Source organism: Vicugna pacos, unplaced genomic scaffold, assembly GCF_048564905.1.
Source record: "Vicugna pacos unplaced genomic scaffold, VicPac4 SAC-SAT, whole genome shotgun sequence".
In the NCBI taxonomy this organism is placed as follows: domain Eukaryota; kingdom Metazoa; phylum Chordata; class Mammalia; order Artiodactyla; family Camelidae; genus Vicugna; species Vicugna pacos.
Genome location: NW_027328721.1, coordinates 19,401,157 through 19,545,335, shown reverse-complemented (window position 1 = coordinate 19,545,335; position 144,179 = coordinate 19,401,157). Strand labels below are relative to the sequence as shown.

The 144,179-nt window shown below is 38.6% G+C and overlaps 1 long non-coding RNA gene across 3 annotated transcripts; it reads left to right on the top strand.

Moving 5' to 3' along the window:
- The first annotated feature begins 61,032 nt into the window (after positions 1-61,032).
- Positions 61,033-122,715, top strand: LOC140692160 (uncharacterized). 3 transcript variants are annotated; one of them, XR_012067740.1, is made up of 5 exons: positions 61,033-61,278; positions 63,478-63,590; positions 70,480-70,638; positions 100,455-100,513; positions 122,209-122,715. It is a non-coding gene; the product is annotated as an uncharacterized lncRNA (long non-coding RNA). The 3 variants fall into 3 exon arrangements; XR_012067738.1 differs by lacking the exons at positions 100,455-100,513; positions 122,209-122,715 and adding an exon at positions 76,345-76,483; XR_012067739.1 differs by lacking the exons at positions 100,455-100,513; positions 122,209-122,715 and having other exon boundaries at positions 70,480-71,812.
- Positions 122,716-144,179: the final 21,464 nt, after the last annotated feature.

Below are 144,179 nucleotides of genomic sequence, written 5' to 3'. Positions count from 1 at the left end.
AATATATATGTCCACAGGCTCACTTTGACTCTCATGCCCTATCTGTAAACTTGAAAATGAGTTAGAAGTTTAGAGGAACAGAATCATGGTAAGCTAAGGGAAATTTCGCCTTTATGAACAAGTTTTTCCACAAAGAAGACTTTCATAGTGTGGAGCTAAACCAATGAATCCACAGTACTCTCAACTTACAAACAGGTGGATCACAGGTGGAAATTGATTAAGTGACAATTTCTTCATCAATAGAATAGCAAGTGCTTATTATGTGCTGGGTGCTGTAGAGATATAAATTCCTGCTGTGAGAACATCCAGTGAGTAGGAGCAGTGCATAGAAAAAAACTATCATCCAATGTAAAAAGTTTTAGGTGTTAGAGGTGATAAGTGTGGTAATTTTTTCATCTAGGCATGCCAGAGAATGCTTATGATGGAGCTGGAACTGAAGAGTTTATGATGTAGAGGATGAAGGGTTTGGGAGAGGGAATGAACAGGGCACCCCAGACCAGAGTGCCTCAGATACACCTATATGGCTGTGACAGGAGTTATACCAGGAATATGGTGTAAAATGGCAGGTTATGAGGTTGGAAACATAGTTCTAAGCCAATATGTAATGCACCCAGAATGCCAGGCTATCTGGAACTTACGTAAACATTCTGAAAGCAGCGGGAATACAAATAGTTTTGGGGTACAGGGAAGTAGCATGAGCAAAACTACAGCCTTAGAAATAATCTGAGAAATACTGGTTTAGGTCTGTCAGCCGCAGGAGTCTGGAGAGGGATGCGAGGAGGTGAGCTGCCCAAGTGGAAAAATACACAAGGAGCTGACATGATGCGTGAGGAGCTGACATGGAGCAAAACCGCAGTTTATTGCAGTACAAGCGGGTGAAGCGCGTACTCGGGCGTATGCAATTGTCTTTTTATTATGCCCGCGCATGCGTATTGTTCAGAATACTTTCTCATGCTATTGGCACATGCATACATATACTTCCCACCTGACACACATGCAAGTTATTGTGAACTTTGACCTTGGTCCCATGGCCTACTCACTTAAGACTGTCGACAAGGTCACAACAATTCCAAATGATTCTTGTATCTTTCTAGAGGTGCACCAGTATTTAAGAGCCCACGGTCTCCAGCCAAAAAAAACCGCACCGTTTTTAAACAGCAGATAATTGCTGAAAGCCAAGGGTCTATTTAAACTTGGAACAATTTTGAAAGAAAGTTACAAAAGATCTTCATCTGGTGCTTAAGTTTTACAATCAGAGAATTCACATGAAAAGGCACTACCAGGTCCTGCTAAAGAGGGGCAGAACTGGTAGGACTATGCAATTTGCAACAGGTGGTTAGCATTGCAGAGTTAGGAGAGACAAGCACCCGAGGCTCCCTGTGAATGTGCACCTTCACAAGGCATTGGAGGATGGGGTCAGATGGAAGAGTAGTGAGCAGGTCAGAGAAAATTCATTTCTGAACTGACCGTGGTAGGCTGTGCATCATAGAGAGATTCAGGATATGTTATGGGAAATAGAACTGGCATGATCTGTCCATGTTCAGAGCCCAGATGACAGCAGTGATAGTGACAGTCTTCAAAAACTACAAATACAGGAGCAACTCAGAACTTCAGTGAAGGAAGGGGAAAGAGCCCTGCTTAATCAGTTGACGTATAAGGTACCTGAGTTATCTAAGCCTCACTCTCAGGTTTATGGGATATGCAAGAAGCAACTGCAATCTGAGATGATAACCAAGAAGTAAAATTTGTCAATAATCTTTGCAATTGTTTTAAGATGAAGATGATGAGAAGACAAGGCCCAAAAGAGCACCTGGGAAATACATATTCAGGAAACAAGAGAACCAGGAAAGGAATGGCTAGAGAAGTGTGGAGTGGGGGTAAGGGCCGCTTTTTATGGGCCAGATACTGCCAGCTGGTCAGAAACCACCAAAAGAAAAGTACCTCCTTCCGTACACAAGGGCCAATTCCTTACCATGGTATTAGCAAAATACTAAGAGCAAATCATAAATAAGAGCCAGCTCCACAAATGTCTCAATAACAAAGTTTAAACAGATGTGGGGATGTTGTTAGGTTAGAGAATTCTTTTCAAATATATTATTAGCTAACAACATCCTGTAGGGAGAGGATGAGACTGTTAAATTAACCTCCATTGAGTCTGAGGGTAGGTAAAAATAATCTGAAGCCTGTATGAAGTTCTCATAAGAGCCATATAAGCAGCTGAATAGGGCAATAAAGCAGGACACAGGAGAGCTGGGTAACAGCTCCGGTTCTGTTATCCTAATCAGATGCACCACCCAGGCATGTTAAGCTCAGCTGAGTCTCCCATGAGAAAGCAAAGGGGAGGCTTCTTCTGAACACTGAGCTATGAAAACCCATTTGTGCTGTACTCAAAAAAAGAAAGGAAAATGCCCAAACACTGGGTGAACCTTTATGCTATTAAATGCCAATACCATCAAAGACATTAAAAATAACTTTGTAGAATATTAATTACAGCTAATTAGACTGCGGACATTTCATAATACTGCTCACTTATCCAACCAATTTTTATTACATCCCTACTAAGTGCCAGGCCCCAGACTAGGTGTTAGGAAGTTGTGAATAAGAAGCTTATGTCTAGTAAACAGACAACAATAATACTATATGAAGTGACAAATGCTATGCTGGAAAAAGGTATCACAGGGTACATTAAAGCACTTGACCCAGTCTTAAGGAGGTCAAAGAGGAGTTCAAAAACATTTCCCAGAAATCAGGCTCTGAAAGCTGATGTCTGAGTAGCCAGGCCAAGGCGAAGGAAGGAGTTGCTCAGAAGCTAGGAAACCAGCCTAGAAGGGGTGGGAGAGAACAATGTAGGACAGTAAGGTGACAAGAGAGAAATACATCAACATGATTGCAAAAAGTTTGTAGGGCACGCTAAAAGCCCCAGGAGAGAGTAAAGATTTACATGAAGAGGTGCCTATAAAACATCCAGTTGAAAATTTCTGACAGGCAGTTAGAAGAATATAAAAAAGCCTTAGGGACTAGAGATGCAGATATGGATCCCAACATAGAGGCAGTAACTAAAGCCATAAGAACACCAAAGTTCTAGCAGGAAGTGCGGACAGTCTCCACACTGAGAGGTGATGGAGAGGCCCAGGGAGACTCCCAACGCATCAACCTGCCAGAAGTTGGCTGAGGGAAAAACATCATTCCCCTTACACAGTAAGTGATAAGACTAGGAATCTAGCTGAATATACATACATATATATATATATATATATATATTTTCTCTTCTCCTTGACTTTCTTTTTTTTTTAGTCAATTAAACTTTTCTAAAATTATACTGTTACAATTTTTCAATTTCTAGTGATCAGCATAACGTTTCAGTCATACATATACACAAATATATTCATTTCACACTTTTTTCATTATAGATTACTACAAGATATTGACTATATTTCCCTGTGCTATAGAGAAGAAATTTGTTTTTTTAATCTGTTTTTATATATAGTAGTTAATGTTTGCATATCTCAAACTCTCAATTCGTCCCTCCCCATCCCCTTTCCCCCAGTAACCATAAGATTGTTTACTATGTCTGCAAGTCTCTTTCTCTCTTGTAGATGAGTCCATCAGTGTCTTTTATTCTTTATTTAGATTCCACATATGAGTGATATTATATGGTATTTTTCTTTCTCATTCTGACTTCCTTTGCTTAGGCTGATGATCTCCAAGTCCATCCATGTTGCTGCAAATGACATTATTTTATTCTTTTATATGGCTGAGTAGTATTTCATTATGTAAATATACCACAGCTTGTTTATCCAGTAATCTTTTGATGGACATTTTAGGTTGGTTATAGTAAATAGTGCTGCTATTGGGGTGCATGTGTCTTTTTGAATTAGAGTTCCCTCCAGATGTATGCCCAGCAGTGGGATTGCTGGGTCATAGGTTAGGTCTGTTTTTAGTTTTTTAAGGAATCTCCATACTGCTTTTCATAATAGCTGCAACAAACTACATTCCCACCAGCACTGTAGGAGGGTTCCCTTTTTTCCACACTTTCTCCAGCATTTATCATTTGTGGAATTTTGAATGATGACCATTCTGATTGGTGTGAGGTGATACCTCATTGTAGTTTTAATTTGCATTTCTCTGATAATTAGCGATACTGAGCATTTCTTCATGTGCCTATTGGCCATTTGTTCGTCTTCATGGGAGAATTACTTGTTTAGGTCTGTCCATTTTTGGATAGGACTGTTTGGTTTTTTGTTATTAAGTTGTATCAGCAGTTTTTTTTTTTTTAACATTCTGGGAATTAAGCCCCTGTCAGTTTCATCATTTGCAAATATTTTCTCCCATTCTATAGGTTGTCATTTTGTTTTGTGTATTGTTTTATTTGCTGTGAAAAGATTATAAGTTCAATTAGGTCTCATTTGTTTATTTTTGCTTTTATTTCTATTGTCTGGGTTTACTGCCCTAGGAGAACATTGCTAAGATATATTTCAGAGAATGTTTTGCCTATGTTTTCTTCTAGATTTTTTTAATTGAAGTACAGTTAGTTTACAATGCTGTGTCAATTTCTGGTATACAGCATATTGCTTCAGTCTAGCTGTATATTTAAAAAATTTATTTATACATTAAAAAATTGCTCATAGAAAAATGTTAACAGTGATTTTTCTAAGTGATTAATGATTACAGGTTTTACTTCAAAATAAATGTAATAAATGCATAATTAGAAAATAATAAATATATTTTTGAAAGTTAAAATGTTTTTTCTTCTATTAAAAAAACAATGTTAAATGGTCCTTAAACAAACATGATGATAAATCATGGTAAAATTGTTATTAAAGATGGGAGGGTTTTTAAACTTCTTTGAATACAGCTAATTTAATTCTGTAGATCTTTATACAAAAGTCAAATTCAAAGAAATCAAATTATTTCAAGAGTGAAGGGAGGAGCTCTTTAACATAGTAAAGCACATACTACAGTTATTGTAAATTACCCCCCCCACACGCACACTCTCTCCCTCCCTTCCATTAGCAGTAAAGTAAGTGCTGCCCCCTGCTGGCGGACGGCTCAGTTAGCCTATGCGGCTGCCACTGCCAAGCCCACCACTGACCTTCATTTCCAGCCTACACACAGGGTAAGGCAAGTCCTGTTACTTTCCGAACAGCACACATTTTTGTAAAGTGTCTCCATTATGTCACCCCACAAGACAAAGAGCACCCTAGAAAACTGGGAAAATACACAAATTTGCCTTCTCTACAGTCAGACACACAAGATAGGATGGAGTCTGAGCTCCAAGGTAGATAGCATTATCTGAGGTATGACCTAGAAAGGGAGAAGGTGACAGAAAAAAATGGCACTTCATGGACCTATAATAAAAGAGATGCACATGAACAAAATGGAGATGTTAATAGTTTTGGTCCAGAATTCTGACCTTGCTTGGAACCAGTAACTTGAGTTTTCATTTAATATTAACATAAAGCGTCTATTGACAGACAACCTTAAGATAATGACAAATGGTCGTCACTAAATGACACCATGTCATGACATAGTTTGAAAAGTAAAGAAAAGCTCTGTCCATAGAGAGAATTGAAAGGCCAAGGATTCTATTACTAAGTGAGTGAATTTTAATAGATCCGATCTGTGGGTTCAATATTCACATCTATGAAATGAAGGCACAAGATTAGTTTAGTAACTTTCAAGCTTTTTTTTTTTTTTTTTTTTTACTGTGAGTCATAGTAAGAGATACATTTTACAGCAGGGTATCTGAATACACAAAACACAGGTAAGTTTCATGGAACAACATTATCTTTTAAACTTAGGAAGAATAATGTTCATGGAAAGAGAGACAAATGAAATTAAAGCAACTGAACTTTTAAGCAGAAGGGAGATGATTAAAAGGGCAAGATTCTGGAAGAGACATGGGGTAGACAAAATCAAAAGGACTGATATTAGTCTTGGGAATGATAGGGATCACTTTTTTCTTCACAGACAGGAAGGACGGAAGGAGGAATCAAGAAACAAAAGCCTTTTGAGATTGAGAGTTAGAAAATTGACAGAAGCCTAGTTCTGAAATCTTCAGTCATCTCAATGAGGAGAGTAAAACACTTACTAAGCAGTGTAAGCTCTAGTTGTTAAATAAACATTTTATTATATGCAGGACTGTTTAATTTTGATTCCTATTTTGTTTTATCACAGTGGAAATTTAATAACTTTCAATATTGATAACTTTTAGTAACTTAATTTACCAGAGTTAAAATTTGATTAGGATTTGACATTTTTAAAATATTAGTGATGTCTTAGACACATTACAGAAAAAGATTTAAATGAAGAAGCCAACTTAGTAAAGTCTATTCTCTGTGGCCAATATTGGTAAATATTGTTTACTCCTTAATAATTTGATATTTTCATAAGGAAAATAATCTCAAATATGCTACCTATAGACTACTTCTAAGGGAAAAACCTGTATTATTATTGTAATGAATGTCATCTTCCTTGTGGAATTAAAAAAAAATTTAAACTGACTCAAAGTATTTGTTTTTTTAATATATAGTATGTACTAGAATTTACATTTAATTTAGCATAATTTTGAGAATTTTGAGATCATGTATTCTACTTCTATTAATATAATCTGTATTTTAAAATGTTATTTTCTATTTTTTGTTTATTTCAAATATTTCACTCCAACTCTTTCTTATTTCTTAAAGTAAAAATAAAAATGGGCAATGATTTGCTTTGACAAAGTAATTTTTTAGTGTTTAGTAGAAATAAAGTTTATTTAACCTCTCAGTGTAGATTGGTTTTACTCTGTAACTGCAAATACTGAAGAATTTAGACTAGGTCTGAATAAAGCTCATGGTGAAACTGAGTTTTCTACAATACCATAATGCAGGCAGTTCTCTTGTAAAACAACTTATGTGTCTCTGGAAAAAACCTAAAGTTCTGCAAAATCATACCCTAAAAATACAGACAAGCCACTCAGAACTATGCAGCTTTGTAATCTCTGTACTAGCAAAACTGGTAAGAGTTCTCATAAAATTCTAGTATAGCTGAACATTTGCACCCAATATCAGTTAGTCTTCTACTTTGAAATGTAGGTCCATGAGGGCATTCAATTCTGTAAAGATAAATTGTCAAAATTAAAAATTCTGATCCAGGTTGTAGCCTTTGTTTTTTAGATACTACTCTCTCTCTCTCTCTTTTTTTTTTTTTTAAGTAAACATGGGGAAACATTTTCATGGTTTATTTGTGTTCACAGCTCAGCCAGGTAGTCTAACATTGTAGAAATCCTAGTAGTTCTTGAATCCATTAACTGGCCTCTATTTGCCCTCTTCCACAGGATTGTCAGGTGTTTTCCTTAAGGTCATCATATATTGCTAAGACTCTGTGAGAAAGCTCATCCCTCATGGCTTTAGAACGTTGCTATGCAGGAGAAAAAATTAGACAGTAGCCTCTAGCTGTCCCATTGCTATGTCATGATTTATGTAGTGGACAGTATTTGTTCACATTCATGTTATATATACATAGTACCATGTAGTAAAGGAAAAGAGCTTTGGAATTCGGCTGACTTGGCCAGTGGAATCAAATTTAGGTGACTGAGTTTTGCTTATGTGAAGTAAATACTAATTATCTGGTAGGATTCTTTTGGAGATTGAGATAATTTACATAAAACAGCTAACACAGTGATGGGCATATTGCAGATACTCAACAAGTGTTATTTCATTTTCTAGTGATGAGTCTTAAGACTAAAAAGATTAAGTGACTAGTTACCCCTGTACATAGCAAAAGTCAGATTCACTATGTAATTCTTATGAGAAATTCCTATACACACATACATATCTGTAGGTGCATAGATATATGCAGATTCTCCTACTGATTTTATGTTTATTCTTCCCTTAATTGATTAATGTTTCACTAGTTCATATCCTTTTCTATTCAGATATTGAGGCTGATAATGATAAAAAAAATTGGTAAGGAAGCTCTTTCCTTGATGTATCTTCCTATACTAATTAGACTAGGATGCTGTACTAAGGTTGTGTCAGCAGTTTTATTCATGCCTGTTTGCACTTTTCCAGTAGACTGCAAAATGTTTCCCTAGCTACCTGATAATAGTCAGACATTGGCAAATTCATTGCTTCCTTTTTTTTTTTTTTAAATGACATCTCCCCTGGTCAAAATAAAATATAACAGGTTGCTTGTATTATGTTACTGCATTATGTTGATTGTATGAGTTTTAATTAGAGTAATTTATAAATGAATATTAAATTCATTAATACGAAGTTAACACCTTTTGTTTTTCAGTAAAATTTCTACATGTTAAGATGGTTAGTATTTTATTCTTTATTTATAAAGTTACAGCAACAAAAACTATTTTCTTTTCCCCAGGTTTCCACCTTTTAGTGTAAAAAGGAAAGAATATCTTCAGTGTTTCTATAACTGAGGTTTGTCTACAATATCGACAGTTGTTTACCTCACAGCACCGTTTGCAGTAATATTGTAGATTCTGCATGCTCTAGATTTTAAGCTGTGCTGTATGAGTTTGTAGTGGTTGTAATTTTGTTGTTTTATGTTTTGAAACTTTAAGAATTAGAATTCACAGGATTTGACATCACAAGATTTCATTAAGTTTTTGAGCTGTTATGAATATTAAAAGTTATAATTAGGGATCTAAATTTGCATGTATTAAGTGATTAATTTTGAAATCATATTACATACAATAACATTTGTTTAGGTCAATCGATATGTTTGATCAAATTTAAGAAGCTTGAGATACACATTTATTTTAACTATTAGAAAGAAAAAATGCTACTCTTTAAATTATGCCATCTCATCAATTTCTGAGAAGCTGAGACATGAAAACAAATAAGTGCCTTTAGACTCAATGAAATATTTCAGGTGTGTGTTTAGACTTGAGGGCTCTTTTTGGCGAGGAGCAGATTTTGTGTTGCTGGTTGTTGAAAACCCTGCTCAATCCTATGTATCTGCACAGCTATGCTGGTTCTTCTTGTTCATTCATTTGTTCCCTCCTTTAGTATTTACTGAGTGTCCTTCAGGTGCAAAGCTATGTCATATTTCTAGTCACACAAGATTTCTTGAAAATTCTTTTATATATCTGAAATTAACACAAAACCAAGTAATTGATGGCACAACATAGTACTTATATCTCCAGCTAGATTCCAAACTATCATAAAGATTGCTCTTTTTCACATGTAATGTATCTGCTTCATTTCCTAGCACATAATTTGTAATTCATTGTAACTTCTTGATTAATTGAACTTTGTTTATAATGATAAGAAAAAAGTGTAGTGTGTACACCTGAAAAGGGTGTCTGTATGATTATGCTTTAATATAATCAGAAGTTTTGAATTTTAGAAAAATGAAATAAAAAATTTTAACTGTAAAATGAGATACCAAAGATTTCTTCAAATAGCTAATGACTGTTCTGGATTTCTTTGACATTACAAGAAATCTAGAAAAGCCCAGTGGTCTGGCATCTGTGGATTATTACCCAGCTGCACAAGTGAATTACTGTTTTGAACACTGTGGAATCGTGGTATGAAGAGGTGTCTAGGAGTTCTATTGTAGGTAGACTGCCCGAGGAGGATATTGCTAAGATTTATGTCAGAGAATGTTTTGCCTATGTTTTCTTCTAGGAGATTTAGAGTGTCTTGTCTTATATTTAATTCTTTAAGCCATTTTCAGTTTATTTTTGTGTATAGTGTGTGGGAGTTATTCTAACGTTATTGATTTACCTGCTGCTGTCCAGTGTTCCCAACACCATTTGCTGAAGAGACTGTCTTTACTCACTGTATTTTCTTGCCTATCTTTGTCAAAGACTAATTGACTGTAGGTCTGTGGGTTTATTTCTGGGCTTTCTCATCTGTTCCATTGATCCATGTGCCTGTGTGTATGTCAATACCATTCTGTTCTGATGACTGTAGCTCTGTAGTGTTGTCTGAAGTTTGGGAGGGTTATTCCTCCAGCTTCATTCTTTTTCTTCAATATTGCTTTGGCAAATCTGGGTCTTTTGTGATTCCATATAAATTTAAGATTATTGGTTCAAATTCTATAAAAAATGTCCTGTGTAATCTGATAGAGATCACATTAAATCTGTAGATTGCTTTGGACAGTATGACTATTTTAACAATATTGATTCTTCCAATCCAGGACCATGGGGTATCTTTCCATTTCTTAGAAACTTCTTTAATTTCCTTCGTCAATGTTTTATAGTTCTCCATTGAATTTTATTAAGTGCATTTTTCTGCATCTATTGAGATTATCATGTGGTTTTAGTCCTTTCTCCTGTTGTTGTGAAGTATTACATTGATTTGCATGTGTTGAACCACACCTGTGTCCCTGGGATGAACCCCATTTGATCATGATGCATGATCTTTTTTATGTGCTGTTGCATTCTATTTGCTAGTATTTTCTTGAGGATTTTTTGCATCTATGTTCTTCTGTGATATTGGTCTTTAATTCTCTTTTTTGGTGGTGTCTTTGCTTGTTTTTGGTATCAGACTGATGGTGGCCTCATAGAATGAGTTTGGGAGTATTCCCTCCTACTTGTTTTCTTTCTATCAGCTTTACAATGTTCTCGAAAGCACAAGAAGAAAATATGGTTAAGTGGCATAAGGCTGTGACTATGGTAAGTCCACCTAACGAGTAGTTTTCCCAACAACATAAATTCTTTTGTAACAAAAAGGGAGGGAAAGTGATTGCTTTAAGAAGTAAAATGTGAAAGGCTACTCTATCACACACATTTCTTGTCAGTCACAGAGAAGTTGTCAAATAATTATCCCCTGCCACTCAGAAAAAGATAATATTGTGAGAACACACTGTCCACAGAACCCCCCGTCCACTTCAGAGTAGGCATCAATTTTTCTGCCCTGCTCACTGAGGACACCCAGTGGTGGCTACAGGAAAGAGCCCTGATGCCCAAGCACCATCACATCCCATGACAGGAGCCATTGCCTTCACCTGGAGGGCAGACAAACTCAGAAAGCCCCCAAAGCCTGGGCGGATGGCCTTAGTAGTGTTCGTTTTTCAAGGCTCCGAGCCCCAACCTATGTTGTTTGCATCCAAAAAGAGGCTGTATTAACAGATACATATATATTTTATATATACCATTATATATTAAATAGATAAGCACAAGGACCTACTGTATATCACAAGGAACTATATTCAATTTCTTGTAATAACCTACAGTGGAAAAGAATCTGAAAAAGAAAAAAATATATATATACTGAATCACCCTGCTGTACACCTGAAATTAACACAACATTGTAAATCAAATATATGTCAATAAAATGTTCTGAAATTGCAGCTCTAAAGAGCAATAGAGTCATGGTGTGAGCTGCCAGGCCCAGTGAAGGAATTTTGAGAGGTGAATGTTTTAAAAAATAATTCCTAATACCCTGAGATAACTATTTCCAGGATGGTGCAATTTTACATTTAAAAAGGGAAAGAGAAAAAAAACAAAAACAAAAAAACTCAGACATCACTATCCTGGAATTAACCAGCACACAATTAAATTTTGGAAAAGAAAACACAAAACAGTAATGCAATCATTCATCAAATTCACAAAGGAAAACCAAAAACGCCAGCTCCTTACTGAGCTTGATTTCAGACAGAAGGCTGGTAAATGTTACAGCATGAAAACGTAATTCTAATAATTAAACAAAACTTCATAAAATGAACAGGACTTTCAAAAGTACGTTTCTGGTGAATCAACTCAGCGGATGTCCAAATATAATGCAAACAACTCATGTAATTTTAAATTTTCCAGAAGCCTCCCCAACTTTTTTAAAGAAGTAAAAAATAAAAAGGAATTGATTTTAGCAATATATTTATATTTAATCCAATAGAGCCAAAATATTATCATTGCTGCATATAATCAACAGAAAAAAATATGAGATATTTCATATGCTTTTATTCATACTAGACCTTCAAAATCTGAGTCTATTTTACACGTACCGCGATCTCAACTTCAGCTGGCTATGTATCAAGTAAGCAATAGTTACACATGGCTAGCGGCTGCCACTTTATTTTTCTGTGCGTTTTTTGGTTTTTGTTTTGTTTGTTTGGGAGGGTAATTAGGTTTTTATTGATTTATATTTAATGGAGGTACTGGGGAATGAACCCAGGACCTCGTGTATGCTGAGCACATGTTCTATCACATAGCTATACCCTTCCCTGTAGCAGCTGCCACTTTGGACAGGGCAGATCTCAATGGATATATTGCACTTATTTGTAAGTCCAAGTCTTCTCAAAAAAGAACCCCAATGGCAACCTCTTAAATGGATGCCTTCAGAAAATATAATTTCAAATATAATTTTTAAGTTTTTCCACTTCACCAAGGATGCTCTCTACTGTGATAATCAAGCAGGTGGTTTCCCTATCCCTCATGGAGTCCCTGAAAGCAACAGGTAATGGGAGAAGAATGGGGTACTTCTGAACTCTCTGTGCCTTTGAGGATCCCTTTGGAGAAAAGAGACATTTTACTTCTGTTCCAGTCTCCTCACCTCCCAAGAAGAGTGTCTTCACTACATCACCATGTCCTTTCTTTCCTCCAATCCACCTCTCATTCCACTGCTGTCGGTTTTAGTCTCCCCAAACAAAAAACCAGGGGTACTCCCCTATTTTTAACACATCACCAAGCCTCAGTGTGTCCTTCTACAAAAATACCCCACTACTTTTCCTCACCCTGACTTTGGCTTCTCCACACCCAGTCTCTTGTAGTCTTCATGTGAACTAAGATTTAAGAATTACCCCACCTCCCAGCCCCGACACATACACCCTCACTGCTGTTCATGGCCTGTTCCCACTTTCTCAGACAGTGGCCTTCATCTACCCCACACCTGTGGTCCTGGTTGTTCATGGACCTGGGAATCTACCTTTGTGGGACTGTGGAATTCTGTGCATGCTAGTTCCATTCCAGGCCATCCGGTCCTAGACACATGTCCCAGGAAAACATTTCCAGTGATTCTGGACTCCCTGACCCCACCTTTCCTTGGAGCACATGCTCATCAACAGCACCCCACCAACCCTACCCTCAGTAGGTCCACAGTGGAATCTGCACTCAGTTCCTCTCCACTCCCCACAAGCATGACTCACTCTGCTGTTCTACATGTTCAGGGAAGAGGTAAGGTCCTTCCTATAGTTACAGTGTGTCTCCTACCACCATTTGTCCCTACCTTCCTCCAGGGTGTTTCCAAATTTGGAATAAATGACACTTGTAAAAATCATCTGAACTTTGGAGAAGCTAGTGTGTGAATCAACCTATCTATCTTGCTATGGTGGCATCAGAGATCTTTTAAAAGAACTAGATTAAACTGCATCCTGACTTTTCTTTATTGCACATGAAAGTGTAAATAAGAAGACAATGGAAGACCTTCCTAATGTCTAATATAAACCAGGCTATAGCAAGTTGCCCATTTTTAAAAGGTTTTGAAGATTTTTATTTTTTAAGTGAGAGGTCTTTATTTTCGAAAACAAATCAATAAGATTAAATTTGTTTGACAGAATCTACTGTTAATGACAAATTAATAGGAAGTAATTCATGCCAAGAACTTGAGCTACACATTTCCATCTTGTGTCTGCCAGGGACCAGTGATCAGTACAGAGACCGAGCTTGGTTTGATATTTATATTTGTAGCTGTGCTTCTTTAAATTTTTCTCAATGGAGGCAGCTAGCCCACCAAAATAATATTTTCAATTTCTTTAAATTTTAAAGACAGAAGAAAAACTCATTGTTATTTGTCAGATCTTGTAAACTCTTGTAATTCTAGTACCCTCAGAGACCATAGTGATGGCTTCATAAGCAGTACATACAAGTGAATAATTTGATGATGCTGATTGATAGACATATATCTCAAAATGTTTTGAGAAACTGTTTCTTTATGCTGTGGATGTATTTGAGGTCCCTCACTGCCTTGGTGCTGTGTTCTTCCACTTGGAGTGAGACACTCGCTCCCCTGTGGCAGCTAAGATGACTGATCAGAGAACATGGAGTGAGCGTCAGCTAGCCTGAAGTCCCTAACACTTCCCTTCCATGTCAGATTTCCATGAGAATGAAGCCCCAAGTGAAAAACGGAGTGGAAGATATTAACTTTGGTTTGGGCTCATTGCCTGTTTTTTTCGAAATCAGTGCAAGTTTCCTCCTAACCCACTGTGATTTCATTTTGACAGAGGCAGTGGGTTCATCTGTATGCGCTCTCTGAGCATTTTTGCTAGTTTAATGACAACTTTTTATTTTACTTTTTAAAATTGAGTTATACTTAGTTTACAATGCCTTAATTTATGGTGAACAGCACTAGTCTTCAGTGATACATAAATATACATATATTAATTTTCATATTCTTTTTAAAAAATTGACTACCACAAGATATTGAATATAATTCCCTGTGCTATCAGTAAAACTTATTTATCTATTTTATATATGTCACTCAGTATCTGCAAATCTCAAATTCCCAGTTTATCCTTTCCAAATTCCCTCTCCCCTGGCAACCACAAGTTTGTATTATATGTCTATGAGTCTGTTTCTGTTTTACATATAAGTTCATTGGTCTTATATTTTAGAGTCCACATATAAGTGATATGTGGTATATTTCTTTCTCTTTCTGGCTTAATTCACTTAGAATGACATTCTCCAGGGACATCCACGTGGCTACAAATGGCAATATGTTCTCAATTTTCATGGCCGAGTAGTATTCTATTGTATAAATATACCATAACTTCTTTATCCAGTCATCTGTCAATGAACATTTAGGTTACTTCCGTGTCTTGGCTATTGTAACTAGTGCTGCTATGAACATTAGGGAGCAGGTGTCTTTCTGAATTAAGGATTCTTCTGTATATATGCCCAGGAGTGGGAACACTGCATCATATGGTAAGTATACTTTTGGTCTTTTGAGGAATCTCCATACTGTTTTCCACAATGGCTACACCAAACTACATTCCCACCAACAGTGTAGGAGGGTCCCTTTTGAACCACACCCTTTCCATCATTTGTCATTTATAGACTTTTGAATGATGGTCATTCTGACTGGTGTGAGGTGAAACCTCATTGTAGTTTTAATTTGCATTTCTCTGATAATTAGTGGCATTGAGCATTTTCTCTTGTGCCTTTGGCCATTTGTATGTCTTCATGGGAGAATTGCTTGTTTAGGTGTTTTGCCCATTTTTGGATCAGGTTGTTTGTCTTTTTCTTATTAAGTCATATGAGATGTTTATATATTCTGGAGATCAAGCATTGTCAGTTTCATCTTTTGCACATATTTTCTCCTATTCCATAGGTTGCTATTTTGTTTTGCCTATGGTTTCCTTTGCTGTGCAAAAGCTTGTAAGTTTAATTAGGTCCCACTTGTTAATTTCTACTTTTATATCTATTTCTTTGGTAGACTGCCCTGGGGAACATTGCTGAGATGTATGTGAGATAATGTTCTGCTTATGTTTTCTTTTAAGAGGTTTATTGTGACGTCTTTTGTTTAAGTCTTTAATCCATTTTGAGTTTATTTTTGTGTATGGCGAGAGGGAGTATTTTAACTTCATTGATTTACACGCTGCTGTCCAGTTTTCCCAACACCATTTGTTGAAGAGACTGTCTTTATTCCATTGTATGTTCTTGCCTCCTTTGTTGAAGATTAATTGACCAAAAGATTGTGGGTTCATTGCTGGGCTATTTTGTTCCATTGATATGTCTGTTTTTGTATAAATACCATGCTGTTTTGATTAATGTAGCTCTGTAGTATGTTCTGAAGTCTGGGAGGGTTGTTCCTCCAGCCTCATTCTTTTCCTTCAGTTATGTTTTGGCAATTCTGGGTCTTTTGTGATTCCATATAAGTTTTATAATGATTTGTTCCAGTTCTGTGAAATATGTCCTTAGTAATTTGATAGAGATTGCATTAAATCTGTAGATTGCCTTGGGAAATGTGGCCATTTTAACAATACTGATTTGTCCGATCCAGGAGCATGGGATATCTTTCCATTTTTTAAAATTTCCTTTAATTTCCTTGTAGTTCTCCATGTATAAGTCTTCCACTTCCTTGGTTAGATTTACTTCTAGATATTTTATTACTTTAGGTGTAATTTTAAAAGGGATTGTATCTTTACTTCCTTTTCCTGTTGATTCATCATTAGTGTAAAGAAATGCAACTGATTTTTGTACATTAATCTTGTATCCTTTTGTACATTAATCTTGTATCCTTTTGTACATTAATCTTGTGATCTTGTATCCTTGTACCTTGCCAAATTCTTTCATTAGTTCGTGTAGTTTTTGCATGGACCTTTTAGGGTTTTCTATATATAGTATCATGTCCTCTGCATATAGTGAGGATTTTTTAGCTTCTTTTCCAATTTGGATCTCTTTTATTTCTTTTTCTTGCCTGATTGCAGTGGCTTGGACTTCCAAGATTATGTTGAATAGAAATGGTGAGAGTGGAGAACCTTGCCTTTTGCCAGATTTTAGTAGGAAGGTTTTCAGCTTTTCACCATGAAGTTCTATGCTAGCTGTAGATTTGTCATAAGCAGCTTTTCTTATGTTAAGATATGTCCCCTCAATACCTACTTTGGTGAGGATTTTTATCATAATGGGTGGTGAAACTTATCAAATGCTTTTTCTGCATCTATTAACATGATCATGTGGTTTTTGTCCTTTCTCTTGTTGTTAGGGTGTATTACATTGATTGATTTGCATATGTTGATCCATCCTGTGTTCCTAGGATGAACCCAACTTGATCATGGTGTATGATCTTTTCTATGTGCTGTTGGATTCTGTTTGCTAATATTATGTTGAGAATATTTGTATCTATGTTTCCTCATTGATATTGATCTGTGTGTTTCTTTTTTGGTAGTGTCTTTGTCTGGTTTTGTATCAGGGTGATGGTGACTTCATAGAATTAGTTTGGGAGTACCCCTTCCTTTTCAAACTTCTGAAAGATTTTGAGAAAGACCAGTATGAGTTCTTCTTTGTATGTATGATAGAATTCTCCAGTGAAGCCATGCAGTCCTGGACATTTGTTCATTGGGAGTTTTTTTTTTTTTTTTTGCTTATCCAATTTCATTTCTAGTGATCAGTTTGTTCTAGTGGTCAATTTATTCTTGATTCAGTCATGTGGACTGTGTGTTTCCAGAAACTTGTCTGTTTCTTCAAGGTTATTAATTTATTTTCCATAAAGTTGTTCACAGTATTCTCATATGATATTTTGAATTTCTGTGGTATTGGTTGTAATTTCTCCATTTTCCTTTCTTGTTTTGATTGCGCTCTGTCTTTTCTCTGTGAGCTAGGCTTGAGGTTTTTCAATTTTATTTACTCTTTCAAAAAAACAGCTCTTTGATTGACTTTTTCTATTGTTTTTTAAATCTCTATTTTATTTATTTCCTCCCTGATATTTATTGTTTTCTTCCTTCTGCTGACTTTAGGTTTTGTTTGCTCTTCTTTTTCTAATTCTTTTAGTTGGTTAGTTGTTTATTTCAGATTGTTCATCTTTTTTGAAGAAGACCTTTATTGCAATGAACTTTCTTCTTAGGAATGCTTATCTGCATCCCAAAGATTTTGTGTGGTTGTAATTTTTGTCACTTGTCTCAAAGTTGTTTTTAATTTCTTCTTTGATTTTATCATTGACCCATTGGTTTCTTAGAATCATGTTGTTTAATTATCATGCTGTCATTTCTTTCTCCTTTGTTTTTCTGTATTTGATTTCTAGTTTCATGCATTGTGTTCAGAAAAAATGCTTAAAATAACTACTATCATCTTAAAATTGTTGAGTCTTTTTTTGTACCAAGTACATAATCCATCCTAGAAAATGTCCCATGTGCACTTATGAAGAATGTATATTGTATTTTTTTAGGGTATAATGTTCTGAAATATCAACCACGTCTAATTTGTGTATGGTATTATTTAGTTTCAGTTGCGTTATTAAATTTGCATCTGGAAGGTCTTCCAGTGAGGATAATGGGATGTTTTAATTTCCTACCATTATTTTATTCCCAGCAATTTCTCCTTTTATATCTGTTAGTATTTGCTTTATGTATTTAGTTGTTCCTACATTGGGTATAGTTATGTTAATGGATGTAATATCTTCATCTTGTATTGCTTCTTAAATCGTAAAACATTCTTCACCTTTCTTTATGGTCTTTGTTTTAAATTTCATGTTGTGTGAAATCAGTATTGCTACTCCTGCTTTCTTTTCATTTCTGTTTGTGTGTAATATCTTGTTCACAGTCTATTTGTGTCCTTTCCTAAAGATGGGTCTCTTGTATGTGTCATATTGTAGGTTCTTGTTTTATTTTCCAGTCTGTCACTCTATGTCTTTTCATTAGAGCATTTAATTTATTGAAATTTAAAGTAATTTCTGATCAACTTTGGTTTATTGTCATTTTAAACTTAATTTTGCAGTTGATTTGGCATTTTTTCCCTTGTTCCTTTCTTTTTCTTGTTGTGTGTGTGTTTATTTTTTAAAAATTTCCTTTCTATTATCTTCATTAATTTTTAGTTTTTGTGACTCTCTTGTAAGTTTTTGTCTTATGGTTACCCAATTTTGTACATATATTAACCCATTACTGTATCTGTTTGTTTTAAACTTATAGTAATATAAGCTCAAACCCATCCTACAGAGAATGAACAAATTAAAGAATGAAGAAAACTCTATATTTTCTTACTCCCCTCTCCCACTCTTAATGATTTAGATGTCTTCTTTTACAATTCCATGTTTATTCTGTTGTAATTCATGGTAGTTATCACCTTTCCAATTATGGTTTTCTCCTTTCAAAAGCAACCTGCTTCTTTTCGATTTAGAGTATACCATTCAATATTTCTTTTAGTATAGATTTAGTGTTGCTAAATACTTTTATTTTTGCTTGTCTGTGAAGATATTTATTTCTCCTGCTATTCTAAAGAATAGACTTGCTGGATAAATTATCCTAGGCTGAATCTTTTTGTTTTTCATTCAGGACTTTGAATATATCTTGACACTCCCTTCTGGCTTGTAGTGTTTGTGTAGAGAAATCAGCTGAAAGCCTTATGAGTTTTCCTTTGTAACTAACTCTGTTTTTCTCCTTATGACTTTAGAATCATTTCTTTATCTTTAACCCTGGCCATGCTGATTATAATATATCTTAGTGTGTGTCTCTTTGGTTTCTTCTTGTTTGGGTCCCTTCGTACTTCCTGTATTGGTATATCTGATTGCTTCTTTATGTTTCAGAACTTCTTAATTATGATTTCTTCAAATACTTTTTCAATCCCTTTTGCTTTTTTTTCCCCTTCTGAGACCCCTGCTATGTGTAGGTTTTGGCAAACTTTATAGTATCCCACAGGATAATTGTTTTCATTGAATTTTGTTCTTTCATTGGTTTTTGTTTGTTTTCCTCTCTTCTGTTCTGATTAGTTGATTTCTGTTGTCCTGTATTCTAAACCACTTATTAATTCTTCTGCATTAAGTAGTCTACTTTTTTTTACAACTTTTAACTCAGCTCTTATCTCAGCAAATTAGTTTTCCTATTTTAATTCACTTCTCTTTATAAAGTTTCAATTTCCTATTTGCCATATTCTTTGCCTCTATATACAATCTCTTTTTGTATCTTTAGTACTTTTATCTCTCCTTTTTTGAAAACATGATTTAATAGATTATCAAGGTCTATTTCATTGATCATTCTTTCAGGGGATTTTACCTGTTCTTTTAAATGGGAGTTGTTCCTCTACTTCTTTATTTTACTTATATCTCTCCTGCACTATTGATTATGGAGCATCAGTTATCTCTTCTGTTTCTAAAGGTTTTCTTTCTACTTATTTACCTAAAACAGATGCAGAAATAAAGCTAAAAAAATTTAAAAGAAGAGAATAAGATTTGAAAACAGATTATGAACAATAACAGAACAAGTCAAAGAGAAATAAAAATTGAGACAAATTTTAAAAGTCTTAAAATTAGAGAATAATATCTGAAAGCTGATTATAATAAGAGAACAAAACAAAGAGATAAAAAGCAAATTGTGAGAAATTTAAAAAGCTTAAAAGAAGAAAAAAATTGAGAACATAGTCTAATCGATAATAGAAGAATAAAGCAAAGAGAAATAAAAATGAAATTGAGACAAACTAAAAACAATTTAAAATATTTTAAAGTCCAATTTTAAAAGGGGTTAAACAGAAACATAAAAATATTTTAAAAGTAAAAATTTAAAAAGTAAAAGAAAAAGTGAAAAAATGTGGATGTGTTTTTGTGGGCACTATGTGCTCTTAATAATTTTGTTGATAGCTCTGTCTGAAGTATGGGTGGTTGCTATGTCTTCCTGTCTTTTGCTTGTTATTCTTTTTGTTGGGGATTTTGCCTGTGATCTGGTAGCAAGAGTCTTCCCTGGCTATTAAGTGAGATCTCCTTTTTATTTTGTGGTTGTCGCTGCTCCTGTTCTCACCCTGCTGCATGAACTCCACTCACTGGTTCCAGAGGCCCTCCAGTTGTGCACCTGATTTGTGCTTCTCCTAGTGCCATGTCTCATGTCTCCTCCAAATGCTGTATTGTGGTGGTGCACTTGTGCATGTTAGGTGGTTGGTCTCTCTGCCTTTCAGTGCCCCTCCTAACTTCACTTCAGTTCCATGCTCTTTAGGTGAACTTGGATAAAATGACCATACCTGGCATCACTCCTGCTCTGTGCCAGAACCCTTCTTGTTTGTCTTAGAAGCATGAGTTCACAGAGGTACTGAAGCAGAACTTTCCTATTTGCCTGCGGCTGTAAACAAATCTGAGTCCCACCTATGAGGTTTCAAAGCCCCTAGGTAGGGACTGAGATTTCAACCCTGCCTCCACCTGGGTGCACATTAGAGTATATGGTGGGTGTGGTTGAGTCCCACCTCTCTTCTCCAGAAAAGGCACCAGAAATGATGCCACAAGTATTCAAAGACAAAAGCTATGGCACCCCTCCCCCCCAGGACACACCAGCAGTGTTGCTTTTCCTTTTTTTTTTTATATTTTATAGGGGACTTATGTTGTTCTGCTCTGTATACCTTTCCAGCGATGGCACACAGCACATTGAAATCTCCTGAGGTTACCTCAGTACAGTTGGCCCGAGTCCTCCATCAGGCTCAGGCAGTCTGTTTCATCCCACACCTGCTGGTTGGTGTCTAAGCCTGGGGATCATGAGGACACTTTTTGCCCATTTAACTTTGTTCTGTCAATCAAGGGCTATTCTACACTATTTCAAGCCTCAGAGGTTCCCCCTCCATCCAGCTGACCTCTTCATTGGAATGGGAGAGACCCAGCAAATGAGCTGCTCCCTCCCCATGGGACTGGACTGCACTATTTCCCTTTTTCTTCCTTTTATTTTCCTTTTCTCCTACCAGATTAATGACGTGTTTTGTCTTTTGATGAAAGTAAGGTTCTGTCAAAGTTCAGCAGACTTCCTGATCGGATAAGTGGGTCAGTGGATGTCAGTCTTGGTGCATTTGTGGGAGAGGGTGAGCTAAGAGTGTTGTTCTAATCCACCACATTGGCCCTTCTTGATTTTTTCTCTTTTTAAATGTACAGTAGTCTAGTGTCTGTATAAGTGTCAATTATAGTGGGATTTTTTTCCAGTAAACCTAAAATTTCTACTTTGAAATAAACTACTGGGTTTATAAAAAAGAACTAAGTTAACAGCTACAAGCCAGCATCATCTATTCAATGGTGTGTTAGAGAAGGATGGAGGGGAGAAAGGGGAGAGGGGGAAGAGACTCTAAGGGTGAGAGAGTTGGGAAGGGGGAAGCCCTACCTGCTAAAAAGTGGATGCTTGCTGCCATTCAACACAGCTCAATGCAGGGGCACCCCACTTTATGCAGGAAGAGCTAGCTCTCTGGACTCTGATCTACAGACACTGCTCTCAGCTTCTGCTCTGGAGTTGAGCTGGTGCTGCTGGAGGAGAGGGTCGAGTCAGGGCCACAGTGGTTGGATGGCAGCCTCTGATGTGAACAAGGAGCTGTGAGTTCAGACTTGCTCCTTAAGCCCCTAAAGGACAATGAGCAAGTGAGTCCATCTAGAGAGACAAGGAGGGAGAGGTTCCTGTGGTGCTCCCACTGACTCTCCAAGCATCCAACTTGGAATTTTGCTTCAGGCTAACATCTTTGACAACACAGGTTGCTTTTATTTCCTAATTTAATAAAAGCCTTTTGCTCACTTCCACAGGAAGCATAATAACAAATCTGAGCTACTTTAAGAAGAAGGAAAATCCTCACTGAGCACCTACCCTGCACCAGACATAGTATAAGGAAGTTCATCGCTGTGATATCAGAGACATCTGACAAGTCACTAAGAACTGGGATGAAGGGACATGAGCAGAAACCAGAAGACAAAGACAGGCTGAAGGCAGATGTCATACAGAAAATTCCACAAGAATGAATAGCAGAAGCAGAAAGTGGAGCTGGTGTGGGACCACATGGGCAAATTCCTAGGTTTGAATTCCAATGAACTAGGCAGGGAGGTAATCCTGGACTTAAAGCATAAAGATCATTGGTTTCACAGTTTCTCTGCATGGCCAATTATTTTTGTTTATTAATTTCTTTTTGCTGTCCTAGATTTTCCTACATGGCAATTTTTATACTTCTTCATCAACCATTCACTTGACTGCTTCTCTTTCAACTCATATGCATAAAAGATGTCACCCCAGGACCAGATAAGAAATCAGTTAATAACAGGAAGGATAAGCCTTCAGAACTTGCCAAGCAAAAGGAGAGATTGATATGCACTAAGGTAAATATGTAAGATGATGTATAATTGAAATTTAAGTGAGTGGCTCACAGTAGTGCTCAAAAAGTTCAAAGAGGAAAGGAAGGCAGGTGGAAGTGGTCATGTTTGTGTGTGTGAGCATGCATGCTGGGAGAGGAATTGGGTAATGGATGAAGACATCATGCAAGATGGCTGAATTGTCAGTAACAGTCTTTGGATATGAGTTGAGAAAGGGAAATAAAAAGGGGAATTTGGAAATGATGCTTGAGGCCAGAATGTAAAAGGCTTGAAGGTCAAATTAAGATGTGCTCTCATATTTTATAAGTCTTGTATTTCACACCAATTTAAGTGTTGTCCCTCTTAGAAATGGTGACTTAGAGAGGAGATGAAGGGTTCCTTTAAAGAAGAAATCTAGACAAACTACAGCACACTGAGGCAATGGTACTCAGCAATTACATTCCACAAGATTAAGTACATTAACATTTCTACAGAAAAATAATAATTTATAGCACTGTATGTTTCCTACTACCTACAGAGTTAGAAAATAGCTCAGTAACATTGAATTTGAAATATTCAAAGGGTGAGCTAGACAGACAACAAGTAATCTTTAGTGTGGTTGAGTGTGTGTTTCAAAATATTTCAGTTTGTCCTGACAGTGGCCACTTTTATTAGGTATTTACCTAGAAGCAGATTTGCTGGAATAGGTTTATCTGTATGTTCAGGTTAAAGTAGATACTGACAGATATTTGCTTCTCAGGTGATTGTACCAATTTACATGCTCATCAGCAATGTAACATTCTTTATGTGCTCCTGAAAGTTAGGAAGTTCTGAGCCTTAATTCAGTTCTACAAAGGGTAAAATTTTAAACAATCTCCTTTGTAGTTCTCATGCATACCAAATTTTTAGAGTTATTACCAGTGGTATAATAAATAAAATATCTGTCCTTTATTTCTTGTACCAGACACAGAACTTCAAAACTCTTGGAATTTCTTGAGTGAGAAGAGTGTCTATTATGCTAATGAGGTGACTCATGGTAGTAGGCCCCAAGTTAACTTCAGCATGAGGGCTAATCCCAGAAAGACCAACCACATAATTAGAGGGTTGAAAATTAGGGCCACGCTGGACTCTGTGAAGATGGGAGGAGATGGTGCTGGAGATGGAGATTAATCATGTGTCCAATGATTTAATAAATTATAAAGCCCAAGTAAAAACTCTGGACATAAACTCAGTGATGCTTTCTGGTTTGTGAATACCCTGACTCCACTTGCAGCCAGTGTCTGAGGTTGGCATATACTAAGTCTGTGTAATTTATTTGTTGAACAACTTAATGCACTGATTCTAACCTGAGTCTTACATCCAAATCTTGAATCATTCTGGAAGTATAAAGTCTATGAGCTTGTGTCTCTCACGGTGAAGCTTGACATTTCTGTCCATGTAGGGAGATTCAGGAAAGGTATGACTGAACAGTGGGAACATTACTGTGCGGAAAAAGGCATCATCATAGGAAATGATATCCTCTAACACAACAATTTTCAGTTCAAAGCAAGCCAAAACAAATTGACTATTCCACTTCTGACCTAGAAAGTGAGCATTGGTCTCTCCAGTAAGATTTGGCTTCCCCAGTAAGATTAACAAGAGGACAGATGACTGGATAAGGAAGTTGTATATTTATACAATGGAATAATGCACATCCATAAAAAAATAATAAAATGATGCCATTTAAAGCAACATGAGTGGACCTGGGAAATATCATTCTAAGTGAGGTCAGAAAGAGAAAGAAAAATGCCATATGATATCACTTATATGTAGCATTTAAAAAATAGATGAAATTATTAAAAAAAGAAAGAGACTCACAGACATAGCAAACAAACTTATGGTTTCCAGAGGGAGAAGAGAGTGGGAAGGCTAAATTGAGAGCTTGAGATTTGCAGATACTAATATATATATAAAATATAAACAACAATTACATACTGTATAGGACAGAGAACTATATTCAATATCTTGTAGTAACTTATGGTGAAAAAGAATATAAAAAATAATATATGTATGTTAATGTATGACTGAAGCATTATGCTGTACACCAGAAATTGGCATAACATTGTAAATTGACTATACTTCAATAAATAAATATAAACAATTATATATAGATATATTTTAATTATGAATTAAAATTCAATGATAAACTTTTATTCTCTAAAAGAAAGAGGAGAGTGAGTGGAGAAGCAATTTGAAATGTGTTTGTATTTCATTATCTCATAATATAAGGATGATTATAGTCTATAATTAATAATAAATAACTTGTAACGCTTAAACCCAGCAGAGAAAATACTTAAATATTTACTTTTGGGGAATTAGGTTTAGCCCAAGAGGAAAAAAAATCTAAAACTGATATTAGATATCCATCAATAAACATTAAAAAAAAGTGAAGTGTCTTCCAGTATTAGACTGACATGTTCATCTTTATTTCCTAGAATTAAATGAATTGTGGGGGAGTGGAACTAAGATAAAACTATGTTGGACTTTGGATGTCTGGCTAAGACATTTTAGTTTTATGTTTTATTCACAGTGGAGAGTGGAGAAGTTGTGGAAGGCATCTATGCTCACCACTATATGCCTTCAAGTGGAGAAGTTTTGATCAGTAGAGGGAAGAGAAGAAATTAGTACCACAGAAAATGTCATTATCAAGGAAGGTAGAACAAAGATAACTGATGTTCAGTGTACATGGCTACCAGACTTTTCATCGGTTCATCCTTTTATTGAAAATTCATAGGATTACACTTATATTTACTTCTTCCCTGCAGAATGTGCTGTCAATTTTTTTGAAAATAAGAAATGTCATGTTAATTTTCAGACAGGTATACAATATCTATCTGAATAGATCATGGAAATATTGAGAATTCTGGGCAATTATTAGTAATTTCAGTATCAAATTTAAGAAAGAGGAGTCAGGAGCAGCCAAGATGGTGGAGTAGAAAGACACTAGGAGCTCACCCTTTCCCACAAATACACCAAGAGAGACACCCCTGGACCTACCCATTCACTCAGAACACCTACTGAACATTAACAGAACATCACCTTCTTCAAAAGACAGAATTCACCACAAATCTGGTAGGAAAAAGTAAAAGGAAAATAGCATGGGAAAAATCCCACAGTGTGGGAGTGACAAAGGAGGATTTGCACTCTTAAACTGGGGGGAAGGGGGTACTCCAAGTCTTCTATCTGTGCAAAGTAGCCCTTGGCCCACAAAGCAATAAGTAAAATGAGCACTAAATTTCCCTGTGACCTCAGCCTTAGACACAAACCAGCAGGGGGTGGGCTGGGAATGGCTGCCAGAGCCAAGTGGTGGACTGGGGCCAACTGCACAGAAGCAATCTCAGGGGGCTGAAGTATGCTATGAACTATGCCTGGGAGGGTATAGAGAACAGAACAGCCTGAGTTCCCCATAAAATTAAAAAAAAGAAAGCAATACTGCTGGTGTGCATTGCAGGGAGGAGCACAATGAGGCAGGGCCATAGCCTTTGTCTACACAGGCTTGTGGCACCATTGCTGGTGTGTTCTTAGGAGAAGAGATGCAGGGCTCCACCACAACCACCATATCCCTTAGTGTTCAGCTCCCAGGTAGAGGTGGATTTGAAACACAAATTCATACCCAGAGGCTCCACAACTTCACAGGCAGGACTGAAATTTGTTTACAACACCAAGCAAAGGGGACCATTTTGCTATGCAGGTGCCTTTGTGGACCCACACCTCTAAGACAAATGGGCAAGGACTAGAATTCTGGCACAGAATGAGGGTTAGTGCTGGTGTGGCCATTTTCTGTGAGCCCACATACCCTGAGTGGATGCAGCACAGAGAGAAGTTCTGACCAAGTTGCATGACCTGTGGGCCTCTGGGAAAAATGAGCAGAGTTTGCAAAGTGGGGTGATTGAAGGGGCAGCATTTCGCACTTGGCATGGTGCTGATCTGGTAGCATGAATGCAGTCACTGAGTGCTGGAAGCCCTACTGGTGTAGGCATCTAAGACAGGTGAACAGAGTTTGTGTATCAGGGCAAGTGCAGGTGCAGTGTTTGCTGCTGGGGATGTCACTGACCTGATAGTACATCACCAACCAAGTGTGTAACCCAGAATTCAGTGGAATTGCACTGGTATTTCTGAAGGCAGAGAACCTGGGGAAACCAGAGCAGCATACTGATATTCCTGTGACTGAAGCTAGGACAAGTGCAGAATCAAGAAAAAGTACTTAAAGTGATCCAACCCCACCTAATATGCACCAGAGCTCAGAACCAGGTCTGGAAGCCTCACTCCCAACAAAAAGGAAACAGACCCAGTCCCTGACAGAGCTGTGACAACCACAGAACAAACAGGAGACCACACTAAAAAACCAGAGAAGGCTCTGGTCACCACAACACCAGCCACATCCCTAATCAAATGGATAACAGATAACACACATGGAAGAAAGACGTGGCTACCATCCATACTAAAAACAGACCTAGCAACAAAATTATTAGGGGTGTGCAGTCTACACAGGAACACATCATCTTCAAAAAAAAGAAATCCCTTGAAGACCAGAGAAGATAACTGATACTTCATAATCCATAGTGCCAGAGAGATATAAGTAAAATAATGAAGGAGGGGAATGATTCTCAATTAAAAGAACAATAGAAATCCCCAGAAAGAACAGTCAATGAAATACATTTGAATAGTCTACTAGATCATGACTTCAAAACTGGAGTGATGAAAGCACTGAAAGAAATAAAAGAGACTATAAATATAGAGAGAGAACATTATGAAAAGGAAATTGAAACTATAAAGGGGAGATAATAAAAAACATAATACTCAATGGCTATGAAAAGAGCCACTATAGGCAATCAAAAGCAGACTAGACAATGCAGAAGAATGAAGAAGTAACTAAGAAGACATGATAAGAGAACTCACCCAATCAGAACAGCAGACAGAAAAGCAAGAAAAAAAAAAAAGAACAATGAAACCAATATAAGGGATCTATGGGATAATATATAACATTCCAACCTATGCATAATAGGGGTCACAGAAGGAGAAAAAAAAGCAAAAGAGATTGAAAAGGTATTTGAAGAAATCATGACTGAGAATATCCCAAACCTAAAGAAGCAATCAAATATCCAAGTACAGGAAGCACAGAGAGTACTCAAGAAGAAGAACCCAAATAAACTTACACCAAGACATATTAGGATTAAGATGGTGAAAGTTAAACATAAAGAAATGATACTAAAGGCAACAAGAGAAAAATGAATTGTTAGTTATAAGGAAAACCCCATAAGGCTATCTGTTGGTTTCCCTTCACCAACACTGCTGGCCAGAGGGAGTGGCAATATATATTAAAAGTTCTGAATGAGAGAAAGCTGCAACCTAGGATAATTTATGCAGTAAGGCTGTACTTTAGAATAGAAAGAGAAAGAATTTCACAGACAAGCAAAGACTAAAAGAATTCAGCAATACTAAATCTATGCTAAAGTAAATAATGAAAGGTTTACTCTAAATAGAAAATAAGCAGAGGAGAAGGGCAAAGATGGTGGAGTAGAAGGACACTTGTAGCTCACCCTCTCCCACAAATACACCAAGACTGATATCCATGAACCCACCCATCCAATCAGAACAATTGCTGAACTTTGACAGAACATTGCCTTCTTCAAAAGACAAAATACATTGCCAATCGAGTAGGAGAAAAGAAGAAAAAAAAAAGGAAGAGAAAGGAAAATAGTGGGGAACCAGTCCTGCAGGGAGAGAGTGACGAAAGAGAAATAGCATTCATTTGCTGGGTCTCCTTCACTCCAAAGGAGAGGTCAGTGGGATGGAGGGGGAACTTCCAAGGCTTGGGTCTGGATGGAATGACCTTTGATGACAGAACTAAGTTAAGTGGGCACAAAGGATCCTTGTAATCCCCAGGCATAGATATCAACCAGCAGGTTTGGGACAGGACAGGCTGCCCGAGCCAGGAAAAATACATGGGCCAAGTGTACAGAGGCAAGCTTGGGGGACTTCAGTGAGCTGTGCGCCATAACTAGCAGGATATACAGATCAGAAAAGCCTGGATCCCTCATAAAATACACACACATGCACACACACACACACACACACACAAAGCAACACTGCAGGTGCGCCCTAGGGAGAGGGGCACTGTAGCATTTGTCTCTGCAGACCCATGGCACCATTACTGGTGTATCCTTGGGAGAAGAGAGGCAGGGCTTAATGACAACAACCATATTCTCCAGTGTGCAGCTCCCACATGAAAGTGGGGTTGAAACCTGAAGCTATACCTAGGGTTCGGCAACCTCATAGGTGAGACTGAGATTTGTTTGCAGACCCATGCAGAGGGAAACTTTCTGCAAAGGTGCCTCTGTGGACTCGTGCTTCTAAGACAAATGAATAAGAAGCAGAGATTTGGCACAGAGCAGGGGCAAGGGCTAGTGAGGCCATTTTCCCTGATCCAGGGACATGACTGGTGGGCCTCTAGAACCAGTGAGTGGAATTCCAGCAGCAGGGTGAGGATAGGGTTGGTGACAACAACAGAACAAAAAGGAGGCCCCACTAAATAGCCAGGGCATGCTCTTGCCACCAGAACACTGGCCACATCCCCAACCAAAGTAATAACAGGCAAAAGGGAAGGAAGGAAAACTTGGCAACTACCTGTAAGTTAGAAAGAACTCTCAACAAAATTATAAGGGCATAGTGTATAGAGAAATTTATCCATATTTTCTTTAATTTTTACTTTTTAAAAATATTTTATTCATTAATTAACTTAAAATTTTTCTTTAAGACATTTTTATTAATTTTTAAATTGATTTCTATTTGATTTTTATTTGTTTTGTTCTTCTGTTATTGATTATACACTGTTTTCAATTTTTTTATTTTACATTTCTCTTTCATAGTTTTATTTCTGCATCCACTTCAGATAAATAAATGAATAAATAAAACCTTTCAGGACCAGTGTAGATAACTGATACTTTATAATCCATAGTGCCAGAGAAAGATAAGCAAGGTAAAGAGGCAAAGAATCACTCCCAATTAAAAGAACAAGAGAAATTCCCTGAAAGAATAATCAATGAAACAGACTTTGATAGTCTACTACATCATTATTTCATAAAATGACTGATCACAGTACAGAAGGAAATGAAACAAATTGTGCATAGAGACAGAGAATATGTCAAAAAAAGAAATTAACACTATAAAGAGGAGCCACATAAAATTGGAAAACCCATTTATTGAAATGAGAGCTAGTGGGCTAGATAATGCAGAGGAATGAATAAGTGACTTAGAAGACAGGAAAACAAAATCACCCAATCAGAAAAGCAGAGAGAGAGAGAGAAAAAAACCAAAACAATGAAAACAATATAAGTGACATATGGTATAATATAAAGTGTGTCAATGTATGCATAATTGGGGTCCCAGAAGGAGAAGAAAGATCAAAAGGGACTGAAAAGGCATTTAAAGAAAAAATAACTGAAAACTCCCCAAACCTTAAGAAGCAATCAGATATCCAAGTACAGGAAGCACAGAGGGTCCAAAACAAGAAGAAACCAAACATAACCACACCAAGACATATTATAATCAGGATGGCCAGGTTTCTACTGAAAGGGAAAAGAACATAATTGGAAAGATGATAACTTCAATGAATAACAACAGAATAAACACGAAACTGTAAGAGAGACATCTAAATCATGAAGAGTGGGAGAAGGGAGCAAGAAAATTAAGAGTATTTTTCTTTTCTTTTTGTTTTTGGCAGGATGGTTTTAACTTATATCACTATCTGTTTAAAACAAACAGATATAGTAATGGGTTAGTATATGCAAAAAACAGAGTAACCATATGACAAAAACTAACAATGGAGACACACACAAAATAAAACAGAGATAATACAAGGAAAATTATCAAACCACAAAAAGAAAAAGAAACAAAGAGGAAATACCAAATCAACTGCAAAACTAAGTTCCAAATGGCAATAAATACAAGTCTATCAATGATTACTGTAAATGTCAATGGACTAAATGCTCCAATCAAAAGGCAGAGTGGTATATTGGAAAATAAAACAAGAACATACATTATGCTGTTTACAAGAGACACTCTTTAGGGAGAAGAAGAGACATAGAGTGAGAATGAGAGGATTGAAAATGATATTCCATACAAATGGAAGAAAACCAAAGTAGGAGTAGCAATACTGATTACAGACAAAGTAACTTAAAAACTAAAGCCATAAATAATGATAAGCAGGGCACTATATAATGATTGAAGGCAAAATGCAAGATGAGGATAGTACACATGTTAACATATAAGAACAAAACATAGGAGAACCTAAATACATAAAGTGAATACTAACAAATATAAAGAGAGAAATCTATGGGAACACAATCATAGTAGGAGATTTTAACACCCCATTCACATCACTTGACAGGTTTTCCTGACAGAAAGATAAAGGCAAAACAGCAACTAAATGTTACAATAGAACAATTAGACTTGGTTGATATTTTCAGAATATTACATCCCCCAAAATTAAAATAAACATTCTTTCCAGTGTACATGGAACACTTTCTAGGATGGATCATGCACTTGGGCACAAAAGAAGACTCAACAACTTTAAGAAGATAGTAATTATTTTAAGCAATTTTTTTCCTGAACACAATGCCATGAAACTAGAAATCAACTACAGCAAAACAGCAGAAAAAATTGACAGCATGATGATTAAACAACATGATACTAAGAAACCAATGGGTCAATGTTAAATTCAAAGAAGAAATAAAAAAATACTTTGAGGCAAATGACAAAAATCACAACCACACAAAATCTATGGGATGCAGCAAGAGCAGTCCTAAGAAGAAAGTTCATTGCAATAAAGGCCTTCCTCAAAAAAGATAAACAATCTGAAATAAGCAACCTAATCAACCAACTAAAAGAATTAGAAAAAGAAGAGCAAACAAAACCTAAAGCCAGCAGAAGGAAGAAAACAATAAATATGAGGGAGAAAATAAATAAAATAGATATTTAAAAAAAAACAGAAAAAGTCAATCAAACGAAGAGATGGTATTTTGAAAGAGTAAATAAAACTGACAAACCTCAGGCCTAGTTCACAAAGAAGAGAAAAGACAGAGCACAAATAATCAAAATAAGAAAGGAAAATGGAGAAATTACAACCAATACTACCGAAATTCAAAATATCATATGAGAATACTGTAAACAACTTTATGGAAAATAAATGAATAACCTTGAAGAAATGGACAAGTTTCTGTAAATATACAGTCCACAAAGACTGAATCAAGAAGAAATTGACCACTAGAACAAACCGATCACTAGAAATGAAATTGAGTAATTATTAAAAAAAGAATAGAGTATTTACATAATCTCAGAATATGTACATAATCTCAAATTAATAGATGCTAAAAACAGTGGGTGAAATTTTGATGAAGAACAGAATATTTACATAACCTCAAGTTACTGGTTAGTCACAAAGGATAAAAGAACTTTATAAGGGAGAAACCTAATAGACATCACCTAGTGAAGTGATGAACTTAGCATCACCCATAAATGGAAAAATTGATATCTTGTGCCATTTAAAATAACACCTTGGGAAGAACATAGCATCACTGATGCTTGTTGTGCTCCTGCTAAGCATACATGACATGGAACTAGTCATGAGGCAATATCAGAAAAATATAAAATGGACACATTTTATATTTTAAAATTACTATAAAATTAATGACATATGTTCTTCAAAAGTCATAAGATCATGAAAGAAAAGAAATGCTGAAAATTGTTCCATTCTAAAGGAGAATAAAAGTACAAATCAAATGAATACTATTTTTCAATATCTGAGCACAGATATTAGATATTATAGATATAATATTAGACATTATAACTCTTATAAGAACAAAAAATCATTGTTAAAATTTTAAAGGAAGATATGCAAATGTCTCATATAATAGAAAATAATAAGAGAGAACTTACTAAAAAAAATAAGAATGGGAAACATGAAGTTGAAAAGTATAACTGAATTTAAAAACTTGTTAGAGAAATGATAATACCAAAAGAATGACAGAGAAGACACTTACTTGGAGAAAATATTTTGAAAAGGCACATCTGATAAAGGACTATTACCTTCAATATACACAAAACACTTAAATCTCAACAGTGAAACAAAAATACCTGACTAAATGTAGCCAAAAGTCATTAACAGACATCTCACCAAAGAAAATACACAGAGAGCAAATTAGCATATCAAAAAATGCTCCACATTATATGTCATTAGGCAAATGGAAACAAACATATTAGAACACCCCAAATTCAGGACACTGACATCACCAAACCCTGGTGAGGTTGTGGATCTGTAGCACATCTTATTCACTGCTGATGGGAATGCAAGATGGTAGGGAATCTGTGGAAGACAGTTTGTCATCTTAAAAAGCTAAACACTCATGCACAATATAACCCAGCAGTTGCACTCCTTGGTATTTACCCGAAGGAGTTGAAAACTTATGTCCACACAAAAAACAATATATAGATGTTTAGAGCAGCTTTATCCATCATATCCAAATCTTGGAAGCAACCAAGATGTTCTTCATTAGGTAATGGGTAAATAAACTGTGGTACAGCTGGACAATAGAATAATATTCTATCCTAAAAACAAATGAGCCATCAGGGTATGAAAAGACATGGAAGAAATTTGAATGCCTGTATTTTTTTTTTGAATGCCTATTACTAAGTGAAAGAAGCCAATTGGAAAAGGCTACATATTGTATGATTTCAACTATGTGACTTCCTAGAAATGGAAAAACCATATGGACAGTAAAAAGATTGGTGGATGCCAGGGATTGTGGGTGGGAGAGCTGAATAGGCAAGCAATGAAGATTTTGAAGCTGGTGAAAATACTCCATTTGATACTATAATAATGGATGTATGTCATTACACATTTGTCCAAAACCACAGAATGAACACCAAGAGTGAAATAATAGAAACCATGAGCTTCAGGTGATAAAGATGTGTCATTATTGGTTCATCAACAGAAACAGATAGAAACGTCCCCCACCAAAGTGGCCTAATAGGGAAGGCTGTGCAAGTATGGGGACAGGGCATATGGGCAATCTCTGTACTTTCCTCTCAGTTTTGTTGTGAACATAAAACTGCTCTTGTAAAACATCTATTTAAAGTTTTACTAGTCATAACAACAGAGAATCTATGCTTTGCAGGAAAAGCAGTCCTAGGAGGGAAGCTAATATTAATACAGGACTTCCTCAAAAAAGAAGAACAATCTCAAATAAACATTCTAACCTATTAGCTAAAAGAATTAGAAAAACCAAGAGCAAACAAAAGCAAGTCAGCAGAAGAAAGAAAATAAGAAAGATCATGGAGGAAATAAAGATTAAAAAACAATGGAAAAAATCAATCAAACCAAGAGTCAGTTTTCTGAAAGAGTAAACAAAATTGGCACATCTCTGGCCAAGCTCATGAAGAAGAGAAAAGAGAGAGCAGAAATGAACAAAATAAGAAAGGAAAATGGAGAAATTACAAACAATACCACAAAATACACAATGTAATATGAAAATACTATGAACAACTACTAGGACACATAATGGATAACCTAGAAGAAATGGACAAGTTTCTGGAAACATAGAGTCCACCAAGACTGAATGAAGAAAAATTGACCAGTTGAACAAACCAATCAGGAGAAATCAAACTGAATTGGAAATAAAGGCTTACCTCGAAACAAAAGTCCAGGACCAGAAGGCTTCACTGAGGAATTCAACCAAACATACAAAGAACTCATAACGGTCCTTCTCGAACACTTCCAGTAGACTGAAAAAGAGAGAGTACCCCCAAACTCATTCGATGAAGCCACCGTTAGCCTGATACCAAAAACAAAGGTACTACCAAAAATCAACATTACTTACTAATATCACTGGTGATCATAGATGCAAAACTCCCCAACAAAATATTAGCAGAGTCCAACAGCACTTAAAAGAGATCATACACCATGATCAATTTGGATTCATCCCAGGAACACAAGGATGCTGCACCATACATGAATCAATCAATGTAATGCATCACAAGAGAAAACACACACACACACACACACACAATCATCTCAATAGGTGCAGAAAAATCATTTGATAAAATTCAACACTAATTTATGATAAAACACATTACCAAAATGGTTATAGAGGGAACATATCTCAATATAATAAAAGCTTTTCTTAACTTTTAAAAATTGAGTTATAGTCATTTTACAATGTTGTGTCACATTCCAGTGTAGAGCACAACTTTTCAGTTATACATGAACATACATATATTCATTGTCACATTGTTTTTTTGCTTTGAGCTTCCACAAGATCTTGTATATATTTCCCTGTGCTATACAGTATAATCTTCAAAAGGACAAGGTTGTCATTCTCACCACTTGTATTCAATATAGTCTTGGAAGCCCTAGCCACAGCAATCAGGTAAGAAAAAAGAAATAAAAAGGATCCAAAATGGAAAAGGAAGAGGTAAAATTGTGACTATTATGCAGATGACATGATACTCAATACAGAAAAATTTGAAAGTTTCACACAAAACTAAAACAAATAAAAGAATTTGGCAAGGTAGCAGATACAAGTTTAATGGACAAGAATCGGTTGCATTTCTTTATACTAATAATGAATCATCAGGAAAAGAATGTAAAGAAACACTCCCTTTTAAAATAGCACTCAAAGTAATAAAATATCTAATAATAAATTTAATCAAGGAGGTGAAAGTGTTATACATGAAGAACAATGAAACTTTGATTAAGGAGATTAAAGTAAACCTGAAAAAATGGAAAGATATCCCATGCACCTGCCCAAGGCAATTTACAAATTTAATGCAACCTGTATTAAATTACCTAGGACATACTGCAGAGAAATAGAACAAATCATATTTAATTTTTTATGGAATCACAAAAGACACAAAATTGCCGGGGCATTGCTGAAGAAAAATAATAAAGTTGAGGAAATATCCCTCCCAGATTTCAGAAAATACTACAAGCTACAGTAATCTAAACAGCATAGTATTAGTACAAAAACAGAAATATGGATCAATAGAACAGGATAGAAAGCCCAGAAATAAACCCAGAAAATTTTGGTCAATTAAACTTCAACAAAGGTGTCAAGAACATACAATGGAATAAACAGAATCTCTTCAGCAAATGGTGTTGGAGAAACTGGAGAGCATCATGTAAATCAATGAAGTTAGAATACTCCCTTACACCATACAGAAAAATAAATGCGAAATGGATTAAAGACTAAAACATAAGACAAGACACAGTAAACTTCCTAGAAGAAATCATAGGCAAAACATTATCTTACATACATTTCAACAATGTTCTACTAGGGCAGTCTAGTCAAACAATAGAAATAAAAGCAAAACTAAGCAAGCGGGATATGATTAAACTTACAAGCTTTTGTACAGCAAAGGAAACCATAAACAAAACAAATTGGCAACCTATGGAATGGGAGAAAATATTTGCAAAACATGAAACTGACAATAGTGTGGTCTCCAGAATATATAAACAGCTCATATGACTTAATAAGAAAAACAAACAACCCAACCCCAAAATGAGCAGAAGACCTAAACAAACAATTCTCCAATGAAGACACATAAATGCCCAATAGGCTCATGAAAAAATGCTTAATATCACTAATTATCAGAGAAATGTAAATCAAAACTACAATGAAATATTAACTCACACTAGTCAGAATGGCCATCATTCAAAAGTCCACCAATGAAAAATGCTGGAGGGGGTGTGGAGAAAAGAGCACCCTAATACTCTGTTGGTGTCAATGCAGTTTGGTGCAGCCATTGTGGAAAACAGTATAGAGATTCCTAAAAAGACTAAAAATGCAAATAACTTATGATGCAGCAATCCCACTCTTGGGCAATTATCCAAAGGGAATGCTAAATCAAAAATATGTCTACACATCCTACAGCCAGCATAGTACTAAATGGTGAAAAACTCAAAATCTTCCCACTAAAACCTGGAACAAGACACGGTTACCCACTATCACCAGTCCTATTCAACATAGTCTTGAAAGTCCTAGCCACAGCAATCAGGCAAGAGAAAGAAATAAAAGAAATCCAAATTGGAAAAGAAGAGGTAAAAGTGTCACTATATGCAGATGATATGATGTTATATATAGAAAACCCAAAAACTACTAGAAATAATCACAGAATTCAGCAAGGTAGCAGGTTACAAGATTAGCATTCAAAAATAAATTTCATTTCTTTACACTAATGATGAATCAACAGAAAAAGAATGTAAAAAATAAATAGCCCCCAAAGTAATAAAATACCTAGGAGTAAATCTAACCAAGGAAGTGAAAGACTTCTACACAGAAAACTATAAAACACTGATGAGGGAAATTAAATAAGACTTTAAAAAATGGAAATATATCCAGTGCTCCTGGATTGGAAGAATCAATATTGTTGAAATGGTCATATGCCCAAGGCAATCTACAGATTTAAGGTGATCCCTATCAATTTACCCAGGACATATTTCACAGAAGTAGAATAAATCATAATAAAATTTACATAATCTTGTTTAATAAAAGCTATTTTTGACAAACCTACAATCAGCGCAATGCTCAATGGTGAAAAACTGAAAACCTTCCCACAAATATCTGGATTGCACTTGGACCAAGAAAAATATTATTTAGAAGGACATGATTAGAACAGCTGGTACAATTTGAATATGAACTGTGGCATACATACTAATACTGAATCAGTATTAAGTATCCTGATTTTGATAAATATATTGTGATTGCATAAGAGAAAATCTTAAAAAATAGTCACTGAATTTGAGACATGATTTCTATAAATTATAATCAGATCATTCAGAAATAGATATGCCCAGGGGGTGGATCATGCAATAAGTCTATTTTTAGTTTTTTGAGACATCTCTATACAGTTTTCAATAATGGCTGCACCAAGCATATGATCTAGTAATCCCACTCCTGGGCATATATCCAGAAGGAACTCTAAATTGAAAAGATACATGCACCCCAATGTCCATAGCAGTACAATATACAATAGCCAAGACATGGAAACAACCTAAATGTACATTGACATATGACACTATAAAGAAGCGGTGTTATATTTATACAATGGAATACCGTTCAGCCATAAAAAAGAATAAAATCATAACATGGATGGATCTAGAGGTCATCATTCTAAGTGAAGTAAGTCAGAAAGAGAAAGAAAATATGTGGTATCACTTATACGTGAAATCTAAAAAATGAAAGAAAAGGAAGACAGTAATGAACTCATCAACAAAGTAGAAACAGACTTGCAAGCATAGTAAATATTTTTATGGTTACTGGGGGAAAGCGAGTGGGAAGGGATAAATTTGGGAGTTTGTGATTTGCAAATGTGGGCTACAATATATAAAAACTGTATTAAAAAAACAAATTTCTTCTGTATATCACAGGGATCTTTATCTCCTGCTTCTTTTCCAATTTGGATCTCTTTTATTTCTTTTTCTTGCCTGAGTGCAGTGGCTAGGACTTCCAAGATTATGTTGAACAGAAGTGGTGAGAGTGGACAACCTTTCCTTTTCCCAGATTTAAGTAGGAAGGTTTTCAGCATTTCACCATTGTATTTTATGCTGGCTATTGGTTTGTCATAAACAGCTTTTATTATGTTAAGATATGTTCCCTATAAGTCCACATTGGTGAGAATTTTTATCATAAATTGGCATTGAGTTTTATCAAATGCTCTTTTTGCATCTATTAAATTCAAAGAAGAAATTATATGGAACTACAAAATACCTAGAATTGCTAAAGCATTACTGAAGAAAAAGAAAAGAGGCTGGAGGAATAACTCTCCCAGGTTTCAGACAATACTACAGAGCTACATTAATCAAGATAGCATGGCATTGGTACAAAAACAGATATATGGAGCATTGGAACAGATAGAGAGCCCTGAAATTAACCCAGAAACTTTTGGTCTACTAATCTTCAACAAACGAGGCAAGAATATTCAATGGAATCAAGAGAGTCTCTTCAGCAAATGGTATTGGTAAAACTGGACAGCAGTACATAAAGCAATAAAGCTAGAACAGTCCCTTACACCATATACAAAAATAAACTCAAAATGAATCAAAGACTTAAACATAAGACATAATACAATAAACCTCCTAGAGGAAAATATAGGCAAAACATTATCTTACATACATCTCAAAAATATTCTCCTAGAACAGTCAACCCAAGCAATAGAAATAAATGAAAGAATAAACAAATGGGACCTAATAAAATTTACAAGCTTCTGCACAGCAAAAGAAATGATAAGTAAAACAAAACGACAACCTAGGGAATGGGAAAAAATTTTTTGCAAACGAAATTGACAAATGCTTGATCTCCAGAATATATAAGCAGCTCACACAATTTAATAATAATAAAAACAAACAACCCAATCCAAAATGGGCAGAAGACCCAAATAAACAATCCTCCAAAGAAGACATGCAAATGATCAACAGGCACATGAAAAAATGCTCAATATTACTAATTATTGGAGAAATGCAAATGAAAACTAAAATGAGGTATCACCTCAAACAAGTCAGAATGGCCATCATTCAAAAGTCCAAAAATGACAAATGCTGGAGAGGCTGTGGAAAAAAGGGAACCCTCCTACACTGCTGGAGGGAATGCAGTTTGGTGCAGCCACTGTGGAAAACAGCATGGAGATTCCTAAAAAGATTAGGAATAGACCTAACATATAACCCAGGATACCACACCTGGGCATATATACAGAAGGAACCCTACTTCAAAATGACACTTGCACCACAATGTTCATAGCAGAGCTATTTACAATAGCCAAGACATGGAAAGAGCCTAAACGCCCATCAACAGATAACTGGATAAAGCAGATGTGGTATATTTATAAAATGAGATACTATTCAGACATAAAATATGACAACATAATGCCATGTGAAACAGCATGTATGTTACTGGAGAATATCGTTCAAAGCAGATTAAGCCAGAAAGAAAAAGAAAAATACCATATGCGATCACTCATGTGTGAAAAAATATATATATATGTATATATATATATAACAGAGACAGAATCAAAGACATAGAATACAAACTTCTGGTCCAAGGGATTGAGGGTGGGAATGGACTGGGATAGCAAAATGTAGAAAATATATCCAAGACTGTACTGTGTATCACAGGGAAATATTTACAAGATTTTGTGCTGGCTGACAATGAAGATAAGTGACAATGAATGTATATAAGCTCATGCATAACAGAAAAACTGTGCTGTACACTGGAATATGAAACAAAATTGTAAAATGATTATGAATCAATGAAAACTTAAAAAAAAGAAATTTGATGGGTGACATAATAGCACGGCTAAAGACAGTAATTGGCAGACTAGATAATGAAGAGGGACTTGAAAGTGTTTGAAAACACACGAGAACCGAAAAACGTCAGTAAAAAGATGACATAGAAAATCAAGGGAAAACCAATGCAAACATTGCTGTTGAAATCTGGGAAAAGACAAAGGATGCTGGGCTAGGAAATATAGGATTCCCAGATGAAAAAGCAAGATAATAAAAGAAAAAAGAAAAAAGAAAAAAAGGTCTGAAAAGCTAATTCGAAAAAAATCAGACTGAAACTTGCTGAAAGCTAAGCAACAATCATCAATACGAAACCAGGAAGCACAGAGCGTCCAACGAAGGCGGAATCCCAATAGACGTACAAGCAGCTGTATTATATTTCAAATCATCAAACCTCATGACCTACACAATGATGATAAATGGACCTAGAGAATAGCAACTTAGTCACAACAGAACCTCCAGAGGGGATTCAGTTGATATCTCGACAGATTCATTGCAGGAGAGGAAGCAGGACCAAGACATAGACCAAAATCTGAATGAGAAAATGCTGCAGTCTAGTGTACCCTATGCCAAAAGACCGCAATTTACAATAACGGCAGAGGTAGAGAAATTCACAGACTGGCAAAACATAAAAGAATTCAGCAGTTCAAAACTTATCCTAAAAGAAAAACTGAGAATTCTACCTTGAATACAAAACAAGCAACATTATCTGGAAATAAGAAAATCATCACTGGAAATGCAAGAAGTGCAATGAGTTGCAAAGAATAAACAAGAAGAAGGCAAAGAGGACTTCAAAATAATAAAGAAGGGAGAGGGAAGCAGGAAAAGATAGGTGATTTTCAGCACTTCACTATGTGAATCAGCTTATATGACTCTCTGAAGCAAACGGAGAGATGTATGGCATAATGTGTTTGCAAAACAAACAAAAAGCAAAAAACAAACAACAGAAGTATACAGTTGACTGAAATATATCCGAGGGAACCAAGAAAATTCAAAAGAAAATACTTAAAGTGATGTCAAGGATCATTCAGCACACATCGACTAAGTACGGCTGCTTGCATGTACACAACACACTTGTATTTAGAAAACAGATGCGTGCATTAATATTCATAAATATTGATACAAAAGAGCACATAGTGACCTAACCCAAATGACTATTTTCAATAAAATGGTTTCACAGTCCGTGATATAGACTTACAAGCCTTCCTTCAGGAAGAATGAATGGCATATTCAGGCCTATGAAGAGAATAAATGGCATTTGCCTAGAACAAAGACAAATAGCTCTGCAAAACTGTACTAAGAGCAAAAAAGACAGACAGTAAAGTGTATATTGAGATTGGTTTGGTTTCTAGGAAATTCAGCCCCCATGAAACAAACGGATCCATGATCTGAGAGTGGGGGGTTTCAGCAGAAATGTAACAGACGAATATGCATTCTGGGTGAATGAATATTACACAAACATAAGATTCCTGTAGTGTGACTTTTGATACTGTTAACTGTAAGAAAGCTTAAAGACGTGTGAATCCATAAATTTATCATGGACACACTACTCTCTGTACTGTGTATAGAGATCTGCACAAAAGGAAAGACGGAAGGAAAAAAGGACCATGGGACGCTAATGCAGAGAATCACACTTACCTTAGGAAACTCTTGTCTGATGCCGCCCCTCCTCCAACACTGACAAGATGCAGCAACCATTGGGGATGGCAGTTACCGGTTGAATTCCAGGTGGAATGTTGGTCTGTTCCGAGTGGCTTGTTGTGGCTGGTGGATCCAAGGTAACTGGGCATAACCCTGTGGGTGGATCAGTGTCAAAAACGGGCTGCCACCCTCTGTGAAGCATGGGTTAGGTCTCATTTTTGGGAAGTTGTGTAAGTTCGAGATATTGCTGCTGCCCAATGGCCTGATATCACGGGTCAGTTTCCAGAACCTGAAAGGGCAGAGAGTGGAAATTCTGTCAGTCTTCAGCATACTGGTGAGGCTCCGAGGTACTTTCAGAATTGCCCAGTCCTGTAGAAGACGACTTTATGGGAGACATGAAGAGAAGTTGGCAGAAAAGATTTCTGCACGGATTGAGGAGAGAAGCGAACACATTGATGAGAGTTGTTACGACACAATGGAGAATACTGGTATGGAGACTTCTGTACACAGTACTAGGCTCAAAAGACACTCTTGAGACATATTGAGCCTCACTGATACTGGTAGAAATCTGTGGAGGGTCAACGTGCAATTGAGGAATGTACTCAATTCACTTCTCCAAGAACGGGTCCAAGATTCCTGCCGTCTAAAGTAGAAGAGATGGTAGAGATAATAAAATGCTCATGTTCTTGGAGGAGGATGTGAGTATCCACACGTCACAAGGGGTAATTACAAACAGCACAGACCACCAAGCACCATGCCCTGGTAAGCCTATTCCCAGGTTTGGGTCTAGTTATCAAAAACTTGCTCTTCCCTCCCATCCACTCAGGAATCGATTTCAAAGGATCAACATGTGAGCTGCAATGAAGCCAGTAGGAGCAGAGCAAGCCCCTCCTAGTATCAGAGTCATTCTAAATTCACATTCTGTGCACAACAGTCAAACCCTCCATGGTCAACTACTCCTGACTAAAATAAATTGGAATTGAATTCTTAGCTCACACCACGAAATGATGACCATCCCATAGATTCAGCAAATGCTGCAGTATTGTCTTCTTTGGGCTGAAGGGAGTGTAGTAAGTGAGGGGAATCTTTGACTGAACTTGAATATGAATTAGGCCTCAGTTTTTCAAGACAGCATAGGTAACTCTTATAAGTCAGTTATTGAAATGAACTGTAAAAGTCGCCATAGACATGTAGGGACACATGTGTTGTGGATTGTCTTTTCCCTTCAGTCAAGTCCCGGGTGCAGGATATCATGGGGGTGCTGTTTTGGATGGGTCAAATTGCTTTACCAAAGATGATCGAATGATTAAACATTCTCATTTTTGATAGAAGAGCACCTGGTTCTCCATAGACTAGCAAAGCTGCAGCAGTCTTCTCAAAGCTATAATGCCTCTAGCTGCTATTGGAAACAAGCCTATATTTAAATATGTTGTTTGGGTTTCCTTGTGTTTTCCTAGAGAGAAAAGTTGCCCCTTGAATCGCCAACATTGTCCAGTATGTGTCATTGAGGAGAAAGGGCACCACATGCACAAGGGAAATCCAGGATGGGGGTTATATCATGATTCCAATATTTATTTCACTGTTCCTGTTGTGTTGGAGGCATCAACAGTAAAGATTTCACCTGTCCCCTTCATCACTTTGGACTGCAATATTACATTCTTTCTGTCTATTTTTCTCTTAGAGCTGACAAACTGGTACCGGAAAATGACAAGTCAGGTTTGGAGCTAGATTCAGTATGTTCTGAAAATTAACTTCATTTTCATAAAATCCCAAAATATGTAAATCAATTCCATTAACCATTTGAAAGACTGCAACTGAAGTATCAACAAAATGTCAATACTGGAGTCTTCGGACAAACCCTCCCAATATGGCTGTAGAGATAAAAGAGCTAATCACGGATCACATGTCTGTGAGTTATGTCTGGAAAGTTTTGATTTATCAATGTCAATTTGTCAGAGTACAAATGCAAGTTTTACTCACTCGCTGGCACATACACAGCAAAAGAAATATCGACTCAAACAGCCCTTGGCTCAGAACACTTGCAGAAGAGTGGTCTCTTAATTCCAAAGACAGAAAGAGGCCTCACAAAACCTGGAAGGAGCAGAGGAAAACTAGAGAATGGAAATTAGTGCAGGACCTGACCTCTGGTGAAGGAGCAGCAAAGGTGAAATTCTGCTTTATTTGGCGCACACTCTCAAGCGGACAGGACACAAGTGATTGAAAGCGCTGCACTGAATTTTAGAAGAGGGCACAGCAGATGCTTGTCTGACAGAATTCAAAGAAATCAACACAAAATATCCCCACAGTTGATACCCAGACGAAGATCGGGGCTGCCAAAATTGAGCTAGCAGAAGCTGCGCAAGATGACTGAGAGGGCTATGGATGATGGCACACACGGAGTCTCAGTGATCTGGAGGGTGTTGTGGATTGTGGATGGTCCTATCAAGGGAGCAAACCGGTTTGGGATCAAAATGAGAATGCAACCACACTGGCATGTGAGCTTGAGATTATCAAAATATCCCATGACAACAACCACAGCTTCTGGAGTCCCAGGGACCAATTTCGCATTTCAGCAATCAAGCACGTGTGGGGCTCAATCAGAGCCATCATGCACCTTGTCTGAAGAATCCAGGGGCCCTTGGGTTTGAAATCAGAATCCAGTGCCATAGTATCTGCCACTTTCATAGGCAGGACTGGGATTAGAGTTTGGTACGAGGCAGAGGATGCGGTTCAGCACTGTGGTAGCCTTTATGGTCCCATGCCGGCAGAATGAGAGAACAAAGAAGAGTGGTCGAGGTCCGCAGCGTGAGAAGATGAAGCATTTCCTTCAGCATTATCACTCAAGTGCAGATGATCCATTTGGGATGGCACTGAAATGTTACGGCAACGAGGACCTCAAGGTGGCGATGTGGGATCATTGTAGCAGTCTCTGATGCATGACATCCTTGGATATGTTTACACAGATGTTTCTGTAGACAAAGAAGCTCTGGGAAGACCTTGTACTATTGGGAAATTCCCTTTGCAATAAAAAGGACACGTGCACTGTCAGGATGGGGTTTTGGAAGCATTCCAAATTGACATACAGCCACCTGCTGAGCAGTACTTATTGGAAGCTTCATTTCCACAAGGGGTAGGGTTCTGTGCAGTTTCAGAGCTGTGACATAATCGTAATAAAAATGAAGTTCTACTAAACGACAAGAGTAGATTTTGTTCACGACAACAACGGCAAACCCAAGCAATTAGAGATATGCCACACTACATACAGAGAAAAATGACATGGCATCAGTGTCTAGGAAAAATTGTCCTCACAGAAATATCATGGAATTGCGTACAACCAAGAGACTAAAGTTTTCACTTAATCAAGCCCTGAAAGTCTACATTATATACCTGATAATACTTGACCAGTAGAGATACATAAGTATACTCAAAGAGAAAGAAAATACCATTTTCACTTCAAAAGAGTTTGAGGTTCCAGAAAATGCTTTAAAGAACTAGACTCCAAAACAATTCCAGAGCAAGCCTTGAAACGGACCTGAGAGAAGCAATGAAGTACAATATTGTCTCAGAATCTCAAAAGATAGAATACTAGAAAAGGGGAAGAGAAAATTTAGCATGAGCCAAATAAATCAGAAAACTTGATGGATGAGATAATAGCAGGGGTAAAGTCAGTCCTAAGCTGACTAGATAATGCGGTCGAACACGTGAGTGACTGCAAAACAGGAGAACAGAAATGTCTTGATCTGAAGATGACATAAAAAAGCAACTTAAAACCAATGCAAACACTGCTGTTGAATCCTGGATAAGACAAAGCATACAAAGCTAGGATTAATAGGATTCCCAGAAGGAAAAGTATGGTATGTATAGAAAAAAAATCTGAAAATGTATTTGGAAAAAAATCAGACTGAAACATGATGAAAGGCAAGAAATAAAAATCTATAAGCAAACATGAAGCACACAGCGTCCAAAGAAGGTGGAATCTCAAAAGATTTAAAGCAGCTGTATAATCCTTCATATCATCAAACTTCATAATCAAACCACTGGTTTAAAATGCACATAGGTAAAAGCAACTTAGTCACAACAGAACCTCCAGAGGGGTTTCAGCTGATATCTCGACAGATTCATTGCACGACAGGAAGCAGGGACAAGACACAGACCAAATTCTGAATGAGAAAAAGCTGTAGTCTAGTGTGGCCTATGCCACAAGACTGCCATTTAAAATACTGGCCAATGTAGGGAAATTCACAGACTGGCCAATCGTAAAAGAATACAGCAGTTCAAAATTTATCCTAAAAGAAAGATTGAGAATACTACCCTGAATAGAAAACAAGGAAGATGATCTGGAAATAAGAGAACCATCATTGGAAATGCAAGAGGTGCAATGAGTTGCAAAGAATAATCGTAAAGTAATCAAAGAGGACGTCAAAATCCTAAGAATGGGAGAAGGAAGCAGGAAAACATAGGTGATTTTCAGCACTTTATATTCTGAATCAGCTTATGTGACTCTCTTAAACAAAAGGAGTGCTAGTTGGTGTAATGTGTTTGCAAAACAAGCAAACAACAAACAAATAAACAAACAAACAAACAAACAAAAGTTCACACACCAAAAGCATACGGTTGACTGACATATATCCGAAGGAACGAAGAAAATTCAAAAGAAAATACTCAAAATGATGTCAAGGACCATTCAGCATGCTCTGACACAGTTTCGCTGCATGCATGTACACAACACACTTGTATTTAGAAAACAGATGTGTGCATTAATATTCGTAAATATTGATCCATAAGAGCACATCGTGACCTAAACTAAATGACTATTTTCAATAAAATGGATCCATAGTCCATGATATAGGGTTACAAGCCGTCCATCAGGAGGAATGAATGGCATATTCAGGCCTACGAAGAGAATAAATGGCATATGCCTACAACAAAGACAAGCTGCTCTGCCAAACCACACTAAGAGCAAAAGAGACAGACAGTAAAGTGTATATTGGGATTGGTTTCGTTTCTAGGAAATTCAGCTCCCATGAAACAAATGGATCTATGTTCTGAGAGTGTGGGAGTTTCAGCAGAAAAGCAAGAGACAGATATGCATTCTGGGTGAATGGATATGACGCAAACATAAGATTCCTATTGTGGGTCTTTGGGTACTGTTAACTGTTAGAAAGTTTAAAGACACGTGAATCCATAAAATTAACATGGACATCCTTCCTCCATTTGTACTGTGTATAGAGAACTGCACACAAGGAAAGAGGAATGGAATATAAGAACCATGGGGCACTAATGGAGAGAAACACACTTACCTTAGGAAACTCTAGTCTGATGCGGCCCCTCCCCCAACACTGACAAGATGCAGCGACCATTGGGGATGGCAGTTACCGGTTGAATTCCAGGTGGAATGTTGGTGTGTTCCGAGTGGCTTGTTGTGGCTGGTGGATCCAAGGTAACTGGGCAGAACCCTGTGGGTGGATCAGTGTCATGGAGGGGCTGCCGCCCTCTGTGAATCTTGGGTTATGTCTCCTGTTCGGGAAGCTGTGTAAGTTCGAGATACTGCTGCTGCCCAATGGCCTGAGTTCACGGGTCTGTTCCCAGGACCTGAAAGGTCAGACAGTGGAATTTCTGCCTGTCTTCAGCTTACTGGTGTACTCCGAGTTACTTTGAGGCATTCCCAGTCCTGTAGAAGTCAACTTTATGGGAGACTGAAAGAGAAGTTTACGGAAAAGCTGGGTGCGTTGTTTGAGGGGTGATGCGAAAACATTCATGTGTGTGGTTCTGCTACAATTGAGAATACTGGCATGGAGACTTCTGTACAGAATGCTAGGCTCAAAATTCTTTCATCAGACATACTGATCCTCACTAATATTGGCCTAAACCTGTGGAGGGTCAACGTGCACTTGAGGAAAGTACTCAATTCAATGTTACAAGAACAGTTCCAAGATTCTGGACTTCTAAACAGAGGAAATGGCAGAGATCATAAAAGCGCTCATGTTCTTGGAACAGGTCATGAGAATCCACATATCACAAGGAGCAATTACAAACCTCTAAGACCTCCAAGCACCAAGCCCTGGTAAGCCTTCTCCCAGGGTTGTGCCTTGCTATGAAGCACTTTCTCTTCCCTCCCCACCACTGAGGCATCCATTTCAAAGGATCAGCTCTGAGCTGAATGAATCCATTAGGAGCAGAGTAAGCCCCTCCTAGAATCAGAGTTCAACCACATTCACATTCTGTGCATGAAAGTGAACTCCTCCATGGTCAACTACACTCAACTAAAATAGAATGGAATTGAATTCTGAGATCACAGCCTGAAATGGTAACCTTCCCGTAGATTCAGCAAATGCTAGGGTTATGTCTTCTTTAGAGTGAAGGGAGTGTGGTAAGTGAGGGGAATCTTTGACTGTATTAGGCTTTCAGTTTTTCAAGACAGTATAGGTAGCTATTATAAGTCAGTTATTGAAATGACCTGTAAAAGTCACCATAGACATTTAGGGACACATGTTTTGTGGATTGTCTTTTCCCTTCAGTCAAGCCCCAGGTGCAGGATATCATGGTGGTACAGTCTTGGATGGGTTAAATCGCTTTACCAAACATGATCAGATGATTAAATATTCTCATGGTTGATAGAAGAGCACCTGGTTCTACATAGACTAGCAAAGCTGCAGCAGTCTTCTCATAGCTATAATGCCTCTAAGTGCTTTTGGAACCAAGCCTACATATAAATATGTTGTTTGGGTTTCCTTCTTTTTTCCTAGAGAGAAAAGTTGCCCCTTGAATTACCAACATTGGCCAGTACGTGTTATTTTTAGGAAATTGCACCACATGCAGAAGGAAAATACAGAGTGGTGGTTATTTCATGGTTCCAATATTCATATCATGGTTCCTCTTGTTGTTGAAAGCGTCAACATTAAAAGTTTCACCTGTCCCCTTCATCACTTTGGACTGCAATATTACATTGTTTCTGTCTATTTTTCTCTTAGAGTTGACAAACTGGTATCTGAAAATGACAAGTCTGGTTTGTAGCTTGATTCAGTATGTTTCAAAGATTAACTTCATTTTCATACAAATTCCAAAATATGTAGATCAATTCCATTAACCATTTGAAAGACTGCATCTGAGGTATCAACACAATGTCGAAACTGGAGTCTTCAGACAATCCCTCCCACCATGGCTGTACAGATAAAAGAGCTAAATAAGAATCACATATCTGTGAGTTATGTCTGGAAAGTGTTGATTTATCGATGTCCAGTTGGAAGAGAACAAGTGCAAGCTTCGCTTACTCGCTGCCATGTACACAGCAAGATAAACTTCGACTCACCCAGGCCTTGGCTCAGGACACTTGACGAAGAGTGGTCTCTTATTTCCGAAGACAGAAAGAGACCTCCCAAAACCTGAAAGGAGGAGAAGGCAAAGTAGAAAATGGAAACCAGTGCAGGACCTGACCTCTGGTGAAGGAGCAGCAAAGGTGAAACTCTGCATTACTTGGACACACACTCTCAAGCGGACAGGACACATGGGATTGAAAGCACTGCACTGAGTGTTAGGAGAGTGCACAGCAGATGCTTGGCTGACAGAACTTAAAAATTCAGCACAGAATATCCCCACCATTGATTCCCAGACCAAGAACTGAGCTGCCAAATTTGAGCTAGCAGAGGCTGTGCATGATGTGGGACAGGGGTATGGATGATGGCACACACTGAGTCTCAGTGATCTGGAGAGTGTTGTGGATTGTTGTTGCTCCTATCAAGAGAGCAAACCGGCCTGGGACCCCATGAGAAAGCAACAACATTGGGGTGCGTGGTTGAGTTTATCGAAATCTCCCTTGGCCACCTCCACTGCATCTGCACGCCCAGATACCAATTTGGCATTTTGCCAATCGAGCACATGTGGGGCTCAATCAGAGCCATCATGAATCAGGTCTGAGGGATCCAGGGGGCCTTGGGATTGAAATCAGTATCCAAAGCCATAGGATCTGCCACTTTCATAGGCAGGACTGGGATTTGGGTTCTGGGGTGGAGGGGCTCCCCCAAGTGTCTGGACTTGACTCTGGGTGAGTTGGGCAGGTGGACAGTGGCTCAGTGTGAGTCCAAGTCCAGTAGAGGAGGTAGTGGGTTAGATCTAGAAGGACTCCTTCTGTGGTGGGAGGGCACACAAGGGAGGCAGGAGGCCAAGTCCAGGTGGCTGAGAACAGGGCATATCCTGCATAGGCCTGCAGGGCATATGAAAGCATCCAGTCTACAGAAGGTGGAAACACATTCCATACAAGGGCTTAGCTCAGATGTCACCTTCTCACAGAAGCCTTCCCTGCCTACACAGTCTACAGGGACAGCCTTCTCCATGCATATCTCCCCAGCAGACACCTGCTTCATTTCCTGCATAGCAGTCCGGACCAGGGCCCCTGCTCCGCACCCAGCCGTAGTTCCGCTGCCCTGAGGGAAAGCCCTCACAGGAGCCATTAAGCCCTGCACGACCTGGGCCCCACCTCTCTGTCTCCCCTGCCATCACTGTCTCCACCTGGCCCTCTCCTCCTCCACCCTGCACTCCTGACTTCCCCAGCCCTATGTACCTCCTAACATGTTGTGTGTGCTCACTGTGTCTCACCCACTGCATGCCTCCCACCCAGGTCAGTATCCAGCACACAGTAGGGCTCAGTAAGTAGAGAATGAATGACTCTTATCATCACTGCTGGGAAGACTTTTGCCTGTGGCCTACAGTGATCACACACCCGGCACACATTCGCTGAGGTCCTACTGTGTGCTGGGCGGGTTCCAGATACCGGGCACAGCAGGGAGTGAAGCAGGCCAGTCTCCATTCTCATGCAGCAGACAGCCTGGTGGGGGACACAGAGAAAATTAAGTAAAATATACACAATGTCTGGCGGTGATAAGTTCCATGGAGAAAAATAAGGTCAGGGAGGACATTTGAGCAGATTCCTGGAGGTGTTTAAGAAGCAGGTGGAGAGAGATCCTGGCTGAAAGAGCAGCCAGTGCAAAGGCCCTGAGGCCACAGTGGGATGCACGTGGAGTGTCTTAGTTATCCATGTGAGTTCTTAGTCCTGCCTTGAGTATGTATGTTGCTTTTATTTGTAAACCTTGATTTCACCTTTATAGAAATTAACCTGCGTCATCAATCTGCATAATTTAGCCAATTCTGTTTCAGGTGTTGTGGGCACAATGGCGGGCTAGTTACTTGGGTTGGTAAAGAAGTACCAGCTTCTGAGAAGGGTTTAGGAAAGTTTAATAGGGACACTGCTATAGGCCACATCGGGCCCCAAAGAAAAGAGGTGCCTGCATGAGCACCAAGGTTAGGTGTGTGGGGTCTGTTATGGGGGGGTGCTGTGCACACAAGGAGGAGGGGGCTGCATGATCAATTCATGCACAGGTACCTGGTTGGTAGTGAGATCTGTCAGGGGCTTCTCTGAACAACAGACGTTACCACTTTGATAAGGGCAGGATGTGAGGCCTCTCTTCCTGGAGCAATGAGTTTTCCTAGGGTAAACACACAGCAAGTGAAGATGTTTTATAGCTTGTGGAAATGCAGGTGTGCAAAGGGTCCTGCAGTGGGGAGTGGGAGGTAAGGTGCCACTGGGCTCTAGGCACACAGAGAGCCCAGGGGTGAGGATGTATGACTCTGAAGAGTGCCAGCTGGCTTCACACCAGGGACTTTATGTGGAAACAGGAGAATCTAGGTTGTCAGCACGTGTCTACTTAGTGACCTCCCTAAGCCCAGCTCTGTCAGGCACCAGGTGGCTGTGAAATGAACATGAAGGTCCCCACCCTGAGGACCCCAATGAATGAACATGTTCACATCCTCAAGCCCCTTCCCCTGCACCACCGCCCCACCTCATCTGGGTCTCAGGCTCTGACCCTGACATCAGTGGCACCTTCGTTCCCTACATCCAGCTCCTCTGGACGTCTCTGTGATGAGCTGTTCCAGGTCAGTGAGCCCCAAACTGAGCTCTGCATTTACACCATGATTGCTTCCTCCCTGTGAAACCCCTCATGAAGGAGCCACCACTAGCAGGATTCTTTGCCCTGAGGCTCTGCCTTCCCCACTCCTCCGATGTCTCCCAGCCCATGATCCCCTCTGGAGATCGTTATCATCCTCTCACTCCCACATCAGTCTTGGGCTGCACACCAAATCCCTCTTCACAATCTCCCACAAGACGGGTCCAGGTCCACTTGGGAAAACTGAGGTGACACAGGCGGGTGTTGCTGGGAATGAAGAGCCGGATCCTGGAGCAGAGAATAGACAAGGGCTCCCAATCCACCAGAGCACAGATTAAAGGGGTGGCAAGACACCCATAAAGGGTGAGGCAGGCATCACACTGCAGCCTCGCCCTCTGCTTCCCCAGGGTGCCCTGTGTTTCCTGCTTTGGCCTGGGGGTCTTCCCTCCTCACTCTCTGTTAGAGGGGGGCCCATTCATTCATTCACACCCTCATTCACCATGTAAATGGGTCCTGCTCAGTGCCAGGCCTCAGCTAGATGACAGCTCATCCTTGGGGACACAGCTCACATCTCACCTCCTCCATGAAGCACTTCTGGATTCCCACCCCTCCTGCAGCTCCTCTGGCCTCAGCTGTGACCACTAGGGCTGTGACCTCACTCTGATTACCTCCCAAGTCTGTGAGCTCTGTGAAAGCCCTGGGCCCAATGTGGAAAGAGACTCAGAAAAATGGGGCCAAAAGGGGCTAAGAAAAATGTTACTAGTTCTCTATTACAGAGAAGGGCACCGAGCAAAGAGAGGGCAGTGTCCAACCAAAGCCACAGAGGAGGGTCTCAGTGAGCCCTCCCATGGCCCTGTTACTAGTTCTCTGTTACAGATGAGGACACTGAGGCACAGAGAGGGAGCAGGGCCCTGCTATAGCCTTGGACCCACAGCCTGTGTCCTTTATGACTAGCTCCATGATGCCAGCATGGGTGTGGGCCTGGAATGGACATTGAAAGCAGCCTGATCCCCAGGCCCCCTTCATACACAAAGTCAGTCTCAGGAAACACCCCTCAAGACCTACTCTACACCCCTGGGATTGGGACCTGACTGCTGTTCCTGGAAGCTGGCTGGGCTTCTCTGTGAATTGGCCCAGGAGATGCTTGGGACAGCCACAGGGCCCTGAGGCTCCCTGTCCCCAGCTGAGCAGCTCCGGTCCCCTTGACTGTCCCTGGCAGAGGCCTGATGACACGAGGTGTTGGCCGGGTAGCCAGGTGTGCTGTGGAGATGAGGAAATGGGGGCACCATGCAGGTACATGCAGAGGTTCAGGTATTCACTCAACAATCATTGATTCACGCCTTGAAGGGTTGCTGGCCTGGGCCCAAGTCTGGGTGTCCAGTAGTGAATACAGTCAACCCCCTGAGCCTTCTGTAAAAGCAGTGCTCAGAGAAACGGGCCCTCAGTGCCCCCATCCTGCTCCCCATGAACAATCACACTGAGATGATGCTGCGGCCGTGGTTCCCAGTGGAGGGTGAAGGGAGGGGGGACACCCAAAGTGGGCACCGCCCATGAGCCTGGACACTGGAACCAGATGGCCTGGGCTCTGTAACCTGGGGTGGTCCCCTCACGTGTCCTCTCTGTGCCTCAGTTTCTTCTGCTGCAGAAATGGGTGACAAAGCCTGTCCCTGCCCCACAGATTTCCACGAGGAGTCAGTGAGCTTCTCTTTCTTAGGCGTGTAGGACAGTGTCTGGCCATGGGTCAGGATCCCGCTCACCTCACAATAGTCTGTCCCACTTTAAAGATGAGAAAGCCAAGGCTGAGGGGGTTATGAGACCAGCCTGGGCTCGCCCCCTCCTCATGCTCTACTGCCCAGCTCTCCTGCTTTCACATCATCCCTCTGCCCCAATATCCACCCAGCAAAGTAGGTGCTGAGAATCTCTGAGCAAATCAGATTATGAACGGAGGCACACCCTCTCTCCATCTTGGGCTCTTGGGGCGGTGGGCAGGATGGAGATATTGGGATCTCCCAGACTGTCCAGGAGGCCCAGCATGTCCGTCACTTCATTTCCACTCAACACGGAGTAGGTGTGTGGCCAAGGGCCAGAGGGCACTGGAATAACCCAGGGTGGGTGCATGCCAGGTAGGTGTGGGAGGCACAGAGTGGCCCCTGGGAGACAGTGTCCAGGCAGCCAAGGTGCACAGAATGAGGGTGCCCAGACGAGTCAGAGGACAGAGTCCAGCCTGGACACCACCCCCTGCTGGACCCTGAGCTGGGGTGAGAATTGGGACAAGCCAAGGCCCCGCTGGGGCTCCTCCTCATCCAGCAAAGAAGTGAGGAAAAGATAAGGAGACAATGGAAGCTGACCCCACCGTGCTCCCTGTGTGAGGGCGCTGCTTCCAGGATCCTGGAGGTTCCTTAGAACCTTGCGAAGTGGCTGCTGGTTCCAGCCCCATGTGGGCAGAAGAACTGAGACAGGGAGGACAGAGTGACTCAGGACAGAGCTAGGATTCGGCCCAGAGTGTGTGCTGGGCCTCTCGCTGAGAGCAGCCTCTGGGCATCATGGACACAGGAAGTGTCTTGTCCTCCCTCTTAAGGCTCCTGGCATGTTAGGCAGGAAAGGTCCCAGTGCCCATACCTGGGCCTCTCTGGGTGATGCTGACATGTGGGATCATGAAGGTCCTGGGAAAGGAGAGAGAATATGGGCTGGGTGTCAGGTCTGCATCAGACCCTAGTGATGCCCCTAATGTTGTGTGACCTGGAAACTTTCCCTGACCTCTCTGTGCCTGGCTTTCCAGCCCTGACTCAGATGAATGCTGTGCTTGGCACACAGTAGGACCTCAATCAGAGAGAAAAGCCAGCCCTTCCCCAGGAACCTCTTCTCTTACACGCCCAAAGCTAAGCCCATGTGGCACACGTCACCAGAGCTGAAACTTGACAAACAGGGCAAGTGAAATCTAGCAACTCCTCCCTCCTGCCTGAGGCCCTTCCCTCCTCAGTGATAGTGGCTCAGAGCAGGTCTCTGCATCCCAGAAGTCTGAACTGAGCCTTGTGACCTGGGGGAGTCCCTGTTCCACACAACTTGGTTTCCAGGTCCTTCCAACAAGACACAAGAGCACCTGCTCAGTGTCTTAGCTGCAAGGTCCTCCCTTTGCAAATTGCCCCATCATATCTGGGCTAGAAGATGTGAGTTCCAGGGCACATGACCATCCAAATGATGACTTCAGGGAAACTGCACTCTTCAGAGCCACCTCCTAGAAGAAGGGGTAGTGACCCACGGTTATGCACAGTTTTATCAGAACACAGCCCTCACCCACCCACCATTGGAAACACGTGAGAAGCAGAGATTCCCAAGTGCCTGGACCCCTGTCATCCAGAAAGCAGAGGTCAGGGTAACAGACAGAAGGGGAGAAAGTACTTTCAGACCATATATCTGATAAGGGGTTAACACCCAAAACATATAATAACCCTTACAACTCAACAGTAAAAACAAGCAATCTGATTTAAAAAGTGGGCAGAGGAACTGAATAGACATTTTTCCAAAGAAGGCACACAGATGGCCAACAGGTACATGAAAAGGCGCTCAACATCACTCATCATCAAAGAAATGCAAATCAAAACCACAGTGAGATATTCCCTCCCACCTTTCAGGATGGCTGTCATCAAAATACAAGAGATAACAAGTGCTGGCGGGGGTGTGGAGAAAAGGGAAACTTGTGCAACGTTGGTGGGAATGTAAACTGATGATGTCACTCTGGAAAAGAGTAAGGAGGCTCCCCCAAAATTTAAAATTAAAACTCTCATATGATCCAGCAAGTCCACACCTGGGGATATATCCAAAGGAAATGTAATCACTATTTAAAGAGACAACAGTGCCCTCATGTTCACTGCATCATTATTTACAATAACCAAGATATGTAAACAACCTAAGTGTCCATCAACAGGTGAATGGATACAGAAAATGTGATGTGTGTGTGTGTGTGTGTGTGTGTGTATATGTATATGTATATATGGTTATATATGTGTATATATATGTATATATGCATCATATATATGCATCATATATATATGCATCACATACATATATATGTATATGTGTATATATATATATAATGGAATCTTATTCAGACATTAAAAAAATGAAATCCTGCCATTTGGGACAACTTGGATGGACCTTCAGGGTGTTATGCTAAGTGAAATAAATAAGACAGAGAAAGACTAATACCCATGATCTCATGTATATGTGGAACCTACAAAATAAACCGAAACCCATAGAAACAGAGATCAGGTTGGTGATTGCCAGAGGTGAGGGATGGGGTGGTTGAAATTGGTGAAGATAATCAAAAGGTGCAAACTTCCGGTTATAAGACAAACAAGTCCTGGGGTCATAACGTACTGCAGGGTGACTGTAGTTAACAACACTGCGTTGTGCATTTGATAGTTGTTAAGAGAGTACCTCTTAAAATTTCTCATCACAAGGAAAATAGTGTGTGACTATGGGTGGTGACAGATGTCAACCAAACTTAATGCGGTGATCATTTAACAATATGCACATGTAACAAGTCATTATGCTGCACACCTAAAGCCAACAAAGTTATGTGACAATTGTATCTCAGGAATACTTATCTCAGGAAGCGGGGGTGCGAGCCTGGACTACCTACTGCAGGAGCTGCCTTTGCCCTCCAACAGCAGAGGGTGGTATTTGTGACAGGGACTGTAGGTCCCACAAAGCCTAGAATGTTTACTGTCTGGACCTTCACAGGGAGAGAGTGCAGACCCTGCCCTGGAATCCGGTGGTCATGGCAGCAACAAAGTCCTGCCAGTGTGTAGGCTCAGCACAGACAGCTCCTGTGCTCTGCTGTCACCCCATTTACTCCCCTCCCCACCCTCAGAGGGAGAGGCTTCAACGTCCCCATTTTACACATGAGAAAACTGAGGCTCATTTGCTTTGAATTATTGACCAAGTGGTGAGGGAAGTTTTGAACCCCGGTGTTCTGATTTCAAAGCCACATCTCAATCCTGATTTTTAGAAGGTGGAGGTCCAGGCACTGGGGACCCTCTACCTTCCTCACCTGTAGTTGTAGTCTGGGGCCACCATTCCTGAGGCGTCTGGGTGAACACACTTAATCTGCTTACTCTGCACCAGCTGAGCCCCTGGCTGCCACTCTGCTGTCGCTGCCTGACACCAGCTGAGGTTTTACAAGTGAACCATCACTCCCCTGCCAGCCCACCTGCCCTGCCATGTGGGGCAGGTCCCTTTTAGCCTGGTCATTCTAAATCCTTAGCGCACACATTTGCACAACTGCATCAAAAGAGCCCCATTCCCTGTGTGGAGGTGTTGACAAGGGGAAAGGAGGAGAGTTTGGGGCGGTCCCTTACTCTGAAGGTGACACGTGAAAAGGACACATTCATGTCCATATTGGCACTCAGTTTGAAGCTAAGGACGTGGTCCCAGCGAGGGATAAACGCTGAGAGGCTACAAGGCTGCTGAGAAATGGGCTTGACTATTGGATTGCAAATGTGTAATTTAATTTAAAAATCAGCCCCCTGGATGATAAGAATTTGCCCCTAATGCCAGAATTGGCCACCTGACCCTTGGACACCCCTCAGTTCCAGGATGTAATTATCTGAGCATGGGGGGGCTTAACTTGTGGTACTGTCCTCTCAGTCATGGTGCACCTGCCCACGTGTGCACCCATGGACTGCAGTGCTCACACATCAAGGCGCCTCTCATGCCCGGCCAAGGAGGTCCAGGTCATAAGGAAGGAATGACAGACTGTGAGGTCACACGTGTGCCTTTGCAGGGGTGAATGCTGTATAGAGAGGAGTCCACCCCTCCCCTCCCCACCCTCACCTCCAGGAGGAGTGCTGGAGTGAGCAGCACTCCTGAGCCCCTAGGCTTAGCAAGCATCCTGGCTGAGGGTGGGGAGGCTTCCCACTCTGAAGTCATAGGTCAGATGGTAGATTGGGGTCCCACCCCCATAGCTCACCAGCGAGCCCCTCTAGTCTGTTTTCTCCTCTGTAAACTGGAACCCAGTCACCCTCACCCTCAGACGTGGGGGCACCCTGTGTAAATTACAACACAAAGCCCTGGGCTGTTCCAAGTGCCCTGGGGTGTCCAGCCCTGAGGCCGGGCAGGTGGGAGAAGAGAGGTGTGGGTTAGCAGGTGTGACAGCAGAGCTGAGACCCGGCTGAGTGTGTGCACTCTAATATCCAGGAACTGGGAGTTGCCACTAGCAAATCTGTTCCCTGAGGCCATGTTTACTCTCCCTTGTCAGTTACAACCCCCTGTTTGAACAGAGGGCTCTGGGGTCTATTAGCCACATCATTGCCTGTCACCACACTGTTGCAGTTCCAGGGTCTCCATTTAGCCAACTTGAAGGAATAGTCAAAAATTTTACTTAAGTGACAGAAAACCAAAGTGACTTAAGGAAACAAACAGGGCGGGAGAGAATGACTTACCTGAGATGCCCACAGGGAGATAGCTTCAGGCAGGGCTGTACCTGGTGCTCAGAGACATCAGCAGAAGTCATCCTTCCCCACCTCTGGGCTCTGCCACTGGTGCCATCTTCACATCGCCCTGCCTTTATGAGAGCAAGACAGCCACCAACTGCCACAGGCTGACATCACCACCCCTCAACTCCCAACTGAAATAGAACTTCTCTTCTCCCAGGATTCCAGCAACTAGGCCTGACCTCCGTGGAGCCTGATTGGGCTGGTGCCCAGCCCTGAGCCAATCATAGTGGCCAGGGAGGATGGAAAATGCTGATTGGCCAGATCAAGGCCATGTGACCATCCTCTCCAGGAAACCTGTGAGCTGTTCACCTGTTTCCAGGTAGGGAGAGTGTGACGTCTCCCAGAGGATCCTGCTATTAGCACAACCTGCAGGTGGCATAATGAGCTGGAATGAGCCTGTCTGCTTGGTGACAAGTGACAGGTCACTTAGTGGTTCCCTGCTCCAGGGAGGGAGGCATATCCACACAGTATTGGGGCTTCAGGGCCAGAATATAGCAGAAAAGCCTCCCAGTCTCCCAAAAGGTGGGAAACTAAGCAGTGACACTGGAAAGGCACTCCTCTCTGTGGCCCTTGGCTTTCTCCTTGTTACAGTGGAGAGTGCAGTGCTGCCCCTCACAGCTCACCTCCCTGCTGGGAGGCCTTTGCAACAGGTGGAGAGTGCTTGGAAAAGCCCACTTATTCTGAGGAACTGTTGTTGCTCCTGGTGGGATTATTATTTCATGTCATTTGTGATATACTGGACCCAGTATTGCTATTCATTAAAAAATGACTTACCGAGCACCTACTGTGTGCCAGAGTAGAGCAGTGATGTTGACAGCACAGACCTCTGCCTCTCCTTCTCTCTGCATCCCAGGTGGGGTCACCAATCAGAGTGGAAGTTCAGCAAGCAGAGGACATGGACAGAGCCTTGTGGGAATCCCTGGGTTTTTCTCTGTGCTGAGGGCACTAGCAGAACACCAATTGTGGGACTCAGTACCCGCAGGACCCAGCATTGATGGGAAAAGGAGAGGGGCATTTCTACAAGCCCATCTTCACTAACCCCAGGCTCCGGAAGGCAGCTCCACTCTGCTCAACCCCAGGGGGCATCTTCCACCATCCTGATCACCCTCTGGTCTGACTCCCTGCTCAGATGCAATTTTCCCTGTGGCAGCTACACTCAGAAGATGTGTTTGCTTCTTTCCCTTGTGGTTAAGTGGACTTCAGATGCGTGATAGTGCTGGAGTGGCTAAGCCTCTGGGCAGATTACTGGGTGACCCATGGACCTGGTTGCACACGGTGAGCTCCCTTCTGCCAACAAATGGACCAGGCCCCGTCCACTCTTCTGTCTGTTCTATCTCACTTAATCTGCACAGACACTCTGTGCAGGACATCCTGTTATCCTCCATCTCTGCTGACCTCAGGTGGACAGAGAAGGATTGGGTTTGAGAAAGTTGCCCAGGGCACATGGTTGACAAGTGGGGAGCTAGGGATGTGCACCCTGGTCCCAGGAGTCTGGATCATGGAAAGGCCTGGGTGGGGCAGCTTATTGCAAGGGGAAGTCCTGCCCAAGCCCCTCCCATGAGAGCCCACCCACCCGCACATGTAGCAGAGTAGCATTTCCTGGACCAGGTGGACAGAACCTCAAAACTTCTTTGCAAACAGATTGTTTCCATGTTCTTTTGCAAACACAGAAAGGCCATAGGCCAGGGAAGGATAAGGCCAAGAGTGTTTTCATTGGAGAGAGTGAAGGACAAGTGTGAAGACACACAGCACTCCCAGCAGCCCTCTCTACAGAGCCTGCCACTGGGTGAGCAGCTACCGTGACTACCTATCATAACCCTGTGAGGTTCATGCCTGTTCAACCCTGCCTGTGAGAAGAGCAAAGTGAAGCTCAGAGAGGTGCGGGGACATTCCAAAGACAAACAGATAAGGTGGGATCATCACCACCATGCTGTGCTGGGACAGGCAGTCACCTGTCACACTGCTCATGCACGATCTGCTGGGAGTAGTGAAGGCCTGATAGGAGCACAGAAACACTGTGGTGAAGGTGATGTTTCTACCTGGGACAGCTGGTACCGGGGACTCTAGTTGATTCTTCATTGTGCCTGCTTTGGGTGTCAGCATGTTGCAGCCTCATGAAGGGGAATGGGCTGTCTCCTTTCCACACCGGTGCAAAAGGAAGAGCATGTACACACTGGCATCACCATAGACCACCGACAGGATCAGGATCTGGAGCTCAGAGCAGAAACTGCCAGCACCTCAGGAACTGGTGCTTTAAAAATATATTTGATTAGAGGGGAGTGATAAGCAGTTGATCCCTTCAAAACATTCTGTTATCTGAGGAACAATAGCACCTGCGCATTGTAAGAGCATAACTCAGTCGTCAATAACCATCACTATAGGTATGAGAAAACAGAGTGTTAGGAGTTACAAAAGTGTCTCAAGATCATGCAGGTCAGAACTGAGGACCATCCAAAGCATGGGCTACATGATAGCCCTTCTAAGCTACCTGAGGCTTGGTCTGCTCTTGACACGGCAGATGGTTCTGAGAAAACCACACTCCTCAGAGGACCCCAGGAAGTTGCCAGATTTGAGTTTAGGTTCCTGATCATCTTCTAAGTCAGGAATTTTGAGATTCTAGGGCATCTGTTCTTACTCCAGAACAGAATCTGATTCAGGCGGGATTCCAAGGACTGAGGCATGTGCCAGGCAAGAGAGCAGGCATGGCTGGATGAGACATCACCAGTGCCATCAACAAAGAGGCCAGGGCACTGAGATTTCCAGTGATTTAGCATCCTGGCTGGGAGGGGTCATGTTTTCTATTGTGAGTTCTGAGTATCCTGCACTGCCCTCGAGGACCTACAGGGGGCGCGCAAAGCCAGCGTGTCTTAGGTAGCGGTGCGCATGCGCAGTCCGCGCCAGCAGCCAGCGTCTTCCCTGGGGGCGGAGCTTGTTTTCCTCAGGAGGGAGCTGGGGCAGCCATGGCGGCTCCAGGACCGCGCGGCCCGGGTGTCCGCTGGAGGAGGACGCTCCCCGCCTGCTGTCTGAGGTTATGCCGGTTTCCCGCGGCCTGAGCCCACTTCCTGTCGGGGTGTGTGTGGACCTGACGGAGCTGGGGCCCCGGCCGGGCAGGAGGGGACGGGTGCGCTGGCGGGCCCGCTTCGACTATTCTCCTCGCCCACCGGGAGCGGGTGAGTGTCCGTGTCCATCCGGGCCGCGGGGGTGTCCGAAACCCTAGTCCTCACCGCCCGCGTCCCCCCTCCCCCGCGTGATCGGAGGTGTGTACACCGCGGGTCAGGAGCGGGGATGCGAGTGTAATGGGAAAGGGGCTGAGAAAGTACTGAAAGAGTTAAAGAGAAGTGTGTAAAAGCACATTATGTTAACTTGTATATTTTAAGTTTGTCGAAGTCAGAGTTTATTATGCTTTTACTTTCCTGTCTTTAAAGGAATGCAATCATTTATTTTATACTTAAAATATGCTTCTCAGCTTATTTCGTTTTCAAGTCAAAATACTGCCACGGTTGGCATTTTCTCAAAATTTAGTGACAGTCTTAAATATGTGTAAATATAAACTCATTGAAAAAACCTTGCAGCATTCCAGGGTGAGTACTCTTGTTAAAAATAATATCCAGGAAACTACCAAAGTATTACAAAAATATAATTAAAAATTTTTTGAATCACTTTCAGAAGTTCCAAACACAGTGGTATTTTAAAAACACCAACCACTGCATAGTGCTTAAGACCATTTAAGATGAAATATATTCAAACCTAAACCTTCAGAATACTGAAAAGGCAGGACAATGGCTGCTTTTTCATTGCAAATACATTTTCTATTCATAAGTGCAAAATACGAAGGTATTCAGCTTAATGTATATCTTTATTCAAAAGGTGACAGACTATAATCACCTTATTTTTTATTTTAAGACTATTTCTCATAAAAATTGATATTTTTATCTGTAGGATCTTAATTGTCCATTCGGTTATTCCTTTGGTTTATTTTCTTTAACAGAGACTGCATTCTTGTGTCTTGTTAGAGTTTTTAATTCTCCTAACCTATTCCAAGTGACTTTCTGACACTGATAGTAAATAAGGAAAGAGGCCTTATATTAACTGTGCATCTTTTCATGTAGTGAGGTTTTTTTTTTTGGATAACTTTTTTACAATTTCTACTTGGTTCACAATGTTATCCCATTATGATAACTCAATAAAAAATTGTAAGCTGTTTACACCAAGACACATGTCAGCACAGTGCTTTTGCTGATACAGTTTTACATTAGATTATAATATAATGTTCTACTTGATTTACATATATACCAATACACATTTTATATATGCACACATATATGAATATCTGCTAAATGCCATTGATTTGCATGGGGTGGTAGCTGATAGCATGTGATCTTTCTGACCATTGGCTATTCTTACGTGTGTCTAACGCACTTCTTAAAACAGATATTAGAATATCACACTTCTCATTATACAGTATTTTAAAGGTTATATTTTAAACTATAGAGCAGAAATGTTGTCTGTCAAGTTTATGAAATTATTAAGTCACAATTTGGTGTAATCATATTCAGTGGAGGAGTGATGGCTTCCACGTCTTCATACATCTGCCACAGTTGCTCCTCTATAGTATCTGTGACCATGAGCATTTTTATGTCAACATGATTTTTTTCCAATTCTATTTTTTTCCTTTTATTTTCAGTACAATCAGTAAAGCTTTCCTTTGTGGTGATGGCATTTTTTTTAACATGAATATACCTTGTCATCAGACATATTTGTACATGATGGGCTACTACTCATGTATAGAGCAAGGAAAAGTATTTTCATATCTCCATCTGTATTCCAGATCTAACCTGATTTCTTCAAAGCATTGTGTAATTATTGTTAGTTATTTTAATTGTACTAAACACAGAGGAACAGATCACTTTTTATCTTCACCTACCTCATCAGCTAAATGGACACAGACATTGTAATAACATGAGTTTAACAAAATTGGGAAGCATTCCAGGGTTTGAGCTTCAAGTATTTTTATGTAACTTTCTAATAGATAATTAACTTCTGGCACAAAATGTAGCAACATCTATAATCACTTACAGGATCATCTGCCATTTTGGGTTCTCTGATTTTGTCACTTTCAGCTGTCACCTAGGAACTGTTGAGTTCAAATATTTTTAAAAACACTTTTGATTAGAAAACATCAGGAAGAAACATTGAATCTTTGTGCTCAGGACTCTGTTATCATTGTTCTAATGTGCCATTTGTGATGGCTCATATTTGATTTTGTTACAGTAGTGTGAAATGTAAGCATGGGAACAAAAATTTTAAAACACATTCTGGGAGCCACTCATAATGAACTATTAGTCATTATATTTTTATTTTATACACAGGCCATTTGAATATGTTCACCCATGAAGTGAAATAGACTACCTGAATTCTGAGTCCTGAGAGACATCTCTGGTGAAATTCTTCTTAGACAGTGACCCAGGACACAGCCCTAGCAGTAAGTAACGTGGTGACTTGATACACGTATATGTTGTGAGTGATTTTCACAGTAAGGCTGCTTCCATAAACTCACCTAACTCCCTTTTGTGGTGAGCATTTTTGAGATCTGCTCTCAGCAACTTTCAGATAAATAATACAGCATTGTTAGCTGTAGTCACCGTGCTGTTCGTGAGATTTCCCAGAACTCACTCATCTTAAACCTGGACATTTGTGCTCTTTGAGCATCTTCTCACTTCCCGACTCCCAGGCCCTGACAACCACCACTCTGTTCTCTGTTTGTGTGAATTTGGCTTTTTTAGATTACATGTGTAAGTGAAATCATGCAGTTCTACTTTTTCTTTTTTCACAGTCTGCAGTGTGTTGATTTGATCCACTTACATACAGCAATGTGACCACAAACAGCTTTAACTAACACCTCTCACATGACTCACAAGTATAATTTTCTTTATTTTTTGTGACAAGAACATTCACAAGATAGTATCTTAGCAACTTTGAAGATTGATACATCTCTGTTTTCTGTAATCACTGTGCTGTGCATTTGATCTGCATGACTTATTTATCTTCGGGTTGCAAGTTTGTACCCTTTAATGTCTCCACAGTTCCTCCACCCCAACACCATTCTACTCTTTGTTTCTAAGAGTTTGTTTGTTTTTTTACATGTATACCTGATATTTTACATTTATCTTTCTCTGTCTAGTTCATCAAGCATAAAGCCCTCAATGTCCATCTGTAATATCACAAATGGCAGAATTTCCTTTTCTCAATGCAGAATAATATTCCATTCTGTATAAATGCTTCTTCTTTATCTGTTCATTCATTGTTGTACACTCAGGTCATTTCCGTATCTTGGCTATTGTGAATAACGTTATAATAAACATGCAAGTGCAGCTTTCTTTTCAATACCCTGTTTTCACTCCCTTCAGATGCTCAGCAGGAAGGAGGACTGCTGGAGCATATGGTAGCTCTGTCTTTAAGTTTTGCATAACCTCTGTAGCTTTTCCATAGTGGCTGATCCAGGTTACATCCCCACCGACAGTGCACAGGGGTTTTCTTTTGTCCTTGTCCTGGCCAGCACTTGTCTCTTGTCTTCTTGGTGGTGATCATTCTGACAGGAGGGAGGGGATATCTCATTCCAGTTTCAATTTGCATTTACCTAATTGTTAGTGATGTTGCACATCTTTTCATGTACATTTTGTGTATTTGGGTGTCTTCTTTGGAAAAATATAGATTTAATTTTACTGCCCATTTTTTATATTGGATGTTTGGCTATTTTTTTTTTTTTTTTGCTATTGTGTTGTATGAGGTCCACATATGCTTTGATATTAACCCCTCATCCCATATATGATTTGCAGAGATTCTGCCCTACTCTGTATTAGGCTTTATATTTTGCTGATTGGTACTTTTGCTGTGCAGGAGCTTTTTAGTTTGATGTAGTCCCACCTGTTGATATTTTCTTTTCTGACTTGTGTTTTTGGGGTCATATCCCAAAATTATTGCCCAAGCCCGTGTTAAGTAGCTTCTTCTCTATGTTTTCCTCTAGGAGTTTTGTAGTGTCAGATCTTACCTCTCAGTCTTTAATCCATTTTAAATTATATTTCTGAGTGGTAGAAGATAGCTGTCCAATTTCATTTTTCTGCATGTGGTTTTCCAGTGTAACCAACATCATTTGTTGAAGACATTAGCCTTTCCCCTTTCAAAATAGCCTTAAAACCAATAAAATACTTAAAAATGAACTTAACTGAGGAAGTGAAAAATTTGTACTTTAAAACCTATAATTAGACTTTTATGGAAAAAATTGAAGAAGTCAAAACAAGTAGAAAGATATACTGGACCAGATGTATGGTTAATGGACCAGAAGAATTAATGCTAAAATGTCCATACTACCCAAAGGCATTTACAGGTTCAGTGCAATTTCTATCAATATTCCAATAATATTTTTCAAAGATAGAAGTCCATCTTAAAATTTTTTGATGTGACTACAAAAGACCCAAATACCAAAGCAAGCCTGAGAAGGAATAAACTGGGAGCCATCACACTTTCTGCTTTAAAACTATATCATAGTGCTATAGTCATGAGACACCATGATGCTGGTATTAAAATACACACATAGTCTAACAAAGGAATAGAATAGACTACCCAGTAGTAAACACTGGCATAAAATGTCAATGGATATTTGAGATGGGACTAAAGCGCATTCAGCGGCCAAAGGACAGTCTCTTTGACAGATGGTGCTGGGACAGCTGGATACTACTTTTAATTTTTGGCAGAACCTCCAAACTGCTTTTCATAGTGGGTGTGGTAATTTACATTTTTACCAACAATCCACGAGGATTTTCTTTTCTCCACATCCTTGCCAATACTTGTAATCACTTGTCTTTTTTGACTATATCCATTGTAACAGGTGAGAGATGGTCTCGTGGTTTTGATTTGCATTCCCCTGATGATTAATGACATTGAACAGCTTTTCATGTTGGACATTTGTATGTCTTCTTTGGAAAATTTGTCTTTTCAGAGCCAGTATTTTTAATTTAGATTTTTTTTTGGTTGTTAAGTTGTATGATTTATTTATATACTTGAGTAACTACCATTCATCAAAAGATGGTTCGCTAATAGTTGCTCCCATTCCATGGGATGCCTTTTAATTTTTTCAACTTTTTTCCTATGCTAAAGATTTTTACATTGACTTAGTCCCACTTGTTTCTTTTTGCTTTTGCTTTTGTTGCCTGTCCTGTGGAGTCATATCCAAAAAATCATTATTCCCAAGACCAAGGTCAAGGAGAATTTCCTTTATGATTTTTTAGGAGTTTTATGGTTTCAAGTCATACAGTTGACTCTTTAATCTATTGTGAGTTAATTTTTGTGAATAGTGTAAGATGGAGTCCAATTTAAGTCTCTTACTTTCATTTGACTGTACCAATTTACATTTCCACCCAAAAAGTGCATGAGTTACCTTTTTTTCATATTCTTACAAATATTTGTTTTTTATTTTTTATAATAGTCATTCTAATAGGTGTGATGTGCTGTTTCATTGTGGTTTGGGTTTGCATTTCCCTGATGATTAGTATATTTTCAATATCTGTTGGTGATTTGTATGTCTTTTTTTTTGGGGAAAAGAAAGTCTACTCAAGTCCTTTAACCCATTTTTAATTTGAATTTTTTATTTGATTGCTAGTATTTTATGAGTTACTTACATAGTTTATCAAAAATGTTTTTTTGGTTAAAAAATGAAAAAATGGTTTGTGTATATGTTCTCCTGTTCTGCAGCTGCTTCTACATTTGCTGATTGTTTATTTTGCTATGAATTTTTTTTTTAAGTTTGCTGTAGCTTCAGTTGCTTATTTTTGCTTTTGTTGCTTGTAACTTTGGTGTCATATCCAAAAGATATTTGCCAAAACCACACTAAGGAGCTTTATCTTTATGTTTTCTTCAAGTAGTTTTACAGTTTTAAGTCTTACATTTAAGCCTTCAGTCCACTTTGAGTTAACTTTTGTGAGTGCTGCAAGAACAGGGTCCAGTTGTGTTCATCTGTAGGTCATTATCCAGTTTTTCCCGTGCAGCTTATTGAAAAGACTATATTTTCCCCATTACTTCTTCTTGGCTCCCTTGTGAAATATTTGTTGACTGCATTTGGATGGGTTTATTTCTGAACTCTGATTGTTTCATTGGACTTGGTCTCTGTTTTTCGCCATTACCTACCATTTTGTTTACTATAGCTTTGTAATAAAATTTGAAATTAGGGAGTGTGATATGTCTAGATTTGTTCTTAACCAGGTTGACTTGACATTAGGGGTGTTTTGTGGTTCCATGCAAGTTTTAGGATTGCTTTCGCTATTTCTGTGTAAAAGTCATATGAGTTTTGATAAAGATTGCATTGAATCTATAGACAGCTTTGAGTGGTATAGACATTTTTCAGTATTATTCTTCAAATTCATAACCATGGAAACTGTTAACATTGTTTCTGTTTTTCTCAGTTTGCTCATTACCGTTTTGTCATTTTAGGTGTATGGATATTTTATCTACTTAATTTAATTTATTCCTAAATGTTTTATTTATTTCTAATGCCATTTAAAATATGATTGCTTTTTAAGTTTTTTTTTATTGAGTTATAGTCAGTTTACAATGTTGTGTCAATTTCTGGTCTACAGCACAATTTTTCAGTCATACATGAGTATACATATATTCATTTTTATATTATTTTTCACCATGAGCTACCAGAAGATCTTGAATAAATTTCCCTGTGCTCTATGGTGTAAACTTGTTTATATATTCTATATTTACTTGTCATTATCTGCAAATCTCAAACTCTTAGTCTGTCCCTTCCCACTCCCCTTCCCACTGGCAATGACAAATTTGTATTCTATGTCTGTTTCTGTTTTATATTTATTTGTCTTCTATTTTTTTTAGATTACACATATGAGTGATATGTGGTAGTTTTCTTTCTTTTTCTGGCTTAACTTCACTTAGAGTGACATTCTCCAGGGATATCCATGTTGCTGCAACTGACATTATGTTGTCATTTTTATGGCTGAATAGTATTTCATTGCATATCTGTACCACAACTTCTTTACCCAGTCATCTGTTGATGGACATTTAGGCTGTTTCCATGTCTTGGCTATTGCAAATAGTACTCCTGTGAACATTGGGGTGCAAGTGTCTTTTTGAATTAGGGTTCCTTCTGGATATATGCCCAGGAGTGGGATTGCTGGGTCATATAGTAAGTCTATTTTTAGTCTTTTGAGGAATCTCCATACTGTTTTCCACAATGGCTGCACCAAACTGCATTCCCACCAGCAGTGTAGGAGGGTTCCCTTTTCTCCACAGCCTCCCCAACATTTATCATTCATGGACATTTGAATGATGGCCATTCTGACTGGTGTGAGGTGATACCTCATTTTAGTTTTGATTTGCACTTCTGTTACAATTAGTGATATTGAGCACTTTTTCATGTGCCTATTGGTCATTTGTACGTCTTCATTGGAGAAATGCTTGTTTAGGTCTTCTGCTCATTTATGGATTGGGTTTTCTTTTTTCTTACTAAGTCATAGAAGCTGTTTATATATTTTTGAGATCAAGCCCTTGTTGGTTTCATCTTCTGCAAATATTTTCTCCCATTCCCTAAGTTGTCACTTTGTTTTCTTTATGGTTTCCTTTGCTGTTCAAAAGCTTGTAAGTTTAATTAGGTCCCACATATTTATTCTTGCTTTTATTTCTATTGCTTTGGTAGACTGTCCTAGAAGAACATTGCTGAAATGTATGTGAGATAATATTTTGCCTATGTTTTCTTCTAGGAGGTTTATTGCCTCTTGTCTTATGTTTAAGTATTTGATCCATTTTGAGTTCATTTTTGTGTAAGGTGTGAGGGATTATTATAACTTCATTGATTCATATGCTGCTGTCCAGTTTTCCCAACACCATTTGCTGAAGAAACTGTCTTAATTCCATTGTATGTTCTTGTCTCCTTTGTCAAAGATTAATTGACCAAGTCTGTGGATTCACTCCTGGGCTCTCTGTTTTGTTCCATTGATCTACATGTCTGTTTTTGTAGCAGTACCATGCTGTTTTGATTACTGCAGTTCTGTAGTATTTTCTGAAGTCTGGGAGAGTTATTCCTCCAGCCTCTTTCTTTTTCTTCAGTAATACTTTGCCAATTCTAGGTCTTTTGTGATTCCATATAAATTTTATGATTTATTCTAGTTCTGTGAAAAATGAAGGACTTTTATTTTTAACTTACCAAAGAGGATGCAAAGGTTATTTTATCAGCTAAGGTGTTTAACAAGTGTATTTGAAAACATGGAAATCTGTTTCCTGAGGTATTGTTTAAATATATTCTGTAATGAAGAAAGTGCTTAATTTTATTAATTGATGAATTTTTGAATTTTAAAGCAAGATTTCGGTGTAAGAACACCTGTGGCAGCATGGTGACTTCTCCTGCCCATCACCCACCCAATATATAATACAAAGAAGGATGTAAAAGATATTTACTAATCATTTTGAAAGCTGCTAACTATTAGTAAACCTATAAAATTCTGTTGAATTTATTATTGAAGAAATTCCAAACCATAAATATTCACCTACTTTCCTTTGAGGGTGGCCTGCAGTTAGTGACTTGAGTGCACAGAATAAAGTAGGGAAAGTGAAATGGAACTTTCAATGAAGAAATCTGGCACAGAGGTCCATGACCAAGTGATCAAGTTTAATGTCACCAGTGATGTCATGTGGGGATTATGACTTGATGTGAAGAGTAGGGTGCTTCAACACTGTGCTCTTCCTCCCAAAAGTTTATAAGCCCAATTCAGTCATAAAAATATAAGAAAGTTCAAAATTGAAGGACGGTTACAGAATACCTGACCAGTACATCTCAAAACTGTGAAGTTCATGAAAAACATGGAAAGATCAAAACGATAGTAAGGAGACATGACAATTGTGCAGTGTGGCATATGGATTGGATTCTGGAGTAGAAATAGGACATTAATAGAAAAACAAGTGAAATATGAATAATATCTGGAGGTCGAGAGTAGAATGTACAATCTGGGTTCTTAGGTTTGATAAACCAACCATGAAAATGCAAGAAAATAACATTAAAGAAAATTAAAACTTGGTGAATAGTATATCCTTTTGGTACTATCTTTGCAACTGTTCTATAAATCTAAAAGTATTCTTAAATAAGATTAAAATCTTACTAAAAATTGTCAGTAATTGAATGGTCAAGGAAACTGTTACATGCATACATTGCAATATTTAGTAGAGGCTGAAAAGACATTCTCTATATATACTAATATGGAACAAGGTTACATGTTGTATTTATGTAATGGAAATACAATTTAAAAAATACACTTATAATTGTACTTTTGCAAAAAAACCCACGTAAATTGATGATTTTGTCGCAGGTGGCATGGTGATGTGTGGAAGCCTGATTCGGACCTGCGTCTCTGAATCCCCATGGCTGGTATTGCTTTTCTTCTCAAGTCTGCTCTATGTCCGCCTTTCAGAGGTCCTGGCCTTTCTTGCCTACTGCCTGGGGAGAATTAGCCCACACACCTGAAGAAGTATGTGAATTTAATCTTATGAACATAGGTAGCTTTGTCCAGCAATTTCTGCACAGAGTTCTTCAATACATATCTCTGCAACACAGGACAGGGAAAAATACCCACCTAACTTCGGATAAAGGGGCACAGGAAATCATACTGCAGTGAACATTAGGGTGCATGTACCTTTCCTAGTTGGTGGTGGTTTCTCAAATACCCAGAAGAGATGCTGCCGGATCGTAGGTAGATGGGGATCACATGGCAGTGGCCTAATTCACATTTCTGTTACATAGTATCCCCCCCTTTCCCATCTGATTACACTTACATTTAACGAGCTTTTTAACAGTGATACAGCATGTTTTTATTCATGACCTGGCACATGTGTTAATTTACTCAAGATATATTTCCAGCAGGCAGGTCTTTGCTATTTCTTTGGAATATATCTGTACATAATGTAGACATAAACCTTCTTCTAATAAGTCAACTACATGGAAAGGCCAATAGTAGGCTCTGAGTTTTAAAAAAGAGAAGTGTAAGGTGTGCTGAGTCCCTACAACAAGATGGACTCATTTAGTCCAGAGGTTAACAATAATACCATGAAGGAGATTTTAAAACTGAGACTTGATGAAGGAACATAATTTATAAGATGAACAACAAGGAGAAGAGAATTCCAAGTCTGCTCTTGAGAAGAAACCTGTGCTCTTGCCTTAACCTATTAAGCTGGGGAAACACACCCAGGTCTTCTGTTACCTCCAGCCTCCCTCAAAATCAAGTGAAATACCAAGACATAGAATAAAGATCACACAGTGTTTCAAGAGATATTATTTTTATTTAAAGAGAATGGAATTTAAACAATAACATATCAACCCTTTAAAATCAATACATTTCACAAAGGAAGATGAAGTTAAAGAAAATCAGGCAGGCACTAACTTAGTGATCTCAGTCATTGACATTCCTGATGCCTGTGGTCAGATTTCTCACTTGCCCCTAATCATGGGTGTCTCGAGCAAAGAAAAGGCTTCAGAGGAGATGAGCATGAAAAAACTACAAATGAGGGAACTGCTGGCCACACTGACAAAGCTCACCACACCACCTTCATAATCTAGGAGCACCCCTATGTGGCTGAGAGGCCTTTTGACATATTGAGGTAAATACTGAGGTAATGGTGGGGAGGAGGTAAAGAGACAGCACTGATCTCTTTGATACAAAAAAGGAGAAAAATTCCCTCCAAGTCAACCACCATGTCATTCTTCCTTGTCCGAGAATCATTACAAACCCCAATTATCAAGTTATCACAGCCTGCCACCTCCTAGTAATGCTGACCGGAAGTGAATGCCTCAGCTCCCCAGGCAAGAAAATACTTAGATCTTGGATTGTTGGCAGCATAAGGATGATCAGGACCAGACAGCAGACATCTCAGATCTTCACACAGAGGCACCTGACAGGTGACTGTTTCATCATCCAAGGCAATAAACACTGCAGGAAGAAGGGGGAAAGTGTATTAATGTGTCATACATTTCTGATGGGCCTGAGCTTTTACATAGTGCCTGGGTTTCCTAGTTTATTACTAGAAATAGGAGGCAGGACAGCAAGAGAGATCTAGGTTACTGGTCTGTCCTCATAATAAGATTTTAACTAGACAAGATGGAAGAAAATCATGATTTTTAAAAAATATATAAAGACGAGACATATTGCTAAGTTTTGGCCATGATTTTCCATGGAACATTTCAAACTGGCATTTAATTAACATTTCACAGTCAGGAACAAAGTAGCCTGCCCAGCTCCTCAGAAGATGTACAAGAAAAGTAATAGTAACTCCTAAGGAGTTTGTATTTTCCTGACATAAAGGTTTTTTATTAAAAACTACAAAGTTAAAATACAATGAGAGAAAAATTACATTTTTGAAGTGGTTCTTTGTGACAATTTTCATCCCTTCCTTGAAAAGGATGAAATCTAATGATACGGGTTGTCAGCTTACTTTGCCAATATTGCATATAAACTGTTTATAAAATTTCATATTGTTTCTAATAAAATTGGTCATACTACATTTTTACATCATGTGAATAAAGTATGTTCTTTGTAAAATGGATGCATTACAGAGAGTTTTACAAACCAAGTTTGTAAATGATAAGGTCACTTACTTAGAACTTGGAATGTACTGAATGTGCATGCAGATATCTGCTCCATGTGAACAGCCAACACTACATCCCAGCGATCTGCAGGTCATCAGTTCTCTTTCCCTGTTGTTTACCATCCAGAAACCTGATTACTACTGACCATAAATGGCCTTTTTCCCAGAAAACAATTAACTTTTCTTCCATACTGACAAACCTCTGCAGCTACACCCCAGTCTGGTTGGCCATCACTGCCCTTCAGCTCCACATATGGTTTCTCATGCACTCAGATGAGATCTTCATGAAGACCACCCAAGAGAAAAGCCAGAAGTTCCTGGGAGTCCTGTTGCTGGAACCCACTAAATCGGGGAGCATATGTTGCTATGGTCCATTATAAATATAAGAGGAATCAAACTCATTACTTGCTATCTCTATATCTCTCTCTATATATGTATATATCTATGTATCTATAAAATTTAGAATGAACATGCCCATAATTCAATCCGAGCATTAGAAGAAGGTAAATAGTATAGTATTTAGTCTGTGTCTATTTCAGCAAACATATTTTGGATAATCATGAACTCTTTCTAATCTTAATCTCAGATGACCCCTCTTCTCCCCCTAAAAAGTATCATGGCCAATACTGGGTTCCAGTTTAGTATCATGTGAGCAAACAATTCTTTAGGTACACAGATGCTACTTAAGACAGAAATATTAAAATAGCATTTTCTCACACCGAAAGATTCCCTTATAGTATTTCTTTTACAGTTAGCTTTTCTGGTCTTGTTGTATCCTAACTTTTATTATTAGAGGCAAGATAGCCTTGTGTTTACCTGTGAGGACTTATACTAGCTTGTAGCTTTGGACAAGCTATTTAAACTGCTAAAAGCCTGCTTCCTGAGCCACATGGTGAAGATAATAACACTACTTTATATTATAGGGTCATTTAGAAGATTAAATTAGTTAATACACATAAAGTAATTAGAATAGTGGCTGGTAAGTTGTAAGTAGCCAATTTTAACCTATTATGATTATTAATTTTTGACCCAAAAAGCTTTTGTCTTGCTTTTAAAGATAAAGAATAATGCTCATTTCACTAAAAGTCACCATATATGATACTGATGTCAAATTTCTATCCATTAATTACATTCTTTATTTCTGCTACATTTTACCCTATAGATAAAATTATCTTAGTAATGTTGAAAATGGATTGAGAATCATTAATTAGACTCAGAGTTCTACCTTACAGTTAGAACACTGTAATAGTGAAGGACTAAGAAAGGAAGGTTTCCTGTATATACAAGACACTTGACAAATTAGTAAAGTCAATGGCATTCTAAATTTAGACTGTACTTTTGATCTTTTCCTACCCACTACATCTGTAGCAGTATTTTGCATATATGTGAACAAGTAAAATTATCTGGCATCCAGTTTATGCCTTGTGAAGGACCCAAAAACATTAAATTAAAACTAAAAAGTGAACTATAAAAAACATGTAGAGAAAAATAATTACTTAACCATCTAGGACTTAAATACCTTTATATTACTTTAACATGCTCATCTGAAGTTTTCATGGGGTGACATTCTTTTGAGTTCCACTCCAAAGATCCTGTATTAAATCCCCATAGCATTTAGCCATATGCCCCTTCATACCAATGGGATTTGTCCTAGAAGTTTGAGAAGAAAATTTGTTGCCAAAGATTTTTAAATTACAATCACATGGGCAGAAAAATACCTAGCATCTGTTTTCTCACATCAAAATATCTTTTCAAAATGAGAGTAGTAACTCTTGGTCCTTACTTCATGCTAAATAGAGCCAATAAGATTAAGACTTTTCTCTCCCAGGGTGAAGAAAGAGGAGATTTAGGTAATATTGGGTTTATAACAAAGTTGCAACAGTTGAGAAGTCAATGACTCAAGAAAATTACCTGTTGAGTTCATAAAGACGTCTCCCTGAGAGAAAATACTGTGTCAGTGGCTGTATGAACTAATACACTGGATGCTTGAATCCATGAAGCATGTGCTTCCCAAGTTACTCAGACCCTTGGCTCCCTTTTCTTTCAGAACTGGAACAAACAATATGAGAACTGATGCTACTTGTAGCTAAATGTTTTAAACCAGTTAGCTGTATTCAGTGCAATGATTTTTATAACTCTTCCAATCAGCTAAATGGAGCTAACATTTCTCTATCTGGTCTTGCAAGGCTAAAGTAGATGTTTTTCATGGAGCATCATTGGCAGTCATAATATCTATGCTTATTTGTAATCAAGAAGCAGCAATGATTCTAGCTGTTATAACAGTTTTGTAAAATTCAAACAATTCTCTTCTAGTATTGTATCTTTAAAAAAATGTATACTTATTTTGTTGCAAGTTTAAAAAGAAATTTGATGCTTCAGGAAAAAGAAAAGAGGAGGCCTAATCACATTTGATCCAGAAAGCCACAAGTTGTTAACACCTCAATAGTGAGAAAAGGAAAAAAAAAATAAAAGAATGACTTTAAGATAATTTCTTTAAAAAGAATACACTGGAGACTTACCCTTGTGTCTATCTATTTTACTACTGTTTGCTATAAAGGACATTTCCTCAGGCCAACTCATATCTTTATTTCAAACTGGAAAGACAGAGATAGCAAAGTGTTAATTTCTTATCCATTCAAATCACATCCACTCAATTACTTTTAAAAACAAAGTTCTTATTTCTAAACCAGAAACTAGAGGAAAAAACAAGTTAATTTTAGTAACTGACTCTGAAACCATTTCAATTGTTTATACTGGAGACTTTATAGTCATTGATAAGAATTAATTAGTAAGCTAATACATCAGTTACATACCTTAAGTAAAATACTTAAATGATGGAGGGTACAGCTCAGTGGTAGAGCGCATGCTTAGCATGCAGGTCCTGGGTTCAACCCCTAGTACCTCCATTAAATTTTTTTTGAAAATATTTTAAAAATTTATACTCAACCATCTATAGGACTAATTAAAGCTCTTAAATTTAGTACATTAGAACTATTACAATTTTTTCTTACCTTGTGACACATGCCAGAGTAATTATTCATTTTAATACAAAGGCTGTTAGCAGTATTTCATGAATCATGATAAGAAAAGACACACCAGGTTTTCAGTGACATGTGCATGCCAGTGTGTAAATCTGTGCTTATACAAGTTAAGTTCTGTTGGTGAGTGATCAGTGTTGACTAATGAAAGCCTGCACCATTAACTATGCAACAAATTTACTCTCCTTATTTTTTGTGGGGGAAGGTTAGGGGTAGGGGTGTGTGTGCATGTGCTCTATCACTGAGCTATACCCTCCTTGCTAGTCTCTTTAACTTAGAGGCAGCTTGAAATTTTTAAAAAGCTTTGTGAATTTATAAATGAATTCACCTGTCTTTAACTCCTGTTCCCACCATTGCCAGCCAGTCAATGTAGACATATTTATCTTTTCAAGCAATTTAAATAGTATTACAATAGGATCACATAAAGGTTTCATGGTTTTCATTACCATGAAGAATAATATAATGATCTAATAATAATTGGAAAAATTATAAAATGGATTATCAGTGAGTAACTAAACCTTTAATTTCTTCCCCTTCAATTGTACCTTCAATTACCAGGTGCTGCTCATCCTGGATTTTCAGATATTCCAATCTACGATCCGCATCATTCAAAAGAGTGAGGCAATTCTGTATATGGAGGAGGAAATGGTTTGTTAATTTAACTACTAATCTTGAAACAAATGCAGATATAAAAATGAATGACAACTAAAAATATCCTTGTAGTTACATAACTCATGTGACATATTTAGCATATTATTGTTATTCAGAAATACTTGTAATTCTGATGGTAAAATGATGGAAAGAATATGTATACTTTGTAAACATAAACTTTATGTCTCTAAAACAGTTATGTAGGATTATGGGGAGATCAGAAAAGACTTAACACATATCAAACCAAAATTCATTGAGATTTAGATTTTTCTTAAGAGCTTACAGAAAAATTGTTTTAGTATGTAGTATGAAATTCAGTAAGTGTGCTTGTGATCAAGATGGAACTTGACTGCTTACTAAGAACTGAAAATTAAAACCAAATGTCAAATAGAACTATACATTTTTGTTGATGCTCACCCTGTCTAAGGCACTCACAAAGTTAATTCATTTAAATCTTAAAATGACCCTAAGGGAGAAACTATTATTTTTCTCATTTACTCATAAGAAAACTGTGACAAGAGAGTTAAGTGACTTGCCTTTGGTTATTCAACTAACAGATGTCAGAGCCAGGATTTGATTCTTGGCAGCATGGCTCCAGGAGCTGCGCTCTTAACTCACGACACTACACTGCCTCTCTACGGTGACCAAAGGAGGGTACAGGAGAGAAAGAACTAGGGACTAGAGAATTGGTTAAAACTATGTATAATCCAAATTCACAATGCAATGAAAACCTACTGCATGTGTCAGAAAGAATATAAGCAACTGACAGCACTACCTCTGAAGAGAATGGAAGATAGGGGTCAAAAGATGGGAAGGCAGAATTTTCACTATATACTTTTGCATTGCTTAAATTTTTTTTAACATGTGTATGTTATTTTAAAATAAATCCAAAATAAACTCTATTAAAAAAAGATATTTGCTGTTACTTTATAATAAATTTCAGGTGACAAATATCTAACTGTGCATACAGTACTTTAAAAGTTTAAGTTTCCACTGAGATCCTAGATATGGCTTTCAGCATAATTACTGAAGACAAAAACCCCAGACACATGAAACATGGCTTTGACACTCAGGTCTTTTCAGAACCCTGAGGTCCTCTCACCTCACTGCTGTAAGCCACAGGTGCATGCCCTCCTCTATGATGCACAGCCTCTGAGACAGATATTCAAGACTTTCCTTGATGGTCTGCATTTGACTAACGCAGCCTGTACAGGCTAAGACCTGCTTTGACAGTGCACTTGGAGAGGGGACATTTCCTATTGTCACAGTGACCACATAACGAAAAGGGCAGATGTGAGTATGACAGCACCCCTCTCAGTAATGGAGGCCAGGCCACTTAAGTAAATAATGATGGGAAATGAGAATTACAGGTTTAATAGTTTTATAAAGAGACTTTAAAAACTTTAGAATGAAGGTAAGGGGCTCAATTGTCTTAAGAGTGAGACTTTGAAAGGGAGAACAATGAAACAACGGCCCAAAAACAAAAGGCAGTATTTGGATCCCCTGAAAAGTGGCAAATGTCAGTGGACATTGGTGTCCTGGCTGCCCTCAGCTGGGTCACACTCAACAGCAAAGCCACAACTCAGTGTAAGAATGGGGGAGCAAAAATGGGACTGGACTTGAATTTCAGATAGATAATTGGATTTACCTGATCTGCTTTCTTAAACTGTCTTTGAATTATTAATCCCATCACTCTCATTAAGTGGCCCAATTACCTGGCACACTGGTACAATTAACACAGGTAACACAGGAAATTTTTACTAAAATTTGAAGTTGGCATAGACTCTAAATGGCCAAATAGACCTTTAAAATGAAGCCAAAAGGCTTCCCATGACCAAAAAAAAAAAAAAAAAAAGCCGTATTAAAAGGTAGTGTGTGTTGGGGGAATCATGGCCTGCTCACCCAATAAAAGGACAGCAGATGACCTTGAGCTCTCAAAGGGCTCAAGGTGGAAACAAAGAGTGGCAACATGGGGAATGAGTAAAGACTAAAGGAAGAATATATAAAGTCTAACCACATCCTTCAAAAGAGAAGGGAGAAGAAATGACAACAGATTATGGAAAGCAAAAGTAGGTTGCTAAGAAAATCTGCTAAACCTTGGTTTCAGCCAACATCTAGAGACAAAAGCTGTAGCTTAAAATGGTCATCTCTACCTATGGAAGGTTATAGTTTACTGAGCAACCCAAAACAAAAGCACATGTAACATATCAATATAACACATCTAGGGTACAATTATACACTCTAGATAATTTCCCACCTATTTAATGGTGACTTAGCTTTTTTCCTCCCATTAAATGTGCTTTGAGTCTTCACCTACTAAAAAATAAAAATGAAGTATTGGCATCATCTGCTTTTTCAGAGCTTCCAAAAAGAATTAACTCACTGAAAACTGGCTGAAAAATCATCTAACAATGACTTTTGCAGCCTTGTCAGTTGAAAAGGCTATGTTTAAGTCAATGTAACTGTGGCAAGGTTTGTATACCTGTCACTTCAAAAGGAATAAAACAGCCTAGTAAACAGTTGATAAATAAGAGTAATGAGAAAGATGAAAACTACATTATGGAGAACAAAACGCAACTATGATCAATTTTTAAACATCTAGCAAAACAAGTCATTTACTATTAGCAAGCAGAAGATAATTCCTGAAGGGAGCAAATTTCTCCAATTATACATCAGAGGATTAGTTATAAGATTACAACAAGAAAGCATATTTTTATAAACTTCAAAATGATTAATGATTGATTTCACAATGAATTAGTAAGAAATAAAATTTCAAATTAAAAACAAATTTGTAGCATAATTGTAATGGAAAACAAATCTGACTCTATATTGCATCTGTTCCTTTAGCTTTAACCACTGTGCCCTGTTTTCTAGGCTTATTCTTCCTATCTCTGCACCTTTTGTAAAACAATGTTGCCCTTAGCCTGTCTGGTAAATAGGAGAGCCTTTCTCAAGGCTCTGACCTTTAAGGATATTAACACTTCCGCACATAAAGATAAGTTGCAGAATAGAAAATAATCTCTGTTTTGTTGGAGGTTTACAGGGACACCATGACCTGACCCACGTGGACAGCTGCAAGAACAAAGAATTCCTACAGCAAGAAGTTTGCAACAACCAACCATACCCCCTCCTTTTTTTTTTTTGTATAAAAGGAGCCTATATTCTGACTGGAGCAGGATGATTCTGCAAAACCTTAGTCTGCCATCTCAGTCTGCTGGCTTTCCAAATAAAATCGCAATTTCTTGCCCCAACAACTCATCTCCTGATTTACTGGCCTGTTGTGCAGTGAGCAGGATGATCTTTGAAGTCAGTAACATAGTAACGACCCAGTTCTAGGATTCAGAAGCATTTGCAAGTGTAGTGTCCAATTTCTATTGTCCTAAGCCACATAAGAAATGTATTTGAATTCTAGACAGTTTTTGTAGCATCGCTCATTAAGCAGGCAGCCACTTATTATACATAATTTTGCACATCTGAATAGCACCAACAAATCTAGTGGAATTTACAGAAGCAGCAAAAATTTAGGCTCAGCAAGAGTTACAAAGGATACTTAACTGAAAGTGCAACAACACATCTTGCCTCTCATGTTACCTTTCAAAGAGAATTTTAAAAGATATGTGCTATGGGTACATGAAAGCAATGTAAAGCTATTATTCAATGGAAAATTAAATCAAGAGTGTTTCTTAGAGATTCTTACTTCTCTGTTCTGTGATTTTGATGTGTTCACTGAAAACGAAATTTAGCTAGGCCGAGTCTACTGCTCTCCTGTAACTCTTACCAAACAGTGTAAAGAGTCTCCATATAATATCTGAACATAATCTTTAAGACATAAAACAAACCCTATTAAATTTCAAAGGAAGGATTCCACTTACAGGGGTGGTTTGGGTCCATAGGTAGTTCTTGCATACTATTATATTATAATGACATTCTGGCACTGGTAACATGAAGTTTTTGTGTAAATGGATGACCTCAAAACTACTTCAAATATTTGCAAGGCAAAAGCATTAAGCAAGTCCTGCCATCAATAAAATTTAACTTCAGAGAAACAAAAGGGAGATTTTTGCATGTAATACATAAAATGAGAACTTATTTATATGTCATTTTGATAGGTGTGATGTTTTTCAGAGGAAATGTGTCATTTTCAAAAATATATTCTTTGTTTTGTATTATCTGTCTTTTTAAAGGCACCTTGGACCTAGCATGAGGAATATATCATGTTTTGCTTAAAAAAAAAAAAAAAAGAGGATACTGCCCAGGAAACTACTTCTTAGAAATCTGAGTGGAGATGAGTAGTCATTGACTGGCAGACTGTAATTTAGGTCAAGCACATAACTTATAATGGCTTGTTCTCAAGGAAACAAAGTATGTATAATTTACTTCTACTCATTATCTTTGTATGTTCACAAACCAAAACGGGACCATTCTCAGTGGGCTGCTGAGATTTTGCCTCTATCCCATCTAGTCCTGTGCATGCCCACAGATCTAAGCCCCACAGTGATTTATTGATTCCATATGAAAATAGATGGAAATATGTTACTAGTACAGTGGCAGCAGATTTTGAGCACCAGAATTTGAGGCTTTTGTTTTTTATTTTTTAAAGGAAACACATGGTATCCTTGCTGCATTCTTAAGTTACCTCTTGGTAAATGTTGAGGAAACATTCTCAGGAACATCATACCCATATTCATCCAGATGTTAGACTGCTGTGTCCAAGCGGCAGGCTGCTGTCACAGGAAGAGAAGATACTGAGAAAATAATTCCAACTCTGGGGTTTCTGTCTTGTTATTCTTGACCACCTGTTGTTTTAAAAGATACAAAGTGATTATTATAAAAGAAATAAAACTTGCCATTTTTAAACAATTTCTGAGATTTATTTTTAAACTCAACTGTTCAATAGGTTCATTGCCTATACTGAGTTAGATTACAGAAATTCACAGGTTTAAATTACACGGCTTTGAAGATTCTCAAACTCTGCTTCCAAGATTCAGACTCCTGTGGGTATTTTATCCCCTGTCATTTAAAAACAAGTAACATCAAAACTAAGGGGAAAAAAATCTTAAATATTATCTGCAATTTAGTACCCTCACACAGTAACTCTTCACTTTGACATATTTCATACATAAAAAATGATGGTCTTTGAAAGGACAAATTCTTAGGACTGATATTACAAGTAAAAAAGTACAGAAGTGTTCATGTCATTAACTATTTTAAAGTCATACTGCCACCCAAAATGCAGCAATTTGCAATATTTCCAGAAATGTATGTGTATTACTTTCATAAAACTTTATCATTGGGCATCACTATAAAACACCCCATTTCTTTAATACACATAAAGAATACTGTAAATTTGATTAAACTGTATTTTTTGTATTAGTAGAACAAAAATGTTTCCATATATAGTTTATTTGTGTTCTGTATGACTGGACTATTTATATATTTTTTGTCTTTCATTAAAACAAAATAGATGTACAAGACTGGGATTCACATTGTTGAAACAGGGTTTTTAAATAACTCCTCCAAGAACTTGCTTGCTGGCCCAAAGACAGAGGAAAACATTTTATCATCAAAATAGTGCTTTATGAGTAGCACATTATCAATATTCTAAAAGGATAGCAGAGTTAACACTCAAACTCTTTAAAACATAAACTCTTACAGAATCTTTCATAGCCTCAAGTGATTGGGCTTTATTTCATTTCCTTTTGCCCTACTAACCAAGGTATTCTGCAATAGAGTATTTTCTAACATCAAGAGGGGGCAGTAAAGAGCCAGGTAAAAACAATGTTACAAATCAGACCTTCAAGATTATTCCTGCATGTTCTGATTGCTGTCATATGGCACTAGAAAAGCTCCACTTGGGAGTTTTCCAACTCTTATTTAAATGGTAAGCAATAAAAGGAGCTCTTCCTGACACTAAGACCACTGGATGAAAACAAAGTCTGACCACTTCTAGACAGTCACTGATAGCTGCAAAGCCAACAGTAAAAATTTCTTATGATTTCAGTTTAAATGTGATTTGGGGAAAGATTAATAATTCAGCATCTGTAGTTGTAGGGTTACCTAAAAACATACCTTTGGCAGAATCTGAATTGAGTGAGGTAATTTTTATAATACGAAGCTTGCTTTCCAAGTTGAGTGATTTTGTGAGCAAATTACAGATTAACAAATTCTTCTACACACATGCACAATCATGCATAAATACGTACTAATTTACAGTTTAATTATTCTTACCATAATGTATTAAAACGGGAGAAGTAAAGATTATAAAATACAGACGGTAAGGGCTGTGTCTACTTAATTTTTATTAAGTGGCTAGCTTATAAAATATAGTAAATGTTTTTATGTAAATAACACTTAATGGAGTTGTTTAAAGATGGAATGGGCTTTCCTTTGAGACAACTTGGAGGCATTGTAACCACAGGTCCAAATAAGCATTTAGCAGGGATGATGTAGAAAAGATTCAAGTATGTATATGTAAGGTATGTATGCCAATTCAGAATATAACGTATTTTTAGAAAAGAATAAATTAGTCTCTGCTAGACTCACCTTTGTGGTGTCATGCACATTCAATGTGTCTTCTACAATGTTGGATAGATCCACATGTAATTCCTTTAAAAACAGACACCCAAATTAGTAGTTAGGAAACAGCAGGTATTATTTTTATTCACCAGTAGCCGAACTATAAAATACTTTTTGGTCAAGTATATATATATTTTTTAATTACCAGAAATAGATTGCTTGTTTGCCTTAAAAATTTATGAGAATTTTCCTGTGGTTTCATTTTTTTAACATAATACATTTAGTTTATTAAATTTTCTAAGGCAAATTCTCTTCCCAATTTTGCATCTTTGGCTATGAATATTTTGAGTAGCATAATATAGCAACTAGAAGTAGTAAGAAATCTTTTTCTCAACCTCTTTTGAAAAATTCTTCACTCTATGTTCCTGTTGAAAGTTTAGATGCAAGAAAATGTATACAATCAGACTTTACCAGGATATCATCGGTGCTGTTGTCCATCCAGACCTCTAAATGTGCAACCACGTGTCTCTCAGTTCAACCTTAGAAAGAACTCCATCACCGTCAACGTCAAATACCTTGAAGCAAACTAAAGAAAAGACTCATACAGAGGAAAATCACTTTAATATTCTGACGTATAATGCATTTTATTAGAAGCTGCCCTAGTAGAATTACTTGGTTCCTCAAACAACTACATTCTAGATTAAGTTCTTATTTGGAGGAGATTGTGTCATTAAAGTCCTTTGAACTTGTAGGAAGTCCTATACACTTCCCAAGTCTCTCTCCTTATGTCATTAGCCAGGTTAGAGAACACTATCCTTCACCTAAATCTAAAGTTAAATTTCTTGCAAACTGAAAAAGAAGGGCCAAGTTACTCTACAATATCTCACAGATTTTAAGAAGGTAATTCAAGCCTTTAAATTAATTTATAATATTTAAAACTGATCAGAGTTGATTCTTATAATGCTGAAAATATTCCATCTACTTTAAGAATCAACAAAAAGCTGGTACAGTTAGCCCTCTGTACCTGTTACAAACAACCACAGATCAAAAAAAAAAAAATTTTCCCAGAAACTTCTCAAAAGCAAAACTTGAATTTGCTATGCACTGACAACTATTTACATATCATTTACATTATATTTACAATTAATTACATTGTATTAGGTATTATAAGTAACCTACAGATGATTTAAAGTATACAGGAGGATGTGCATATGTTATATGCAAATACTATGTCACTTTACATAAGGACTTGAGCATCCATGGATTTGGTATCTGAGGGGGTCTCAGAACCAATCCTCAGCAGATAATGAGGGATGACTCTATAAAGAGGCTCTCCAATGTAGTTAACATGCACCCAATATTTTTGCCAAAGAACCATTTCAAATCTTCAATGAACTTTATATACAACAAGCTAAGAATCCAAAATATCAGCACTTTGCTAGTTAACATCAATATCAGCAAAATTACTAGTTAGTCTAGTTGGTCAACTTCCACTAGTACACTGGAAAAAATAAATAAAAAAAATTAAGGCAATAATTAACCTCAATTGAGAAACAAAGACTTCAGCCTCTTTAATATCAGAACTTTAATGTGAACAAATAATCTATCACAAAGCCAGGTTAGAGTAATTGTATACTATCAGGGAAGAAAAAAGAAATCTAAATTTTTAAGATTAAATAATTATCTACTTCAAACACTCCTGTAATAATTATACTATTAAATTAACTGAGTGCATCACAGTACAACATTACTAAAGAATATGAAAATATTAAGTATCATACCCAAAATATGCAGTATTTGTGAAGTTCTATTTTAGAAAGATACAGAAATAATGATCCTAGTTAATATATAAGAATTAGGTTCCAATTAAATGTAAACTGCTGCATTTTCCCAAATACGGTTAAGATTTATTACTGTAATATGCTTATAAATTACACTATAACATTTTAGCTAGGTTTAAAAGACAATTTTAGTATTTAATAAAAATGTTTTATTGTAAGTTTAATTTTGCTAATAAAATATCAGTACACACAAGTGATAGAAAATAAGCTGGAATTCAAGTTAAGCAAGACAAATTTTCTATATAGACTACTAAAAAATATTTTCTATATGCTTAACATTTTCAAACACATCATGACTGACGTAGTTCATTTATCATGAATTATACATTCATCTGGAAAATCAACCATTATTAATAACAAAGATCCTAAATTACTCCACAGTAAAAAAGAATAGATGATTGAATCTTCACACTGACCTCAGTAAAACCTCAGGAAGAGACTGCTATTTGTCAAAGTGATTAATTCAAGCCTTTATCAAATGGTTTTTTACATGAATGAATGCTGATTTTTTTTCCTGTATAGTTTCCAAATTTTGTGATGTTTAACACACTTACATTTCCGTCTTTCAGCCAGAGGCCCTCTGCAACAGGCTATTAACCCACAGAATATCTCCTTAAAATCTATGAGGCTGTCATGATTTTCACCAAAGGCATTAAATAAACCTGTAAAATAGGAAAACACACAATAAATCACAGCCAACAAAGCTCCTGTTAATAATGGCATGCTTATGAAAGGAGGCATGACTCCCATAAACTGACTTAATTTTTAAGTTAACAGTAGTTTCCACTGTCTTATGAAGTTTTTTTTTTGTTTTTCCTGGCATAATTATAACCAAAATTTAACTTCCTAGAAGAAAATACTACCATTCAGTGTTTGGTTTTGTCTGCCTACCTGTCTCTATCTTATATTAGTTCCAAAAGTCAAAAATGATTGTAGTATTTAAAAAAGAAAAAAATATGTTTTAAAATTTTACCTGGAAAAAAGTCAGAGACCACAATTATCCTAATTTGGAAAGATTAAGAAGAAAAAGGAAAAAAGAAGAAAAGTTGAACTTTATCAAACATATACTGTGATATTAACAAGCTTCATACAGCTCCTTCATGAAGCAAAGAAAACACACTATAAGAGAAAGAAATTCTGTACTGCAGTCTTCATTGTACCACTTAATCTGTATAAATATATTAAATTTCACAAATAAAGGGCAATTTATAATCTAATCCTGTGGTTTTTAAACTTTTCATAAAAAATAAATGGAATCATTTTGTTTTCAAATGAAATGATTTCTCAATCTCCAATTCTAAAAAGGTAAAAACACAACTGCACTTCTGAAGAAGCCCTGTCTGTTCTAGCTCCCCTAACAAGTATTTCTAAAACACACTAGAAATCCGAAGAATACAGATTATTTCAAGAATCTAATTCTGTGCCCTCAAAGAGCAGAAAATTGAAGCTAAGAAGTAGTTAACTGACTTGCTAAAAATAATAGGTTTTTTTAAAAAGGTCTGAATCAGAAGCAGAACCCAAGCTTTCAGATTTCAAATACAGTTTTTGTGATTATCACCCACAACTACTCTTTGTAAACCTCATTTGAAAAACATATATATATAGCAGTGAAAAGATCAGAGCTAAGTGGGGACCTTAGAGATGGTCAAGTCCAGTGGTTTCCTAATTTTTTAAGGGTGGGGGAAGGATACAGCAGTGGAAACTTCTTCTATATAAAAGAAATACAGTAGAGACTCCTCAGCTGAGGAAGAGGTGGGGTCATGCGTGGAAGCTAGAGCTTTGCCTATTCAATGTCCATTACCCTGACCCCTGCACCAGACGCTGAGGCACCACACTGGAGCAGTTTCATAACAACTGTCTTGGTCAAATTGAGTTTATATATGAGAATATTCAGGTGCAGAAAGGTAAACCGACATACGCAAGGCTCCAAAGGTAGAACAGGGCTCACATGTTTAGCGAAGAACATTTGTAGAAAATAGAAGGATTCCCACCTTCACTCAGAGATGGACGAATTGGTGGTGAAACCAATGGGCCAAATGTCTCTAAATCAAATCATCCAGTTCGCGATTGAGCCTTCAGCAACCAATAGCATTTCTCCAGATGAATGATGTCTGATTCCTCCACTGACAATCAAATCAAACAAGATTATAAAATTTCACTCTTCTCTTCTGGACAGTTACTTCATCCTGATAATGTAACTTCTAAAGATACATTTAAATTTCCCAGTTAAACTGTTAAAAAAATACCTAAAACAAAAACTCTGAAAGACAAATACATTATATCTAAAGTGGCATGAAAATTAAATTCAAATTAACATAAAAGAGCCTTTAAAATGGGAAAAATTTTTGCAATTTCCTATTAAGCAGGCTGTTTAATTCCAACGTGTAAAATGATAAATTGAGACATTTCTTTCTGGCTTCCCACACCGCTTTTTATCTGTATTCACTTTGGTGATTTTAATCTCTATCTTGGATTTGAAAATTCTTTATCATAGTCTCTCCTGGCTACACAGTTAACACCCTAATAGCAGAATCTAGGTTTGATTCATCCTGTCACTATGGTAACCACTTACACATTTAATACTTATTGAATAAAGGTACAAAGGGGATAGACCTAAGCTTCTTCTTGGCCCTAAAATTCTTACTACCCCTCCTATAAAGGCAGGAGCCTCCTCTGTAGGACAGAGTGTAAATGTATCTCCTGAGAAGGATTCTCCAACAGGGACTGTCTTTACAGCGTGCTTTTAGATAAGATGTTTTTATGGGACATTTCAATAAAAGGATCAAGGACCTAAGCTTTCCAGCATGGTGGGAGTTGTGATGGGCATGGGAGGATGCTCACTTGGGAGGATGAGATGTTAAAGACACTAATAGTGAAAAGGACAGGGCAAGACAAAGGGCGACTGGGAAACAGAACCCACAGAGATGTGACATCTACTTCCCACTGTCATCTAAGTGATACCTACTTGAAAGAAACTTTTCTACAGTTAAATTCTATAATGGGGGAATATTTAAATGACGCACACATATACTCAATGAGTAGATTACATAATTTTTAGAGATTCAGAGTGCATTAGAGTTTTCAGAGTAATTTTTACATCAATAACTAGTAGTTATAAATTCCTGTTTGCTAAATAAGCATGTGGAATTACTTCCATTTTGTTTTTAGACTTACTACAGCTTAACCTATTCACTGCACTGATACAGAATAATCTTTCTAATGAATAAATATGATAATGTACAACCTTGTTAAAGATTCTTTAATTTCTCCATCACCAGATTTATGAACATTTAGGCCTATGTGTCAGGCCCCATTTCTTACCAGTTTTTTCACCAACACCTTACATTTAGGTCATATTGCATTACCCAGAGGTCAGGAAATATGTTCTTTCACACATCCACATCTTTATTAGGTCCTGTGTCCTCTGAGGAAAAACCTTCTCCCGACTGTCACATCCTTCCATTTTACAGCCTAACCACTAATCCTTCTGTAAACACCTTCTAATGCTTCCCAAGCTCACCAGCTACCCCAGGGTCTTAGCTTCTCTCTTCCATAATTGTCCTCCACTGTATGTAGTATCCACTATTCAAGTGAAGTCTGAGTCCTCATTTACAGGTCTGTGGCCTCTCTAGATGACAAAGTATTTGGATTCAGTAACCTTGTCCTTTTATCACTGTTGCTGCTAGACTTCATTTCATAGGACCTGATACATAGTAACCACACAATAAATACTTGCTGAATGAATGAATGAATGAATGAATGAATGAATAGCCAAGGCAATCTTCACAGCCAAGGCTTCCCCATCCCAGCTCAGTATTCTTTGTTATATCAAAGAGACTCTGCCCCATTAAACAATAGACCCTGCACATTATAACAAATGTATATAATTACTAGGAACTATTATTCGAACAGACACTAGCACTACTGTTCTCATAGTTATGTCACATAAGTAGTGTATTAAAGCTCGTTCTGATTTGTTATTTATACAAATCAGCTATGTCTGTCACCAGTTTAAATATCAGTGATTTAGAAAACAAAAGTTATTGATTTATCTACTCATCAGAAAACATTATGACAGATCTATTTACATACCTCTTTTGTCAGCTTATATACCAACTGGAAAAGAAGTGGTGTACAGTCCACTCTGAGAGTATAATTGCCTGCAAATTAAATAAGAGAGTATTTTAATACCTCCAAATGGACTTCAAACCTATATTTAATTCTAACTTTATTTTCTAATTATAAACATGATATAACAGACTTCAAAATGAAGGCATCATTCCTGGAGAATAAAAAATAGGGTGGACCCTAGAGAGTAATCATATTAAATGAAGTATGTCAGACAAAGAAAGGCAAATATCAAATTATATCACTTATATGTGGAATGTAAAAAAAAAAAAAATACAAAGGAACTTATTTACAAACCAGAAATAGACTCACAGACATAGAAAAGAAACTATGGTTACCCAAGGGGAAAGGGGGAAGGGGAGAGATATATGATATATTAGGAGTTTGGGATTAACATATATACACTATTACATATAAAACAGATAAACAACAAGGACCTACTGTATAGCACAGGGAATTACATTCAATATCTTATAATAACCTATAATGAAAAAGATTCTAAAAACAATGTATACGTATATATATAATAACTTTGCTGTACACCTGAAACTAATTTTACAAGTCAAATATACTTCAGTAAAAACAAATAAATAAAATTTTAGAATAGATACATAGATAAATAGATAGATACATAGACAGACAGAGAGACAGTCTGGGTAAAACTAAAACACAAAGGTGGAAATAACTTCAGGAGCCAGAGAGGCTGCAGCACACACTCGGGATAGGAGACTGCAGAAGCGGACTCTGCTGCTAAGGCCACAGCTCCCACAGTAACAGTAAGGGTCATTGCTCATTACGGCAGCAGCACTTAGGGGTCTTTGGCAAAGGAAACATTAAGGCCATAATGTTCATTTTTTATTCATTCATTCAATTCAACATCAAGACATTAGAGTATGTCAGTAACTAACATGTGTCCTGTGATACTTACCTAGAAATAACTGTAATACGATGAAAGCCTACAGATGCACATGCCACATGTCAGGGTTAAAAGGAAGTCTGTAGTGGGTGCTTATTTCAGAGTCGTTCCAATACATATAGGAAGTATTTCTGTATGAAATATTTTAGCCCAACTTAAAAATAGCTCCACAGGAAGAATGTGAAAAGTACTAAAGTTTTAAGTAGTAATCCAAGATAGGCAAATGGTACACATAATAAAGAAGTCAGGATCAATAGCTTAGTTATGATTCATAATAATTTTCTCTCTGGTAAAATGGAAAAATGGAGGTATTATTGAGGCATCTCATAGAAAGAGGATAATCTTAGTTTATGAGTTGGAGTTGATAGATTTAAATGCTGGTATACTATTTAATGACAATCTGAAATAAAATTTACCTTCTGTGGACAAGTTTGCATTGATATATGCAACCCCTCTCTCCTGGAGTGTTTTCACATTCTCCTGTAGTTGAAGTAAAGTGGTCACTTAACTCCCAGCATTTACAATTGTGGAAATAGAAACAAAACAAATTAATTCAATAAAAGAGTGGTCTGCAGATACCATTATAAATCAAATGCCTATGCCTCTGACCATAATTTTAAGAAAATGCTATTAACTGGTTAACAATATTAATGCAATTAAAACAAAAAAGAAAATATTAGTGATGCTGTAGCCACTGTTCATAGCAACAGCAGGGAGATGCAGACGAAAACTGTCCCTGAACCCCTGCACCATAATATGAAGGGGGAAGGCTTGGAGATGCTCAACCTCACCCTGTATCTACTGGATAAGAACTGCTCAAAGGCCTGGAAATCTGTATTTTTAAAAGGTGTCCTTGGCAATCCTTACATACATTAAAGTATGAGATCCCTTGATGTTGGGGATCCAAGTAACTTTACCATATTAAAAGTGAGGAAGCTGGAAATTTGATTTATCCAGAATTTTTTGAAAAAGAAGATACTGATGAAGAAAAAAAGAAAAAAAAAAAGGAGAGGATAGAGAAACAACTAGAGGGAGAGAAGAGTGGCCATTAGGACAAAGACAAGACATTTCTCTCTCACGCACACATGCACACACATTCTAGAAAAATACAACAGAGGAAGACTAACGTCATCACACACAGATGGGAATATGTGAACTCTTCTCTTTCTCTCTCTCTAGCTTGCTACCTTATAAGAACAGTTACAGTAAAAACATTTAAAGCTGTGAGTGGTCATCCCACAAATGAGGATTCTCGCCGCTGCACACAGGATAGATGACAGCTGATTCTGCTGAGAGTTTCCATTGTGACAGAGTTACAGTAGAAATAAAGAAGATTCCTTAACTATATGTAAAGAAAGTAAATGTACTGCTGAATATGATCAAGAAGCTAGTAGAAAATGGGAAATAATATTCAAGTTGTCTTTTAACTCACATTAATTTAAATTAATACAAGGCATATTATCTTATATCTTGGATTATTTTACCTATATTTTAAGCTGCTTAGATTATAGAAAGACACATGTATTTCTGTATACATGTATTCACAAGAAATTACATATTTCTAAAAGTAAATGACCTTAATGAATAAGATCTGATTCATCTAAATAAGTGTATTATGAGATGCAAGTTCGTAACACCAACATAATAGTAAGACTTTGCAATATAAATGGAATCAAATGTGATACAAGTAATTGTGATTTTATCCCCATACTTATTTGATTCATATTATTATTTTAAAGTATGAGGAAATGATTCAGAAGGAAAGTATTTTAAAAACCAGACACAATGGCAAGAAAGATATGACATTCTTTAAATCAATTCTATAAAATTTGGACTCATAAATGATGAACAAAACAGAGGATGGTCAAAGGACAGTGCTTTTTGGTGCACCTGCCTTTAAAAAAAATACACAAGCCTACCTTGAACATGTAAGAGCTCAGAGTTACTGGACAGAGAGCCTAAGGGAAGAAGATGAAAGAAGGGAGCCTATGAGAGACACTTTAAAATAAAGCATTAAGAGCCAGTGACAAATGAAAATTAATCATAATTGAATTAAAAATAAATCCTTAAAATATTAGAGTAATTCAATTTACAAAATCATTGTATTATACTCCCCAATCAGGCACTTTTGTAAATGGTAAAATACACCTATGGTTACAATTTAGTATGGAATCCATAAGGGAGAGACTATACTCAGAGTATAGTCATCTTAAAAGAGCATGTTGTTTTCCTAGACAGAAGAAATCCAAGGAAACTGTAAAAACTTGAAAATTAATGCCAAGGATCTATATCAGCTTTTCGATAAGCTAATTCACCTGTCAGAAGCAGCTTCCTAGGTTTGACTATTTTCTGAGCTTACAGATTTTACTTACTTATCACAAAACAAATACAAATAGAAACTAAAATATTTTAGCAATAATGAAAAAATTGGCTTTTGCCCAGTAATTAAGAGGTTGTTCTGTTTTGCCAAACTGATGTAAAAGCAAAAACAAACTCTATTTCTTAAATTTTCTTGAGTATTTATACAAATTAAAACCATATCAGGTAATGGAACACATCTGATTACCCTGAGATACATGTTGACCAAGAAAATAAGAAGTTTTCTATCTTAGTTACCTCAGCCCATTTGTGGAACCCAGAAGTCCAAATTCTTCTGCATCCCAGCTGGCAAACATGGTAGTTCTTCTTGGTCTTCAGCCTGTAATCATTGTTAACATACATGGTTAGGTACACCTGCCTAAAAACAAAGGAAAATTCACTGAGTCACTTTCTGTCATCACTTGCCAAGGAAACATTATTTACCTCTACTAATCAGTTTTCCAAAATTCTAGACAACTTCTTACAAACCAGCAACTCCACTGGTTGGGTCAATACCTCCAAATAGCCAGGTGTCCTGATGACCTCCCAGAATAACACACCTGTCTGGAAAGGAAGACATTCAAAACAATGACAACTTAGAATGTATTATAAAGAACAGTAATTTATATTTTTAAATTAAACTTTCTCCTGCTTGAGTTTCCTCCATAGAAAACCACCAAGGCAGAGTCTCCTTTTAGAATTTACCTTTTTTTCCTCACATTTAATTATATCACATCAACCAGGAAAAACATATCAAGAGTTGATTAAAATTCATCTTCTCTTACTCCTGTAATCTTTGTAAAAACAAAATGTTTTAAGACATTTTAAAAAATTCACCAACTCACCAAGTTTCACAGCTCCTCAGATAGTTCTGATTACATCGTAAACGCTTGTGATTTTCTTGATGTTATGAACGTGCATTTTAATCTTCCTAGAATTTCACAAAGGAAACAAATTACTTCACATAGAGCATTATGTCTAACAGATTCCTTCCAATGTTTTATTATGATAAATCTCAGAAGTACAGAAAACTGTTTAATAGGATGATAAATTCCCATATGCCCACCACGTAAATTCAATCATTGTTAATAATGTAGAACCATATGCAAGTGAGCTGCACACATCATGACATTTCTCTCCTATGTACTTAAGAATGCACCTTAAGGTCAAATAAAAAAAAAAAGTATCAGTATTTTATATTTTTCCTCCCTCATACCTCTATTGTTGGTATTTATTTAAACTTCAAAATACTCTATTATTCAACGTGACAGAGAATCTTGTTTTTAGCAATTTAAAAAAAAATTTGTGTATTTGTCCATTTAGAGCTCAAACCAATTAAGGGATATAAGCCCCAGGTGCTTTTTTTGATATTTTGACCAGGGAAAATTTCTGTTTCTGAGTTTTCTCTTGAACTGTTACTGAAGCTACATGCTCTTTGTTTTCCCTGTGTCTGTGTGTCTGTTTATAAATCAGAAAGGCCTACACTTTTCATTGTGTACCTCTAGAGGGTATTAATACATGAAATAATAAAGTCTCCTATGTTAAAGGAACTCTGTTCTAATTGAGTTTAATAAGCACTTACATAAATTTTTTAAAAAAATTCTTATAAAATAAAGTTGAATTTCTAATATCTTAAGAGTTCTGAAATTAAAAAAAAGCCTCTTATAGAACTTATAAAATACTTGCAGACTCCAAATTCACATAGCTAAGGCAAATCATTAACCAACAAGACTGATTTAACCATTTTAGTTTAATAAAAACAGCTGTATCCTCTCTGATTCATCAGTGTGAAGTTTCCCTTTCCCTCTACATTTCAAGCCAATCAAGCTAAAGTTCTGATCATGCCATGCTGTTTCCCAACCCTGCACAGGCTGTCCTCTGCAGCTGGCATTTACTGCCTGTCTTGATTCTGTGGAAATCTTACTGTTTGTGTAAAATTAAGCTCAATGAGCACATGTTCCGTGGTCATGCCTCCTCCACACCTGTGCTGTCCGGGGTTAGTAACAGTAATAACTATAATGATAAGTATATGGAGCCATGTGACAGTAAACGCTCACCACTGTGACCATCTAACCCACCCCCACAGCAAGTGACCAGTGAACTTCGCTCCTTTTCTCTTCTCTCCTACTCCCTCAAGTTAACCTAGGGTTTTGCATGCTTAGCGTTTTGACAGTTACCTGAAACACTGTTTCAAAACGTCGGTTGAAAAGGGAAGATAAAATCTTACACCTGGACCCAGGAAGAGAGGGGTGGGGAGTGGCCCACAGGAAGCCAAACGGGAAGCGCGGCCTTGGCTCACAACACAGTCCTGCTCCTTCCCGAGTTTCGCAGCTGGGAAAGCAGCGGCCTGGGGCCCGGCCCGCCCGGGCTTTTTGGGAAGGCCGAGGGGAAGGCCCTGGGGTCGGGGTCCGCAGGGACTCACCGTCTGTGCAGCGGCTCCTGGGCCACGGCCCGGCGGGCGGCGGCGCCGGCTGAGGGGGCTGAGGCGGCGGCGGTTCCGGCTGAGGGGGCTGAGGCGGCGGCGGCTGCGGTGCCGGCTGAGGGGCTTGAGGCGGCGGCGGTTCCGGCTAAGGGGGCTGAGGCGGCGGCGGCGGCGGCGGCGGCGCCGGCTGAGGGGGCTGAGGCGGCCTCTGCTGTTGCTGGAAGGACTTGAGGGACTCCAAGGCCTTCACCGGCTTTTCCAGGGTCGCCATGGCGGCCTTCCGTCCCGCAGGGACAGCCCCAGGAGTCGCTGGGCCGACTGGCGGCTCCGCTCAGCAGCGGCGGCAGTGAATGGGGCTCGGGGCCGCCAGCAGATGCGGAATCCAAGCGCCCGGCCATCTTGGAGCCGTCCCGACAGCCCCCGCGGCCCTGCGTCCTGCTAAGCTCCGCTGGTGGGGCGGGGCCAGGCTCCGGGATTGACAGCCGGAGGCAGCGGCCTCCGCCAATGGCTGCCCCGCCCGCTCCTTGGGCTCAAAGAGCCACCACGGCTGCTGGAATCACTGCGTTCTTCCCAGCGAGGGGCGAGGGGTACTGCACGGAGATAGGAAGGGCGGCTCGGGGGCGGAGTTGCATGGCACGGCGAGGAGGGTGCAGAGGGCCTGGTGACTTCGGATTGAGGGTCTCTCTCGGCGAGGGGCGTCCTTTCTCAGCGGAAGCCCCTCTTGGAGATGGGCGTCCCCGGCCGATGCCTAGTGGGTGGCAGGGAGGGCGGGCAGTGGGCTGGGAGCCCGAGACCCCCGCGGGGCCCTTGCCAACCCCACGGCGCTGGCGGAGGGCGGGCTCGCCGGACAGCCTGCAGGGGAGGGAGGGGGAAGTGAGCTCGCCCCGCGCGGAGCCAGAGGACTCCTCAGGTGTGGATGGAGAGGGGCCCTGAGGGGCCAGTCTGCAGCCAGAGAGGGAGCGGAGAGGATTGGGGGAGGCCCTGGGTCAGGCATGGGTGGTAAGAAGTTCCCTGGTCAGTGCCTGCTGCCAGAGAGGCTGGGCAGGTGCAGCGAGAAGCGGCTTTGACCCCTGAGACGCAGATCCTAGCAGATAGGTGCTGACACGGTCTTCCTCGGTGCCTGTCACCAAGGGTTTCCGGTCGCCGGCCGCCTGCAGGGCTCTGGGCTTTCCTCTGCGTGGGCCCTGGCCTGATAGCAGACTCTGCTTCTGACAATTGAGCCGCCCGCCTGGGCCTGCGCGCCGCCTCTCGTGTGCGCGTCTGGCTGACGTGGCCCGTGGTGCCACGGAGCAGAGTCCCTTTGCATCTCTAAGGCCCGGGTATTTCCTAGAGAGAAGTTTGGCTTGCCCAGAAAGTACCACCTTCCCCCATTCCCACCCACAGCCATTCAGAAGTAGAGGACCAGCATTGAGAGTCTAGGATCAAAGAGCTATGCTTTGCTTCCATTACCACAGCTTCGGTGAATGTGCACCATCTCTCGTCCTCCACTGCATATCTCTATTAGAGTCCTTTCATCACAAAGGCAGCAAGATGAACAGTGGGCTGGGCTGTCCCTCCTGATCTAGCAAACTATCATTTCAGTTTTCCAGACCTCTGCAACCCTCTTGGACTAAACAGATTTCCACTAGTTAGCAAGAGGATATTCCTTTGGGCTCCAGGAAGGGACTGCGGCATTTCCCACAACAGCAATTAATTTCTCACACATGTGGTTAGTTAATTAGCTTCTGTCTTTCCTGCAAAGCTGTAAGTGTCTTAAGGGCAGGGAACCATCACTTGATGCTACTTTCAAGGCAAAGCCAGCTCCTCACTGTCACCTGCTGGCCCACATGATTCCTCCCCTCCTGCCTAAGGGCCTCTGAACTTGCTCTTCCCTTGGCCTGCAGAGCTCTTTCCCAGACACCTTCACAGCCTGCATATTCCCCTCACCTGCTGTCTTTTTCTCTTTCGCACTTACCCCTATCTAACAGATTGTACATTTTGCATATTCTCTTGCTTGGGTATCTCTCCCAACTAGAATGTGAATTCCAAGATGGTAAGGATTTTTGTGTTCATGGTGTGTCCTTAGCATCTAGAACAGTACCCAGATCACGGCTGCCCCTTAGTAAATAATCAGACACATGAATGAGTAAATGACCACCTTTCTAAGCAAAGGCACCCATCAAACAGCTTAGATGGGTGTTGAGTGCAGAATCTACCAGGAGTACTTTCTGCCCCAAGTCTGACACCCAAACGGGTTAGGGGTCCTTTGGGCATTTCAAGGTTCAACGGGACAGATTACTGCATAAAATATGCTGAACTGGCTGAACTGGCAGCGGTGGCCCCTGTGAGTGCTCTGCTGAGACTTGGATTCGGTGACGACTTGAACTCTTTAAAACCCTACCACATACTTTTTGGAAGTTTTTGTCAAAAGTACATTTTCAACACATTCAGTCTTTCTGAAATAAAAACTTATTTTCTCGTGGACTCCTGTATGTTCCGCACTCTGTTCATGAAGCACCTGACTAGGGTTTTTAGGAATATATTTGGCACTTGAGACCGTAGAAAGCTTTCATTTTTGTCCTCTGAGTATCTCGATTCTTCCACTGGGGCTTTGAACTTTTGCTGCTGCTGTTGTCCTGATGGGTCTGGGGCCCCTTCTGCTCCCCCTCCCTCAAGTTCTGGGTTTGTAACGAATGCAGAAACTAAAAACAACCAACTATAGAAAGCAAAAATGAAAACCTAAAATGAGGCTCTTAGGAAGACAAACAAAAAGCTAGATGGCTTCTGAAAAGTAGGAGAAGGTGGGGGTGGGGGGGTCTCAGCCCCACAGTGGGAACAATTCCAGGAAGTCAGAATGCAGAGACCCACCAGTTCTAACATGGGCGCAGATGCATTTAGTACAGGTGCACACAACACACGGCTCTTCTGGGACAGGAAATGGTATTTTGGTATCTTAATATTCTCCATTCTTTGAGGAATTAAAGTTTTTAATAGGTCATCATCAAAATCGTGATATCCTAGTTTTTCATTAATTTAAAAAAAAAATACACAACTTATTTCCCAAGACATTTTTGCCATTATTTGTAAACTCATACAAAGACTTAGTGGTGATGAGGCTTTAGGATGTATCTTGTCAAAGTCTGTGCAACAGAATACTTGTCTATTGTTGGGTGAACACCAACTCCAAAAGTACATTTTCCATAGACATTTTAATGATTGATTTTTTTAATTCCTAAAAGCACTACTCAGGCCCTTTACAATGTTGTGTCAAATTCCAGTGTTAAAATGCTCTTGATTTTTTAATCTATTTTGATTAAAATGTTTCTATGCAGAGGAGGGTATAGCTGAGTGGTAGTGTGTGCTTAGCATGCACGAGGTCCTGGGTTCAATCCCCAGTACCTCCATTAAAATACACACACACACACCCCTAATTACCCCCCAAAAAATAAACCTACAAATAATTTTTAAAAAAATTTTAAATAAATTGTTCTACAAAAATTCTGCTGAAAACAGGGAGGGAGGATTTCCTTGTGGCCATCACACCAAACTTCGCTTTAATCAGATCACTGTGAAGTGAGTTTGGTATCTGCAGGTAAAAGCTAGAAACTGTTGACCCTTACTTAATTAGAGCGAATGACGCTTCTGAACAATACTTCAAATGAGGACATCAGCCTGGGAACAAAAAGTCTTGACTAAAGCTGGCAGGAGAAAACAAATAAAGGATGTGGCCCAACAATAGGAAGACTGGAGTCATCCCCAGCCCTGAGAAGATAAGGCTGCTCTATTAGTGATGGAAATTATCGACTGCATCAGCTTAAGAAAAGCCTGCTTTTCCAAAGAATTCTTCCCACCCCAAGAATTAACCACATAACTTTAAGTCAGCTCTGATTCCTTGAATTAAATTCTTTTTAAAGTATCTTTTCTAACTCCTCAGCTTCCTCCTCCCCTCTATTCTTTCTCCCAAGAGAGGAAACTCCTCCACTACGGTGCTATGGCTTCGTTTCTTTGAAGGGGGTACGCTTTTTTGCATTTGTTTGCATTGTACACTAGCCCTGCACTCTGAAATAGCCTTTTACCAACAGCATCATTTTTGTATTTCTGGCTGGTTAAATGGCTTATAGTAGAAACTTGGAATTTACTAACTTTTTAAACCCAGAAGTACATTGTTGAAAAGACACAGCTATCATTCACCTTCCAAATTATGATTAAATTAATAACTGAGAAATTCCCAAACATGTTTTCCAGGAATGACCTGTATTTTAAATGCCTGTGAGGCCTCCTGGACTTCTATTCCTTTTTTCTTATCTGGGGTTATGGACCTCAGGAGAGCAGGAGAGGGTTTCAAGTTCCAAGTCTTTTCCTCCTTGGAACTTGCTGCTTGCTGGGAGAGTGTTGCCTGGAAAATAGATGCTTTAGAGAAGAGGTTGGGGGGGTCACAATTTTAATTCTGTTAAAGCAACAGCTGGTTTGAGTTTCTTTCCACTTCTATTTCCTGCTCCCTTCCTCGCAAATCCATGGAGAGAAAATAATTTGTTCAGAAGGTACCGACAAAATAAAAATACACCTTTTGTTATGGCGGTGCTTTACCTGTGTTATCTTTGTTACAAGTTGCATGTTAAGCACTCAAGGGATAGGTTAGATTTTATAAAATGAACTACACAGTAAAGATGACCAGAGCTTTAGTCAGAAGAACCTTTTACAATACAGGTTGCAGGCTTGCAAATTTCTTCGAATATTTTTTAACTAAAACTTTTCATGGAAGTAACTGTCATAAAGCCCTCTGGGGTGTCTGGAGGCTGACTGCCTAAAGAAGGATCATGACTAAAATATTCACGCATGCCAAGTGCGTGCTACTTGTTTCTGGACTGGAGACCTTGTCTCCACATTAGTATGCATTCGTCTGTTCAACGAGTATTTATAGAGTGTCTGCTCTTCCCATAAAGATGCTCAGGGCTTGGGACACAGCAGTAAGACATGGGGAGCTTCTGTGTCCGCATGTTCATAACCATGAAACTGTCCAGTGGGGCTTCAGCCCACAATCACACCTTCTATTCTAAATAGTTTACCCGCAGTTTGGGATTTAAAAACCAGGTCTGTTCAAATCACATTATTGTCTAATCAACTCAGAAATCCAGTATTTTAAATGAATGTGTAGTAATAGTGAAACAGTAGGAAAAAAAGAGTAAAAAAGTTTTTAAAATGGTAAAAAATAAATAAAATATGTTTGATTATTTTTATTTAGGTTGTGAAGTCATCTCCCATGCTTTTTTCCTACACACACACGCACATGCTCACACACAAAGAATAAAACCTGCATCTCTCAAATCAATGGCAAACCAGTAACAGATTTTCTGGTCTGGGCTCCTCCGCACACTGGCCTCGGGCTGTGTTGGTGTGTGGCTTGACAGCAATCAAAGGTCATAATTTCATTGGCAGTTAGCAGCAGGTTTAATTTTTCTACCATGTTAGGTTTACCAAAATGTCTGGTTTCAGTTATGCTTCGGTACTGACTGAATCAGCTCTCTGACCAGTGCAATGTCTTCAGGTACCTGAGGTTCATGGAATACATATGCTGATTGTTTTCAGTCACTTTCCCTTCTAAGCACAAAACTGTGTTTTCTGAAGCTGAGTAAACAGTAGTTCTTAATGACATGCTAGTTTCTAATAGTGAAAAAGGACCTAAAGTAGGTAAAAATGTGAATTTAACAAGACTGCCACCTACTGATTGACATGGTTGGAAAACACTCCAGTTGTAGTAAAAAATAGCTATGTGTGTGGTTTCTTGTTTTTTGTTTTTTCCCCCCAAAATGTAGATGCTTTTTGAAAATTAACATGTATCATTTTAATTCCATTTTAGGAATGTGACCAAGTTCATATAGATGATGTCTCCTCAGATGACAATGGACAGGACCCAAGGTGAGCCCATTGACCATGAAGGGATGGTTTCCATGTTATAGTTTAATTGCTCAGCTAACTAAGATGAATTTTCTGTTCTGTTAACTTTGGGCTTTTCTTTTTTAAAAATTTTTTATTGATTTGTAATCATCTAAAAATGTGTCAAATTGCAATGTAGAACACAATTTTTCAGTTATACATGAACATATATATATTCATTGTCACATTTTTTCTGTGAGCTACCATAAGATCTTGTGTATATTTCTCTGTGCTATACAGTATAATCTTGTTTACCTATTCTACAATTCTGAAATCCCATCTATCCCTTCCCACCCTTCGCCCCCATGGCAAGCACAAGTTTGTATTCTATGTCTATGAGTCTATTTCTGTTTTGTATTTATGCTTTATTTGTTTGTTTTTGTTTTTGCTTTTAGATTCCACATATGAGCAATCTCATACGATATTTTTCTTTCTCTTTCTGGCTTACTTCACTAAGAATGACATTCTCCAGGAACATCCAGGATGCTGCAAATGGCATTACGTTGTCAGTTTTTATGGCTGAATAATATTCCATTGTATAAATATACCATTTCTTTATCCAGTCATCCATTGATGGACATTTAGGCTGTTTCCATGTCTTGGCTGTTGTAAATAGTACTCCAGTGAACATTGGGGTGCAGGTGTCATCCTGAAGTAGGGTTCCCTCTGGATATAAGCCCAGGAGCGGGATTCCTGGGCCATACAGTAAGTCTATTCCTACTCTTTTGTGGAATCTCCATACTGTTTTCCACAGTGGCTGCACCAAACTGCATTCCCACTAGCAGTGTAGGAGGGTTCCCCTTTCTCCACAGCCTCTCCAGCATTTGTCATTTGTGGACTTTTGAATGATGGCCATTCTGACTGGTGTGAGGTGATACCTCATTGTAGTTTTGATTTGCATTTCTCTGATAATTAGTGATACTGAGCATTTTTTCATGTGCCTATTGATCATTGGTATGCCTTCCTTGGAGAATTGCTTGTTTAGGTCTTTTGCCCATTTTTGGATTGGGTTGTTTGGTTGTTTCTTATTAAGTTGTATGAGCTGCTTATATATTATGGAGATCAAGCCTTTGTCCGTTTCATTTGCAAAATTTTTTTTTCCCATTCCGTAGGTTGTCTTTTTGTTTTATTTATGGTTTCCTTTGCTGTACAGAAGCTTGTTAAGTTTCATTACATCCCATTTGTTTATTCTTGCTTTTATTTCTATTGTTTGAGTAGACTGTTCTAGGAGAACATTTTTGAGATGTATGTCAGATAATGTTTTGCCTATAATTTCCTCTAGGAGGTTTATTGTATCTTGTCTTGTGTTTAAGTCTTTGATCCATTTTGAGTTTATTTTTTGTGTATGGTGTAAGGGAGTGTTCTAGCTTCATTGCTTTACATGCTGCTGTGCAGTTTTCCCAACACCATTTGCTGAAGAGACTGTCTTTTTTCCATTGTATATTCTTGCCTCCTTTGTCGAAGATTAGTTGAGTAAAAGTTTGTGCGTTCATTTCTGGGCTCTCTATTTTGTTCCATTGGTCTATATGTCTGTTTTTGTACCAACACCATGCTGTCCTGATGACTGTAGGTCTATAGTATTTCCTGAAGTCTGGGAGAGTTATTCCCCCAGGCTCTTTCTTTTTCTTCACTAATGTTTTGGCAATTCTAGGTCTTTGATGGTTCCATATAAATTTCATTATGATTTGTTTTAGTTCTGTAAAATATAGCCTGGGTAATTTGATAGGGATTGCATTAAATCAGTAGATTGCCGTGGGCAGTGTGACCATTTTAACAATATTGATTCTTCCAATCCAAGAGCATGGGATATCTTTCCATTTTTTAAAAGTCTTCTTTAATTTCTCTCATCAGTGGTTTATAGTTTTGCGTGTATAATTCTTTCACCTCCTTGGTTAGATTTATTCCTAGGTATTTTATTACTTTGGGTGCTATTTTAAAGGGGATTGTTTCTTTACTTTCTTCTTCTGTTGATTCATTGTTAGTGTAAAGAAATGCCACTGATTTTTGAACGTTAATCTTGTAATGTGCTACCTTGCTGAATTCTTCAATCAGCTCTAGTAGTTTTTGTGTGGACCTTTTAGGGTTTTCTAGATATAGTAACATGTCATTGGCATATGGTGACACTTTCACCTCTTCTTTTCCAATTTGGATCCCTTTTATTTCTCTCTCTTGCCTGATTGCTGTGGCTAGGACTTCCAGGACTATGTTGAATAGCAGTGATGATAGTGGGCATCCTTGTCTTGTCCCAGATTTTAGTGGGAAGCTTCTGAGTTTTTCACCGTTGAGTGCTATTTTGGCTGTAGGCTTGTCATATATAGCTTTTATGATATTGAGATACGTCCCCTCTATACCCACTTTGTCAAGAGTTTTTATCATAAATGGGTGTTGAATTTTATCAAGTGCTTTTTCTGCATCTATTGATATGATTATGTGTTTTTTGTCCTTTCTCTCGTTGATGTGACGTATTACATTGATTGATTTGCATATGTTGAACCACCCTTGTGTCCTGGGATGAACCCCACCTGATCATGATGTATAATCTTTTTTATGTGTTGTTGGATTCTATTTGCTAATATTTTGGTGAGGATTTTGGCGTCTATGTTCATCAGTGATATTGGCCTATAATTCTTTTTGGTAATGTCTTTGCCTGGTTTTGGTATCAGGGTGTTGGTAGCTTCATAGAATGAGTTTGGGAGTATTCCCTCCTTTTCAATCTTCTGGAAGAGTTTGAGAAGGACTGGTATGAGTTCTTCTTTGTACATTTTGTAGAATTCCCCAGTGAAGCCATCTGGTCCAGGAATTTTATTTGTGGGGAGGTTTTTTATTGCTATTTCTATTTCATCTCTAGTGATCAGTTTGTTCAAGTGGCCAGTTTCTTCTTGATTCAGTCTTGGTGGACAGTATGTTTCCAGAAACTTGTCTGTCTCGTCTAGGTTGTCTAGTTTGGTTCCATATAGTTTTTCATAATATTCTTGTATGATTTTCTGTATTTCTATTTTATTTGTTGTAATTTCTCCATTATCCTTTCTTATTTTGCTTATTTGTGCTCCCTCCTTTTTCTTCTTTGTGAGTTTGGCCAGAAGTTTGTCAATTTTATTTACTTTTTCAAAAAAAAGTTTTTGGTTTAATTTATTTTTTCTATGGTCTTTTTAATCTGTATTTTATTTATTTCCTCCCTGATCTTTATAATTTCCTTCCTTCTGCTGCCTTTTGTGGTTTTTTTGCTCTTCTTTTTCTAGTTCATTCAGCTGGTGGGTTAAATTGTTTGAGATTGTTCTTCTTTTTTGAGAAAGGCCTGTATCACTATAAACTTCCCTCTTAGCACTGCCTTTGCTGTGTCCCATAAATTTTGTGGTTGTGCTTTCGTTTGCATTTGTCTCAAGGTATTTTTTAATTTCAGCTTTGATTTCTTCATTGACCCATTGGTTTCTTAATAACATATTGTTTAATCTCCATGCTTTCCTTTTGTTCTCCTTTGTTTCTCTGTTGTTGATTTGTAGTTTCATGGTATTGTGGTCAGTAAAGATCCTTGAGATATTTTCTATCTTCTTAAAATTTCTGAGGTTTCTTTTGTGCCCAAGTACATGATCAGTCCTGGAAAATGTTCCATGTGCACTTGAAAAGAATGTATAATGCTCTGAAAATATTCACCAAATCTAATTTTCCTATTGTATTACTTCTCTGTTGCATTATTTCTTTTCTGTCTGGAAGATCTGTCTAGTGATGTTAATGTGGTGTTAAAATCTCCAGCTATGATTGTATTCCCATCAATGTCCCCCTTTATCTGTGTTAGTAATTGTTTTATGTACTTAGGTGCTCCTATATTGGATGCATAGATATTAATGAGTGTAATATCCTCATCTTGTATCACTCCTTTAATCATTATAAAATGTCCTTCTTTATGGCCTTTGTTTTAAATAAATGTATTCAAAGGACTGAAGTGTTAAAAATTTAGAAGAAAAGACATTCTAAGAATTTTCTGTTTCTTGCTTACTTCTCCAATTGATACCCCCAAGAATGCTATAGGCAGAGAGGACTAACTCAGTTTTAGTGTGATAAAATGTATTACTTTCATCATCATTTTCTCTCTATAATTGATAAACCTGAGGGCCATTAAAATGCTAATTAATTTTCCCAAAGACACAGACAATAATTAGCCAAGCCAAGAGTCAAAGCCATATCTTCTGACTCCAGTGCTGGTGGAGTAAGGACATCACAACCTGCCTTCAGGAAAGGAAGGGGGTGTGGCATACACTGGGAAATCCCAAAACAGCACTTGACATAGATCCCAGAGGAAGGGGAGAGCAGAACAGGTGTTTACCCTTAACTCTATGCTTGTGGGCTCTCCCAGAACACCGTTTTCTACTTGATCAAAAAGGGAATGGTAACAAAGGGTACTTTTGGTATGGTAGATACTTTACATTTGGTAACTCTCATCCTCACAACAGCGCTGTAGAACAGGTCTCCCTAAAACTTAAGGGCACATGAATCACCTTGGGACCTGGTTAGCTCTAATGCAGACTCTAATTCAGCAGGACTGGGGTAGGGGCTGAGAATTTACATTTTTAACAAGCTCCCAGTGGGTGCTGAGGCTGCTGCCCCTAGACCACAGACCCCACCTTGAGGAGCAAGTACTTTTATGTAGAGCATAAGAGTCACCTGAGAGCTGAGTTCAAATGCACACTTCTGGGACCCACCACAGACATGCAAGCACAGAAGTTTCATGGGGGAGTCTTGGAGCCTCTGGTAACATGTATTCCAGATCATTCTGAGCCAGTGGTCCAGTGGACTACAGAGTCCAACAGACTTGGATTAAAATCCTGGTTCTATTACTTTCCAGCTGTTGGAAAGGACCTTGAGCAAATTAAAATTTCCCTGAGCTTTGATTTCCCCCATCTGCAAAGTGAGGATAAAAAAGAAATACCTCATTGGATTGTATGAGTGGTTAAACACAATTTTCTATGTAGCATATAACTAGCATATAACGGGTATTTGAAAAGTGACAGCTGTTGTAATGATGTTGATGTGATGATGAAGACGCTCATCAAATAGATAAGGTCAGGTGCAGAGGGGAATATCACTTCTTGGAGCTAGTTTACTAAGCAAGATTTGAACTCAGATCCAACTCCAAAACCACAGTCATTTCACTGCATCAGATCACAAGTACCAAGTTTTACACATTCGTCTCCATTTATGGAAATCACCCAAATCACTGCTTCCTCTGCCCGTGTCCTGCTAGTTCTGCCAGGCTCTTCCTCTCTGACCTTTGTTTTCAGCTTCTTCCAATGCAACCTTCCCCCCTCATCAACCCTTTGAATTTTGTTCCCAGGACTTGACCTTCAGGGTTCTCCAGGGACCCTGCTTCTCTTGCCCTTGGCCTCCTGGGGCAAGGTCACCCTCCCAGCTTGCTTACCCAGGTCAAGAGGGAACTTGTACATATAGAAAAAGATAGGGAGAAAACAAGGTCTAACTTTGAAGATGTATTTCAGTATGATGTGCAGACTCTGCCGTTCACCATCCAAGAATCTCATTGGGAAATTTTATTTTTTAATGAACAATTCTTGAGAGAATGTCAATCATAGCTATAAAATATCTAGAAGAGTCCAAATAGAATTATTTCCCCGTTGTACTCCAATACACGTGGGAGGAATACAAAATACACGTGAGAGGTAATAGTCCCATAAAATACATGACAAGAAAAGCCACAGACTTATATTACTACTGCTCTGGCTGGAAAGATATTTTGTGGAGGATTGAGATGCTTCAAAATGTTGGGAAATACTCAGGATCCTAAATAAGCAAATTGTTTTAGCATTTCTGTTCCAAGCAATAATATTCAATGACTGCATGGAGATTATTTTCAGTAGAAATTTTATGGGAAAACTGTAACTGGAAATAAAAGGAATATTCTAGCGATAAACATGACATATCTCTTGTTGCACATGTTGGTGATGACATTGAATGAGATCTCCAAGCAAAATAAGAGTTATGCTATGTTGTGTCAGCATAATAAATTAAGACTTCTCCCTCTCAAAGGTCAAGTCTTGGGCTTCACAAAGATGTACAGAATTTCACAGCCTGAAAACTATGTTGAGGGGACGCTGAGAACCAGATGGCAAAAGAGTTTTAAAAGAGCAAAATAGAGCCTTATGCCCCTGCCTTAATTCATTGCAGCACAAATCAGTGTTATAAACAAGCCATTCTCTCCAACAGTCTTTTTAAAAAATGTTCATAGACATAAATTCTCTTGAAGAATGTGTCTATGCAGAAAAAAACACATGGAGAGTTGAGCTGTCATCTTAAGTAGCTGGCATCCATCATTCTGCTTCTTCTTTAGTAGGTACAAATTTATAAGGCTACTCACATTATTTAGATAGCTTTTAGCCTCCATTTTTCTTTCCCTATACTGATACAAAAATTATGACCAACGATGGAAAAAATGACCCGCAGAGGTCAGCTGAGCTGAAATAAAAAGTCTCCTTAGCTAGAAGAGGTCCGTGGTTAGCTTTGGGCTTTGCAAACACATTGCCTGCCTTAATCTGTTATTTACAAAGTATATGACCTGGGACAAGTTACTTAACCTCTCTAAGCCTCAGTTTTTTTCATATGTAAAATGGTAATAATAATCCCCCCTAACAGGGCTGCTGTAATCATTAAACAATATAATTAATATGAAAGACTTGGCAGAGGTCTTGCTCACAGAATCTTTTTTTTTTTAAGAATACACATAACAATTTGAGCTAATTCACATACCATACAATTTACCCCCCTTAAGGTATAAAATTCATGTCCTTTAGTATATTCGTATATTCAAACTTATGCAACCATCAGTAAATTTTAGATCTTCACCAAAAACAAAAAAAAATCTGTCTCCATTAGCAATTACTCCTTTTTTCCCCACAATCCTTTCCATCCCCCACCCTCCCATCCCCAACCTTGCAACCATAGGCAACCACTAACCTACTTTCTGTCTCTATAGATTTGCCTGTGCTGGACCTTTCATGTAAATAGACTTGTATAACACTTGCTGTTTTGTGGCTGGCTACTTGCCCTTAAAATACTGTTTTCCAAGTTCAACCAGTTTGTAGTATGTATTAGTACTTTATTCCTTTATGTTTAAGATTAATATTCCACTGTTTGGATGTATCACATTTCAGCTATCCATATCCAAGAGTTCCTATTTCAAAAGTCATACTATAGGAGTATTTACATGACCTTGGGTTAGACAAGGATTTCTTAGATACAAAAGCAAAAACAAATAATAAAAAAAATAAAGTGGATCTAATCAAAAATTTTAAATCTGTGCTTCAAAGGAAAGCACGAAAATGAAAAAAAAAAAAAACACCTGAGAATGGGAGGAAATATTTGCAAAGCATTTACCTGATGTGGAACTGTCCTAGACCACTTAAAGAACACCTAACAGCTCAATAGTAAAAGACAAGCCAGGTAGAGTATCCAGACATTTCTTTAAAGAAAACATACAAATGGCTAAAAACAACACGAAAAGATGCTCAACATCAGTAGCCGTAATGGAAATGCAAATCGAAAGCACAATAAAACACCACTCCCTACCCACTGGAATGGCTAGAATTAAAAAGGGTTGACGAGAATGAGGTAAAATTTGATCCCTCATACATTGCTTGTGGAAATATCAAATGGGATAACAGTCACTTTGGAAACATTTCGGCAGCTCCTCTAAAGGTTAAACAGAGTTACAAAAAGCCACAGTAATTCCGCTACACCCCACCGCCTCAGTGGTGCACTGCAAGATTGTGTTCTCACCCCGATCCCCATGATGTTGACTCATTACTAGTGACTTTTTGCCTGTTAACCTTTCCCTCTTATGTGCCTTTGGCAAGGCTGGAAATTATTTCCCACTCCATGCTTCCTGAGTTATCATCTCTTAAGAAGACAGAAGTGTCCTGTTTTGAGACAACCACCCTCAGTGGCCTCCAGCCCGCAGGACTTTCTTATGTGTTCCTGGTCCTCATTATCTGCCACAGGGCAACTTTTGAGGATGGTTCAGCTTCATCAAGGCAAATTAGTGCTACCTGCTAGCCTTTCCAAATCTTTCCAGCACTGCTTAAATGGCCAACCATTTCCACCTCACTTTCAGTAAATAACTTCTGACAAAATGTAAGCTTTCAGTTTTGTTCTGCTTGGCTTCCTCATTAACGGCACCTGCAGGTCTCTCTCCCACTAACTCAGTGCTACGTGCCTTAAGGTTGTAGACTGCGATATTTTTCATGGTGACTTATTCACCCAGCCCCTTGCTGGGTGAGTTAATTAGGTACTGTATAAATGAATGAATAAATAAATAAATACATAGCAAGTGAAACAAATTCTTTATCATGCAAATGAGACCCTATCTATTTCACTGATGTGCCAGTCCATAAGGTTCATTTAACAGAGCTGAGAGATGGGCCCAAGTCACATTCTGCCACATTCTGCACCACTTCCCCTTAGTCCAGCAGCGATGCAACCGAGAACAGCGACTGCACATCTAGTGATGTCGTTTCAGAGACACTTCACTCATGCATCACACAACCTTTTTGGTTGCAAAATAGTTCTTTGTGGTTGTTCATAGAAGTTACTTAACCGATTTTAAAATTTGTTTCAGTTACTTCAACATAAGTTATCCACTACTTTCCTAAGATTTCTATCAAAATCCAGCAAATAATCCTGGTTTCTTGAGAGAACATTCTGACAACTGAAACAGTTGACTGTCTTTTCAGGAGAGCCACTTGTTTCTCTCCTCCCCACCTGAACACCCATGGAAAACTTATTTTAATAATGGCATTTGCTTCATAGAAGCCCATATTGAGCTACTTGCAAAATAAGCTTCAAATCACTCCCATGGATTTGACATCTCTGCCAGTTAGCCGGGACCCCTCGCACATGCTCCAAAACCCCGAAAAGCCATCACACCAGCTCCAGCATTTCTGGAAAGGATGGCACAGTTTGGGGCCCATCTCTTCCTGGGGAAATGAGATTAAAAGGAAGAATGGGACTTGCTTTTCCTCATATTTAGGTTCTTACATGAGTGTGTGAACTCAGTCACCAGGTCAGAGAGGCTCCCCAGATCTGAAGTACTCACATCCACGTGCTGCCCGTAAGCCTAAGTCACCCCGCGGCGGCGACAAGGTGAAGATTTACGGCTCCAGCTCTGGCTCCATGCCGTGGCGAGGCCAGTGGCAGCCAGACGGTGAAGCAGCTGCCTCAGACCCGGCAGCCTTCCTGTAGTTACTCCTCGGACAGCTTATGACTTGGCACGTTTGCTGGCTTTTGGCAGCACTGCAAAGGACTTATTGATCTTCAAAACCCACTTTGGCTGTTGAAGGAAACAAAATCAATCTTTGGATAGATTTCTCCTCTTAGTATATTTCCTTTTCACTTTCAATATTTGTGGGGCTTGGGTTTTTACCGAAGGAACTCATCCTACCATGGGCTTTTGACAACAGAAATCCTCTTCCATTTAAACTGAAGTGACTTATCACAGGGAGAGAACTGAAGTGATGGTCAAGTAAGGTGAGGTAACTTCTTAAGGAGGACTGACGTTCTTGCACCTCCTGGTTGCCCTCTGGTTTGGGCGAGGGGGAGGTGGGGCTTTCAATTGCTTCGCAGGTGAAGGCATTTCCTTTCAAAGACTATTTCAGGCTTCCTAATTGATTCTCGGGGATTAGCAATCCACTCTTAAATGGTCACATCAGCATGGAAAGTACAGGTTTTCATTCAAATATGCATAATATTAAAATATTTCTAAAGTACTAACCATTAGTAACAGACAAGCCAGCTTGCTCTATCAGATTGTGATTTTCTTGCAGTCAGGATCCATTTTATCCATTTCTGTGACTTCAACACCACTCTCAGTGCCTAGCACACAGCAGAAGGTACTCCATTTGCTGGCAGAATAAATAAATGATCTTGTAAAAATTATTTAGAATTTAGCAATAAAGTCTTCAAAATTTGGGGGAACAGTAATTTCTTACTAGAGTAACATCTAAAATAACCACAAATGGTCCACGTGGCATTACTATAGAACATATGCATCTGCTAGAGTTTAGACAGAAAATCCTCCTCCAAGAGGCCCCAGGAACAAGTCTCACCTCTTTCTCACCAGGCAATATAAACACCCAGGAGAAATTCTGTGAGTTCTCGATCCTGGGCCCTTGCTTCAAAAAGACTGTAAAGTTAACAAGTAGATTATGCATCCCTTTGACATATTTTTCAAGGGCCCAGTGGATTTTAACTTTATCTTACAAAATGCAACAGCTGAATGAAAAAGAGAATCTAACAAAATTTACTGCTTAGGTCTAACTCTGAAATCATTAGCTTAAATAAGCTCACCTGCATTTCTTAATCCCTAAACAGAGGGCATGATACAATAAAAGGGGAGGTAGGCATGACTGTCCCCCACAACAAGTAAGGGAATAGATAAACACAATGACAAGCAGCAGCCACATTGCCCTAGACTTTATTGAAAACAATTTAATAGTTAGGTTATTTTCTTTGAAATTTTGTTTGCTGCACCTAGAAAAGGAAAATAAGTAGTAGCTGGGTGAACTAAGCTATTGCCTGGGCATGACATGTGTTAAAATTCGACCCCGTGTTTTGTATTCATTGTCACCAGCTTAAACACATTTTGCCAAAGAGCCATTCACTGAGAATAAGCTGGCTGACAGCTATAAGGTGTGTTTGCAAGAGTTCTAATGATTTACTTGCAATACGTGCTGAATACCCATCGCCCCCACATTTCCTACTGTTTAAGGCAGGAGAAAGGAAGTCCCCTAAAATAAAAAATCAATCATCTTAGAGCAAAAGGTAACTTTCTTTGAGAGCAGAAATAAGTGCTGCTCAGCACTCAAATGTGATGAAAAAATCATTGTTCGGAATCAATGGCTATCTTTGTGGAGAAATACAGAAGATTTATAACTTGTTAATAGACAAGTTACAGGTTAATATACCTGAAAGTCTACAGAAGCTTAAACTCTGCCTAATTACCATTTCCATAAACCTATGGAAACACCTAGCATTCAGCCACCTTTCTCAGGCCTTCCTGAACTTCTTCAGGATCACCCCCACAGGCCCATTCTAGCTTGTTCAAGCCTGACATTGGCCCATCATTGTCAAAGCTGGGAAGTGGGTTGAAGGGTTTACACTGAAAAGCAACATTCAAACAGGTGAACCCTCAGTAGCCACAGATAAGAACCAATTACTTTTCTGGCTCTTCAGGGTGACCTTCAGCTATTTTAACAATGAAATGAGAGCTGATTGTTGACCTAACCTTCCCCTTACACCAAGGTAGGTTTTAATGCAATTTTCTCAAGGACTTTACTTCAACTACTCTTTCTTAGTTGCTGTTGTAACCTCTTGGTCTCAACCATTCTTTCCCTTCAAACATGTTCATTTCCTTCCAGAGAAAATACAAAAGCACAGAAGTTTCCTTCCACCTGCTCTACCTACCTCTCATTCTCTGCAATCTGCTTTTTCTTCCTCCCTGCCTCTGTTTTCAGAGAGTGGTCTATATTCCTGCCGCCCTCCTTATGTTCCACTTCCTCCCCAACCCCTGGGCTCAGCTTCTGTACCAAATGCCCTGTGTAGCTTTCTGAAAATCCGGATAACAAATGTTCAGGCCTCTCTTCTGGAAATCCCAGTTTAGCACATCTGGGCTAGAAATCGGAAATTCTTTTGGTTTTAATTCTTCACAAGTGATTATGAGGCACAGTCAGGATTGATAGGACTAGCCTTCAACTTTTGCGACCTGATTTCTACCTCCAACACTATTTTCTCCCTTGAACATCCCTGAAAACCTCTGGATCACCAAGTCCACCTGCCTTTGCGGCATTCTCACCGTCCTGGAGCATCAGCCCTGATGAATAATTCCACCCTCCTGAAGTAAGACAGAGCTCTTGACATCTTTGACGGTCTGCCTTTGTCTTCTTCCCCAACAAAACTCCTCCTCCAAGGTCCTCCACTAAATGCACTCTTCAGCACTTCCTCCTAGGCTTTCCTTTTCTTCCCTTTTCTATTGCACCCTCAGCAAAATGACCTCAACGCCTTATACATCCAGGCTTCTAAGTTCCACATCCACTTTTCCTACTTTCAAAAGCAGAGCACATGGTCAGAATTCCTTGCCCCTGAGGTCATGACAAAGGAAGGCATGAAAGCTTTCAAACCATCCTGAACTTCAGAAATACTTAAGAAACTTATTGAAAATGCACACATGCAGGTCCCTCTGGCAGAAGCTGACTGTGTGGGTCTGGTCTGTGGCCCTGTCTAGAGGCTGTATCTTGTTAAAGGTGTGTAGATAATTGTGATGCGCACCAGTTTCAAGTCCCTGCTAAACATCATGATCAGAAGTTTAGCAACATCTACCCTGAAGGATCCCAATGTTCAAGAAAAAAATGTGTCATTCCTTGAAGTATTAATAGCAACTATGATTTATCATGTCAGGAACAGCGTCAGGGAGTAAGTTGAAGTTGACCAGGATGGCACCACAGTACAGTCATCCTGAATACAACCAGACTCCTTTTCTCTCTTTAAGGCTGGTCTCAGTACATTGCTCCATCCAAACAAAACCAACTCCAAAGTCCCAGAGACTACTGGAATGCCTTAAGTTTTACTGAGGAAAATGTTACATCTCATCGTATACAGGAAAACTAAATTTAGAAAATTTATAAGCATTTTTATCCTAAAGTTACATTCTGGAAAACTGCCAAAGTAATCTCAATCTCCTCCAAACCCCTCTCCCTCTCTTTCTGCATTTTGACAGTTTTTGGCAGGGACTAACTAATCCACTCATCTTTTAAAACTATGACTTCTGAAAGCCCTTCCCCTAAGGGAAACATCAGCCTATGGTGATGGTTATTGCAACCATGGTCACCATCTTTATCTGGACCCAGGTCCCTATCCTTCTGGTTCATGGTTTACCTTCCAGTAAAACAGAAGCCAGACCCATCAGAGGCAGAAAGTTTAGGAGAGGGTGGGTAACCAAGCAATGGATGGCCATGAGGTCCAGAAGAGAACAATTAACAAGCATCAAAGAGTAAAACCAAGAAGAGGGCAGATTACCTATCAGAAAATGTATCCAGAGAAATTCAGTGAGAAGTGATGAATGCAGCGAAGGAAGGCAAAGCATTAAAACAGAAAATTAGAGCTATAGTGAATAGAAACCTAAGTTGAAAGGGGGAAGGATCACACTACACAGTAATATAAGAACAAGCTAAGACCAATGACCTAAAGTAATATTCACTGCTTAAAGGATTAAATAATCTTCCTGTCTTGACTGTGCACTTGTCAACAGAAAGGACCAATTTTCATTTTCTCTGAATGGACCCTGAAAGGGTATGTTGGTAGATGAGTGGAGGCATGAACAAATGGATGAATTAAGATAGATGATCTGAAGTCAGTTGCACTGCTGTTTCAATACACAGTTGACCCCTGAACAACACAGATTTAAACTGCACAGGTCCCCTAATACATGGATTTTTTTCAGTAGTCAATATCATAGTACTATAGGATCTGCTGGTCAGTTTAATCTGCAGATGTGGAATCACAGGTAAGGAGGGGCGATAAAAGTTATATGCAGATTTTCCACCATGCAGAGGGTCAGCCCCTTTAACCTCCCCCGTGTTGTTTAAGGGTCAACTGGACTAACTTCCTGCTTGTTAACACAACTTATGTGATTTGTTTTAAAGGACATGGTATCACTCAAAATCATTTTACCATCTTGTTTACTCATCAACTCTTTCTCTGTGTCTTTAAAAATGGTCAGAAAAACTACGTGTATTTATCTGTGTCTGTGTGTGTTTTTTACAGGAGGGCAATAATACTTTCTATCAGCTTCCCAAAAAATTACATCCATGTTCAAAATGTAACCTCAAACTTCTCAGCACTTATGAATGTTGCACAACACCTAGGAAAATAAGACATTACCAATATCATAGATAAAATGCTGGCTATTTAGATATAGTCAAGCATATAAATCATTTTCACAAATGGATTCAAATTACTAATATATGTTTGCATGTGGTCTTTCAGGTACACAATAAAATGTTATTGTAAATACTGGGTTAATTTTAATAAATACTATTTGTTTAGACTGGATTTTGTTATAAAATAAATAATAATTTGCTGACTTAATTAAAATAATAAAACAAAAATGGATGCACTACAATTGTCATGCCAAAGTGCTAATATCTGCTTTCAACACTTAAGTGAAATATAAATTCTTTATTCTGAGATGTATCATCAAATATGACTTGAATTGAGATTATTCAGTGCTTTGCACACTATGTTGGCTGAATATTCTTTTCCAAGATTCAAGGTATTAATTTTAATCTTTAATGATCCTATGTTTCAGGAACTACATCCTTGAAAAAATAATTAGATATGCCAAAATATTATTGCTATAGTCCCCTACATGTAAAATTTGGATTATTTTTGACATAATGTGATTAAATAACAATCTCTTAACTTTCAGGTGCACAATAGGACTCTATTCTAAAATTATAATAGGCTCACCCCATTTGGAAATGGCTATGGCCCCAGGTTTTATCAGCCTGGTACTACTAATGTTCAAATAGAAAATTTTCCTTTACTCACTCTTTGGATGAAAGTTGGCTTTCCTTATACACCAGCCTACATGCTAACAAATGTGTAAGCTACAATAAAATTCATGACTGTCACACAGACCAGAATATTCCTATCAGCCCAACTCTTACTGATGCATATTTTAGTCTGTGTGACAGTTACAATTCTAACTGTCCATTAGTAAACTGGCATTCTTGTTTTTAAAAAATAAATTACTTTCTCATTCACCTTTGTTCATCTTGCTATGAAACCACCTGGAACGAGGATCATCTTGCAGCAAATGATACTGAGATTGTTACTTGTGGGCTGACACATATGGTGGCAATGGCCGAAGCAATTAAGGACATGGATAAAAATTAGGTGGCTTGGAGAAGGCAAAATAGGAGCAATTAGTTGTTGGAAGACACTCCCATCAGGAGACAATGAAAAACAGTAAGGTGCCATTAACTCTTTCACCACCCTGAAGAACCCAGGAAAGCTGATTCCAAATTCAATTCCAAAATCAAGTGATCTTTAAAAAAAAAAATCTAGTGCTGGATATTGTCCATAGTTGGGAAAAATAATCTGCAAATTCATCATAGTTTCTTGGTACACAATTTGTCGAGGTTGGATTACATGTTCTCTGCTCAAATGAAGCTACTACTATTAAAACAAGTGAGAAGGTTTTTGAATTTTGTTGTTTGAATTTCATATTGATATCTTCAATAATAGAGACAGATTCAACCAACATTTCGATGTTGAATATAACTAATTTACTCATAAGTAGAACTTCAGTAATTGTCTCCAAAACTTCAACTGAGTGCTAGCAAAATATTGATTCATTTCTGAAATGTTTTTTCCCACATGAAAACTTTAATTTTTGTCTTTCAGTAAAATATATAGTCATTGCCCCATTTTCTCTTTTGTCATTAATCATATATGGTATTCCATTATGTACTAATAACAGGTAACTTCTGGAAGTTATTGAATTTTACAAATGACTGTTACTAAAGGAAATAAAGAACTAGGCTATGGCATCACTATCTTGCTATTGTAATAAGTAGACATATTTTAATTATGATATTTTGTAACATGCCAGGAACTGCTTTCTACTGCTTTTTGTAAAAGCAATGAAATCTTGGTAATTTTATAGTTGACTATCTTTCCTTACTATTAAACTGGTCACTGGAAATGTAAAGTGATATTGCTGATGAGATTATGAAAATTAGATTTTGGGATCACTGAAGTTTGAGCCATTGTGTGACTACAATTTCTGTAATTAATTATCCCAGAAAGAATTTCATTTTGCTATATGCTGATATCACTGCTTTTGTGTTGCTCCTTGGAATGACTTTTGTGAACATGTTGGTCATCAGTGAAAACCAGCTGCCTATTTTTTTAAAAATTGAAACATACTTGATTTATAATATTATGTCAGTTTTAGGTGTACAGCATAGTGATTCAATATTTTATAGATTATATCCCCTTAAAACCATTACAAAATAATGGTTATATTTCCCTGTGCTGAATATGTCCTAATGAATGGCTAGTTTGAGAGGAATACTAGCTCTCAATCTGACAGTAGTCACTTGTGTAACCTTGGACAAATAATTTTGGTTTTCTAGGTTCATGCTATTCAAAGTAGAGTTCAGTTCTACATTCTTGCTGATGTCTGGTACCAGGTCCCCAAGCCAGAGAATGCCACACCTGATAATACTGACCCTCTTAACCCCCTATTTACTTATAAGAAGCCTTGTGGTTGAGGAATTCCTCCACAGTCATCCCTGGTGTCCCCAACTTGTACCCCTCGGTTCACTGCTTGTTATTTACTGTCTTAGGCTGCTATAACAGAATGCTGTAGGCTGCGTGGCTGATAAACCACCATCATTTCTGCACATGGATTTACTGAATCCCTTACACACTGCTTTGACTTCTTACATAGTGTGGTAATGGGCTCATCCCTATGACATTTATAGTCCTCTTACTTTCAGTGTCATCCAGAGGTAGATGACTTTTTAGAAAGATGACACTGACCTTATGACTCAGCTATAGTGATGATTCTGGGATACTGTCTTGAGGGATGCAATGTATACTGTAGGCCTACAGCCCAAATATATTGCCATTTCTTTAATGGTCAGAATATAAGAAATCTGGGGAGCTGTCTGGCTAGGTGGAGCTGGTGTTTCTCGTCAACATACCTAATGATTCATTTGCAAAGTAACTGCTTCATGGCCAAGATTTTAAACTCTATTGACTGAAGAATTTAGTGCCCAAAAGAGGAATTTTTCTTCCTAGGGACAAATAATGATTTCACTGCATTAGAAGGCAATTCTTCCATATGCCGTTTCAAGAGTTGTGGGTAAGGGGGGGCACAGATCTTTGTTTTGCTAGAGTATTTCTCATAGCATGGGGAAAATATGGTTGCTACTTCCCCACAGGATGTAAGAGGAATACAGTTGAAACCTGAGGAGCCTCCATACGGCACCTCTGTGTACTGTGATGCTAGCGGTAAAGAGTCAGAAGACCACAATTATCTTTTACATGCAGAATCTCAAGGGCCTTTGGGGAACAAACTTGTCTCTGGTTCCAGTCTCCTCTTCCCTAAATAGGGGCAGCAGAGATGGGGCAGGGAAGGAGGAGAGGGGTTGTAGTTCTCAGACTTAGGCAATCATCAGAACATCTGTAGGGGTTGTTAAAACACAGACTGCCGAGCCTCATCACAGAGTTTCAGATTCAGTAGGTCTAGAGTTGGGCATGATAATCTTCATTTCCACCAAGTTCCCAGGTGATACTGATTACTGGTAATCCTGGGACCACACTTTGAGAACCACTGCTTAGGGCCACTTCTTCCTAGACTCCCAGATATGAACATGATAAAATCCACTCTACCCTCAAATTCCCATCAACTGAAATGATGGTCTCCTTTATTCTGAACTTCGGTCTGAGAGAGAAATTGGGCAACTTGTGTTCCATTCCAAGCTTCCCTTAAAAGTGTCTGTCTCCTCACAATACCTGTGGCCTGAAAGGGTGGACTTGAGTTAAATCCTCCAACTCTCTTGGGCTTTTGCTCTATGTTACAGAAGAAAGTCTATCACTCAGAGGTGGCCACACTGTTGATAGACTAAAGGGAGATAAAGGAATTCAGAAATCTCCACTGTACCACTACAGAGGCCAGACTCTAGATTACTAACTGAATGGGAAGGTCCAGAAAATCAGTTCTAAGACTCAAATTTAATCTATGATTCTGGCTGGCCCACCAGTTTTCCTTTCCTTTGAGCAGTTAGGTTCTGCTTGGACTCCATGGAAGATTTCAGAGGGAAGTTAGATTAATCAGTTTAATTCTAACCAAATAGCAGTTTATATCTGAAAATAGGAGAAAGTAGGGTGGGCTTGTGTGAATACAAATGCACGAGCAAGAGCAGGAGCATCAGGAGCTATGTGGTGGAACACAGTAAACAGTTCGCTGCCTGACTCCCCCTCTGAGGGAGGCACACTTTACACAGAGTGGGGCCCCAGGAGCTATGTCATCAGTGTTTCCACACTTCCCAGCCATAGCTGATTGATCTATATCAGACCTAGATGAGCTCATGGGATTCTCTCCCTCAGAAATGTAAACAGAGGCTGGCTAAACCTGAGCTTTATTAACATAAACCCTTGTAGAAAATAATCATGCAATCCTACTGCTGAGAACCCCAACACTGCCCTGATATGTCCTCTGCCCAAGACGTAGCAATAACTTTAGATTTGAGAGAAACAGAGAGACAGAGAGAGAGAAACTGTAATAAGTTGATTTTATGTGAAGTTAGCTGCAATCGGTTTACTTTTCTTATAACCAAAAGTATATTATCTAACATACAGGTCCTATGCCAAATTCTCTACAAAAATTATTATACTAAATCATGACTGACTAGCCCCTTGATGACAGGAATTATCCTCATTTCATAAATGAAGAAATGAGTTTAGTTCCTGCATTTACACACCTAGAGAGCAAGGCCAACCTGAGACCTGGCCTTGGGTCTGATGGACATCAAAGTTCTTAGTTTTTCTACTGCCTCCCTCACTCCTGAAGGAGGTGGAGCTAGGACCCTAATGCCATCTAGACATCTAATTTTAAGCCATCTGGTTCCCAGGACCTTTAAGATCCAATGCCTCTTTTTGGAGTTTAAAATATGATTGGGGAAATAATTTTTTTTGAATGAAATAAGGTAAAGAAGACCACCAGCATCAAGATAGTGTCTCATACTACATAAGGGGAAGTCAATACATTTGCCTAATTTCTGAATTATAAATTCTTTAATGAAATGTTATGATTAATTCTAAGTACACAATGGAATTTGAACGAGGTCAAGAAACAATGCCTAGAAAAGGTCATAATTTAGTAGGCTTTATAATTACTATATCAAAATAGAATTCAAAAGGCAAACCTCTGATTACATGCACTTATACTGTAAAAACTAAAGCAGATGCTTCTAAAGTTGTTAAAAACAATACTCTAACATCATTAAGGACTTTGTCTTATAACTTTATTTGCAGCATTAACATTTTCTAAGTCCTTTCAAATACTTAACAGACTGGTCACCATCTACCCAGGCCCTGACCAGATTATCATAAGTTCCAAATTAATCCAATTTAAGGATATTTTATTTTAAGTTCAGATTTTCATTAGCTCTTCACAGACATCTCTGAACATAAACATTGGAAGCCCTTGAAATTTATTAATACATTGTAACTTTTGACTAGGCTGTCTATCTTCTGATCTTTAGCCAAGTTAATCCTGAAATGAAGCTAACACAGAGGAACAAAGGAAACAAAATTGTCTTCAAAATATCTAGGAAATTGTGTTCAAGGACACAGAGATGTTCTTCAAGAGCTATTCAAAGGTCATGAATTATTGATAAATTGAAGAAATGAACAGATAAAATTTCAAATGACTGGATCAGAATAAATGAAACATTATTGTTGTGTTGATTAAATATATGACAGATGATTGAAATATTTCCCTCTTCTAATTACAATTCATTTTAAATTGAAATTTAAAGCCTTATGCTGCTCTCTAATTGTTTTATTTGTTTTTGTTTTTCTTTAAATAGACTATAAGCTCTTTAAAGATTTAGGTCTCACACTTATGTTTCCCTGCAATGCCTAGAATGGAGCTGAGTAAAGTAGGAATAACAAATGTCTTATTTCCCATTTCCACTTTAGTGGCAGTGTCTGTCTAGGGAGAAGTACACAGAGAAAGATTGTGAATTCATGACTAGACTACACCAAGCAAGACTGCAGATGATTGATTAGTGATGTCTGCTCTGAGCTCAAGAGGAGAAAGTACAGCATGCATGCCACCTATTTTTCCATCTCACTTGCAGACATTCATTTCATACTTGTTAAATGAATAAAAATGTACACAGGAGAAAAGAATGACATCAGGTAAATTTTCCCATTGAGTTTCATCTTTATCCACATTTGATAAAAATCACACTGCATGTAAGTTCATTATTAGGCATGGAATCAATAAACTTTGAAATATAAAGGAAAAGCAACTAGCTTACAAAATCATGAGATACTTTGTGATCATATCAGATCTGTTCTTTCAGATTCTTTATTCAAAACTAATTCACTTGAAATCTTCACACCCCACACTAGTGGCAATCAAGAGGCCACCTGCTTTGACACTTGCCAGTGATGGGGAAAAGCTCAGCATCGTCTTGGTACAAGAAAGCTGCTCTCAATAAATTCCCCCAAAGCTCAGGAAAAAAAAAAGCCCTGTATCTAGAAAATGACAAAGCCAACGATTCTCAGAGCTAAATATAGATGAACAGAAGTGTACACACTGAGGCTGGTTCAAGGGCAAAACATGTGAACAAATGGGCTAAAGTTAATCAGCCTCAAATCACTATGGGACTTCTTCTTGCCTTCATAGCCAGTAGTAGTTCCAGTAAGATCAGAAGATATATAATTACATCTATCCCCTCACACACACACATCATGAGGTGAGGTGGGTGGTCAAAAGAATCCCCAAGGCCATTGGGTTTGACCCCAATTATCTTTTATTTTAAATAGGCCATATGCCAAATTCCAGGATAAATTGGAAACATTTGATCTATCTCCTGTTCCTAGATAATTTTAAAGATTCATTTTCTATTCTTACAGATTCCTTATTTGAGCTGCTTTACCCTTATGCTTCAAAGAAAAGACATCTTATATTTGCCTTTATATATTCAAGAAGATTCTCTCTATAAGAATAATTTGGGAAGAAGAGAATTTAACAGTCAGACAGATTTTGGAGAAAAAAATGGCAGGAAATTATCATACCCAGAATTTAAGGTAATGACTATCCACTGAGTTTTTCGTTAAGAATCTATGTTAACTAAGGGGGAAAATATCTAAGAAAACATTTATTACCATGCTTAACAGAGATGGCTGCTTTAACACATCTCCTCATTTCCCCATGCGCATCATTGCTATATCCATGCAAACCAACACAAATAAATTTATCACACATGAAAAAAACAGTCCTATGAGCCCTTTGAGACATGTTTGGGAAAAAAGCTTCCTTAAAACAGACTATTAAACCTCTGAAAATATCCTGATTTATTCAATAATGAAAATAATATTAATATAAACCTACATGGCCTACAACCAAATAGATTCTGCATGAGTGATTCATGACAATGTGATTTTCATAAAACAATTTGGCATTAAAACTAAACAGCATAACAAAATAGAAGCTACACTGCCCATCCCCCACCAAGTACTCACGCTCCTAAATAATCTAATATGTTCTTCTAAATTTTGCACACAAATAATCTATTGGAGAAAGAAGTTCTGTAGAAACCAGTGCTTTTTCTTCAAATTAATCGGAATGAAATAAGATTTATTTAAAGTCTAATTTTAAAGAGCTTTATCTAGTTAGTAAAATAACCCTGGAGTTACAGAATGGTAGAGAATGTGTTTTTTTTTTTCCTTTGCTTCTTTGGAAAGATGAGTCCATGGGTGTTAGCCTAATAGATGAATTGCCCTTGAAAGCATGGATAGCACCACCTTTGTGCTCATTCGTATATGACCAGGGTTCTAGTTCTAAAATCAGAGATACTGTTTCTACTCCACAGATAACACAGCAACAGCTTCAAGCAGTGGAAAGATGAAACAAAGCAATAAAGGGCTGAATGAAGAAAGAAGATCTTACTGTAATGGAAAGAAAACAGCCTCCTGCTAGTCCTGTCTGACCTTGGCTTCTACTTAATTTTGAACTTTGTGTAGTGATACCGAAGAAGCGATCAGAGGTAACTGGTGAGGCAAGGGCCTCAAACGCCCCTCAGGTCACACTCAGGTCTCTCACACACAGCTCCACTGATCTCTCCTTCTCACTGTCCCTCTGCCCCTTTCCCTCACATGACCCCCATCTCCCTTCTTACAATGCACTTCTTCCCCAATGGCATCCTTTATTCTCTCTAAAGCTCTAAAAGAGCATCATTTTATGTTGTGAAAACAGCTAAGAAAGAAAATGTAGAAACATTTATCTTAGCCTAAAAATACATATATTGTATATACACACATGCATATACATACGGTCTAATGAACTTGCCACCTTTCCACAATAAAGCATTAATAAGACTGAAGCAAGATCCTCAGAGTATAAATGATCATTAATGATGTATCCATTGCCAATAATTGTTGGTGTCACATCGATGATGCATCTATAAATACACCCAATTACAATATTAAATAGCTGGCATGTATGATTAATTTACTTTCCTCAGCAAGTATACAGTAAGAACTTGTTTCTAGAAAGTTTTTAATGACAGTCTCTTATTACAATGATATACAAGCTTTAGCCACATAAGAAGTTCATCTACACCTCAGACTGACTCTTAGAAAAAGAAAAAAATTAAACTATTTATTGTTCATAAGATCACTGAGAAGACCTGACCACACTAAGAAGACAGAAAAAGACAAAAGCTCCCTAGACTTCTATTTATATATTCAGCCAACTTCAGTTTTCAAATATAATCTGAAACATATAACATATGAAAAGTGGTTCTCTGAAAGTTCAGGGAGAGAGTGAGTTCTGATGGCCATTGTTACCATCCTTGCCCCCATCACCAGCTCCTCGGCCCAGAGAAGAAAGTACAAACGTGGCCTTCAGGGCAATCTCAATTATGCAGCATTATTATACACATTGTGACCTTTGATGAGCTTCCTCCACATTCCAGGAAATGTCGTAGAAATGGTCACCCCAACTGTAAGCTAGAAATTACTGCTCACCCACATGATACCCCACCAAAGCCATCAGGTAAACATGGGGTTTTAGACAAATCACCCTATTTTCTGGGTCACTCTTGCAGCCATGAAATGAAGACCCCTAAATATTCCTGAATTCTAAGCAGGTGTTGCTCAATGGAAATTAGGAAAATTAGTCTGAACATCTTTTCTACATAATCTAGTACTTATAGTCAACTTGATCAGTATCTGAATTTCCAGTTTTTAGAACACTGATGGCTTTTCTTGTGGGTATTGTTTCTAGTTTCTTTTATAGTTACATATTTTCCTGACACTAAGGAAAGAAGGGTTTAAGACATAAAGCATATCATTCCACTGTTTATAACAGAACTCCTGAAAGGTTTAGTATGGGGGAATGTTGAAGCTAAATGTCCTAAAATAGGGCTTGGGGATTTAGTACTCCACTTATCTGTATCATTACCTTGTGTATTTGGGGACATTTAAAATTTAATTGTAATTATGGCATTTCTGAAGTGATCAAAGCACATATTGGGCATAATCTAATTAACAATTTTAACTTTCTCAGGAAAGAAAAGGAATGAATTGCTACATAATGTAGGAAGAAGAAGAAAAAGAAGGGAGGCAGAGAGGAGGGGGAGAGGAGGCAGGGAGAGGGAGAAGGAAGAAGAAGGAAGAGGGGAGAAGAAGAAAAAAACTACTGGGACATTGTGCTGTACACAAGAAATTGACACATTATAATTGACTGTACTTCAATTAAAAAAAAAAGAATGGACTAACAAACAGTAAATTCCAGAGTGATACATTCCATCAGCTGCCCATATCACCCCTACAAACAAAGTGCACAAATCTATAAAACTATTTATAAACCAAGAAGAAGTCTAGAACCTGAGGGCTCTACTTTACTTCAACCCAAGTTTCAGGGTAAAAACATTCCTTCACTCTGATGAGGGACACATGTATAATAGTATCTTTTTAACTTATTTTTAAATGTTAATGAATCTTTAAAAGGAAGTAAATCTTATACCTTTTTTGTTACTGTTTTGCTCCATCCCCTAAAATACAGGAATCCTCCCTTCACTCAGACACAGTTATCATTACCTCATTTCCAAATACAAATGCATCTGTTGAGTACCTGCCATGCTCTGAGCAGTGTTTCAGGCACTGCAAAGGTTACAGAGGTGAGCGGTTTAATTAGGGAGAAAAACAGCAAGTGGATTACATTGAATGGAGCATTGGGTGCAGGAAACTGCCTGCTGGAAGGAAATGGAAAAAAGTAGGCTGGAAACAAAGCATGAAGAACACATCTTCTTTGAAAATAAAATGGACATTTTGTTAGGCAAAGGAGAATTATCAAAGTTGTGTGTGTGTGGTTTTGTTGTTGTCTTTGGTCAGTTGGTTGGTGTTGTTATTGCTTGCCTAGAAAAAACATGATTAGATGATCTGAGCTTTGAGAGAATGAGTTGGGCGTCCATGTGCAGGATGGAACAGAAGTAGGAGAGACATGTGGTGGAGAGGACAGCTGAGTCATATTGAAGGCACAAACTAAGACAAGGGTAGTGTAAATAGGGAAGAAGGGAAACAAGATTTAGCAAGTCTGAGACATGTAATCATCTGAACTTGGCAATGATTTTGGATGTAGGCATGATAGAGGAGGTATTGAAAATAATGCCTCAAAGCATCATCTCACTTTAACTGAGACAGGGGTCTTTGAAAGAGCCGTGGAGAGCCAATTAAATATGTTGAATCTGAGGTCCCTGAGAGCACCAGATCTGGCATAGATTTGTGCCAGGAACCTAGACATGCATACCTGGAGCTCAGAAGAGAGGCTGAAATGAGAAATGTGAATCTGGAAGCCTTGCCAACTGAAGTCCTTGAATTAACTGACATGAGTCACTGGTGAGATATTAGAGGGGGAGATGGAAGTTGGGAAAGTAAAGATAGTCTGAAATTCCTATTAATCACAGATGCTGAACCCAACCTATCTCAAATATCACCGCATTCTTTCTTCCTCCTCATCCCCATTCAGTTATCCTTTTTCACCACCAAATATATCCTACCCTCTGTCATTACCACTTCTTATATTGTCTTCATTATTCATATTCTTAGCCAAAAGAAAGAACTCTTGTAAGTCAATCTTGGCTTTCCTTGGTCCTCAAATCCTATAGATCTTTCTCTTTGAAAATCTCTTTCATCTAGCACTCTTTTTGCCAAAATAGTTCCTGAGTTTTGCGTCCTCCTTATGTCTGATTTAAACTATCAAGACCTATTCCTAACTGGAAGCTGTCTCTGGTCCCTGCCTGCTCTGTCCTTTCTCCAAATTACCCCTAAGAGGTATCTTCCTAAGAGATCAAACTGATCACACCCTCACCCTGTGTTAAAGCCTCTGAATGCTAAGTCTTCACAGAATGACAGCAGCATCCGGGTGTGATTTTTAATGCCCATGTCTACCTGTAGAAATGCTGATGATCAAACATCATATTTTCTGTGAGCCTTTCCTTGTTGGTCCCTTCCTTAGTACTCTCCACCCAGCACTGAGGTTAACAATTTTTGTGCTATCTGCTATACCTACACCAGCTGTGAAGGAATAGTGAGAGGTGCTGAGGAATCATGAGGCCAGTGATTGAGAACAATCAACAAAAGAGAGGTTGAGGTTCTGACGAGTAATGGTGGGAGATGGTAGAGACTGGAAAATGGTGACCCAATATGATAAAGGCCAAAATCCTTAAGGTGGCTCTAAAGGCCTGATGACCCTACTCCTGCCCACCTCTTCAGACTCATCTCAAACCATCCATCTTGGTCTCTGAAGCCACCTCTCACTGACCTTCTTGCAGTACAACCTCTGTCCCCTTGACGTGCTGCTCCCTCCAGCGGAATCACTCTTGCTTGCATCTGACCTGCTAATCAAGATCCATCCAATCTCCATTACAGTCTCCCTCCCACAGGGACCAGGGCTGATCCTCAGGCTAGGTCAGGTGTCCTGCACATGTTCTTGATCCCTGAGGTTTTCCTTGACAGCCCTTGATGTTTGCAGGAAAACACTTATTGACATGCTTTCAGTGACAAACACACAAATGCACACACAACCCTGGAAGATCTTTGTAGTTAATAAAGTAGTCACACATCTAGTTTATTTCTATACGTTATTGAATACATGATTAGCAATGTCTTTTGAAACACTATCCTTCAAAGTCCAAAGACTGAAAGAGCAACAAATCATTAACCTAATGTCAGCCGAGGGTGGCTGAAGAGGGATTCGAGGAGGTGAGCTGCCCAGCTGGAAGAAGGCACAAGGAGCCGACATGGAGCAAAACAGCACTTTATTGCAGTACAAGCAGGTGGCATGCATGCCTCAGGTGCACACACTTATACTTTTATAATGCTAGTGGCACATGTGTAGTGTTTATAACGCTGACTCATGCACTGGCACATGCATATTATTCATAATGCTGACTCATGCTACTAGCACACGCATACATTTACCTGTTACCAGGTGCAAGCTATTGTGAACTTTGGCCTGGGCCCCACGGCCTACTCACTCAAGGCTGCCGACACCTAATATAGCTTTTCAGAAGGTAAAAGCAGATTCTCGAATGTGTGCCCCTGTTACAGACTTAAAAATCCAAAGCAATTCTTATTAACACTCAAGACCTGTCAACATTTATAAATTAAATTCATTTTTTAATGATACATGGAACAGTTGCCTGTACATAGGCTGGGTGAGCATGTGAAAATTATATCCAGCTGAATCCGTGAGAAACACAGATATGGATGAGTGAACAATCAAGCCTGCCAATCTACACTTCAATAGAGCAGGGAACAAAATTACCAGCTTTTCTCTGGCTCTGTTATGGTAGGCAGACAATAAATATTCATTAAATGAAGGAAGGTGCTGAAGTCCTTGAGAAATGGGCACTATTGAGTCTTTGGTAGCTGAGAAATATGGAAAAAGTGTGGAAAAATTGCACAGTGTAGACTTCCCAAGAGAAGAATGAGCAATTGTGGTTAAACAATAGCTTGCAAACAGGAATAGGGAGAAAGGGTTTCAATAGCAGGGAGCAGCACTGTTTAGCCAGTTAAGGAAAAAAAACAAAACAAAACAGAAAAAGCTCTAATTATGTTTAAATGGGAAACTAAGGTGGAATTTGGAGTGTGGGGTTATGACTCAATTTTTTAAGCCCAGATGTAGACAGAGGATTTTGGTTTTCCAATAGTGAACTGACTATGGGATATACATGCCCCTAACATTGAGGGATGTTGTAGCAGTCTTCCAGATCCTGTTTGTGCAGCATTTAGCTCATTCCCACCCTCCTTCCTCCCTAGACAATAGCTAATGAATAATTGCCAAGACTACCTTGGCAGACCTATCACCACCAAAATCTTACTTCAGTTTTAGTTGGTTGAGAGAATGGCTTGTTTTCTGAAAAGTGCCATTGAGTTGGTGTCTAGCAGAAGCTTAGTATCTATTAAGTATTTGGAGATGCCTGAGTGAAAGGTGCTATATACTAAAGTTATTAAGTTTCACCATATGCTTCTAGTTGCTCATCGAGGTGAGAAACAGCTGGTTCATCTTTGGAAGGCAAATTCTTAAGTCCCTAGAATGAACAGCTTTTAGGAAACATATTTATCAGTTGAAGAATTCACTTCTGATTTTTATTCATAGTAGCCATCTATTCTAAGCTATTTATTTATCCACTCATACCTACTTCATTCTCTAATTGCATTTAAAATCTTTTGGGGAAAAACTATTCTAAAACACATCCTTGTTACAAAAGGGAGCCATATACATACAAGTTAATGGCACACTAATTTATCAATATCTAAAATTATTAAGAAGCTATTTGAAAGTACCAGATTAGTACCAAAGTTTCATTCATTCATGCAATGATTGATTGCATATACTCTGTAGAAATGGATTCATATTTCTGAATACATGTTACTTTATATCCCTCAAAGAGAAAAATACATTTGCACTCAATATGCATTTACAGAATAATATGACACAGGTGTGGTGATAGTGGAAAAGAGAAAGTCAGCTATAAAGAAAAAAATTAAAAGCTTTTCTAAGGAAGAAACTCATATTTCAGAATGGAGCTGTGGATTTGGAAACAGGAAAACAGCCAAACTTGAAAGCTGTTTTTCATATTACAGGGAAGCTCAGTCTACCAAAATCTCACAAGCAAAGGTCTTAGTAAAGCATGTGATAAGGCAAAATCAACTTTATGTGAATGGAGATCTTGATTTAAGCAACTGAGGCTCTTAAGACAGATTGAACAGGAGGCTGCTATGCAGCATGGGGCTAACATGAAAAAGATATGCAGAGGAGACAACATAAAGTATCGGAACATTCACCTCTGTGGAGTTTCATGTTCCTGATGTATTAAATGAGACACTGCTGTTGCCGAATAAGGATTCAGCATTGACATAAAAATTTCAATGTGTCAGTCTTTACGGTGGATACAAGACTTTTATACACTATTACATTTATGCACATTTTTATTATCAACACTACTTCAAATTAATTTTAAAAACTGAATTCATAGCTTCTTAAGATCTGGTCATTCCTAATACATTTTTGGACCTTGCAAGATGGAAAAACAAATCGTGCTAGATGTCAAATGTTAAAAAATTGACCAGAACGGCTTTCTGCTGACACAGCTTAGAAACTATATACCTCAAAATACCTGTTACTGCAAAACACTGTGGTTGGAAATGCCAGAAATTTTTATTTTAGAAACAGCTGCATACTTTTGAATAGATCTTATGATGATAGTTAATGTGAAAGACAACTGGGAGTCCATTTATGGTAAATGTATCTCAGCAACCAAGTGAAAAGCCAATTAATGATAATGGTGATGATAATAATAATAATTCATCTGCTAACATTAACTGAACACAAAAGTGCTCATCTAACTTAACGAGACAATTCCATTTATATGGACTTTGTATTTAATTATAATAATAAATCCAACAAGCAGATTCCCTAAGATGTATTTCCAGAGAGTTTAGCCTAGTAGTTAAGCATTTAAGAGCATAGCATGGATACTGGAGTGAGATAGGGCTGGTGCTGGTTACACCCTTAACTAGCTGCATGACCTTAAGCAAGTTACTTAACCTCTCTGTGTTTTTGTGTCTTTCATCAACAAAATAGGAATATTAATGAAAATTAATTACTAAAATATATATGTAAAACGTTTGAAATAGTGCTGATAGACATTAAAATGCTCAAAAGATGATAACTATTATGATTATCCCTGTTTTAAAGATAGCTAAACTGAGGCTGAGAAGTTCAGAAACTTGCAAAGGCCACACAGCTAGTGAGCAGCAGATCTAGAATTTGAATTCTAGCAGTATGATCCCAGAGACCAAGCTTCTAGCCACATGCCATCATGAAAACAAAAACTTGAATTTGTTCTTATAAAGAAAGAATTTACCATTCAGATTTTATATATGGTACATGTTAAAATTATTTTAAAATTCTCATCCATATTTATATAGAGATATAAAATTATGATCCATATTTAGAGTAGTCATTGATTTGATTCAGTTAGTCATAGAATTTTGAATTTTAACCCATTCTTAATTCATCCTATGACTTCCCAACATCCTATATTTAATTTCTTTAGTTTGGAAAACATTGTTGTTCTACTAAGACAAAATTGAAAAGGAATTATTTTATAAATTGATTTGAATTTATAAATCATAGAAACAAAGATTTTTAGTGTTTTTAAGTTAAAACTTTTCAATCATATATCTAATTCAAATTTGTACCCTTGTAAAATTTCAAATCTTACCAGACTTTTAAAATCTCGTGAGAAATCTAGTACCTAGGATGTTCAAAGAGTTTGAGGATAAAATAATCTTTTGAGCATTTCATTTGTTTCTTTGGTCTATTTTTTAACTCACCAACAGTTAAAGACTTCCCAAATGAACTCAAAATCACCACAATCTTTTACATTTCCTTCTAACATACCCTGAAGACCACTAACCTGCAGATGTTGGATGCTTTTCAATATATCACAAGGCAGAAAAATTATAGCTTCCCTAGCACTTGAGGACTTTTTGTTGCTGATGTTAGAAACATCTTTTATTACAAGCTTTATTAAACACTGAAGGGCACACATTACAGAATGGGAATCACCTCCATTCACTGAAAGAACACTGCGCTGATCACAGCTTGAAAGTAGCCTGTACTAGATAATTTTAATTAAAAAAAATTACTTACCAATGAAAATGCAAAGTCACTTCTCAGGGCCAAATAGATTTCTAATAGAATTACAGGTCATCCTAAGTAAAGCACAAGCAGGTGAATGAATGACCACAATAAGAAAGGGGATAGAGCCTTTCTGAGACTGTTCTAGAAGTCCATGTGAGGGCATCAGAGAATCACTGTCTTCCAAGCACCTCCCGAACCTGATCTGAGTCCCTTTCCCACAGCCCCTCTGTGGATCGTGGTGCCCGCAATCTCTGCTCATTGTACATTTCTCTGGGAAAACGTACAGTCTGATGTCCAAAATATATTCCTCAGACCCCAGCCCCCTTTAGTGACACAGAACTCTCTGACCCCACCACTACTGGACTGGGGGTACTTTGGATTGACCAGACAGCAAGAGTGAAGGTGGAGAACATGTCAACCAGGTCAAAGGGGCCCAGCCTGCCTGTCTTTGAGATGGACACTACTACCAAAGATGAGGGCTGCCAGGGGAGAGGCAGGGTTAGATGGGAAAATAAACTGGAGATGAACTGGACGTATATGCTTTGAGTTTAAAAAGCCTGGATGCATATCCACAGATTTTTTCAACAGTCTCAGGAAAGACTTTGTAATTAGGAGAGAAATTGGGGTTAGAAAGCCAGATTTAGGAGTCATCTGTGTTGACATGACAGTCAAAGCTTTGGGCCTAAATGAGACAAACGTAGCCTTGGAGGAAACGTTTCCCCCCTCGGGGGAAAACGTAGCCTGGCAAACAGGAGGTCAGCACGGAACCCTGGGAAACACATGCCTCTGAGGAACAGATGGGAGACAAGGAGCCAGCAGTGGAGAAGATCTAAAGGATGGAGGATGAGGGGGCTGGAGGAAGGGTTGACAATGTCAGAGTTTGTACAAAGTCAGCTCACATGGGCGTGGAGAGACTGCAATGCATCTGATCTCAGGGAGCCTCAGGTAACCTTCGGAAGAGCAGTTTGTCTGAAGAGCTTGGAGAGGAAAGCAACATTTAGTGGAATAAGTAACAGCTTAGAAATACAGCCTCGTCTCATCAGAAGTCTGGATATCAAAGAAATCAGAAATGACCATTACGTGTCTAGGAAGGTTTTTCATTGTCGCTGTTTCTTTGTTTTTAATCTTTGTTTGTTAAGACATGAAAAAAACAAGATGTTTATGAGCAGAAGGAAAAGATAAGCCAGTGGGGAGGGAAAGGTTGTGGATACAAGAGAGAAAAGAGGTGTTTAATGGGGCTGTGGAATGGAAGACAATTGGAAAGTTACCATGGAGAGTGGGATAAAGGGCGTCCCAGGCAGCAAGTGAGCAACAACTCAGGTTTCAGAGAGGATGGTGGGGAGGAGTGGGGAGGAGACAGAGCACAAAGACAGCACAGGAGAGAGGAGAAAGCAGGGAGGCGTGGAGCTGGGGCCGTTCGGGGTTTATGCTGAAAGGTGCGTTAAGCACTGATCCTTTGGGGGATGTTCCTGGTGGACGGTGAGTAACTGGGGCAGCATGAAAAGGCACTGAATGGCACAGTCACAAAATCCCTTTTTTGTCTATCTTCATCCCCTGCAGATAAAGACCAGGAGCAGCTGAGATTGCTTGCAGGGGAGTCTCCTGGTGGAGACAGGAACTGCACATCTGCTTTGACTCCCTTCAAACTCAGCATGATTTAAAATGAAAAGCTTATACAGTATTTACTTGAAGGGCCAAAGTCAGATGGAAAAATCTTCAATTATAAAATCCCATCCCTGCCAGAAGAACACAAAGCCCTGAGGAGAAATACAAAGGCCACTCCAGGCCCACAATAAAACTCAGATAAAATGGGGACGTGGGTCCCCCTTTAATTTGGTACATCTCTCCATGTTTCTGCCATCAATGTTTTGAGAAAGAAAAAGTAGACCTTTTCTTAAAGAAAAAAAATTTTATTTATTTTAAGCCAGTTAAGACCCTATCAATATGTCATACACCCAGGCTTGCTTTATTTTAGGATTGAAGGTGTTATGAACTAAACACAGAATGGTGGATTTATGGATCCTTGACACTGTTAACACTGGTAACATTTCTAAAAAAAATTTACTTACCCTCCAGAGAGATACTGGCCTTCAGAAATCTGTGCACTCATTCTATTTAGATTTATGTATTTAAGCTTCAATTAATAAGCTATAATCTCTTGCACTAAAAAGAAATCCCATTTTTGTCTCCTGGAAGAGTCTGCAGTGTGTGTCTTGGGGAGCCCTAGTTCACTAGTGGTTCCCTTTTCTGTTCTTATATGTTAAAGTGACTAAGAGTCATATTAGTCCAATGCTGCTTTTTCAATAACAGAGCATGGTTTTATTTAAGACCAACTTGCCTCTTACCTGGTTTACTGCTACCCAACACGTGATATTCTAACCACAAGGAAGGAGTTTTCCTCTCCAAAAATGTCCCAACTCTCCACCCCTGGATTTAGCATTGCCTTCCTTGGAATCTCCATGGCACTCGGCTGTTACACCTCCTAAGACATTTCTCATCCAGTACTTTGTACAGTAGTTCTTTCCACACTTGGGGTGTATGCCCCTTGTGCCCTCCCACAGAAGCTGCGTACACAGGTGAGGAGCCTGTGGTCACCTCTGCCTCCCCTGCAGCATCTGGCCCCTTTGTAACCAATCCATACCGAGGTGACAAGATGAAGAAAGGAATCAAGCAGCCAGCATGAATTCAGCATCAATATAATTTGCAGGCAACTGGGTGTGCCCTTTACTCCGGAATTGGGGCCATCTCGCACAGGAAATAGCATCTCAGGGGTAGACAAGCAGTGTGCTAATACTTGCTGCCAGTCAAACTCCAATAACTTTTCTGCCTGTTTTTCCAAAAACAAAATAGAAAATCCTGAACAAAAAGATCTAGAGTTCCCATCTCTACAGCCAAAACATGTACAGTAGTGAGCTCCCATAAAACCATGCTTCATGTGGTGCCAAGATATCTGACCAGCTTGCACAGTTATGGAAGGAAGTCTTTTCACCATCCTCAGGCACAGTTTGGAGACTGACATTTCACAGATAGGACCACAACCTTAGAGTGATTTTCCACCTCTAAGGCAACCAAATGCAGCCCTGTTTGGGAGATTCTTTTTTTTTTTTTTACATTTTTATTGATTCATAATCATTTTACAGTGTTGTGTCAAATTCCAGTGTTCAGCACAATTTGTCAATCATTCATGGACATATACACACTCATTGTCACATTTTTTTCTCTGTGATTTATCATAACATTTTGTGTATATTTCCCTGTGCTATACAGTGTAATCTTGTTTATCTGTTCTACAATTTTGAAATCCCAGTCTATCCCTTCCCACCCTCTACCCCGCCCCCCCCCCCGTTTGGGAGATTCTAAAGAGAGCAACTTCTGAAATCCATTCTGCCCAGGCTCACCCAGAGGATCATGGAAAGAAGAGAAAGGTACTCTTTGCCACATACATAACTCATTTTAGACAGCTGAGCCCTGACCATGACTATAGAAGATTATACCAAAGCCCTGCTGGCAGATTCAAGGAAATAAATGATTCAGTAATTTATTCAGCACCTACTCTTGGCCAGATATTATGTTAAATGCCTTATATACATCACTGCTACTCACTATATCCTACAAGGTGAGCATTTTCCTCACAACCCGATAGATGAGGAAACTAAGGCTCAGGGAGTTTCAGTAACTTGCCCCAGAGTCATAGCACTACCAGAGGCCCTAGCCAGGATTTGAAGACAAATCCCACTTTGGAGTCCACTTGACCCCAAAGCCCACACCCTTTACATTACATCAAACTCCCTTTATGAAATACAGACTCTAAAACAGGAAAAGTCATCTTGAGAAACTATGATACTCATTCATTAAAACCAGAAAATGTAAGCATTCACACTACCTGACACTGAATGATCATGATGGTTTCTAGGCAGAGAAGCCCCCAAATGCTAGCCGGCTATGTAATGTAGGGAGTAGGAATTTGAAGTCCCAGGCAGGCCCAGCTCAAATCACAGAACCGTTTATTAACTCTCCAAGTGCACCAAAAAAGCACTTGGAACAACCTTCCATCTTTGTCCATCCCAACATTCTAACTCCATCAACTTCTCAGCGGAGGAGCTCAATCACCCCTCCTGCCTTCCTCCCTTCCGGACATGGCTGTGTTTGGGCATCTGCAGGAGTACCATTGACAGCCTTCTGGGATAAGTTGGTCAAGAGCTACAGTTCAGCCAGAGCAATGGTTTTGACACTTGTAGGAGTACAGGTTCAGGCTGCTCTGTCTCCTTCCCTGCAAGAAGTCACCCTCATTCCACTTCAGCATGGGCCTTCAGTGCAGACCAACACGGTGTCAGCAACCTCCACTGCCAGGACAGCTTATTTAAGACTGAGATGCCTGCTTCCTACTCCCCTCCCCCACCCACCTTTCCCTGGTGCAAAAAGTACATTCCTGTTTTTAACAGAATGAGTGCAATAGCTGACTGGATCCAAATGGGCTATGCAGAGAATTTTTTTTTTAGTTGATTGATTTTTTTAGTTGTTCTCTAATACTCCAAAGTTCTGATTCTCAGAAGGCAGTGTTCATTGCGGCTTGAGCCGCCTCAGCCGTGGGAAGATAGAGGGCATAGTGTGAATCAAAGTGAGAGGGCAGGCAGGGTGGCCACACAAGAGAGGCAACAACTGCACTAAATGTTAAAAAGTGAACAGTAGACCAATAAAATAATTTCCAGAGAGATTTCATTTAGTTTGGAACTGCTCTGTTATATTAGATGTGAAAATTTTAGGAAAGATGTAAAAATGAGATGCTCTCTGGTCACTCCATCAAGGCTGGCGTTACTGTGTTATTCACCCCCTGGTCACTAACCACACCTACTGCACCTTGTCCTATGTTACAAGGGGTATTACAGTAAACTGTCTTGATATTGGTCAACTGCACTGTGATTTCTATACCACAAATTCCCTGGGGTTAATTGAATATTGAGGGTGGAAACCTTACTTTGTTCATTCTTATCACCTCCCAGCATCCAGCACAGTGTCCCTGGAACAGTTTAGGTCTTTAATCAGTTATGTCGAGTTGACCTGGACAATCGCTGAGTCACTTCAGGAATTCTAAGTCAGTCCAAGGTCACTCTCCAGAAGGGTAAACGGGTATCATCAGATTTTGATAAGCACAAACCATTGCTTCTTAATATTTCATCTTATGATGCCAGAGGGCATCAATCCCTTACAGACACTCTAATGTTTATGCATTCTCAAATTTGAGTACTGCTGGAGTTTCAGATTCTATATGAAATTAGCTCAGAGAGGTTTCACTCTGCAACTCCACAGCCACTTCTGGATTCACGTGCTTACAATTGTATCAGTGATAAGCACATTAAAAGCTTTCTCCCTGTGGATCAGAGAGCATTCTTAATTATGTCACTGTGTCCACAGCACATACTTTTTTTGGATTACTTTAATAGGTATTAGTAACTACTTATTTGCATAGTAGGAGCAAAGAAAACCAGAGTATCCAGGTCATCTGTGCAGACTGGTCAAATCATAATAAGTTAATTTATTTCACAGAATCCCAATGGCAGATGTCCCTATATACAGTGATGAAGAGATATCTGAAAAACAAGTGCATAAGGATGTTCAAGCTGTTCACCATTCATCCATCCATGGGGTCATCTGTCTACAAAACACACTGCTCAGAGAAGTCTGATCAGCATTCCAGAGAGTAGTCATTGTGCTTCCAGGAGCACATCAGGAGCTGGTCACATGACCGCTCTGGCTGGAAGCCACATCTGGGGCCTAAAATTAGCTCTGATATTTGAAAGATCACAGGGAACTTAGCACATGCCTGGATATTGGGCAAAAAGAGGCAAAAGATGCCTACTTTAAGAATGAACCAGGGAGCCAGACTAAGAAGCCCTATACATTATACATCTACTCTAGAAGACAAACCCATCAGTCCTGTAAAGCTCTCCATTAGAATGACTTAAAGTACTCCAAAACAGATGATAATATTGACTTAAAGATTCACTTTATTTCTTTTTGGTCTTGAATGCTCCAAAGGAACACTTTTCTGAGCTTGATCCCCCAGTTAGATTACTCATTCCCACAATAGCTTGTATGTTCTTCTTTGTAGCACTTGATAGAACTACAGTTTGCAGTGGACTTGACAATTAGAATGTGAACCCTCCTGGGGCAAGGACCACGTCCACCTTGGTTGCCTTCATACCTCTAGGACCCAAATGCCCACCCAGAGTCAGACTCTCCAAAGACATCTGCTGCAGGCACATATGAACCTTCAATAAACATGTATTGACTACATACATGAGCTGGGAACCCTGCTAAGTGCAGATCAAGCCAGCAAAAGGAATCAGAAGCCAGCAGAGCCAGGCCAGCTGAACCAATTAATAGCAACATCTACAAACTTGATGAGAGAGCTGAAAAACTCTGAGACAAACAAGAGCTACTTCTGGATGCCTCCTTTCCCTCCTTCCCTTCCCAAGACACAATTACATACCGCAGTTATGGTGATGCCCCTGACAGTTCTGCCAATTCCATTGAGGTTACAGTGGTCCAGATGGTATGAAGTGAAGAGAGCAGTTGGAAGGGCATGTGATGCGGCTGCACCAAGGAGCTTCAGTGGAGTTGTTTACAGGTGACTGAGTGGTCACCAGGTGAATAAAATCCTTTCTTAACTGCCATCAGGTATTGGCTTTTTAGCTGCCCCTCCCAAAGCCTCATTACAGCCTAAAGGCTCCATCTTAGATCTACAGGATGAGACCCTACTGAGGAGACCCCACAAATCTTTTTCACAATGCTCTGACTTTTATACACACTCCAATTTGAACATCGCAGTCTCTGCTGATTTGAGACAGGACTAGCCTAGAGAAGTTTCTCTGGCAATAAGGGACTGTGATGACAAGATCATCCCTTGTTTGTTTGACTTTGGGCTAACAAACAGGACTCAGCAGAAGCCTGGAAGGACGTAGAGGGGAGGAGGAGGAGGGTATTTTCACCTGGAAATTAAACAGTGGAAAGAAAGGCAAGCCAAATGAAGGAAGAAATTAGGTCATGTTTTTCAAATATAGATAGCACTTCATGAATGAGGCTCCTGGAAACTGCCCGGGACTTTAAGATTTAAATCCTGTACTAATGATTTGCCAATATAATAGGTGATCTTACCTCTCAGAGGGCCACCAAGTTAAAACTTTTAAAATATCAAGCTCTGGTCAGGGCTTGGAGTTTTGAGCACTCTCAGACGCCTTTACTGGGGAGTCAAAATTGGGGCAGCCTTTTTGGAGAGAAATTTGCTAATAATTATCAAATAAAAAGTATACTTTCTTGTTGACTCAGTATTATCACTACTAAGAACCAATCGTGCACATTTGTCTAAATCCACTGAATATACGACACCAAGAGTGAGCCCTTAGGTGAACTGTGGACTTGGATGATTGTGATGTGTCAGTGTAGCCTCATCGTTAGTAAAAAATGGACCATACTGGCGAGTGATGCTGTTAACGAGGAGGCTATTCTTGTGTGTGGATGTCCAAACTCTAATCTCTGTACCTCCCTCTCAATTTTATTGTAAACTTAAAACTGCTCTAAAAATTTGTTTTTTAAAAAAAACCTATGCTCATTAAGAAAGAAAGGGACACCTGAGAGCGTGAATGCTTCTAGAAACATCAGCACAGTCATGATTCTGAATAAACTTACCTTACTTCAGTGTAACACTTAAAAATCAAGAAAGAAAGGGAACCATTATTTTGACAGGTTACAGTAGGAGGAGCTATTGCAATGAAAAATCATTCTCAATAGTTTTAGCCAATTTTAACGACTTGAAGGAGTGGAAAATGCTCGTAATGACATTTCTTTTCCTTTTCAGCTGCCTTCCTCTTGGCTCACAAAACTTCCATCACTGTCTTGCAGCAGTGTAAGAATTATTTTCATCCCACAGAAGACTTGAAGATTTCTTCCTAATAGCTCTGTTCAGTTCTTGAGTAAATGGAAATAATTCCAGTATCTCTTTAAAACTTAGTCCCCATATGTATTCTAAGAGATGTGGAGGGATGTGTGGAAATTATGGCTCAGCTCAGATTCACAGTCTGAGGTTATAAGGCTCCTCGCCAAGTTTTCACCTATATGGAATCATTCACCAGACTCAACCACTCTGCATCTACCTAAAGGAAAATACTAACTTGGTTTAACTGCAGTCAAGAATTCCAGTATGTCCTCACTAAATGTGGCATAATCTTTTCCATGCGTAGAGAAAAGGAAATCATTTTGCTAATCTATGCCTCACTTAAACAATCACATTTCAGAGCTTGGTCCTTCATCAAATCTGAGGCAATTTAGTGAACTTTAAATTTACTTGGTAAAAAAAGATATAATTTGGGGAACTACCACAAATTCATGAATAAAGAGCTTAAAAAAAAAAGGTGTACATGGCTAAAATACATCAGAAACATTCCAGGGTTTTCTTTGGAAAGTCATTCTCACACTCTGCTCATCATTTTTCTTTTACTTCATTATTTAAGATAATTTCACTGTCATGATATGGGTGAAGGGGTTCAGAGCTAGTGATGTAGTTACGGGTGCAGAGAGAAAGGAGACATTCAGGATGCAAGCATCATGAGAGGGAACTTGCTAAAGAAGAGAGCGCCGTGAACAGGGAGAAGTCTGGAATAGAAAGAGTTTCTTGCCAGACCCGTGAGACTGCAGGCAGTGTGGATAGACCCCTGTTAGTAGTTTCTCTGTGATCTCTTGCCATAGGCAGATAATTTAGCAATGGTAAGAGTAAAGGAGTGATTTACCTTATAGATGATGTGGCAGGAAAAACACTGTAAAGTACCTTTTTCTTCAGGTAATGGGGTAGTAAAGACGACAGCCCAGGGTTTACATGAAAAAGTAGCATCATTTAGGTGGAAGACTACTTCAGGGAAGTTCTGAGGCACTAAGAACATAAATTGGACTTGAAGAAAATCAAGATCAAAAAACCAGGTTAGTGTCAAAATGCATTAACTTAGAAATTCACAGACAAATATTCCAGTTAAAAAGGCAGACTTAACTGTTGCTGCTTTGACCAGGACAGCTTAGCAAATTGTGACTTCAAAGCAAGCCCTGCAGTGGTTGAGAGGCTGATGCTGTTTCTACCTAAAGGCCAGGTAGGGGTGAGGCTGGGGGGAACAGGTGGCTATGCTCAGTTGACTGCCTCTTTGGGAGGATGGTGTAAATCACGTTGTAAGCTAAAGAGTAAACTATATGAGTAGTTTTATTTTATTTTTATTTATTTTATTTTTTTTTTCAAATTTCAAATTACTTTCATTAACAATGTGCTACTTTACCCACAGAAACCCTTCTATTAAGGCTGTATAATCTATTGCTCATCAACCAGAAACCACACCCATCATTCTCTCCAAAATTATAAGCTAAATTTATGAACAAAAATCGCTGTAAGAACTTTGCAAACAATTAGGCAAACAAGAGTCAAATTAAGTCTCTGTACACAGTCAGATGTTTACATGATGTGGAAGAGAGAAACCTTCCAACTTATGACAGGTACCTAAAATGTGTCTTTGGAGTGGGACACATGTGACAGGATGAGAGAAGCTATTTTTCAGTGTATATCAATAAATCCATTTTTGAACCCTGTGAATGTAGTACCAATTAAAAAATACAATTATAACAGCATGCTTAACATGTTGCTATCAGATTACTTAGTAGACATTTGCTCATTTTTAGTTTTCTTGCAAATAACTTCATTTAATGCAGCTGAAAAAAATGATTCTAATCACATTAAAGTTTTTAAAAGTTACAGACCTTTACCTTTTCACTATGTAAGACTTACTGCAACCAATCTTGTTATCAAACAATTCTCTTTCCAAGTTCTAGAAATCATTACTCTAGGACATTAAAATCAACAATACCCCAAGAGAACAAGTTACAGACTAGGAGAAAATACTTGCAAAAGACACATCTGATAAAGAACTCTTATCCAAAATATAGAACTCTTAAAATTCAGTAAGAAAACAGCCTCAACTAAAAAATGGTCCAAAGACCTTACTAGACACTTCATCAAAGATACACAGATGGCAAATTAAGAATCCTGTAAGATGCTCAACATCATGTCATCAGGGAAATACAAATTCAAACAATGAAATTTAACTGCACATCTATTAGAATGGCCAAAACCCCAGAACACTGACACCACTAAATACTGGTGAAGATGTGGAACAATAGAAACTCTCATTCACTGCTGGCAGGAATGCAAAATGGTACAACCATTTTGGAAGCCAGTTTGGTGGTTTCTTACAAAATCAAATATATTCTTACCATACAATCCAGCAATCACATTTGGCATTTACTCATAGGAGTTGAAAAGTTTTTCCACACAAAACCTGCACACTGCTGTTGATGACAGCTTTATTCGTAATTGCCCAAACTTTGAAGCTTCAAGTTGTACTTCAGTAGGTATATGGATAAACTGAGGGACATCTGGAAAATGGATTATTCAACACTAAAAAGAAATGTTATCAAACCATGAAAAGACATGGAGGAAACTTAAATGAGTAACATTAACTAAAGCCAATCTGAAAAGGTTACATACATACTTTTTGATCCCATATGACATTCTGGAAAAGGCAAAATTATGGGGGCAGTAAAAAGATCAGTAGTTGTCAGGGGCTGGGGTGGAGCGGAGGAGTAGGCGGAGCAGATTTTTTAGGGCAGTGAAAATACTCTGTATTATAATGATTGATATGTCATTATAGATTAGTCCAAACCCATAGAAAACAATGGTGAATTACAAACTATGGACTTTGGGTCATTATGATGTGTCAATGTACTTTCATTAATTTTAACAAATGTACCACTCTTGTGGTAGGTGTTGGTAACGGAGGAGCTGTGTACGTGTGGCAGGAGAGGGTACATGGGAAGTCTGCACTTACCTCTTTCAATTTTGCTGTGAACCTAAAATTGCTCTAAAAAAACCCAAGTTCTTAAAAAATTTAACAGGGAACACTTACTATGTGCTGGGCATTGTTACTATACTTATTTACAGATAGAGAAGCAGGGCTCCAGGGACAATAATCTTAACCACTATGCCATCCCACTCAAAATTGTTTCCTTTCCAAATTCATGCTGTGGGAAACACCAGCTCAAACCAGAGGCTCTAGTTTTGCAGATGAAGTCCACTGAAGAATAGATTTGACAAAAGGACTAGCTCTAGGCCATACAGCTAATTCCTATCACTGTCCTCCCAAAACAGTTTTGGAGTGGGGATGTGAAGTGAATCTGTAAGGTGAAAAGTGGTATATTCTTGAAATGTTTTCTATCTCAGTGTACATCATTACAAAGTTAAAGCCCATTTATAGTCCTGCCTGAGAAAAATTTAGGTTTGAGTACAGGAGTCTAGGTGAAATTGAATCTTCCTAGCTGCCTTACTTTACACATTTGATTCTTCTCCACAACTGATTTTCCTGACCAATCAAATCCACAAAGCCAAATGTTCTAAATTAATGTTTCTCATAAGAAATGATTATGGAAATTATTACAATTTCATGCTACTTATTTCAAAGATCATTACAGACCAATGAAGTTGAAGGGTCCATCATCTTCCCATCTAAGTCTTCTGTATACCCACTACTCTGATTTCAAAACCTTAAGATTTAAAAATCTATCAAATGTTTGATGACAGAGATAGCATTAAGAGGGAAAATACATCTTGAAACTTTGAATAAAAATTAAGTTTGTCTTCCAAATACCAGAACTTCAGCTCAACTGTGACTTCAATATCCTTCGTATTTTAGGAGATAACTATCCTTTAGCTCATCCTAAATACAGTATATATTTCCTCCCACCTGAAGCAAAAGTAGCAGCATTCAAAGAACTGTGACAGATGGTAGTGCATCAGGCATTTCCATTTCAAATTCCATCACTGAGAAGCCACGGTTCTGCTATCTCACTTCAGCAACTGCATTGGCAAAGTCAGCATGTCACTGTTATTCCTTATTCTTTCTTATCTCACATGACACCTGTGACCTGCAAAGACCAAGCCCATGGGTCCATCTCAACATTAGAACCAAACCCCTAACAGGTAAAACTTTGCCGGTTTTTGTACACAAATTGTCATGCATGAAGTGTTACTTATAAAGCAAAAAATGAAATAAAAAAATTAAAGAAGAGATGTGAAGACTGAACAAATATGGCCCAAGTTCTAAGACTGTTTTGATCCTAAAAGTTGCCTATACATTTCTTCAAAATTAAATTGTCTACTACATACCATACTTAAGATGTTTCACAACACTCATCTCATGGTTCTCACTTGAATATATCATGTTCAGGGATGGCAATGGAAAAGTTTACAATATAACCATGCAAAGCCTACATATGCAACTAAAAAGTTGAATATGTAACATTTTCTAATTATCCCCCTTTAGGATTTCTAACTATGGCTTAAAAACCCAATGAACAAGTGGAAGTTTCCCTCTGTACATGGCTTTTATTATTTACATAATACAATATAGCATCAATGCTGAATAGCATGATTATGTGCAATACATAAATATGAACTATCCATACACATCTGCAGATCTAACTGAAACTAAGATACAGAAAATTGAAAGCAAAACTGAATGCTTTAAGAATAAAAGTAAAAACTAAGACTGAACACTGCAGTAAATCAGTATTGCCTCGTGTACATACTTAACTATTTACAGATGAAAACAGGCATTACCACGACACTAATCTAACTATACTCATTTATATATAAAAAAACACGTTTCATACATCACAAAAAACCTTCCATTATAACACAGAAGTGATATTACCAGACAAGCATCAGTGAAGTATACTGCCTCTTCTAGTTTTTATTGTACAATGCTGTAGATAATGCAGCCCATGCAATACACCCAAGAACACTAGAGTCCTACACCCAAGTACAATTAATATGATAAAGCAGCCCTCTGCAAGTGGTGCTGGATACCACTAAGAAGTCTACTGCAGCCATTTTGGTTATGATTTTCCATGCAGAAGGGTACAGTTACATTAAGAACTGAAGTCTTTAAAAAAGCTTTAAACATTCTTTCTTGAACCAAAACACTCAACAAAATATGCACATGAAAAATTATTGAGATACCTTTGCAACTTAAAATTCAGATGCATGTTATTCAACAGAGCTACTGTATGTGAAAACCAAACGTAGAGTTTTAATTTCTTCTTGTAAACAAGTTAATCCTAGTGCAGTTCTGTGCTATGCATTTTTAGCAATGAGAATAATGCAGATATCTTCTGGTGCAGGCCAGCACAGTAAGTTTCAAAGATAGCTCAAGACCCTGTTGGCTTGATGTTTACTCTTTGTAACCAGTTGCGATGTATACCTCTCACAGAATGTCTTATTTGACAGCTTTTAGAAGACTAATTAACTAGGCTCACATATGGCACCGAATACTGGTTTCACGGAAAGGTCTGATCCACTTTATAGCTTTCTTCCTGCTTCCAAAGAACATGTAGAAATTAACAGCGTGAAGTTTAACTATGGTAGAAGTTAAACTTCTGCCAGTCCTTTTCTGGTGTACCATTTAAAAAAAAAAATACAGGCACATAACACTAGCCAAAGATTACACCTTGATTACATTCCCAAAGGCAGATATGCTGCAA